Below are 138,517 nucleotides of genomic sequence, written 5' to 3'. Positions count from 1 at the left end.
GTACACTGAACTGAAATTAAATTTTTATTTACTGTTAAAGACCATGGTGAGTTCATTGTAAAGCAGAAACTCTAAGCTCTTTTGCCATCAAAAAGCTATCAAGATCAGGACTGTTATGGAAATGGACCAACTTTAGGCATAGATAACATTGATGTAGAGCTCACAGCAGTTAGTAAGGGATATGGCACTGAATTTCTTCGGAGGGATGGAGAGTCAGTGGGTTGGGACAGGAAGGTTAGTGCCATTCAGAGAAGTCTGGCCAAAGAGATACATACTAGGTCAGATAATGAAAAGCAAAAGAGATACATAGTAGGTCAGATAAAAATAATGCAACAAGTGTATCAATAAGTTCTACCAAATGGCTGAAGAAAAACAAGAATGAAAACTGATAGATGGATCCAAATCACTGAGGCAAAATTTAAGCCTTGTAATATGATACAGAATTCAATTTATTCTAAAAAGTAAGGTGGTATTCCAAAGCTATTTTTCTCCTGAGAAAACAGCTCCAGCTTAATTATTTATTTGATGCATTTATATGTATGTATTTATTGTTTTGGCTTTATTGAGGTATAACTAAGAAACACAATTACAGGATTGCCTGGGTGGCTCAGTTGGTTCAGTGGCTGGTTCTTGATTTTGGCTTAGCTCATTATCTCAGGGTTGTGGGATTGAGTCCCAACTCTGTCTATACACTCAGTGTGTGTGTGTGGGGGGGAGGCTCTGCTTGAGATTCTCTTTCCCTCTGCCTGTGCCCCCCCCACTTGCGCATTCTATCTCAAATAAATAAATCTTAAAAAAAGAAGTACAATTATGACATATTTAGAGTGCATACATGATGATTTGACATATGTATATGTGTGAAAGGATTCCTAACATTGAGTTAATTAACACATATATAACCTCACATATTTACCTTTTTCTTTCCTTCCTCCCTCCATCCCTATCTTCCTTTCTTTCTTTTTGGTGAGAACACTTCAGTTCTACTCTCTTAGCAAGTTTCAAATTTCAGTATTTCACCATGTTATTTATCAGATCCTTGGACCTTATTCATCTTGTATCTGAAAGTTTGTGCCTTTATACGGGTCTTTCCCTATTTCTCCCACCCCCCAATCTGATGCAATCACCATTCTGCTCTGATTCTGTTTTGGACCTTTTTTTTCAGATTCCACATATAGATGATACCATGCAGTATTTGTCTTTGTCTGGCTTATTTCGCACAGCATAATTGTTTATCCATGTTGTTGCAAATACCAGGATTTTCTTCTTTTATAACGATGAATAATATTCCTTTGTGTATACATACCACATTTTCTTTATTTATTCTTCAGTCAGTATGTAGGTTATTTCCATTCTATGGCTACTGTGAATAATGCTGCAATGAACATGGGAGTACAGCTAGTGATTTCATTTCCTTTAGATGTATACCAAGAAGTGGGATTGTTGGATCATATGGTAATTCTATTTTTAATTTCTTCCACAATCTCCATATTCTTTTCCATAGAGGTTGCACGATTTTACATTCTCATCTATAGGGTATGAAGGTTTCCTTTTCTTCATATCCTTATCAGCATTTATTGTCTCTTATCTTTTTGATAATAGCCATCCCAGCAGGTATAAAGTGATATCTCCTTGTGGTTTTGATTTGCATATACCTGTTAATTAGTGATGATGAGCACCTTGTCCTGTACCTATTGGCCATGTGGACAGACGTCTTCTTTAGGAAACTGTTTATTGGGGCACCTGGGTGGCTCAGTGGATTAAGCCTCTGCCTTCAGCTCAGTTCATGATCTCAGGGTCCTGGGATCAAGCCCCACATCAAGCCCCGCATCGCCCGCATTGGGCTCTCCGCTCAGCAGGGGGCCTGCTTCCCCCTGCACCTCTGCCTATTTGTGATCTCTCTCTCTCAGATAAATAAATAAATAAATAAATAAATAAAATCTTAGAAAACTGTCTGTTAGGTCCTCTGCCCATTTTTAATTGGATTATGTCTTTTTCTTTTTTCTTTCTTTCTTTTTTTTTTTTTTTTTGCTATTGAGCTGTATGTTTCCTTATTAGATATGTGGTTTGCAAATGTTTTCTTCTATTCTGTAGGTTGACTTTTCATTTTGATGATAGTTTCCTTTGTTATGCAGAAACTTTCTAGTTTTATGTAGTCCCACTTGTTTATTTTTGCTTTTGTTGTTTTTATGCTTTTGGTGTCATATCTAAAAAATAATTGCCAAGACCAATGTCAAGGAGCTTACTATGGTTTTTTTCCCCCTAGGAGTTCTAAGGTTTCAGGACTTATGTTCAAATCTTTAATCCATTTGGAGTTGATTTTTGTGTAGGGAGTAAGATAGGAATCTGGTTTCATTCCTTTGCATATGGATATACAGCTTTCCTGTACCATTTACTGAAGAGACTGTCTTTTCCCCACTGTATGTTCTTGGCTCCTTTGTCAAAAATGAATTGACCACATATGCATGGGCTTATTTCTGGGCTTTCTATTCTGTTCCATTAATCTATGTGTTTGTTTTTATGTGAATCACTATGATGGGGTCTGTGATCAGAGAAGCGAGACTGATACAAAGTGAAGCGCCAGTACCGAGAATCAAACCCACCGGCTGAGGCCATCTCTTACGGAGAGAGCGACGACCCCCAGCCTTACAGACTAGCTTTTATAGAGCAAAGGCCATGTGGTTGAGCATGGCCAATGAGGCTGTAACACATAGAGAAAATTGCATAGTCATGTTAGGTCACACGCAAGTGGCCAATTGAATTATAATTTATCTTATAGTAGCTTTTTGAACTAGCCTATCACTCAGGTCAGAATTGGCACCCAAAAGGCGGGGTTTACAGTCTTTGGTGGTTAGGGAGATAGTAGGTGCCCTTTACTGATTGAATGTCTCCACCTGGCCTGACTTGTCCTTGCATCTGGGCTCTGTTACCTCCGCCTGGCCTGACACATTCTGGTATCTGGGCTCTTTTATCAGGGACTGGTCGGCTATATTTTACTGGTTTCCCAGACCTGTTTCTAAGTAAGTTCCTCGGGGAGAGAGGGGTGCAGGGTCAATCTAAGTTCACTGCATAAACAACAAAATGGCTGTTCTACCGAAATGGTGTTGCTCTGGCTAAGTAGGCCCTTACAACTATGGTGATACTATTTATAGATCTGTAATATGGTTTGAAATCAAGAAGTATGATGCCTCCAGCTTTGTTCTTTCTCAAGATTGCATTGGCTATTCTGGATCTTTTGTGGTTCAACATGGATTTTAGGATTATTTTTTCTCTATGAAAAATACCATTGGAATTTTGATACAGATTGCAGTGAATCTGTAGATCACTTCGGGTGGTATGGACATTTTAACAATATTCTTATAATCCAGAAACACAGAGTATCTTTCCATTTCTGTCTTTTTAAATTTCTTTCATCGGTGTTTTATAGTTAACAATGTACTAATCTCTCATCTCCTTGGTTAAATTTTTTTCTAAGTATTTTATTATCTTTCGATGCTTCTGTAAGTGGGATTTTTTAAAAAAAGAACTTTTGTAAATGGGATTTTACTTCTTTCTTTTTCCAATAGTTGATTGTTAGTGTATGGAACACAAGTGATTTTTGTATATTGATTATGTCCTGAACTTACTGAATTCATTTATTGGGTCTTACAGTTTTTCCATGCAGTCTAGGATTTTCTATATATGAGATCATGTCATATACAAACAAAGATAAATTTAATTCCTCTTTTCTGATTTTATTTTTATCCTTGCCTAATTGCTCTGGCCCTGACTTCCAGTACTGTGCTGAATGAAAGTGATGAAGATGGACAATTTTTGAAATATTGCTGACCTTAGAGGAAAAGTGTTCAACTTTTTAGTATTGAGTATGATGTTAGTTGAAGGTTTGTCACACGTGGCCTTTATTAAGTTGAAATATATTCCATCTGTCCAAATTTGTGGGAAGTTTTTATCATGAGAGGATACTGAATTTTGTTAAAAGCTTTTCTGCAACTATTGAGATGATATGATTTTTATCCTTCTTTTTGTTAAACTGGTATATCACATTTATTGATTTGTGTATGTTGAACTATCAGTGCTTCCCAGAAATAAATCCCACTTAATCATGGTATATAATTCTTTTAATGTACTGTTGAATTTGGTTTGCTAATATTTTGTTGAGAAATTTTGCATCTGTATTCATCAGGAATATTAGCCTGTAATTTTTTTTTGTTGTAGTGTTCCTGTCTGGCTTTGGTATCAAGGTAATACTGGCCTCATAAAATGAGTTTGGAAGTATTCTTTCCTCCTACATTTTTTGGAAGTGTTTGAGAAGATTCAAATGAAATCTTTTTAACTGCTTGGTAGAATTCACTGGTGAACCCATCTGATTTGCATATGGATATACTGGGCTTTTGTTTTTTTGTTTTGTTTTGTTTTAAAGATTTTATTTATTTATTTCACAGACAGAGATCACAAGTAGGCACAGTGCCTGGAAGAGAGAGATGGGGAAGCAGGCTCCCTGCTGAGCAGAAAGCCCAATGCGGGGCTAGATCCGAAGATTCGGAGCTCGATCCCAAGATCCTGGGATCATGACCTGAGCTGAAGGCAGAAACCCACTGAGCCACCCAGGTGTCCCCTGGGCTTTTGTTTGTTGGGAGGATTGTGATTACTGACTCAGTCTCCTTCCTAGTAATCAATCTCTTTAGAATTTGTTTCCTCATGATTCAGTCCTGGTAGGTTGTATGTTTCTAGAAACATGTTAATTTCTCCTAGGTTACCTAAATGTTGGGGTATAATTGTTCATAGCAATTTCTTATGATCCTTTCTGTGCTATCAGTTGTGATATCTCCTCTTTTATTTCTGACTTTGAGTCTACTCTCTTTTTCTTAGCTAAAGTTTTATCCACTTTATGTTAAAAAACAAACAAACAAACAAACAAACAAACCCCAGTTCTTGGTTTCATTGATCATCTCTATTGTCTTTTTTTGCCTCTATTTCATCTATATCTGTTCTGATTTTGTTATTTCCTATCTTCTACTAACTTTGAACTTAGTTTACTCTTTTCCAGATCCTTGAAGTGTTAAATTAGTTTGCTTATTTTGAGGTCTTTTCTTTTTCTTAATGTAGTATTTGTTGCAATAAACTTTCTTAGGAGATGGAGCTCTTGCTCCATCTCTCAAGTTTTGGTATCTGATGTTTCCATTCTTATTGTCTCTCTTTTTTTTTCCCAAGTTTTCACTCATTTTACTTAAATATAATTGACGTATAACACTTATAAATATAAGGTATGCAACATAATGATTTGATATATGTATATATTATGAACTGATTACCATGGTTAAGTTTATTTAATATCTATCACCTCACCTCACCTTATAGTTGCAATTTTGTTTCTTGTCATGAGTCAGGATATTTTGATTTCTCTCTCTCTTTTTTTTAAAGATTTTATTTATTTAATTGACACAGAGAGAGAGATCACAAGCAGGCAGAAAGGCAGGCAGAGAGAGAGGGGGAAGCAGGCTCCCCAGTGAGCAGAGAGCCAGATGTGGGCCTTGATCCCCAGACTCTGAGATCATGACCTGAGCCAAAGGCAGAGGCTTACCCCACTGAGCCACCCAGGAGCCCTTGACTTCTCTTTTTTTAGATCCACTGTTCAGGAGCATGTTATTTAGTCTACACATATTTGTCAATTTACCAGTTTTTTTTTCTTGTATTTTATTTCTGGTTTCATAGCATTGTGATCAGAAAAAAATGCTTGATATGATTTCAACCTTCTTAAATTTATTAAGATTTGTTTTGTGATCTAACATATGCTCTATCAGACAATTTCCATGTAGACCTGAGAAGAATGTGCATTCTACTGCTGTTGGATGGACTGTTCTATAAATGTCTGTTAGGTCCATCTGATCTAACATGTAGTTTAAGTTTCCTGGTGGATTTTCTGTTTGGATGATTTATCCATTGTTTAAAGTGGTGTACTGAAGTCCACCACTATTTTTTTTTTTTTTAAGATTTTATTTATTTATTTATTTGACAGAGATCACAAGTAGGCAGAGAGACAGACAGAGAGAGAGGAAGGGAAGCAGGCTCCCTGGTGAACAGAGAGCCCAATGCAGGGCTCCATCCCAGGACACTGGGATCATGACCTGAGCCCAACGCAGAGGCTTTAACCCACTGAGCCACCCAGGCGCCGCCTGAAGTCCACCACTATTATTATATTGCTGTCTATTTCTCTCTTCAGATCTGTTTGTATTGGCCTTATATCTTTAGGTACTCTATGTTGGGGCTTACATATTTACAATTGTTATCACTGCCTAATGACTTGACCCCTTTACCATTATATAATGCCTTTTGTCTCTTGTTACTGTTTTTGGCTTAAAGTCTATTTTGTCTGATGTAGGTGTAGATACCTCTGTTTTCTTTTGGTTTCCATTTCCATGGAATATTTTTTCCCATCCCTTCACTTTCGGTCTATATGTGTCTTTGAAACTGGAGTCTCTCATAGACAGCATATAGTTGGATCTTTAAAAAAAAAAAAAAAAAGAATACATTCAGCTACTCTGTCTCTTTTGATTACAAAATTTAGTCTATTTACATTTAAAGTAATTATTGATAGGGACTTACTACTGCAATTTTGTTAATTGTTTTGACTTTATTATAGTTCCTTTGTTCCTTTCTTCTCCTCTTTCTCTTTCTGTGAGTTGATGGTTTTTCTATAGTGGTATGCTCTGATTCCTTATCTTTTGTGTATCTACTACAGGTTTTTGTGTGGTTAACATGAGGCTTACATAAAACATCTTAGAGTTATAAGTCTATTTTAAGCTGATAACAACTTAACTTTGAATGCACAGATATATAGACACACACACACACATCTTTTGCCTTTGCTCTTTTAATTTACAGCTTTTTACCATGTATCCATTAACAAATTGTAGCTATAGTTATTTTAAATACTTCTGTTTTTTATCCTTTATGTTAGTTATGTGATTTACCCACAATCATTACAATATTAGTCTGTATTTAAGAATATATGTACTTTTACCAGTGAGTTTTATACTTACATGTGTCATGTTACTAAGTAGCAACCATGTATTTCAGCTTAAAGAACTTCCTTTAACATTTCTTGTAAGACCACTCTAGTGGTGATGAACTCCTTCAGATTTTGCTTGTCTGGGAAACTCTTCATCTCTCCATTTCTGAAGGACAACTTTGCCACATAAAGTATTCTTGGTTGGCAGTTGCTTCTTCTGAATATATCATCCTGCTTCCTTGTGGGCTGCAAGGTTTCTCCTGAAAAATCTTTCAGTAGTCTAATGGGGGTTCCCTTGTATGTAACAAATCACTTTTATCTTGCTGTTTCTAAGAGTCTCTCTTTATATTTAACCTTTTAAAAAAAGATTTTATTTATTCATGGGCGGGGAGTGCACACAAGCAGGGGGAGAAGCAGAGAGGGAGGGAGAAGCAGACTCCCTGCTGAGCAGGCATCTAGGCATGGGGCTCCATTCCAGGACCTGAAGATCATGAGCCAAAAGCAGATGCTTAACCGACTGAGCCACCCAGGCACCCCTATATTTAACTTCTGACAGTTTAATTATAATGTTTTTCATTATGGGCCTTTTTATTGTCCTAAAGAGGGAGGATTGCAGTCAGCACCTACATACAAGCTGATTAGGATTAGAAACTAGATGCTTAGGTACCACATGGGGAAGTATGCAGTTAAACCCCTTTCAGGGAGAAACTGGGAAATGATCACTTTTTGCCTGCTATTGTGGAGGCTGAGAAAAATGAAGGCCATCCCACCTCAGGTTTAGCCTTAGCATAGGTACAGCCATCTTAGCTCTGGCAGCCATCTCAGACCCCTGTGCGCAAGGGCAGAACTTTCCCCCACCCTGCTTTAGTAAGCCCCACCCTGCTTTGGTTCCAGGAATCCCCACTCTGCTTTAGTAACAGGAACCCATAAATACCCTCGCCTTAACTAAAGTCGGGGTCCAAGTCCCTACTCCGTTGTGTCAGGTATACTTGGGCCCAAGCTTAAGCTTGTTGAATAAACCCTCATGTGATTGCATCAGTGTTGGCTCCTCGGTGGTCTCTCCGACGGGAAAACTCAGGTACAACACTCTGTGCTGAGCCTCGCGGGATAGCTGTTGGGGGTTGCTTCTCCACCCATTTGAAAACTGTCTTTGTTTGCTATAGTCCTATTGTACTCATGAATGCAAATGTCATTTACTATCAGAGCCAGGTGACTTGGGAGGTCATCCTTTGGGTGGCACCCATAAAAGTTGGGGTGCTACAAATGTATACAAACTCTTCCTGAAGATGCTGGCAACTTAATTTTATTGTTGGAGGGAGCTGGAGGGGAAAGGTGAGCTCCAGGGAGGATCATAGTTATGCCCTAGATGCCTGATGATTAGAAGCTGGATCCTCAGGCAATGGCATACAAAATATGCAGTCACCCCTCTTCCAGTGAAAGGCTTGGAGGTGGGTGTTTTGCCTGCTCCCTCTGCACTGAGCCCTGGGGGGAGAGCCACAGTAAGTGCTCTTGCATGAGCCCATTAACAACAGCTTCTTTGTCTGCTTCAGTCCTGTGGGACTCCGTGAACGGCAAGTCCTTTTGGCTATCAGATCCAGGCAATCTGGAAGCTTGTCTCCTGCGTGGCAGACTCAAAAGCTCTGGCATCAGGCCTGTGGACAAGCTCCTTCCAGAGAGATGCTGATGACCTGGTTTTACCACTGGAGTGAGCCTGAGGGGAAGGTGGGGAAGTGCCTATCAGCTTGTTCTGGCTCCAGGAAGATGGTCAACACTTAGATACATGCTAATTAGAAGCTGGACCCTCAGGCAGTAGCTTGTAAAGTATATAGTTAAACCCCTCCTGGAGCAAGACTAAAAAACGGCCATTTTTGCCAGCTCCTGCATTGAGGTCTGGAGGCATAGCCACAGTGAGTAGTCATGTACTATCAAGAATCGCTTCTTTATTTGCTATAGTTCTCTGGGACTCAGGAACTCTATCCCTATAGGCTTTCAGAGCTAGGTGTTTTGGGAGCCCATTGCTCAGGACAGGGAGCCTTAAAAGTTAGGACACTAGATGAGTGCAATTCAAACCCTTTCCTTCTCAGGAATAAGACAGGAGAAGTTCCCTTGGATTGTATGGTACTGTACCAGAGGTGTGGTTTATGGGAAGTCTGCCTCAGATTTCCCTACCCAATTAGATCTTAGCATTTTTGATGAGGGAACAGTAGTATGGCTGAGGACGAAGCAGAAACGGACACCCTGCAACCTCCCCTCACCACCCCCTCCTCCTGGGAGAGATAATGTGTGACACTTTTCCAGGAATCTCCCAACTATCTTAATGTTAATGATTTGCTAGAGCAGAAAAACAACCTTAACTTGGCAATGGCAAGGCCTCCCTTATCTTGTAGGTCCTCTTTAGCATATGAAAGTTCTTTTGAAATCTCTTTTTCCCTACCTTTCCCAACCCCATAGTACATAATGAGCCACCTGTCACAACCCAGGCACAGCTGTTCTTTCCGTCCTTCCCGGTGCTTTAATAAACCACCATTTTGCACCAAAGACATCTCAAGAATTCTTTCTTGGTTGTTAGCTCCAGACCTCAGTTATATTCCAAAACTTCATCATTTTCTCTGTTGAATGATATGTAGCAGTCAGTCAGCCACTAGTTTCTGGATTTCTCTCCTGTTATGCCCCCCGAACGGGTCTGTGATTAAAGGAGCGAGACTGATACAAAGCCAAGGTCAAGCAAAGCATCAAGAATCAAACTGACCGGCCAGTGCCTCTTACAGAGAGGGGCAGCCCCGCTGTCCTTTACGGACTAGCTTTTAAGGGCAAGGCCATGCGGTTGGGCCTGCCATGCACGGGTGGCCATGAAATTGTAACACACAGAGAAAGCTGCACAGTGATGCTAGGTGTCCAACTGAATTACAATTTACCCTATAGTAAACATTTGACCCAGCCTATCACCTTGGTTAGGATTGGTGCCCAAAAGGCTCCCAAAGGGCGGGGCCCATACTCCTTGGTATGTAGCTAGGGAGACAGTATGCATCCCCCCACTGATCAGATGTCTCTACCTGGCCTGACCCACCCTTGTATTTGAGCTGGTTTCTGGGACTTGTTTTTAAGTAAGTCCCTTGGGGGAAGGGGAGCAGGGAAAGTTTAAGGGTTAAACAACAAGGTTATTGTTTAACCTCAAAGGAAGCCTCTGGCTAAAATATAAAAATATAAAATGGGTCCTTACATCTCCGAGGGAATTACTCCACGTGTACAGTCGGCACATCTATGGGAGAAGGGACGTTCTGGAGCCTCTTCTGTGTCCATCTTGGTCTGCAGTCACTCCAGACTTACTTAGTATAAATGACTTGGACAAAAACATTATCTCTTTCAGATTCCAAATGCTAATGGCACTCAGTAAGTGACTTTAGGCAAAAAGTCAATTGCAGCTTTGAAGGCAGACATGAGCAGGAAGAAGAGTTTATTATTAAATTTTTAGGGAAGTTTAGTGATATAAAGACAATTCATCATTTAACAAAAATTAGCAATTTTCACTTTCATTTACTTAAAATTGTGCTTACAATGACATTCATTGAACTGTCACAAGAACATAGGAATCAAAACTATGCTAGACCATGATCTCTCCAATTTATAATTCATCTTTAATAGTACATCAAAAGGATTATTTTTTCAAGAGTTCTGATTATAACCTCCAAACACAGGAGGGTAACATCTCTTAATTTGGCATAGTAACTATTAAACAGCTAGCACCTGAACATCTACCTGTATAGTGAACAAATCACTTAATGATAATTTCCAAATCTATGTACAGCTCTGATTTTTCTCCTGAACCACAGACTCCCAGTGGGCTTGTGAACAGCTTCACATGGTGGTCTCCTAGGTACCTCCAAGTCAACATATCCAACTGAATTAAGCCATAATTGCTCCTCTTTCCTCCTATTCCTGAAACTAGTCCTGTTCTTCACAGTGAATGAATGGTAACCCTTAGACCCACTTGCCAAAACCAGAAAGAAGTCCTTTCCCTTCCTCATCACCCTTCCCTCCTCTCTCGCAGTGACCAATCCTGTTGATTCTCCTTGGTCTAGTGCATCTCCATACTCACAACCACCTAGTAACAGCTCTCATCATGTCTCACTTGGGCCATTAAGCAATGTGGTTATTGATCTCCCTGACATCCAGGTGGCTACCAGAATGATCTTTGGAAAAAACATTTTAACATGCCAGTGTTCAAAATTCTGACAATCAAAATCTAAATTCCTAGCATTTCATACAAGGGTTTTAAAGATCTTTCAACCTCATCTCCCAGAACTCTTTTCATTTACCCATGTATCCCCCACTAATACACATACCTTTTGCTTTAGAGAACCAAACATTCTAGTTCCTCAAATCTTTTTTGTGTGTTTTGTAAGTAGTAATTTTAGCTTAAGGATAATTTTTTCCCCCTGCTGGCTTCTTTCAGTATTTTTTCTTTAATTTTTGCCTTTCTGTGATTTGAAATGATATGTCTAGGTGTAATTCTGGGGGGCATTTATCCTGTTTGGTGTTCTCTGAGCTTTCTGCATCTGTGGTTTGGTGTCTGACATCAATTTAGGAAAATTCTCAGCCATTATTGTTTCAAATATTTCATTTATTCTTTTTTCTTCTTTCTGGTATTCCATAATGTGTATGTTACATCTTTGGTAGTTATCCTGAAATTCTTGGATATTCTATTTCTTCTTCTTCTTCTTTAGTCTTTGTTCCCTTTGCTTTCAGTTTTAAAGGTTTCTACTGATATATCTTCAAGCTCAGAAATACTTTCCTTATCTGTGTCCCATCTACTAATAAGCTCATCAAAGGCATTCTTCATTTCTGTTATAGTGTTTTTTGATCTGTAGCATTTCTCACCCCCCCCCCTTGGGATTCCTATATCTCTGCTTACATTGCTCATCTGTTCTTGCATACTTTGTACTTTATCCATTAGTGCCCTCTACATAATAATTGTAGTTGTTTAAAATTCCCAGTGTGAAAATTCCAATATCCAGAGATGGCAGTGTAAGGGCCTACTTAGCCGGAGCAGCCCCACCTCGGTAGAACAGCCATTTTGTTGTTTATGCAGTGAACTTAGATTGATCCTGCCCCCTAGAGGAACTCACTTAGAAACTGGTCTGGGAAACTGGTAAAATTGGCCGACCAGCCCCTGATAAAAGAGCCCAGATACCAGGACGTGTCAGGTCAGGGAGAGATGAAAGAGCCCAGATGCAAGGATGAGTCAGGCCAGGTGGGGACATCCAATCAGTAAAGTGCACACACTATCTCCCTGACTACCAAAGAATGTGGGCCCCACCTTTTGGGTGCCAATTCTGACCAAGGTGACCGACTAGTTCAAATAGCTACTATGGGGTGAATTGTAATTCAATTGGCCACCTGTGTGTGACCTAGCATGACTGTGCAGCTTTCTCTGTGTGTTACAATCTCATTGGCCACCTGTGTGTGGCCAGGCTCAACCACATGGCCTTTACTCTATAAATGTTAGTCTGTAAGGCAGAGAGGGGTCGCCTTCTCTGTAAGAGGTGGCCCTGGCGGGTCGGTTTGTTTCTCCATGCTTGGCACGAAATAAAGCTTTGCTTTACCTTCGCTTTGTATCGGTCTCAGGTCTCATCCTTTTGTCCACGTACCCTTCAGGCAGGATGTCTTCAAGTTTGTTTTTTGACTTTTAGTGTGCCTTGTAGTTTCTTCTTGATAGCCAGGAATGATGTATATATATGTATATATATGTATATGATGCATTTTTCCATAAAAGAACTACTACAAATAGACCTTTAGTAATGTGGTAGTAAGGGGTAGGGGAAGGGGAAGTGTGCTATAGAGGTGTGATTAGGTCTCAGTCTTTTAGTGACCTACGCATCCAGACTGTAGACTTCACAAGTGTTTCTTAGTTTTTGTTTCTTCTTTTTTCTTTTTTCTTCTCCTTCCTTAGGTGGGACAGGATGGCTAGAGTGGGCTGGAGTTAGGTATTTCCCTTCTCCCAGGTTGGGTAGGCCCTGATAATACCCCAGAAGGTTAGGCTCTGGTTAAGTAGTTTCCCCTGCGGAAAGTCTTTGTTAAATAACAAAGCACAGAGTGCTCTGGTTTCAAATGGTTCCTTTTCCCCTTTCCCTGCCAAAGCATTAGGCTTTTTGTCCAATATGACTATGAGAACCTGGTGTAGCTACTGGAGATAAAACTCACAAAAGTATGGGGATGTCCTCTACAACTGGGTCCCCCCCAGAGATCTTGGGGGCAATGGTTTGCCTTGTCTCATCACCTCTCCTGTAGATCCAAGAAGTATTGTTGGCTTTTCAGACTGTTCAGTTTTTCAGTTGTTGTTAGGATGGAGTCGTGACTTCCAAACTCCTTACATTCCATTCTAATAATATCCCAGAACTTGGTAAGCAAGTTCATGTTTGCAATATCTAAATGCATCATGGTTTTATCAAGGCAACTTTTTTTTTTAAAAGATTTTTATTTATTTATTTAAAAGAGACAGAGATAGAGAGAGAGAGCATGAGCAGGGAGGAGAGGGAGAAGCAGGCTCCCCACTGAGCAGGGAAACTGATGGGGAGCTCGATCCCCTGGGATCCTGACCTGAGCCAAAGGCATATGCTTAATCCACTGAATCATCCAGGCGCACCTTATCAAGATAACTCTATCCTATCTCAGTCTTCCTTATTTCTGTCAGAAGCAGCCCATAATTTTTTGGTCACTAAGGACCATTGCCAAACCTCTACCTACAACATATCTATATTCCAATCACAATAAATACAGTACCTCCTTATCACAGAAACCACCCTTCTTCACTTTTTCCTCTACCCCTCCACTTCTCAGGAGCGGATGACCTGGGTGAAAGAGATAACCCAGGAAAAGGAGGCCAGGAGCCAAGGACTCTCTCTGGAGCCTTGACTTAGTCTCCACCTTTTTACTATCCATGTTCTCCCTTAGCTCACCATGGGTCAGGATATGCACACTTCAAGGACTACTCACTGAACTCTAGAGGGATAGCCCAACTTTCACCTGGAAAGGGGGAATTAATACTGTATGTCTACCAATTCTTCTAGCCAGCACAGCGCAGCACTGATGGAAGGACAACACAGCCAAAAAAAAGGTGACCAGGATGTCTGCTACATTATCAACAAGGCCTAGGGCATCCCGTAGCTCCACTGCTGGTAGCTTCAAGAGGGTGCAACTCCCCAGCCCCAGAGGGCCCACCCCATCCCCCAGGACACATCCCTTCAGTGTGCATGCCTCTCCAGCACCCAGCTCTGCTCTCAGAGCTTCGCAATGTTTACCTCATTTCTTCTGGCACCTGCTCTTATTCTGGCTGGCATTGTTCTCATCTGTTTTCACATGAGTTTGTCTCATCCGTTTAAATTTTAAAATGCTATAGAAGGGAAATGGTACAATTCCTTTTTATGTTCTCAGTGTCTGAAGCCATATACTTAATGAATGACCTTATGGAGTACATATTAATTGCTTGAAAAGTACTTATTAAATTAATTGCAAATAGATGATTAAAGCCCTGTGCTGATGACAGAATCAAAAGAAACCATGCTTTTTGTAACACTGTATGTCAACTATACTTCAATTTAAAAAATAATGTTTGTGAAAATGTTATAAAATGATGAAGACTCAACTATGTAAACCGTATCTAGTATTGAGCTAAAATAATGTTATTTATCACTTAATGATAGAGATATTAATATGAATAAGGCAAACTTCTCCTGTTAGGAGTCTAGCAGAAGAAACTAAGCTGATAGTACATAATTTCAGCAAAATGTAGAGTGCTATGGTAGAAGTGTGTGGAAGTACCATAAGAACATTTCAGAAATAGTTAATCCACCCACAAGGCCTTGGGAGAGAAAGACCTCAATACTAACTCTGTGTCAGTTTGACAAGCTATTGTCCCTAGCATTGAGCTGATCAGTCAGTTGCATGTATTGAGCACCTACTCCATACAGACAAATGTATCAAACAAGTATTATGAAAGAGAGTCTTTTGTGTTAGCCCTGAGCAAGGCAAGCTATTATCTCCTTAAAAACACTGGAAAACAAGGGTCACAGGGAGAAACCAGAATATAGAGCTAACATCCTGCAGAGCCCCTGAAGAAGATTTGGACCAGGACATTTCCATACATTCCTGTGTAAGAAGTTGGATCATTGTCTAAGGATATCCAAATTAAGTACACCCAGATAAGTACTTACTCACCCAGAAGTGAGTAAGCAATATGCAGAGTTTTCTTTGAGCTTCTAAGTTTTCTTTTATCAGTGATTGGCTGCCCATACTGTCCTCAGGTATTTGACTTATTGGAAAGAAAACATACTTTTCTCAACAGGCTTTCTGCCACACCTTGTGGTCCCCAAAGAAAAGAAGATCAAAAGGCCTTAGGGTGCTTACCAACCCCATAAACATGCTTCCTGCCACAGCCTGGGTGTCCATGGCAGTGGTACCTGTAATGATTTACAAAAAACCAGGTTACCTAAAGGGATATAAAGACCTAAAGCAGTAACATTAGCAGGAGTCTTGGGAGAATATCCCACAAAACCTCTCCTCCATTTTACTAGTAAGGAAATTGAGACCTAGAAAAGTAGAGTGACAAGCCTAAGGCCACAAAGCAAGTTACAAACATATCCTGGACCAGAAACCAGGACTCCTGGCTTCTAGAACAAGTACATTAAACCTCATTATGAAATAGTAGTTCAGCCTATTTTTTGTATCTTTTCTGCCCCTCAGTCTACATAGGGCCTGGACCTGACCTTCTGAAATCAGGCATGCTTGAAAGGGTTTGCCTTTTCACATTGGTTTTACCCCTCTACATCCTACACATATCCATTTTTCCAAAATAAGTGTCATCTTCATGCCTCTTGACAGATTACAAGATGAAGACCTACCTCCTGACTGGTATAGGAGAATGACTCACGTTCTGAACCACCCACTACAAGGCCCAGGTAGCAGAGAATGGACATGACACATCCAAAGAAAGGGATGATTGGTAAGGTCTGTAGTGAGAATGACAGGGCAACTGGTGAGATGAACGTGCCCATGTGTGCTATGAATGAACTACATTTCAGGCCTCTGAATTAGGCTCTCAGCATCCCAAGAGCAGCTGATACAGTATACATACTCAGTGGATATTTAAACACAAGCTAGTTCAGGAATACATTTAAATATATTAAAAATCTATCATCTCGTCACTACTAGCACAAGGAGATGTTTCTGAGACTTCCTCCTCAACCCCTATGTCATTCCAATTTCCAAAGATAATAATCAAAGAGCAAGAGACTGATGCTGTTTACTAATGGGATCAAATTCTCTTCTTAGAATCAAATTGATGTATATACTGGCTCATCTCTTGGACACACATTTTCCTTCTTCTTTTTTTAAAGATTTATTTATTTATTTGAGAGAGAGAGAGCGTGCAAGCAGGGGGAGGGGCAGAGGGAAAGAATCCCAAGCAGACTCCTGGCTGAGCACAGAGCCCATCATAGGGATTGATCTCAGGACCCTGAGATCATGACCTGAGCTGAAATCAAGAGTCAGTGCTTAACCAACTGAGCCACCCTGGGTGCCCCTGGATACACATTTTCATCCTCTACTTTATACCTCCCCCCACGCGAACTCTCACTCCCCCCATAGCAACAGATACGATTTAAAAAGAAATGACATTCTTGGCTGGCATATCAAAATCAGAGAAAGCCACAGTGTAATTCAGGAAATTTTGAAAGTAAAAAAAGAGAGAGTGAACAAGAGTGAAGCCAGGAAGGACACAAGGGAAGACAGGATCATCTCATGTAGGATTAGAACCTGCTGCTACTACTGAGGTGGGCCTCCCTATGACCACATGGAGGCAGCCTTCATCCCTATGAGCTGCTCATAAATGACAGAGGACTCAGTTGTTTAGTTCCCCTATATACATGCTCAGTTGTACTCTGGTATACTCTTCCCTCTCCCACCAGATCTCCTACTACCATCATTAACAAAACACAGCACAACCTCCTCATGTTTATCCCAAATTTCTTTTCTCTGGGGTCTAGAAGAGCTATTCTCAAAAAGCAGAGCCCTCACATTCAGTTTCCCATACCTGGATCTGGTCTCCAGCCACTGAAATACATTAAATCGAGGATCAATTCTGATGACAAAGATCCCAAAGACAAACTGAAGACCCAGGCCCAAAACGCTGCCCTCCAGGATACCTAGGACCAATCAGAACATTACTGCAATGTGAGTTCTGAATCCTAGATGTCCGTTACCTGGTTGGATTTTTAAACATGAGTACATGTACTCTGGGTGGAATTGACCTAGGATGTTAACAGTAAATCAGGTGAGATGGAGTGGGGACGAGGGGGAAACAGAGAAATCATATATAAAGAGCCACATATGTCTATATGGTTTTTCAAAACTGTCTACAGGTTAGATGGCATACATATACACATACAAATAAAAGTGTCATAAATCAATACTTTACTATTACTGTGTGCAATGTGGATTCTATTTTCTTTCCTTCTTTGTTTATTTTTTGTTTGTTCTTTCTGGATCCACAAATTGATATCAAAGTTCACCAATGGATCACAACCTACAGTTTGAAAATAAGTGGTCTAGGGCCTCTGAGAACCTTAACATTTCTCTAAGGAGGAAAACTGTCAGAGAAGCAAATTGCAGAGATTGTCAGATCTTAGTTCTATGCCTTTGTTATCAATAGTGGGCCTATGTACTTTTTAACTAATAACACATGGCCCTGGGCTATATTGTAATACCCATCCTGCATGCCCAAAACTCACTGCACTGCCGTGTTTGAAGCAGGCAGAGGATGAGGATGAACACACGGATTCCTGTGAAGAAGGTCAAATGCTCTGTAGACTCTGGCTATCACCTCTTCCCCACAGCTCTCACAGAATGAAGTTTAAAAGAGTACAAGCTGAGGACACAAGTCACATGACTTCCTTTTCTTTTTCCTCAAGTTTCCGTACCGGTTAAGATGTGATAAAAAGGTTTATTCTTGGGGTGCCTGAGCGGCTCAGTTGGTTAAGCATATGCCTTCTGCTTGGGTCGTGATCTTGAGGTCTGGGGATCAAGTCTCACATCGGGCTTCCTGCTCAGTGGGGAGCTTGCTTCTCCCTCCCTCTCTGTTCTTCCTACTGCTTGTACTCTCTCTCTCTGTTTAATAAATAAAATTTTTTAAAAAATGTTAAAAGAGGTTTATTTTTAAGACTGTTCTAATTAAAGTATTTTTAAAAATATTTTATTTATTTATTTGACACAGAGAGCTGAGCAGGGAGCCCAAGGCAGGGCTCAATCCCAGGACCCTGAGATCATGACGTGAGCCAAAGGCAGACGCTTAATCGCTTAATCAACTAAGCCACCTAGGCACCTCTAACCAAAGTATTTTTAAAAAGGAGGAAAATGTTCCCCTATGGATCTCTGCCCAATATCCAACCACTCCAAGGGCAAAAGTAAAGGCTAAGCCACAGATCAACTACTTACGGTCTTATGGTCTGTTGATGTATCAGACATGTTTGATCAATACACAAACTGCTTTCCTCACATCTAAGTATTAGACAAGGAAAGAAAATTAAAAGAGAGGTCTCAAAAGAAAAGAAAACAAAAAGAGCATGTTCTCCATTGGGATGTGTCAGGAACAACAACAATGACAAAAAGCTTCATAGGTCAGAGTTGAATTTCAGAGCTGTTCTCACTGTGAACTCATCTCACTTGAAGTGAATAAAATCTGATTTTCAGAATGTATCCTGTTAACAAATGAAGTATGAAAATTAAGGTTGTACTCTGGTTGTTTCTCCAAATTATCATTCTTTTTTCTTTCTTTCTTTCTTTCTTTCTTTCTTTCTTTCTTTCTTTAGTGTGTGTGTGAACATTTTCTGTGCAACCACTGGAGAACAGGCAGAAAAGAGGAACTCAGAGAGAGTCTGGAAGTTACTCTCTCACCCCAAGCCTACAAGCAAAGGACACGAGCCTGCCATAGTTAGTTAGATGAACTATGACTGATATAGAATCCAGTTCAGTATACACTGGACAGTCAATTCTCCCCTTAAACTCTAAGGAATAATAAAAGACAGCAATGGATGTAAGAAGTCTGGAGGACTAGAGGGAAAAAAGCCTAGTGAGTATCAGGGACGTAAGGGAGACACATACGACCACCAAGCCAATTCACTAGCTTAATGCAGCCGCAAGCCTCTTTGTTTTGATTATTTCATTTAACAGGAGTATGGTTTTTCTCATTTTTGACATAAGCCTGACAATAAACAGCCTGAAACTCTTCTCTGAAACTTAACCCCTCCTGCCCCCTAGCAGTGAGACACGAGGCTATAAGAACCTGATGATCTGAGCACAGAAAGTTGCTGCAGTTCACTCCCTGAGCCTTGGGTTTGCAGGTGCAGGGGAGTGGTTTAAGACACAGTCCAGGAGCTGTCAACGGAGAAAAAGGGAAGTTGCGAAGCCTCACTCATCATTTCATCCAGAGCTTCAGGCAGGAGTTTTTAAAGGACTTCAGACATCTTGTTAGTTTTTTACCAAAGAACCTTTTTCAGAAAGTGGTGAACCAGGATCAAGAGCACCAAACAGGTGAAGACAGACAAGGCCAGTGCCCTCTGGGAATCCACGATGCAGGTGCTAGGAAGTAAGCAGCTTAAGCTAAAAAGAGAAGGTACAGAGTGAGGATCAGCAAGCAGGGCTCCATGGGGGCAGATGAAGCTCCGGTCATGAATGTCTGAGACTTAAAGCAAGAACAACCCTCTGGCGACCTTGCTACCCATCCCAAAGTGTCAGACTAAGCTGAAGTCCTCAAGAACGGAGAGATGGCCATTTTCTTCTTGAGGATTCCCAGGGAGAGTCCAGCTTAGTCTGAATACTACATTTTTTTCCACTTATCTCTAATGAAATCTCACTCCCTTCTATTTTATCTGAGGCTACTAATAAGAAGTACAGTCATATGGTTCTCACCTCATGGCTCCCTGACTAACCTCAGAATAAGACGTTTGTTTTCACCAACCCAGCTCCCTCTAATACTGGCATCAATATCCCATACATTACTGACAGCATATTTTAAATGGATATTTTCTCTCTTTTGAAAATATTTTAGGGGTGCCTGGGTGGCTCAGTGGGTTAAAGCCTCTGCTTTTAGCTCAGGTCATGATCCCAGGGTCCTGGGATTAAGCCCCACATTGGGCTCTCTACTCAGCAGGGAGCCTGCTTCCCTTCCTCTCTCTCTGCCTGCCTCTCTGCCTACTTGTGATCTCTGTCTGTCAAATAAATAAATAAAATCTTTAAAAAAAAAGTATTTTATATCATTGATCTTACTAATAAAGCTAGAAATAAGTACTATATGCTAGACTTCTCTTGTAAAGGCTACAAGAACCAGGCCCTGCATTGAATCAAGAGCCAAACCCAGATTCTCTCAAATATTTAAGTCTATCAAATAGTACAGTTTTGAAAAATAGTTTATTCTCAAGATTTTACCTATTCCTGGAAGTGCAACTCAATAAATTATGATTCACTTTCAAGTAACTAAGATCTATACATCAAATAGCCCTTTAGATCAGTTAGTGAAGAGAGTTGCTTTCCATCTAGTAATTGTCTTGACACAAGGTCACATTCCTAAAATTGTGTCTCTTGCTTCCGTGCATTCTCAACACCTCACCCAAACAGGCCCATCAGGATCTTCTTGAACAAGCCAGCATGTGTTTTGCAGAAACTTCTCGCTCTGGTGAAAGGCTGTAGGTTCCCCCTGACAAGCACCCAAAAACTAAGTTACAAAAATTACTACATCTCATGTGTATCAATTCCCAGAGCTTAACCTGGCCTGAGGAAAAACTTTCTGCTAATCAATGAGGAAAATTATTCAGCCAGGGGACACTAAACAATATTGTGGCAATGGTAAAAAAGGCCAGATCAAACCTTGCCAAGGAGGAGCAAGTCAGAATAGGCCTACCCAACCTGGACTAGTAATCAGTAATCTCAGTAATCTCCTACCATGGAAGGGGACGCTAGTGACATTAGAAGAGTCTCTTGAGACTCACTTTTTCTCCCTTGTTCCATAGGGACAAGGGATTATTTAGCTTCCAGATTCAGAAAAGGGCCTATTCTCAGAGACAGCTTTAACCATTCTTCCATAAAAATCACACGAACCAGGGCACCTGGGTGGCTCAGTGGGTTCAAGCCTCTGCCTTCGGCTCAGGTCATGATCCCAGGTCCTGGAATCAAGCCCCGCATCGGGCTCCCTGCTCAGCCAGGAGCCTGCTTCCTCCTCTCTCTCTGCCTGACTCTCTACCTACTTGTGATCTCTGTCTTTCAAATAAATAAATAAAATCTTAAAAAAAAAAAATCACACAAACCTCTATCCCTGCATCGTCAAACAGATGTGCACTGACAGACTGGAAAGAAAACACCACCACCCTCAACACTCCGTGGTGGGCAGGACCTGAGCCAAGATGCCCAGCAAGTAGAGCTATTGCAGTTTGATTGAACATATTAACTGTCTTTCTATGTGCTGGGCTCTTCTTCCGAACTTTACAAAGAGTAACTCACTGACTCCTCCTTAGAATTCTTGAGGTGGTTACTGTTACTTTTTCCATTTTACAGAGGTGGGAACTGGAAAACAGAAAAGTTAAGTAACTCTCCCAAGGTCATGGAAGCTATTAAGGAGTATAGACAGAAAGCAAACTCAGGCAGCCTAGCTTCAGAATCTGAGCTCCCTTTTTCCTATGCTGTACCTTACCTGGGCCAGGCTCACCCATCTCTCCTCTTCCTAAGTATCTCAGCACAATGAAGTCATATGAGCAAAGTTCTCCAATTTCCAAACTCTAGGAAGGTCCAAAGAAGTCAAAGCCAGCAAGAATGTCCCCACTGGCCATCATGCTGAGGCAGGCCACGGCTGGGACCAGTCACTTAAGTTCAGATGCCCAAGGGTCTTGGTTCACAGATTTCCATGACTCTTTCTTCACTGCTATCACTCCCATCTGAGATGCTCCCACCTCCTTATACATAGCCTTCCTTTTCACCCTTCCCTCCTCCTCATTTCCCCTTTGCAGGGAGCCCAAGCCTGTGTTAGCTGAGTAGAGTATATATTACCAGACACAGGTAATCTGAGAAAAGAGGAAATAATCTTTATCACCATCTAACTGAATCAATTCAAGAGGCTACTTTAGGGTCACCAGAACTCTGTTGTCTTTCCACGCTTAAAAGAGAACACAGTGAGTAAAAAGTTTTGCTTGGAGGTGTCAGTGTGCCTGAGGGACATCATTATCTCTGGAACATCATTTGCAAAGTGTATCAAGGAACTAATTTAGTTTTAATCCTAGACTTCCTGTGTGCGTCAGATACCTTCAGTTTGCCCCTCTAGATCCACTCTCCACCTCCTGGCTCTGGATCCTAGGAGCCCAAACCTGTGGATTACAGTCTCCCATGCCCTCAAGCTCATCTAGTTGGGTTCTCCCAGGGGGAACCACAAAGAGATCAGAGTGTCCAAGAAGACTGAGGTCAGTGTACTGAGGTCTTTATCTGACTTTCCTCCTGGGTTCTCTCACATCTTGTCCCTTCAAGCCTACGAGTAGTAGTAGTTCTCTGCTTACCGCGGCAGGTTCTTGCACAATCCTTTCTTGTGGTTCTGCTCCTTCTTGCACACATCTTTGTAATGGTCTCTTTGTAAATAAACCCTCCTATAATCTGAGTTTAAGTATTCCATCTCTTTCCTGTTGGGTCCCAAACTGATACACTAGGTAAAGCTGATTTAAGATTATACCCAGTCACATGTTAGTTCAGTAAAGCCACTGCAAAATTAGAGGGAATGCACTTGTCAAAAAATAAATAAAAATCACATGCCTAGGGACGCCTGGGTGGCTCAGTTGGTTAAGCAGCTGCCTTCTGCTCAGGTCATGATCCCAGGGTCCTGGGATCGAGTCCCACATCGGGCTCCTTGCTTGGCAGGGAGCCTGCTTCTCCCTCTGCCTCTGCCTGCCTCTCTGTCTGCCTGTGCTCGCTCGCGCTCTCTCCCTCTGTCTCTGAAAAATAAATAAAATCTTTAAAAAAAAAAAAAATCACATGCCTAGAAAAGATTTCTGTCATCATTTCATAATCACATTTGACTGTTTCCTGGGAACTAAGGTTCAGTGGGTACCACCAGAAATCAGTTAAGAACAACACTTTAGGGGTGCCTGGGTAGCTCAGTGGGTTAAAACCTCTGCCTTTGGCTCAGTCATGATCCCAGGGTCCGGGATGGAGCCCCACATTGGGCTCTCTCCTCAGCGGGGAGCCTGCTTCCTCTTCTCTCTCTTCCTGCCTCTCGGCCTACTTGTGATCTCTGTCTGTCAAATAAATAAATAAAGTCTTAAAAAAAAAAAAAACAATCACTTTAGCAGAATGTATTAACAACCTGATCCTGGAATATTAAGTTGAAACTGGACCTCTCTTGTGAGGGGGGAAAAAGCCATAAGGGGCATTGCAAAGGAAGAGAGAAAATTCTCACACTCTTAAACCAATTGAGAAGCAGGGCACAGGGATGTGGTAGTTCATGGTCTTGGTATCCTGCTTAGCCTGGGATATTGTTTGTTTGTTTGTTTGTTTGTTTTTAGCTGGGGTATTGTTAATACTACCTAGCTCTTTACATAATGGTACAATTTGAAGGATTAGTAACTGTGTTCTATCTGAAAGCTGAATTGAGAGGAAATCTATCTGATAAATGGTGAAACGTAATACCTTGGCTGTAGCTTGCTATGAAGTATGTACCCACTGATAAATTCTCCAGGTATGTGTATGGGAGGCTTTTCCAATATGGACTAACAATAGCGCTCTCTCATGCTTACTGCCTGTAGCCTCAACTGACAGAGCACGAAAGAGTAGGGTAAAGGTGGTAGGTAGTGCTAGCTGAACACAGCATTACACAGCATTACAGCATTACAGGTCAGGCTTAGCAGAAAAGGTGTTTGCGCATTTTCTCAATGACCTTATCCATAGGGTGTGGAAACTCCCAAATAAGGGAGACAGAGCTATGGAAACTCGAGGGCCTGGGGTACCAGCATTTAATAGTTAGAATGGAAAGCTTAGGATGACTTTCAGTGCTATTGGCATTGTGGCCCAGGCTGATTCTTTGCTGCTCTAGTTTAAAAAAAGAACGACTGAAGCTGAAAAGCAAAAAGGTTATCAATAAGCCAAAGTGGAAAGCCAAATAGAAGGTAGAAAACCATGGAAAGCAAGAGAAAAGTCTATTGATGGAGGCCAGCAAACTTATGAATGGTGGCACAGACTCCATGAACCTGGCGATGACCAGCTCTGAGAGCCATGAGCACAGGTAGAGTGAGAAGGGAAGCTAAACCAGAATGGGCCCAGTGCTTAACTGCTGAGTTGTGATGGATGTGTTACCTTAGAAAAGAATGCTTTCTCCACAGAGTATCCAAATCTCTGTTTCCTCTACCCATTTCAGACAACTGAAAACATCTGATGTGCTTCCAGTAAGGGCGGATATCCAATGCCAAAGGTCAATGAAAACAGTAAGGTGTGATATCAAATGGCCCTTCAACCCACCCTCAACTTCTTCCTTCCCAAACTCTTATCTCTAAGAGTAGAGATAACACTGATCTCACAGGCAGTAAAGTCTTCCCAGATAAGGTGCTTTCTCTCAGTGGGAAGAATCATGACTCTATCTCCAGTGGCCTTTTCAAGCCAAGTCCTAGGTTCTGTTGTTAGCAAAAGTTTTTCCTGGTTTCTAATATACAGTTAATGCTGATCATGGACTTCCTATGCTGATATAATTTGTTCCTATTTATACATTCTTTTAATAATTTCAGTACGAATTTGAGGACACAAAAAATGTAGCTTCTTCAGCTGCAGATAGGATACTCAGACCCTAATGAGAGGAACAAGGGAGCTCTTACCAAGGATGAGCTGCCTAAAATTCTTCACTAGGGATTTGCATTCACATGTAACATAGTCAAGTCTGAGATGTTCTTCCAGACCAACCCCCGGGGAACTTGTACAGCTCATACCCACCCACCTATCCTGCTATGCCCACCTGACCCTGCCAGGCTTCCCACCATCCTCCCAGGAAGTTGGAATAGTTACTCTGATAGGACAGCTAGAAGAGAGAGCAGACTTAGTAGAAGCAATTGGTGAGCTAGGAGGAAAAGTGAAAAAGAGATATAATCTGTAAGAAGGAGGAGAGATCAATGATATTCGGTGATGTATAAAATCAGGTAGCATGCAAATGAGAAAAAGATGCTAGATTTGTCACTTAAAAGGTGACTGGCTCTATATGAGAGAGCTGTTTACAGGACAGCCAAGGACCATACCAAATACTAATGGGTTTTCAAGCAAGTGGACTTCTCACCCATTGATGGTGGGAATGATTTCCACAAGAATATGCAAAAACAAAATACAAAAATCAACAGTGTTTCTGTGTACCAAAAAATGAAGTTCAATGAAATATACTTTAAGATACAATTTTTAGGGGTGCCTGGGTGGCTCAGTGGGTTAAGTGTCTGCCTTTGGATCAGGTTGTGATCCCAGGGTCCCTCTCCCTCTGCCTGCCACTCGTGCTTTCTCTTTCTCTCTCAAATACACAAATAAAATCTTTTTTTTTAAATTTTATTTATTTATTTGACAGAGAGAAATCACATGTAGGCAGAGAGGCAGGCAGAGAGAGAGAGAGAGGAGGAAGCAGGCTCCCTGCTGAGCAGAGAGCCTGATGCGGGACTCGATCCCAGGACCCTGAGATCATGACCTGAGCCAAAGGCAGCAGCTTAACCACTGAGCCACCCAGGCGCCCCACAAATAAAATCTTTTAAAAAAAGATATGATTTTTAAAATAGTGTATCTTCAAATATTTTTTTTGCCTCTCTCATATATCCCCTCTTTCTAGGACTCCAATTATATGTATATTAGGCCACTTGATGATAGCTCAGGGATCTCTAATATTGTTCTCTTTCTCTTTCTTTTAGTCTTTCCCCCTTCTCTGTTTTATTTTGGATAGTTTCTATTGCTGTGTATTCAAGTTTCCTAATCTTTTCTCCTACAATGTCTAAGCTTCTATTAATCCCATTCAGTGTACTTTCATTCTAGATTTGTGTTTTCACTTCTAGAAGTACAATTTCAAACTTTTTTTTTAATGGTTGTTTAAACTCTCTACAGGTCAGGTGACACAAAGAAGGCCTTTTTGCTCCTATCTCTCCCCCAGAAAGATTCCATTCTTCTCTGTGATGTCCTCAGCTATCTGCCAAATAGATGGAAAGCCTCTCCAGCAGACTAGTAACCCAGTTGAAACAAACACACAAACCAACCAACCAAAGCACTTGGCACCGACAACTCAAATGCACAGTGCTCCTTAGGCTGTTACACAGCAGATACTTGATACTTATTGGATAGTTAATAGTTAATAATTGGAAAATAAATAGGATAGTAAATAGTTAATAACGAAGAACTCAACGCCCCCCCCAATCCAAATAAAAAATGGGCAGAGGACCTGAACAGACATTTTTCCAAAGAAGATATATAGATAGCCAAGAAACACATGAAAAGATGCTCAATATCACTAATCATCAGGGAATGCAAATCAGAACCACAATGAGATATCATCTCACACCTGTCAGAATGGCCAGAATCAAAAAGACAAGAAAGAACAAGTGTTGATGAGGAGATGGAGAAAAAGGAACCCTCATGCATTTCTCGTGGGAATGCAAATTGGTGCAGCCACTATGGAAAATGGAATGGCGTTTCCTCAAAAAATGAAAAATAGAACTACCATATGATTCAGGATTTCACTACTCAGTATTTATCCAAAGGATACAAAAACACTAATTCAAAGAGATACACGCACCCCTATGTTTACTGCAGCATTATTAACAACAGCCAAGATATGGAAGCAGCCCAAGTGTCCATCCACAGATGAATGGATGAAGAAGATGTGTATATACATATATATATATATATACACACATATGCATATATACACATATACACATATATATGTGTGTGTATATACCTACAATGGCATATTACTCAGCCATAAAAGAATGATATCTTGTCATTTGTGACAACATGGATGGATCTAGAGTGAAATAAGTCAGAGAAAGATAAATACCATATGATCTCACTTCTATGTGGAATAAAAAAAAAAAAAAATGACCAGGGACGCCTGGGTGGCTCAGTCATTAAGCGGCTGTCTTCAGCTCAGGTCATGATCCCAGGGTCCTGGAATTGAGCCCCACATCCGCCTGCTTGGTGGGAAGCCTGCTTCTCCCTCTCCCACTTCCCCCTGTTTGTGTTCCCTCTCTCACCGTCTCTCTCTGTCAAATAAATAAATAAACTCTTTAAAAAAAAACAAAAACAAATGACCAAACAAAGCAGAGACAGACCCATAAATACAGAGAACAAACTGATGGTTGACAGAGGAAGATGGAAGGGATGGGCAAAATGAGTGAAGAGGGGGTGGGAGGCACAGGCTTCCCGTTATGGAAGTCATAGAGATGAAAGGTATAGCATAGGGAATAGAGTCAGTGGTATTATAATAGTGTTGTGTGGTGACAGATGAAAGCTACACTTGTGATGAACATAGCATAACATATGGAGTTGTTGAATCACTACGTTGTACACCTGAAACTAACATTGTGTGTCAACTATACTTCAATATTTTTAAAAGGGTACTTTTTTTTTTTTAAATAATGAAGACAGAAGGAATCATGCTGTAAGGAAAGGAGCTAGATAGCTTTGAACACCAGGATCTTTCAGGCACTCCTGAAATCTTCCCATGTGGGTGACCCTTTCTTGAGCTCTAATGTTGGGTCTGCCAGTATTAACGCAGTGCTTATGTCATTTAGCTACCTCTGGAGAAAATGCTGAAACTTTGTTTAAAATGAAAGAATTATATTAAGAGGAAAGGCCGAGAGACTGAAAATTTCAAGAGACTGAAAATTCCAACTTTTAATCATTGGCTGAGTTAATGTTGGGTGGTTATACGATCCTGTTACCAGCTAAGAGAACAGCTCTAGAAATTATTCTGCTTCCAAGAGAATGACAGAAGAAATCAAAGTACCAAGGAAGAGTACAGGTAGGTCTTCCCCTGTTCCTCTCTTACCTCAAGTCCTTGGCGCCAGCCAGGGTCATAAAATAGCTGTTATCTGGGGGCTTGGAGAAGATTATCTAGTAGAGTCATATAGATTTTTTAGAGCTTTTTGGACCTTTAAGATCTTCCTGCTAATCACAACTATACTGGTTGTAGATAATCCAAATCATCAAGCCACAGGCAATCACCTGAGGGTCACGGCATTAGGACTCGGTGCTCTGCTGGCTCTGCATTCAGGCCCTCAGTGAACTCAACAGCTTACTATACCTCCCACTTCCTGGAGAGGACATCCAGTTCCTCTCTCTAACCCTGACCTTAAAAAGTCTCCTTCCATGCTCCTGTCTTCCCCAAAATCTGAAAGTCATTTCCATTTAGATGACCCACTGATGTCCAGCACCACTATGTTCTACCAAAGAACTTCCTGTATCAGGGGCACTTGGGTGGCTCAGTGGGTTAAGTGTCTGCCTTTGGCTCCCATCATGATACCAGGGTTCTAGGACTGAGCCCCACATTGGGCTCCGTGCTGGGCATGGAACCTGCTTGAGATTCTTTTTCTCTGACTTGTGCTCGCATGTGTGCTGTCTCTCTCTCTCAAATAAAGAAATAAAATCTTAAATAAACAAACAAGAACTTCCTGTATCTTCTCAGATGTCACCTCTTCCCATTCCCTTCTGTTACCCCTGGGTAAGATACTCCTTAGACTTGCTTCTCTCCTCTTATACCAGCCCTTCCAACCCCCACCATTGGCACTTTCCCTCACTGGGCCTTGTGATGGAGCTAAGTTGTGGGCCAGCTGGTAAACTGGGGCTCCAAAATGGCAGATCTTCCCCCCAATCCTCTCCAAGATGGTGGACTTTCCCGCCACCCTCACTACAGCCTCCACCTCACCGCCAGGAAACTGAAACTCTCCACCCAGGAACTTCCCAATCGGGAACTGCCCATCAGGGACTTCCCCCATCCCATACCCTCCAATCACCACATACCTTGCCATATAGAACAAAATTCTGTTTTAAGCCATTTTACGGTCATTTGCTACAACAGCCTAGGAAGCAAATATAGGTGCCCAAAGGGCAGAACTAAGTTTGAACCCAAGTCTCAGGACTCCTTTAGTCTTATGTTTATTTTCCTGCCACCTTTCCACATCCTCTAAGTTCTGATTTTGTCAGAGACATGAAAAAATTCGCACTTTTCACAGCTGAAAATATAACTTCTGAGATGGAGGCATTGAAGAACATTGCAGGTGCTGCTTCTCCTATGAGTCGATGCTTAGGTCATCCAACAACTAAGCTTTTGGACTTGAAAGTAATACATCTGTCTAAGACTGATATTAGGCATTAGGGAATCATTCTAAGATCTAGAGGAGAGAACTGATAAAATACAGCCAGAAAGATAAGGCAGTTGACTCCAACAAAATACATACACAGGAGATAACAATATATAACTCACAAAATCTGTATGCAGTTAACAGGATTTACTGAGCATACTGTATGTGCTAGGCATTTTTTGAGACTTCTTGATCTCAATGGGAAAAATGGGATCTCAGGGTGGCAGGGGCTAAAGGGCAACATATAAATACCTGAGACAGTATTGTCATGGTTAGGGAAATAGGATACACGTCTTGTATGTTAATCAGGATGGTCTGAGCTATAGGCATCCTTGTCATTGACTAATTGTTCATGATCTCCATAGAAGTAAGACAAGTGTCTATAAAAGCCTTAACGGAAAAAAAAAAAAAAAAAAAAAAGTTGGGAGGCCTGGATGGCTTAGTCAGTAGAGCCTGTGACTCTTTATCATGGGGTCATGAGTTCAAGCCCCATGCTGGGTATAGAGTTTATTTAAAAATAGCAGTGATGATGGGGTGCCTGGGTGGCTCAGTGAGTTAAAGCCTCTGCATTCAGCTCAGGTCATGATCCCAGGGCCCTGGGATCTAGCTCATCGGGCTCTCTGCTCAGCAGGGAGTCTGCTTCCCTTCCTCTCTCTCTGCCTGCCTCTCTGCCTACTTGTGATCTCTGTCAAATAAATAAATAAAATCTTTTAAAAAACAGTAGCAATAATAATGATAATGATAATAACAATAAAACATGCCCACAAATCCTTTAAAAAATAAAAAAAAAATTTGTCTAGATCTGGTAAGCAGAGATCTTACCTGACATACAACAGTGGAGAACACACCACGTAGCTTTTGTTTCCTTCTCCAGATCCTCTTTCCATCTTTCTCCTCCTCCTCTGACTAGTGCGAGCTACATCACCAGGCTGCCTCAGTCTCTGGTTTTTGGTTAGGTTTAGCCAATGGGAACCACTGACAAAAGACTAGATATCTTTCAGTCTATTCATCAACTAACTACCCCAGTCTTTGTTCAATGGACTCATAAACAAAATGGCCATGGTGGCAGAGATGGAAGTTATGCATAGGCTCTACAACAGGGACTTCTCACCAAGGCAAATCTGGCCTCTCCTGCTGGTGATTGCAGAATCTACCTAAAACTGTGACCAATGCTAAGTTCATAATATGGCACTGTTTTTCAGGGGCACTAGCCAGTCACTCAATAACAGTTGATTATATTGTCCCATCATGGAGGGGGTAGCAGTTGCTCAATGAACTTAACACTTATTCTGAATATGGTGTCCCTTAATACTTTGATGTTACATAGTAGAAGTTAAGGGAAGACTACAGCAATACCATTAAGTCAGGACCACTATTAATTCACACACCTAAGAGTAAAGGCTTGAGTCATCAGATAAAGAACCAACTGACCACCAGTTAAGAAACAAGATCTTAACAGCTAGGCATATTTTCCCCTTGGTTTAATCTGTATATATGTATACTTGCTAGTTTCTTTCTTCTCCTCTCTTCCCTTCCTGTGCTCTTCCATATAGGATGAGTTGATGATAGTTAACCTTATATTTTGTTTTTAATTTATAGGATATTAACGGGGGATCATGACTGAAAAAGAAAAAGGATGACCATCATACAGACAAGAAAAATGACTGATAAGACTTTGGGTCTTAGATGGTAAGGCATCTTTGTAAGAGAGATAGTCACAGCACATTAGGTATAAGCATTATATCATCACCATCATTGTTTGGAAACTAAATGTGAGTAAAATGGTATATATGGATCCTCAGTACCTAAAATAATGAACTACGTTAGACTGTCTACTGACAATTCAGCTTCCCACTTCTGTGCTCCTCTAAGAGTTAGGAATTCTGGAAAATATTTCTTAGAATCCCTTGACAACTGTTTTCTATGTTAGATTCCACAAATGACAGGTGCTTACATGAAAGTTAGAGAACAGAATTGAGGCAGCTTCTTCAAGACTATTCAGACTTTAGTACAACATCTATTCATGATAAAAAAAAACAACCCTCTGTAAAATAGGTCTAGAGGGAACATACCTCAACATAATAAAGGCTTTGTATGAAGAATCCACAGGTAACATACTTAATGATGAAAAACTGAGAGCTTTTCCCCTAAAGTCAGGTACAAGACAAAGATGTCCACTCTCACCACTTTCATTCAACAAAATACTGGAAGTCTTAGCCACAGCAATCAGACAACATAAAGAAATAAAAGGCATCCAAATTGGTAAGGAAGAAGTAAAACTCTACTTGCAGATGACTATATATCTATAGAAAACCCTAAAGACTCCACCAAAAGCCTACCAGAACTAATAAATTAATTCAGTAAGGTCACTGGATACAAAAGCAATGTACAGAAATTGGTTGCATCCCTAAAGACTAATAATGAAGCAGCAGAAAGTGAAATTCAGATAATAATCCCATTTATAATTGTGCCCAAAACAATAAAATATCTAGAAATAAACTTAACCAAAGAGGTGAAAGATTTGTATTCTGAAAACTATAAGATACTGATGAAAGAAATTTAAGACAATGCAAAGAAATGGAAAGACATTCAATCTTCATGGGATGGAAGAATAAATACGGTTAAAATGTCTATACTATCTACCCAAAGCAATATACAATTTAATGCAACCCCTATCAAAATACCAACAGCATTCTTCACAGAACTGGAACAAACAATCCTAAAATTTGTATGGCACCACAAGACCTTGAATAGCCAAAGAAATCTTGAAAACAAAACAAAACAAAACAAAACAAAAAACAAACTGGAGGTATCACAATTCCAGACTTCAAGTTATATTACAAAGTGGTAGTAATTATAACAGTATGGTACCAGCATAAAAATAGACATAGATCAACAGAATAGAAAACTGGAAGTAAACCACAACTATATGATTAATTATTCTTCAACAAAGGAGGAAAGAATATACAACGGGGAAAAAGATAGTCGTTTCAACAAATAGTGCTGGGAAGACTAGGCACCTACCTGCAAAAAACAGAAACAAAAACAGAAACAAAAACAAAAACAAAAAGCAAAATGAAACTAGACCATACACAAAAATAAACTCAAAATGGATTAAAGGCATAAATGTGAGATCTGAAATCATAAAAACCCTTGAAGAGAACACAGGCAATTTCTCTGAAATAGTCTGTAGAAACACTTTTCTAGATATGTCTCCTGAGGTAAGAGAAATAAAAGCACAAATAAACTATTAGGACTATACATTAATCTGTGCGTCATCCTTGCAAAGGGGCCATGCTAATCTCTGCATTGTTCCAATTTTAGTACATGTGCAGCCAAAGTAAGCCCTCTATTGGGATTATATCAAAATGAAGTTTCTGAACAGTGAAGGAAACAACAAAACTAAAAAGCACCCTAGTGAATGGGAGAAGATATTTGCAAATGCCATATCAAAAAAAGGATGAGTATCCAAACTATATAAAGAACTGATAGAACATCCAAAAAACAAATTATTTGTTTAAATGGGCAGAAGACATGAACAGATATTCTCCAAAGAAGATATCCAGATGGCCAACAGACACATGAAAAGATGTTCAACATCACTTATCGTCAGGGAAATACAAATCACAAGTACAAAGAGATAACACCTCATACCTGTCAGAATGGCTAAAATCAAAACACAAGAAACAACAAGCGTTGGTGAGGATGTGGAGAAAAAGGAACCCTCATGCATTCCTGGTGGGAATGCAAACTGTTGCAGCTACTGTGAAAAACAATATGGAGGTTTCTCAAAATATTAAAAATAAATCTACCCTATGATCCAGTAATCACACTACTTGGTATTTACCAAAAAAATACAAAAACACTAATTCAAAGAGATACATGTGCCCCTGTTTATTGCAGCAGTATTTACAATAGCTAAACTATGGAAGCAGCCCAAGTGTCCACCAATAGATGAATGGATAAAGAAGATGTGGTATACATATACAATGGTATATTATTCAGCCATAAAAAAGGATAAAATCTGCCATTTGTAACATGGATAGAGCTAGAGTAGAATGCTAAATGAAATAAGTCAGTCAGAGAAAGACAAATACCATATGATTTCACTCATATGTGGAATTTAAGAAACAAAACATGAGCAAAGGCGAAAGTGAGAGTGAGAGAGAGAGAGAGAGAGCAAGAAACAGACTCAAATATAGAGAACAAACTGGTGGTCTGTCCCAGAAGGGAGGTGGGTGGGTGGGGAATGGGTGAGAAAGGTGATGGGGATTAAAGATTACACTTACCCTAAACGGGAAGGGGGACCCTACCCCAACTTCCCCTAACACTCTCCTCAAATCTCTTCTGTCTGCCCAGTTCCAAAGCCATTTTCATATTTAGGTGTTTATATTATGGCAGTGCTCTGTTTTAATTATCAACTGCAGTGTAAAGAATTACCTGAAATTTAGCAGCTTAAGCTGATGAACACTGATTATCTCACATTTCTTAATTCAGGAATTTGGAAGTGACTTAGTTGAGTGGTTTGGGTTCATAGTCTCTTATGAAATTGCAGTCAAAATGTTGGCCAGAATACAGGCAGCTGAAGGTTGACTGAGGCTGGAGGACGGGCTTTCAAGATGGCTCACTCACACAGCTATTGGTCAAAGACCTCATTTTCTTGATGATTGTTAGCAGGAGTCTTCACTTCCTCACCTCAGGAGTCTATCCATGGGTTGTTTGAGTCTCCTCATGACATAGCAGCTGGCTTCCTCTGGAGCTAGTGATCTGTAGGTGCCAAGGGAAGGCTGACCCAAGATGGGCCACTCTGACACGAACTTTATTTTTCTTAAAAACAATCAAAAGCCAGTAGATTCAGGAAAAGCTCTTTATACCTCCCTCAGCTCTGCTTATACTAAGAAGAGAGCTATTAACAGATTCTTCTCTACCTAAGTAACTTACCCACATAATAGTGCGGCCTTTGTTTTCCAAACATCTCTTCTCACCTTCTTCCTAACTGTCTTTCTCCCCCTTTTGTCCTCAAGTTCCTATCCCTCCTCCTCTTTGCCCTTAACTCATAAAAGCCTCTTATTGCCTTACTGTCTGGAATTTCCATGTCTGTGTGGATTCCTGGTACAAACATTATTAAATGTGATTTTCTCCTGTTAATCTGTCTCATGTCAATTTAATTCTTAGTCCAGCTAGAAGGACCCTGTAGCGTAAATTATGCCCCTCTGACAGATCCAAGAGAGAGAGCAAAAAGGAAGCCACAATGCACTCTATGACCTAATCTAGAAATGACACACCATCACCTCTACTTTATTCATTTGGAGATGTCACTAAGTCTAGCCCGCATGCCGGGGAGAGAAATGAAGCTCTACTTCTGGAAGGGAGGAACATCAAAAAACTTGCGAACATATTTTAAAATCACAAGTTCTCTTGAAGCATTTGCTCTAAAGAGATTTAAGGAGGAACAAGTCCTTAGCAATTTTGATGATATAGTAATATAGAAAGTCATTCAGATGAAGCCAGTGAACCAAAGAGTAGTCGTGACACAGAAGTATTTTGACTTCAAAATTTAACAGAAATTGGGAAAAGAGTCAAGTCATCTTTTTGCAGTTTTATACATGTGTCTCTCCCTTTTAACTTAAAATTACACTTGAAAATTGCATATTCTGTCATCATTTCAGATTCTCAATACCAGCAAGGCTATTAGAGTAACATACAAATTTCATACTATTTTAACTATCATGACTACAAAAAGTATGTCACCCTTGATATTAGAGCTTCCTTTCAAACCACACAACCATTTCCTTCATCCAACATGTCCATCCCCTCTACTTCTTTTTTTTTTTTTTAAAGATTTTATTTATTTGACAGAGAGAGATCACAAGTAGGCAGAGAAGCAGGCAGAGAGAGAGGAGGAAGCAGGCACCCTGCTGAGCAGAGAGCCCGACGTGGGACTCGATCCCAGGACCCTGAGATCATGACCTGAGCCAAAGGCAGCGGCTTAACCCACTGAACCACCCAGGAGCCCCCATCCCCTCTACTTCTGAGCTCAAGACCCTCTGAGCTTACTGCCCTCTGATCACACACCTATGGATGTGATGTGAGGGAAGAGTCCCTCCTTCACTCTAATCGGGGGATTAGTCCCCAAACCCTGACCTTCGACAACCAGAACCAGAACCGGAAATTCTTTACTGTCTCTCCTTTGGATTAAGACTTGATAATATTACCCATTTGTACCTCATCCTTCTAAAATACATATATGATTATATTCCTCTTCTGTGTAAAAATGGAGGCTTACATGGTCCCCCAATACCTATAGCAAAGTCTATACATGGCTCTTAGGAAATCTGTGAATTCCTGACATTTTTGTCTTATTGACATCATTTGGAGAATAATGCTATGGTTTTAAATGGATCTCCCAAACAGTAAGTTACACAAAATGTCAAGAACCATCAGCCTCCAGGAAAAAAGGCCTGACTCAATAAAGGGCAAAAGAATCATCAGAATTTGACTCCACCTTTCCTTTCCCTTCCGTATCTTATGTCACGGCTATGACTTGTCTTTCCCTACGCTACCTGTATGTTCATGCTTCATTGCCTTTGTTTCTGCCTTTCTCTCTGCCTAGAATACCTTTCCGTCTTTTCTGCCAGGAAAATTAGTATGCATGTCTTAGAACCCAGCTCAAATATCATCTCCTGAGGGAATGAATGATCTAAGCTGTAATAGTTTTTGTATATACTTCTAACATAATTGTTTCTTCACTCTTCTGATTAAACCTGGACTAAAATGATCATTTCAGAGTTAGAATGAGTCTTATTCAAATTTATATCTCCAAGGCCTAACATAAATCATACTAGGGTCTACTGTTTGTTGGGTAGGTGAATGGGTGTTAGCTTGGACCACTGCCTGACAAAACAGGGATAACCTCCCTATGAGCATTCCCCTGCAGACTCCCTATAAACTGAGGGCCATTTCTTCTCTCCCTAATGCTTTGCTCTGTAGTGAGCTTTGTACTTTTAGATTTTACTGAACAGCAAAATTTCAAAAATAGTTTTGGAGATCAACATAGGATCGCCAATTTTTTAATTTTCCAAGGAAAGACTTCAGTAGAAATTATCACTTACCTTCTCCATCACGTTATAAAAGAATAGTCACTTTAAAACCTCAAAAGTAGGAAGGACATAATCAGCCTAGAAGATAGTCCTTGGTATTAAATACATTTGGCCTTTTGAAAACCTTACCACATTGACCTTATTTTCTCTCATTCCATGAAGAAAAATTCCTCCCTGTTTATCAGTTCTAGAACAATGTTTGGAAACCACTGATTTAGACCTTTGCTTCTGAGAGGTGGCTCCAGCATTTTTCCTCAGGAGTGAGTTTTAGGCCTCATGCCAGGAATAGTCCTTCAGGATCTCCCTATGGGTTTCTTATTGCAGTAATAGAGAGAAGTGCATATTGAGCACTTACCATTGCAGTTAAAAACTCAGATTACGAGAAATGCAATCTTATCTTTTTCTTACTGAATTTATTTTCTATTTGAATATGTCCCAGTGGGTGACAAATATAATCTTAATTCAGGGTTCCTCTCCCTTTCTTTCATCTTTGATCCTGGGGACTGAATTAGTGCACAAGCAGGGCTAGATGAAACCTCTCAAGGTCTTAAGCACTGATGAGATTATGATGTCTCATATGTAATTGAAAAAATTTTAGGGGTGCCTGGGTGGTTCAGTCAGTTAAGTGGCTTCCTTTAGCTCAGGTCATGATCCCAGGATACTGGGATCAAGCCCGGTATCAGGCTCCCAGCTCATCAGAGAGTCTGCTTCTCCCACCTGCTCTGCTGGCTGCTCTACTTGCGCTTTCTCTGTATCTCTGTCAAATAAATAAAGTAATTAACCATTTTTTTTTTTTAAAGAAAGAAACAGGCTAAGGGTTAAAAAAGAAAAGAAGAAAAGAAAAAAATTTAAATACATATAGTTCGTTATTTCCCAACAAAGTTCTCGGGTTTTTTTCTCTCTCCTTAAATTATCACTTCGATGCTTTTTACTCTTTCAAAAAGCTGTCTTATGTTTTGGAGTTTTTGTTTCCCTGCTGTCCTTGGTAAGTTCTAGGCCTACCAGTGGGGTCATCTGGTTCTGCTCATTGGTTCTTAGAATCCACTTGGATATATATTTTTGATTTTACTGTGGGTCCATGCAGATGACCAGAATCATCCTCACACAAAAGACTGCCTCAGATTTGAAGTCTCTTTATGCCACATCTCAGCCATTCAGGGTTAGAATTTCTCTCTTCAGTGTAAAACTTTGATCTCTTTTAAAATGTAATGTAAAGGCCTATTTAGCCAGAGTGGCTCCATCTCTGCTGAACAGCCATTCTGTTGTTTATGCAGTAAAATTTAAACTGACCCTGTCCCCCCACCCAGGGGACTTACTTAAAAGCAAGTCTAGGAAACTAGTGAACTGGCCAACCAGTCCCAGATAACAGAGCCCAAATACAAGGGCGGGTCAGGCCAGGGGGAGACATCCAATCACTATCTCCCTAAAGAATGTGGGCCCCACCTTTTGGGTGCCTTTTGGCCGCCAATTCTGACCAAGGTGATAGGCTAGTTCAAATAACTACTATAGGGTGAATAGTAATTCAATTGGCCACCCATTTGTGACCTAGCCTGACTATGCAACTTTGTGTGTTACAATCTCATTGGCCACCTGTGTGTGTCGCTCTCTCTGTAAGAGGTGGCCCCATGGATCAGTTTGATTCTCCGTGCTGGCGTGAAATAAAGCTTTGCTTTACCTTTGCTTTGTATCAGTCTCGCTCCTTTGATCACACACCCTAACAGTAACACTTATTATTCCTTAAATATATTTTTTAAGATTTTATTTATTTATTTGACAGAGAGAGAACACAAGTAGGCAGAGCAACAGGCACAGAGAGAGGGGGAAGCAGACTCCCTGCTGAGCAAAGAGCCCAATGCCGAACTCAATGCCAAGGACCCTGAGATCATGACCTGAGCCAAAGGCAGAGGCTTAATCCACTGAGCCACCCAGGTGCCCCTAACACTTATTATTATCAGTCACTGTACTTTGTACAGATGAAGGAGCTGAGGTAATAGAAGGGTGGACAACAGGCGGAGAATAGGACACTGTATCACATTATTTTCCAATGGCTCAAACTCTCTTACTTATTTTTTGTTTAGTTTTCCTTCCTGATTCCTGCACTAGACTATAGATCTACGAGAACAACACATCTGTCTTACTCATTACCATAGTCCCAGAACCCAGAATAGTGCCTGGAACATTGGAGGCACTCAATAAATACTGTTGATCTAATGAATGAGAATGATGAGATAAGAACAATACAAAGAGTGTCAGAGTGAGAGGCTGGAAGTGCTAAAAATTAACTTCGGTTCTTTTACATTCTAGTAGAAGTTTGTATCCGTTTTCTCTTGGAAAGTTTTCCACTGAAGAAATGCATGCCTCTTCCTTCTACCATTTTCTGTGTATGTGTATGTGTGTGTGTGTGTGTGTGTATGTGCCTCTTCCTCCTACCATTGTGTGTGTGTGTGTGTGTGTGTGTGTGTGTGTAGGTTGGGGAGAGGCAGGAAAAGAGAGAATGTTAAGCAGGCTCCATGCGGGAGAAGGGGCTCCATCTCAGGACCCTGAGAATATATCCTGAGCTGAAATCAAGAGTCCGATATTTAACCAACTGAACCACCCAGGAGCCCCTTTTGTGTTGTTTTCTGATTGTTGCCTCTGGGCTATTTGTTTCTCCTAGCTGGAAAATGAAACTATTTTGGGCAAGCAGTATCACTACATACCTTTGCAGCTCCCCAGGATGCAAAGCATTTTGAGAGCTAAAAGATCCTAGTCTACCAAATGAATGAATGGATGAAACTTGAGTCTTGAATATCCAAAAAATTTCTGAGGAATGGGCTCCCTGTTGGGGGTTAAGGCCAAAGTGGTGTCTCCAAAAGGGAGTCTTCTCCAGCCTCAGCGTTTTATATCCACTTCCTGGGGTGCAGCACCTCCTAGTGGAAATCCAGGGGTGCTACCTCCTCCCTAGATCCCCCAAATACAGGCCTCTTGGTGACTCCCTCCCAGAACTACATCTTGTCATTCCTCCAAACCTTAATGTTACTCCCTTAAATGAGGCCCAGTGGACTCTGGCAGGTCCCTTCTAGTAACCCCAAGGACGGACAAGGTGAACAACGAAGGGCTACATTCCAGCCAAATGTTCTAGAGAATAGCTCTACTTCTCAAACTTGAATGTGCAGATAAATCACCTGGGGAGGATCTTGTTAAAATGAAGATTCTGATCTGGTAGTTCTGGGTGGTGAACCAAGATTCTGAATTACCAAACACCTTCCAGGAGCTACCAAGGCTATTGGCCCAGTCTGTACTGCACCTCTGTGGTGGCCAGTGATTAGAGCAACAGAAGCCCCCAGTGCACCAGGTGTGACCCATAAGCCATGTGGTTGGCTGTTTACGCAAACATTCTGAAGTTGATAAATTACAGCTGTCCCCTTCAAGGATTGCCACTTAAAAGTCAACACACTGGGGGTACCTGGGTGGCTCAGTTGGTTAAGCCTCTGCCTTTGGCTCAGGTCATGATCCTGGGGGCCTGAGACTGGACTCCGCATTGGACTGGGCTTTACATCCCGCTCTGGCGCCAGCTCCCAAATAAATAAATAAATAAAATCTTAAAAAAAAAATAGCATACTGTATGTTAACTACACTGGAATTAAAATTAAAAACTTAATAAAAATAATGTTTTTTAAAGAAGCCAACACACTGATACCAAAAAGTATTTTGCTGGAAAGTTGCCAAAAACATTTTTGGAATTGTTGCTGAAGCTTGTTGCACCTTAAAAACTCAGTTTTTCTTTTTCTTTCAAGGTGGATTTAAAAGCAGTCAAAAAATATGTCAAAATAAAATGTGACCTTAAATATTGAGATGGATTTACTTGTATGACTTGTAAATTAGGCCTGATGGTAATCCCCAAACAAGAGTTCCAAAAATATTTGGGGCAGCTGATTGGAGAAAGTGGAATGTCTCCTTTGAAACACAACACTCCTTTAGATTGTTAGTCCCACTTCGTTCCATTTTAAGGAGCTGATTTCATTATTAGTCTATTTAAAACTTAAATAGGGCTTAGTGAGTGGCAGGCACTGTTGCTTTACAAATATTAACTTATTTAATTCTCATAAGCCTGCTTTTATTCCCATTTTACAAAGGAGAAAACTGAGGCACTGAGATGTCATGTAGCTTACCTAAAGTTATCCCGCTAATTAATTCAAGAGTCAAGACTCAAACCTTGGGGAGCCTGCTTCTAGGTGTCACTGGCTTAATTAAAGCCATGCTAACCTTTAAAATTAGAGTTAAGACTAACCTAAAGAGTGTCAGCTACTACAGAGTCCATCAGAGGAAAAGAAAAAAATTAAGTGATTTACAGTGGAGACTAGGAAACCTACAAAAAATAACAAATCCAACTCAAACAGAAATAGCTGGAGCTGGAATGTGTGAATCGACACAGGTCTTACATCTCCTGCCTCCTTCCTGGTTCTGATACCTAGAAAAGACCTCGAGGTGGAAGGGAGAGCAAGTTCCCAGATTGACTTTATGCTATTCTATTCTCTCGTGTCCCGTTTTGTGGCTTTAAACTCCTCAAATTTAGGGAACTGGGAGCGGGGAGACCCTAGGAAATTACATCTGCAGTAGTGTCTTGCTTTTTACATGCTGTTCAGTGAGTCTTTGCTGATGGATTGTGGGTAGAGGGGGCACAGCCCCAGGGAAATGTCCATCTCTTTCAGGAATGCTTCCTGACTTGCTCTGCCACCTCCAGATCCCCCGAGGAGCTGGAGAGGCTCATTCCTCACTCAGTCCTATCTCATTCCCTCCTTGGCAGTGACCCCGGTCGCCAGCAGCCACCTGAGAGCCAAATCCAAAACTCACTTCGATTTTGTCCAGTGCCAAATGACAGACCCGAATTTGGGAGGCTCAGATTTTTAAAGTGCACATAAAACAAACTAACAAATGAAGTATGCTTTAAATCTGAGGTAGATTTGAGGGGGAGGGGGGAAGAGCCCTCCAGGAGAAAACACCCTCGCACCTAGGAGGCTGTGGAAGCGGAGGCTACAAGCCCCACATTAGCACCTCTCACAGGGGCTGTGGGAAACAGTGCCTCTAGTGTGGTCATGTTTCTCACTGGTCACAAGATCTGAACCAGAAATGGTTCAGCGTATTGTGCATTCTTCTAACGCCCAGGAAATGTTTGCCCTTTGTTCCTATAAGCCCTCCACTCCAAGTATTGAAGTTGTAGCCGGGAGAGGCTTTTCTGAGGACCTGGTGTGTACGATCTGACCACTGACAGTGGAGGAAACGAGGAAAGAGAAAAGTACCACACAGAACGAAGTCCTAAAATGATCACACAGCAGAGAGGATTGGAGGTGGGCCGCTCCCCTCGCACTTAGAGAATTAAAGGAGTAAAGTCCTAGAAATCCGCAGAACTTTTGTCCACTTTGGCCGCATTATAATTTCGGCCCTGCCCTAACCTACTCTCTAGGAGGCAGTCGGGGCACAACCACGCGATGCAATGTGCTTTCCCCAAAGCTAAAAAGGCGCCCTTGCCGTGCCATTGTTCCCACAATGCCGTGACTCGGATTCGAACCGAGGTTGCTGCGGCCACAACGCAGAGTACTAACCACTATACGATCACGGCGAGCTACCGGGACGCCACGGGAATCGGGCTCCCGCGAACGGGCCTTCAGGTCTAGCCGGCCGCCGCCTTAGTCTTCCAATATCTCCCGTGGTCTGCCAGGCCTGCCTGGCCCTCGCGCTGACCCCGAAGCGAAATTGGGGTGCCGTTGTTCTCCTCCGCGGGTCTCCGCCGGTCGTGCGCAAGCACCGTGAAAGAAAGGACTGATAAGTGCTTGGCAAACGAAAGGATTCCGTCCGAGGAGGACGAACATGACGCCCCGGGGTCGTCCCTCTCACACCCACCGTGCCCGGCGCTGACGCAATCTGAGAGGATTCTGGTTGGGAATGGGGCTGTCTCTCGAATTCTACAACAAGAAGGAAACATTAGTTCCAAGCACCCGCACTCCCTCCTTCAAGGCGCGGGGGCCAGGGAGAGCTCCAGCGCAGCCGCCAAACCCCTGAAGCGGCGGGGTCTGGCCGGCGCCGAGCGCGGATCGCGACCGAGAACGCACGGAGATCTGTGCGTCTGCTTGTGCGCGGGGAACAGCAAAGCTAGGGATCCGCAGGAACCGATAGTGACGTGACAAGGGGGCGGGGCTTTCAACACAGAAGAACTCAGGCGAGGAAACCGAGGGCCGAATCCCCAGTAGCTCGCCGTGATCGTATAGTGGTTAGTACTCTGCGTTGTGGCCGCAGCAACCTCGGTTCGAATCCGAGTCACGGCATTGCGACAGCAATGGCACGGCAAGGGGTTCGACTTTTATCGCTGTCCTCCATTTTTTTTTTATTTTTTCCCGAATTTGTAATAACATTCTCGAAAATGGATCCCAATCCCCTTTGACAGCTGGAAACTAGGTTTACGTCACGCCAGCTCTGGCTAAATTGGACTTCCGAAGAATATAGGCTACCGTTTACGAGTCCTACCCGCGATACCGTTCAGTGGGGACAAAGCACAGTGCTCTCGTAAGGCTGATAATTGTCATAGACATATGTACGAATTTCCATGGCAGCGCTGGAAAAGGACTCCCAAAAATAATAGGAAGAGAAGGCCTCGCAGAGGTGACTTTTGAAGTAGCTCTTAAAGGCAGAGAAGGAATTTGACGAGCAGCCAGGATACTCGTGTGCAAAGGTCTGAAGGAGGTCTCAAAAAGGAACTATCGGCAATTCTTTATAAATCTTCCTCCTCCCCCACCTCTGAAGGACCTGTTGAGTGAATAAATGCAAGTAATTCAGGAATGGGAAATGACACGGAGGGCCAAGGGATGAGCTGGAAAAGGTGGGCGAATCTCCCCGCAGTCTGTGGGTGGGGGGTGAGGGGTGGAGGAATGAAAGGATTCAAATCGTGTTTGGTAGCATCCCCCCCTTGACTCTGCAGGGGATGGGCGTGATGATTAGAGCAGATAGGCGGTCGCGGTGGATTCTCTCCTTAGAACCAGTGGCACGTTCTCACTGTAGCAAAAGGCCTCTGCGGGCTGTGGACTCGGCCTGGTTCTAGGCGCCGTGGGGGCGGGAGCACCGATGGACAAGAAGAAAACCCGGACTGGTGCTTGCTGCCGCGCGGGGTACAAGCGAGGGGGCCACCGGCTCGGGCGGCGGGAGTACTGTAAGGGAGGAGTCCGGGCGGTCCCGGCAGGAACGGAAGCTGCAAGGAAGTTGGCGGGAAGAGATCAGCAGGGCGAGACGCATTCACTGAACTCCTCCTGCGTGACCAACCGGTCCTGGGGGCGTCCATATCCTCCAACGAGGCGATGGTGGGTCACTTCTAGGGGAATCAGCAGGGACACGAACCCCTTAGTAGCGTCCCCAACAGACCCAGGTCGCTGGAAGGACCTCCCAAGCATAGCAGATGGGCATCTTCCTAGGAGAGGGAATTACAACTTGTGAACATTGAGTTCCGGCCAGTCCCGTCCCTGCATACCCAAGTGTTCCCCCCTAAACTCTCACCTTATTCACACAGAACCCACCCTTCCCCACCGCAACATAACCTCTTTTGTTGCTAAGGAACCAAAACCTGAGAGAACCCGAGCAACTGTCGAGAGCCCATGCGCCTGCGCATTCTCAGATTCGGTTTTAGGCTGGAACTCCGCCCCATAGGTGGGTCTTTTGGTGACGTGCACAGTGGGAAGGCCTATGACTATTGAAGAGGACAATCAGAAAGCTCTTCTTACAGGTCCCCGGTAGCTCGCCGTGATCGTATAGTGGTTAGTACTCTGCGTTGTGGCCGCAGCAACCTCGGTTCGAATCCGAGTCACGGCATTGTGGGAACAATGGCACGGCAAGGGGCTTGTCTTTTTAAATTTTTCTTCTTGCAGCGAGGTTCTACAGAGACATAATTCGCTTTTTTGAGATGAACCACCGCGTCTTTCTGCCTTGAAGAGTAAGCCACCCTTAAGATCGCCACCTCCAGTAACTCCAACTTAACACTATGAATTCAGTTTCACAGCAGTTATAATCCCTTCCCTCCCGAAGAAACTGAAAATCGGTATCTAAATCATTCTACAGCAGCAAAACAGCGACCCCGTGACCTTGCGATTTTCCCTTTTATGAATTTTTTAAAAATTGAGTTGTTTATGTTTAGAGAATACATGCGAACAAGTCCAGTGAAAAGTAAGTCTCCTCATTCTTCAGTTCATCCACCAATTATTGCAGTTTTCTTCATACCTTTCATGGTAGTCCTTGTATGAACAAACATTTATACAGCATATTTGTGTAAAAATATATCCCCCCCCTTCTTGCATAACACAATGACCTCTTCCCTTCCTTGCCCTCATCCCTAGAAGTCAGGAAGAACTTGAGGTGATATATTTGCACTAATAGGCAATCTCCTTTTATAAGGAAGAGTACACATACAGGGAGGGAGTATCCACCCACCCACCCTGTCCTTTTTGTCTCTAGGCCCTGGATCCTGGCTGGGGCAGGTGAGGGATGGCTGGGTTGGTGAGACAGAGGAACGAGATTCCTTATTGTGCTTATAAAAACCTTTGGATCTGAGCCTGGGCTCTAGTGAGAAGCAGTCCTGTTTTGATTTCATGCTGGAAGGGCAGGGGTAACATCCTAGGTTTGGGGTTGGGAAGAGTGACTTGACTTGGTAGTCCATTGGGAGACCCTTCACTTCAACTTCTCTGTTATTTTATTATGAGGATCAAACTTAAATTATAGGCCACTAGAGTTAGAAAATTCAAGTTAATCAAAGGCAGAACTGAATGTTACTATGTATATTTTCCAAGCATACATAAATATTTGAAGAGAGGCTTCTTATGGTGTCCATAAATGAGTGAAGTGGGCCAGTTTACTTCATGATTGTATCTTAGGTTGTATTCTTTCAAATACATATTATTTTCATATCAGACAAATAGAAAACGTGGCCCAAATGAAACTCCATCTATATCTAGAATCTCAAAGAACAGAGTGCATGCGTGAGTATACTGAGATATGTTTGTCCTCTCAAGTATGCTGTATAAATGTTTGTCCTCTCAAGAACAGAGATGGGCCTGAGGCAAGGCTGGAGACAGAAGGCAAGGACCAGTCTTAGGAGAAGGCAAAACTCAGAAGGGATCAGAACTCAGGAGAGGACTGGGCATCCAAATTTAGATAAACAGAAGTGAGGACACCCCCACTTAGTACCTACTAAGAAAAGTAAGGGCTAAAGATGAGGCCTTAGGACCTACACAAATTTAGGAGGTTAAAGGAGGAAGAAGGTGTGGCCTAAAAGAAAGGAGGAGAACCATAACGGTGTCATTTAAGGAAAGTTTGGGAGAAGAAGGTTTCAGGGATGGAGGTCAGCAGATTCAGGTACTGCAAAGGAGAAAGAGGAGTAAGATAAAATTACTGGGTTTGACACTTAGAAGTCATTGTTGACTTTAAAAAATCTTCTATGAGAGCAACTAGGCAATGTGTACCAAGAGTCAGAAAAAGAATGTACATCCTTTTCCCCAATAATTCCATTTCTGGGAATCTTGCTAAAGGACATAATCGTAACTTGGAAAAGGAATCTGTATAAAGATGTTTATCACAGGGTAATTTAGAAAGAAAGAGAGTGCAAATATCCTGAATGCTCAACAAATAAGGTAACATTGAGCCAAATTAAAATGTTAATTTGATGAAATATTGAATAGTCTTTTTTAAAGTATCTAAAGTACATAAATGAAGTTCTAGGTCAACTTTTAAATACCACTTCCAACCAAAAGGAGTAAGGTTTTCTTAAAAAAAAAAAAAAAATGACTGATTACAGGTCTCCAGCAGGACAATTACAAGTCTGAAATATTTTCTGTAAGGAAGCAAGTTAACTGCTTAAAGATTGATGGAATCAAGTCAAAAGGACACAGAGGCCTCTTTAAAGGGCCCCTATTAGCCAAATTTGGGATAATTTGAGCATCAAAAAGTAACAACAGTAATAACAATAATGGATTATATCACACTGAAAAAATAGACATGTAGATAAATAGATAATTTTTTAGACCATGGGGATGAAAGAGAGAGAGAAACAGAGAGACAGAGAAGCAAGCAGCAGTTCTTTGTTACAAGAGAATGCCAGCAAATGAATGCAGAAGAAATGACAGAATTAGAGTCACCATTTTGCAATCCCCCAGCATCATAACAAATAGGAGATATATCATCAATGGAAGTTAAAACCACTGGGCAAAATATTGTTGGGAACAAATAATCAAAGGTCTCAGGATATCCCACCACAGCTTACTTTAAATTGTAAAGGAAAGATGTGGTGGACTCCAAATGAACCAAGTGATTAATCCCACATCCCCAATGAAGAGACAAATGTGCGCTACCGGTCTACCAGTGTAATTCAGTGGGAAGTCCACAACATCGCCTATGCAGTAGTCCTTTCCAAAATGTCTAATCAGAATTGAATCATGAGACAATGAGAAAACCCAGAATGTGGGACATTCTACATGACAACAGCTCTGGATGCTTCATAATGATCAATGTCATGAAAAATTAACAACAATAAAATGGGGAACTGTTCAAGATTTAAAAAGACTAAGGAAACTTAAACAAATGTAATGGGAGAGCCTTGATTAAATCCTGAATCAGGACAAAAAATATATATAAAAGATATTTCAGTAAAATAGAAAAAATTTAAAACGGACTACATAATAAATAACACTATTATGGATGTGTCCGAATGGCTCTATAGAAGAATTCTTCATTTTTAGGAAATGGCTGCTGAATTATTTAAAGCAAAAGTGTCTTGATGTTTGCACCTTGTATCAAACGGTTAAGGAAAAAAGAGAAAGGGGTAGAGAAAATGTGGCAAAATGTTTAAAAGTAGTGAATTTAAGTGAAGGGTATATAGATTTCCACTGTACTTTCTTTAAACTTGTCTATAAGTTTGACATTTTTAGAAAAATGGAAGAAAATAAAGCTTACATAATAAAAATGGGGAAAGTATGCAATGTTAAGTGAACAAAAAATAAGGACATAAAATTGTGTATACCACAATTATAGCTATATAAAAATAAGAACAAGAGAAGTGATCTTTATTCATTTGAACATTTGTTAAGATCCTGCCAGCTCTGCATTAAGAGATGGGAGGACCCTGCTCCCCTCCAAAATCCAGATTTTATGGTGTAATGCTTAAAATGCAAGACTTTGGATCTGGCAAACCTCATCCAAGTCTCAGAGAGCCTTACCATGATGACCTCACCTCTACATCCTGGGTTCCTAGCAAGCTGCTTGGCCCCCACGAGGTGTTCAACAGACTGCTTCCAGGAGTCCACACTCTGGTGAGGGAAGAAAGTGCATTAACAAATCATTTAAAACAACGGGAAGTGCAAGGTACACACAGGGTATTCATTTTAAAATTATCATTTAAATTCTACCTTTATGGTATCACCCCACCCCCATCTAACATTTTTTCCTATTCTTCTCCACCAGGAATCCTCCCCTTCTTTATGCTGCTTCCTACCTCATTGCCTTGGCTCAGTTCATGCTGACCTCATTCATAGCTTAGAGTAACCTTTGGCTCTTTTGCTTCAAGTGCCCAAATCCTACCCAGCTCAGGTCTACCTCCCCCATGAAGTCTGCCATCTTTTGTATAGATTTGATTGATTCCATTCCTCTGAGCTGTCAGCACCTTAACTCCCTACTTCTTAAACAAAGGTGGCTTCATTTGACACCTACTATTATAAGCATTTTACAGGTTTCAAAGCCTGTTCATTGTCCATCATCTCCCCTAATCCTCCCATAACAGTTATTATGCCCTTTGCAGCTATAACAAAAGTGAAGGTCGCTTGCATTGAGTAACTTGCCCAGAGATCTGGCTAGAGCCTGCAACCACTAGATTCCTGAGTCAGTGTGTCCCACAACCCTACTGCTCCAAACATGTGTGTATGTTTGGGGATGGGGGTGGGGACCAGCAGCATCTGTATAAACCTGTGAACCTATTAGAACCACAGTCTAGGACCCCACCCCAGCTAGTCCTACAGAACCAGAAACGGCAATGTAACAAGTTCCCTGGTGATTGTGTTCACATTAAAGTTCGAGAAGCGCTGTCTTATGGTGCCAGCTAGAGTTGGCACAAAGCTGAAACCCAACCAATGTTTGGAGACCTGGGCCCTGGGACTTCTAGGGGATTTGCAGTTTTGCCATCACATCTTTCTTTACTCCCCCCACCTCTGAGACCCCTTCCCTTTGGGGCCTAATGTGGCTCTTTGCTCCCTCCCATGCAGATTCGAGCCCAAGGGTGAGACAGACTCTGAGGCAGTGCCCTGGGGGGATGATGATGAGGCAAAGCTGCCACCTTCCCAGCAGAGCCAAAAGCAAATGTTGGCGTTTGCTTCAGGGCTACATTATTTCTGTGGAGAAACTGGCTTTATTTCTAAGACAAAAATGCCTATGGCTTGAGCATCAGAGCCTGGAGAGGATAAGGGGTTTGTGATAGAGGACATTGGAACTGTTTCTAGACTTGATTTATTGACTTGTCTGTTTCTATTCTGTCACTAATCTGATTGACAATGAAACCTGGGATTTGACTTTAAGGGATTTCTGCGTGTTTGCATGCTGCCATCAGGGCGGGGTGGGCCCGCTCTAAGCTGCCGTGCCTGGGTTCGAAGTGTTCATATGACGGCTGTTTGCATGTGAGGAGGGCGTGTGTGGAAAAGACACGGGAGAAGTGGGTGTCACTAGAGAGTTGATTATCTGTGATGTGAGATATGTCTGCCTGGATGGGAAGCAATGCAGTGGGAGCAGCTGGATGGGAGGAGGTAGGTGGGGCTCCCGTGGTACACAGAAGAGGGGATTGTTACAGACACATCTGTAATAGAATGTTACAGGAACAGCCCCATCTCTCGCCTTCCCTAGCTTTTCCTCTTGGGATATTTCCCAGTTAGGAGTCCTTGGGGGAAGGGAGGGGAGGGACCGGAGGAGTCCGAGGGCTGGGAACCCAGGGGTGTGAGGCGCCGCGTGTGAGCTGCGATCTGGAGAAGGGGAACAGATGGAGACAGGTGCGCCCCCACAGGGGCACGTGTGGAGACACGTGGAGGATTCACCTTCAAGTCCAGGATTCGCATCGCCTGCCTTGGGGTCGCCCACTTACTTCTCGTACGTCCACACCAGCTGGAAACCCGCACTCCCTCATCTCTTCCCTGCCTGGGGGAGGTAGACCCCGATAGGGAGCGGAACCCCGCCCCTCCCTTGTTACTGACGAGCCCCGCCCCCTCCCGCCGCCCGGCGGAGCTCCGCCCCCACCCCCGCCCCCCGCCCGGCCTCAGAGCTCCCCTCGCTCAGTCTGGCTGGCCCCATGTTACTGAGCGGAGCTCCTCCAGCGGGCTCCGGCCCGGGGCAGCGGGCGCAGGGGAGCGCGGGGAGCGGCCCGGGGGGGTCGCGCCGGGGCGCCGGGGGAGCGGGAGCCGGCCCTGGAGGGGGCGGCAGTGGCGGAGTGGCCAAGTGGCTCCGGGAGCACCTGGGCTTCCGCGGGGGGGGCAGTGGCGGAGGTGGGGGCAAGCCGGCGCCCCCGGAGCCGGACTACCGTCCCCCAGCACCGTCCCCGGCCGCGCCCCCTGCGCCACCCCCGGACATCCTGGCCGCCTATCGGCTGCAGAGAGAGCGCGACTTCGAAGACCCTTACTCTGGGGGGCCGTCCAGCTCCGCAGCTGCCCCAGCCACCCCCGCCGTCCCCGGCCCCACGCCGCCCCCGCGCCACGGCTCGCCACCCCACCGCCTTATTCGGGTTGAGACCCCTGGCCCCCCAGCGCCCCCGCCCGAGGAGCGGATCTCTGGACCCCCAGCTAGCAGCGACAGGGTGAGTGCTGCTCCGGGCGTGGGTGGCCGGGAGGAGAGGTGGTAGGAGGTCTGGGGCTTTCAAGAGGGACAAAGGTGGCCTGGCCAGGGCCGGGCCTGGGCCCCTTAATGTCACGGTTCCTGGCGGACAAGATCTTAATCCTTGACCCGGGGGCTCGGAGGCTTCATCCACCTTTGTTCAAATTCTCGACCGACTAATCTGGGACGTGTGCCCCAAACTCTGCTTCTGTCCCTGTTACCGCCCCAGGACTAGTGACCCTCTTCCTCAGGGGTTCTGCCCTCCTCATGTCAGTCCTCCTCCTTCTCCCAGGGCCGAATCAGCGAGCTTTTTTCTAACGGTATTTGAGCACCCCCCACCCCAAGCCAGTTTATGGCTTTTCTGCCCTCCGGGAGCAGTAGCTCCTGCCCTTTGATCTCTGACCCCTCCCCCCGGGGCAGAGGCAGCACAAAGCTCCATTCCTCCTCCTCGGGGGAGCCCAAACATCCTTGCAGTTGCTGGAGCCCCAGGAAGGAGGTGAGGGCTGAGGTTTCTCCCTGTGTATACAGCAAGAACTGGCCTTTGCCTTATCCAGTGGTACCGGAGCCTGGTGGACTGTTGTTCTCAGGAAGATAGAACAAACAATATGTATAGTTCTTCACCAAGGATACTGACCACTGAGGTCCAGGCAGGCTCACTCCTGCACTATTTCCCTTGGTGTAAGGGGGCAGTCAGTGCTTCGGACCTGTTGCCCAGAAGGGGCTGAGCAGCTGAGCCCACTTGTCTCCTCCTGGCCTCCCCTTTCCCGGGTCCATTCTGAGGGAGGCTAGAGCCTTTGGGGGACCTGCAGGCAAGGGATGAAGGGAAAGCTGGGCCTCAGAGGCCACTGGTGGAGAAACCAGCCCTTGCCCAACTCCATTTAAGTCTTACCCTCCTTGATAGCTGAAAGCCATCAAGGTCCCTCTGGCCCTAAATTCCATGACAGTGACTCTCTGGACTGCCTTGGCTTTGTTGTCCCCTCGTCACACATCCCTGGAAGCTCATCCCTGGGGCTTAATCCCTTTCCTCAGCAGAGAACACAGTTTTATTTGGTTGGAGAGCAGAGTTGCTGTCTGAATCCATTGGATCCCGTGTTGAGGCTTTCGGTGGAGAAACTGCCCTTCTGTCTTGGATAAGAGAGATGTGTCAGGATCAGAGCAGAAGCCTCAGGAATGTGAATTATTTTTCCCCTCGTTCCTTCCACGGGACCTGACTGTCCATCCTGGGCCAGGATCCTTAGCCTGCAGAAGGAGACTGCTTTCATCACATGACCTTCAGCTCCTCTCCTTCCTCATTGTCCCCCCTCTGTTGGGTGATGTGTTGGTGGCAGTGGCAGTGAGGAAGAGGAAGCATTGAGCCTTGTTCTTACTCCCTGACCACTGCCTATTGGCACATAGGCCTGAGCTATACCTGGCCTTCCTCTCTGAAGTCTTGGAATGGCCTAATAGGCTGCCCCTGAAGCCATGGGCTCCTCTAGGACAAGGATCACTGTCCTCCTCATGCCTGAATTTCCCAAGTGTCTGACATGCTTGGCATGAAAAGGGGTGAATAAAATACATCCATTGAATGGTGACTGGCCATTGCTAGGGTGACCTGAAGGTCAGAGACTCCCTTAACTGCAGCTCCTTTTGTACATTTCCCCACAGAGACCCCCCAAGGAAGAGGCTGCATCCACACAACTGTGAGAGAGCCATGGTCTCTTCTCACCGAGGGCATCCATGCCTCAGCCTGGGTTGGCTCTGTGGTCTGTGGGCTATTCAGACGTTAGGGGCCAAGAGGTGTCTGACTCTTTTGTCAGCTGCAGGGACAGGAATGAAATCCAGCAGGATCTCCCAGGAGCTACACAATCTGTGGTTTCTTTAGTGGGTGTGATGAGAAGGATCCAGGATGCCATCCAAACTGGCTCAGGGGCAGGGACATTGTCTTTGCGGGCCCCGACCTGGGAGCCTCCCACCATTGAGAGAGAGGAGTTCCACTCGTTTAGGAGTACAGTTTGGGGAGTCCCAGAGTCTTCCCCTAGGAAGAGTCCAAGCTAGGCACCTGAGCCCCTTATCCTAAACCCAAGTTCCTGTCCCTGAATGGTGAGCTGGCCTGTTGAGCTGGAGTTTCTGTTCTGTGAAGTGTTTTGTCCCTATCCTCTGTTCCTGTCCTCTCGGCCATGCAGGTCATCTTGGCTTTTTGCTTTGGGGTTACTTTCTGAGGTGAGATGGGGACTGCAGACCAGGATGGGCCATAGGCTGGTCCACTTTCCTTCCCTTCCTGGAGCCCAGTAGCTGTTGCCGGGTGGTTCAGAACCCCGTGAGAGGGCCTGGTGGTGAAGTTTGATGAAATGGGTGGAAATACTGCTATGATGAGAAGATGGAGGGGAAATGAGCCCTGTGGAAAGTGACTTTGGAGGGCAGGAGAGAATGGGGCTTTAGACAGGGCCCTGAGAGGCCTGTTTCTTAGGCCCATTAGTGTTTCCCCATGCAGGGCTCTGGCTACTGGCCGTCCCTGAGACCCACTGCTGCATTTGGCAAGGGGGCAAGGGTGGCCATCTGGGCGGGCCTGGCAGTGCAGGTGTGGGAGCCGCAGGAGCTGCCCCCTGGACCAGGCAGTCAGGGCCACACCATCTGGCCATGGGAAGAGCTCCCTCATGGTGCTGGGCCCTGTCTGGCCTCCAGGCCACACTTGGGCAGAGGGGTGAGAGAATTGGGCCTTAGTTGCTTTGCTCCCTTTTCTCAGATCTGTGACAGGAAAAACCTAGTCTAATTAGGAAAGGGGGACGGGTGTGGAAAAGGGGCCCTAATTGGATAAAGCTTGGAGCTGCCTGTGACCATCTGCACAGTGTGTCCTTTGCCTCTATCCTGCCAAGATATGTGTGTGTGTGTGTGTGTGTGTGTGTGTGTGTGTGAGAGAGAGAGAGAGACAGAGAGACAGAGAAAGAGATGATAACAGCTAACAGCTAACAGCTCCCAGATGCTTAAAGGGTTTCATAGGGCCCAAAATATCAAGAACTTTAAAAAATAAATACATGGTGTTCACATGGACTTGGATCCTCCACGCCCAAATTTGGAAGCAAGTGAAAAGTCAGGTAGAGAGAGGAAAAGGAAGGAGACATTGATGGTGTCAGAAGGCAAACAAGACATGCCTGCTCTGGGGTCAGGAGTCTGACCTGAGGACTGCTGCAGTAAGATCGTGCCTCAGCCAGTGTTCACTGAGGAGTTCTAGAACATTAACTGACACTAGCCCAGGCGCTGAAAGGCACTCACCCCCTAGAAGACCTGGTCCTTGCCTTTTTTGAGCTTGTTTGTTCTTGTTTTAATTTTCCTTTTTCTGACTTCCACAGAGTCTGGAGTTGTGATCTGTTTATCTTGCACATGTCCTCCAATGGAGGCAGGAGGAGGAAAAAAGAAGGGTCCAGGTGAAGGGACCTTTGTGGACTGGTTAGAGCTCTTAACCCTTTGGCCAGGGCTGGCCATCTTTGCTGTCACTGGGGCTTTGCGGAGGGTGAAGGGGTACTGCCAAGGCCTGCGGCTACCAGGGGACTTTATGGTGGGCCTACCCACTCTTCCCACTGCTGCCTCCTCACACTGTGGCATTCACTCTTGGGGGAAGGCATCTGCAGCTTGTTGGCTTGGCCAGTGACTCAAGGACACCTCAGTTAACCCTGGCACTCCACCTGTTGGGAGCCAGGAACAGCTAGGGTGCTGCAGACCATGGGTGGGAGCAGCTGGCTGGGGCCTGGGGCTTGGAAGAGCAGCTGCTGCCCCCTCCAGCTCACCCCCCGCCCTGCAGAACCAGTGGGGATGCTGTGCGAGAGCAGAGTTGGGGCCCAGTCCCACCGGCACACAGGGAGCCTGCGGGGCCTCTGGAGCTTGGGGCGCAGCTGCAGGGCTTCACAGCCCCTCAGGGTGCCACACTCAGGGAGCTGCCTTTGTGGCTGTCCCTGTGAGCCCCTGGAGGACCCAGAGATCTGGTCTTTCCATCTTTCATGGTATACTCGCAGACCATTAACTAGTACCTGCCGTGTGCCTGGTACCATTTTGAAACAGCTGATGTGTTATAGACCAATTGCTTCTGACAACGGCCCTAGGAGAGATTGTTATTATCCTCAGGTTATTTAGAGGGAGACTGAAGCCCAGGAGTGTTGCGTCACACGTGCCTGATTTCACAGCTAGTAGGAGAGCTGAGGTTCACAGCCAGGCGGCCCAATGGCAGACTGGCTGCCAACACTGTGCTGTGGGACCACGGCTCCTTTTGGGAAGCTGTTCACCGAGTGTGGGGAGCAGACTCAGAGAAGGAATGAAGAGTGCACACAGTGCTGGGTTCTCCATTTTCTGAACCGAAAGGCCAGCACTTGCCACCCAGTCCTGAGGTGGCCTCAGACACACCTTACAAGGGTTATCGGCCTCCATTGTGTATCTGTGATGTTCGAATGTCTTACAAGTTTGACATTTCTTTGTAATTAGAAAAAGATGCTAACAGATTTGTTTCGTGGGAAGGAGTTTCCATGGCAGATAAAATTGGGAAGGGTGATTCCAATAAGTGGGAACAGAGGGCACAGAAAGTTAGATTTGGGGGAAGGTAAATAGTACATACTGTTTCCAAAACTGACAGACTTTCAGCAGAAAAAGGATTTCACGGTTAAATACTTTGGAGAAATGCCGAGTTAAACAAAATTAGACAGCTCTCTTTGCTACACGATTTCTCAGAGCCTTTAACATGCTAAAGTGTATTTTAAATCTACAAGTGGAGGAGAGAGGATGCTCCATTTCCTGAGTTGTCTGGAAAATCTGCAGCAAGGCAGTGAGAGTCAGGAGACCTGGGTGCCAGTCTTGTCTCTACTGCCACCATCTGTGTCCCCTTTCTAGCACCTAAACTCTGGGCTTTAGTGTCTGAGTAGAAGAGATCAGCGGCAGGGCCAACATCTGTTGAGCACTGACTGCATTCCAGCCTCTGAATTAAGGACTTTTACACTCATTGTCCTCTTTCCAATCCTATGAGGTGGGTAGTAATACCATCCCCATTCTACAGGTGAAAAACCAGAGGCTTCCAGACATTAAATGTCAACGGAAGACATGGAGGAAAGGGGCAGGGGTAGACTTTGGCAACCTTGCAGAGCCCAAATCCTGTGACATGTGCCCCCTGCTAGCTGCCCTTGGACCAGCGAGCCCCATGGGTAGGGTCAGGAACTCCTAGTGGGGCCCAGCTGCAGAGCGGAAGGTAGCACCAGATGGTAGGCCTGCCAGCTATCTTAGGAGAGGCTCAGGCAGGAAGGAGAGTCAAAGAAGGACAGCTGCTCTGGGAGGGGCACTGCCCCGTTGGAACAGGCACAGGAGCCGGGTCTGGAGCCTGCTGGATGGCAGGAGGGAGGGGATCTGGTTGGCAGGAGGCATGGGGACAAGGGGGCCTCCGGGCAGCAGCTACTTGCCTACTAATTTGGAAGTATTTCAGCCTTTCAGTAGCATTCTGCCTACCAGAGGTTTGCCTAAATATCAGCCCTGGTTTTAGGTGCCTTCCCTGCCAGTTCTTCCAGTTGTCTTTGATCCCTGCTCAGATCCTCTTCCAGAGGCTTTGATCCCTGCTCAAGTGCCGGTTCTCTGGACAGCCTGCTCCCACAGCTGCTACTGGTCTGTCCGAGTGCTCAGCGTTGGGGTGAATGGGGATCTGAGAGTCTGTTGCTCCAGAAGCTAGAGTCTTAGAGAGAGAGGCCTTTGGAGCATCTAGTAAATGTACACTGAGTGCCTCCCTTGTGCCAGGCCCTGTGGCGGACGTGGTATACAGCAGTGAGTACAGCAGTCAGACAAAGGTCCCATGAACAAAATAAATCATGATAGAGCAAAGGTGTCAGAAGCCTGCAGAGGCAACTTCCCCCAACTGAGCATTTGGCCTTCTCATATGGCCTAGAAATCACGGGTGGGTGCCTGTCTTGCCAACCTTCCCAGCAGGTGTTTCTGCTTCTGCTCCTGCCTCCCAGCCCTGTGGGTGGCTCCTCTAGGTGACCCGCCCAGGGCGGGGGGCTAGGTTTTCCTGGAGCAGGGTGTGGAGTCTGGGGTGGAACAGAGGAGCCATTGAACTGCCCACAGAGCTGCCACCTGGGTGCCCACAGGCACCGTGGGCTGGCCCTAGGGAGGCCTGTGCTGGGCCAGGGAGAGGTCACAGCTCAAGTCCAGCCCAGGGCTCCAGCAGGAAGGGCACTGGCTTGGTTGGGGGTTAGAGCCAGGGAAGGGGTCTCTGCAGAGCCTGGGGGACTGGGGCTTGGGCGCAGCACTTCTCTCTGAGCAGTTTCTCCAGGACTCAGTGCCCCGCCCCCCACTGGACTCATGATGCCTTTCTCTTCTGAATAAACAAGGAGAACTGCTTCCTTTGTCCATTCTTCCTGTTTTATGTGAACTAATTTAAACAGATACCTACTGAGCACTTTTAGGTGCTAGGAATTTAGCAGTAAGCATGGTCCTACCCTCAGGAGGCTCAGGATCTGCAGGAAGACAGATGATGAAACAAGTATTTATTACAGTGTAATAATACCCCAGCACAGAGGCATCTAACCATACCTGGGGGAAGAATGGAAAGGAATTCTGAAGAAAGAAAATCATGTAATCCAGGCAGAGGGAAAGCCTCTTTGGTAAGAAACAAAGCACAGACCTTTCAGGTAACAGAGTGATCCGAGGTGGGTAGGGAGAAGCCCAAGAGGGAAGTGGAATCTTTAAGTCCCTTTAACTCTGGACTTTTTCTTGTGGGCATTACACTGTTTAAGGATATCTCATCCGATAACTCGGTTCCTGTTAAATAGCTGTTACATAGGAGTGTGAGGCTGAGTGCCAGCTGCCAACCGCAGAGCCCCCTTGGTTGGGTGGGTGGGGCTGTGGGTGCTAGTATGTCTGGGAGGAAGCAGCCTGGGGTGGGAGTGGATTTCTTTTCTCTCCTTCCTGGAAGAAGGAGGACTAGGGGTGGAGGGCTCTGAGGGGAGATAGGCAGTGATCTAGTAGAAACATTTTTATAGTACCTACTGTGAGCCAGGCGCTTCTTAGAGCTAGAGAGACAGAAACAATAGAGAACTCTAGTCTGGTGGGTGAGCTGATGGTGGGGATGGTATGACTTGAGATGGTGGTCTTCTCAGAAGCAGGTGGAGATTTGAGGGAGGTGAAGGAGATGGGGGACTTGGGTGGAACAAGGTGGAACATGGTGGGAGCTGAACTGAAGGGAGAGATGGTAGGAGTCATTGGGATGTGCTTCAGAGACCCCTGGAGGGGCTCGTGGGGGTCCAAGGAACATGCAGGAGGAGTCCCTGTGGTGGGTAGTTTCCTTTCCCCCATCACTGCTTTGCTATGGGGTCCCAGATCTACTGACCCAGGGCAGAAAATCACCCCCATAGCCTTCCTGCTCAACTGGCTCCTGCAGTTCTGGTCTGGCCCAGACCCAAAGCCTACAATGAGAATGGAGGAGAGGCAGGAGTGGCCCCTCCTCATGCCACAGGCCCCAGAGCCACCTCTTGTCAATGCCTGTCAACTCAGTGCAGTGCTTCCCCTCAGGTGCTGGCAGTCCTGGTGGGCTGGGCTCTGTCTCTGCTTAGGCCTGCCCCCTTCAAGGAGCCTGTGCCCAGCTTGGAGAAAGGCTCTATTGTCCTCTGCTGCACCCCGCCCTGAGCACCTTGGGCTCTTCCTCAGGGTGTGTGGCTTACAGTTCCCTCTGCCTTGACTGGAGCAGGGACAAGAGGGTTGGTCATGAACCACTTGTGAGGGAGAAAGGGGCAGTGCGGGATGTGGAGTGTCAAGGCTACGCCTTCCCTGTTCCTAGCTAGCCTCCAGGAACCAGGGGATTTCAACTGAGCCCAAACCCTGGCTTTCCTCAGGGCTGTCAAAATTGGTCTCTCTCCTAGGATGGCCAAGACGCCCACTGGTGGCAGGTTGGCAGAAGCATTTTGCACAGAGGGCACACGTTCCGACTGGGTTCCCACACTTAGGTGGAATGGTCTTGGCCGTACTATTCCCTATCTGCCCTGAGCCTCCATTTCCTTAAAATGAGTGTAACAATGCACACATGACGTGATGGTGAATGTTCTGAGGCTAGACCAGCAGGACTGTGCCATAAAGTGAGTATTTGGTTTTGTTTTTCTGTGTGGTCAGCAAATTTTTCTTTGTTCAGCATCTGGGATGGAACTTGTAGGCATGGACCAAGTTAATCTCTAAGTTGCCTGCTGTTTCCCACTTGTTCTGTGAACTCCTTCGACACCTTTGTAACCAGTTCTCTGAATTGATTCCCTCTGTTGAACCATCTGGTGTTGAACACCTCTGTCGCTCTGCCTGGATACAGACTGAGGCAGGCCTTAGTGCCCAGAGCTTTATCCTGGTCATTTAACCTAAGTGATGACCCAGAGGCAAAAAATTAACAGAAAAGATAGATCTGCCACTCTGTCGGCAGCCTAGTAGGGGAAACCTGCAGAGGAAGAAGCAGAGCTTGTCCCCGTCCAAGCTCAGAGCCTGCCTGTGGATGCCTTTTCCTCTAGGTCTAAGACATTCTGTCCAGGACTCACTCCCATGGACAAAGCATCTGGGGAGATACAGAGCTGTCTCTCAGATGTCTGAAGCCTGCTGTCCTCACTGTCTTCCCACAGTTGGCAATCCTTGAAGACTACGCAGACCCATTTGATGTTCAGGAGACTGGTGAAGGCCCAGCAGGAGCTTCAGGAGCCCCTGAGAAGGTCCCTGAAAATGATGGCTACATGGAACCCTATGAGGCCCAAAAGATGATGGCTGGTGCGTGATGGAGTCAGGGGTGGGGGATTGCTGCCTGAGACCTAGGTATTGGCACAACAGGCTCTGGGACCCACAAGACTAAGGATTGATTCCATGAGACCATGGGTACACCACAGACCACCTTGGGTCACTGGCCACTGCCTTCAAGAGAGTCAGTTTGGAGAAGGAGCCATGACTTGTGGTGCCTGAGATGTGAGGTAGTAGAGAAGGCCACACAGCTAAAGGTCAGGCCGATAGAGTTAGGATAGTCAGGAGGGGCAGGATAAGTGGTGTGGGCTGGGGGTCGTGGAACCCAAAAAAGAGAATCACTAGCTTTAGGGAAGGTGGTGAGCTTGAGAGGTTGTGATGTCAGAGTGAAACAGCTTTATAGCGGTTGGAACCACAGGGCTGGAGAAGGGCAAGCTGGTCAAGGAGTGCAGGCAGAGAGCAATGAGTAGGACTTGGTCCTGGGGAGCAGAGCAGAGGTCAAGAGAGGGTCCAGGGAAAGAGAACTAAGCAGGGGTGATCTGAGAGGAGGACAGGGGTGAGTTGGTCCCAAGTCAAGACCCCAAGGCAGGAGGGGAAGAAGGTTTGTTCAAGGGCATACCATTTTAGTGTTGGGCATACTGAGGAGCCAGAATGAGAGAGGTCACGGGGGCAGTGAAGGGCCTTGAAGGCGGGAATGAGGCATTTGGACTTGCTCTGGAGGAGGAAGAAAACCAATATGGATTCCTGAGCAAGACAGAAACAGGACAAATACGGCATTTTAAGGGGATTACTGAGGCTTTGGTGTACAGAACAGACCAGGAGAACTGGGCATCAGAAAGATGAGTTAGCAGTTGTAGAAACTGCTGAGGCTTTAAGGGAGCAATAATTAGCACCGCTTTCTTCCCCTCCTGAGCTTGGAGATCACTGAGAAGTCAGATTAAGGAACTAGATGGATGAAGATAAGAATGTCAGCTTTATTAGTGATACAGTAGATTGGAGAACATCACTTAGCTATGTCTCCGTTTAATAATTCACAGAATTAAACTTCCCCACTCAGGCTTGGGCAATGCAGCACAGCTATAGGCCCCTTCACAGGACCAGGGTGAGGAGGCAGGAGGAGAGAGAGCCAGAAGGCAGAGCTGAGAAAGAGAGTGAACATCCGCTGGTGATCAGATAAGCTGCTCTCCCTACTTGGGAGTGGGGTGAGGGGGCAGAGAGCGGTAAGAAATGTTCTCCATGGAGCTCATGGAAGAGCGGTCAGAAGTGTTCTCCATGGAGCTCATGGAAATTCCAGCCAGTAGAGGAGGGCGAGGAGGGCCCACCCTAGCAGCAATCTAGATGTGGAGAGATGAGACTAATAGTTCTCAGGTACTGGGGGCAAACAGGTGGGATTTAGAGCAGGAAGGAGGGCCAGGACCGAGGAGAGCAGTGTAGTGGACAGAAAGGGAGAAGGTGGGAGGGTGACTACCGTCTTTAGATCAGAGTGGTGTGTACCCCTCAGAGGCTCATGAATGCCCTGGAATTGTATGTGAGAATTTGCACATGTTCTGGAGAGTAGCTCCATAGCTTTTATTGTATTTTCAATGGGGCCAGTGATCGCAAGAAGAAAATCACAGAACAGAGTAGAAGAATTTCTTGGGAAAGCGGCAAGTTTGAAACATTCAAGTGAAAGATCTTATTGGCAACTGGAAGTGTATATGGTGCCATGAGACTGGGCAAGGAGTGAGGGCAAATAAGGCCTGGTTCTGGGGAACAGAGACCAAGAGAGGGGCCAGGGAAGGAGTCCAAACGGGTGACCAGAGAGGACAACCACGTAAATGACTTGTCAGAAGGGGACAGTTGCAAGGAGGGAGTGCTCAGCAATAGCTGAGCAACAAAGAAGTATTTTCTGATTGTCAAGTGGTATTACTTGGGATGCAAGGAACAAACTGGAGCTGTGTAGCCAGGAGGAGGTGGATTAGGAGAGAACCCTGCCTCAGTTTCCGAAATGTGTAAGCCTCATTTCCCGACCCCTTGCTGGCCATCTAAAGATCTTTTTTCTGTCTTTCACTCTGGTGCTTCTCTGCCCCTGCCTCCATTGCATCCCATGCTTTTTGGAACCCCAGAAATGTTTTGAGGGCCATTGGGCCCCCAGAGCCAGTGGCATCTCCTTTGAAGGAGGCTTGGTGTGTTGCTGAGGATGCTGACAGAGAAGCTGAGCTGGGCAGCCAGGGCCGCTCTCACACCTCCCCTCCTGCCTTGTCCTGGTAGAGATCCGGAGCTCCAAGGAGACAGCCGCTCAGGCCTTGCCGCTGTATGACACGCCCTATGAGCCAGAGGAGGAGGGGACCACCCCTGAGGGTGAGGGGGCCGTGTGGCCTCGGGAGTCCCGGCTGCCAGAGGATGATGAGAGGCCCCCTGAGGAGTATGACCAGCCCTGGGAGTGGAAGAAGGAGAGAATTTCCAAAGCCTTTGCAGGTAAGCCCTTGGTGGAGTTGGTGGGTCTGCTGGGGTCTCCAAACAGCTCTCCAGGCCCAGGGCAGTGGAAGGAGTGGACCCCAGGGACTGGGGGAGGCCCTGAAGCTAGGCCCAAGGGAGGAAGTTGAGTGCATCACAGAGATTGGCGAATTGGGCCATGTGGGTGCAGTGCTGTGTGCGGGTCAGGGAACAGGTAAGGGAGGATGGAGGGTCTCCCTGCATCACCACCTCTCAGAGCCCAAAAGGCTTAGGCCACTTCCTTCTTTTGGGAGACAGGGTATATCTTAAAATACAGAAATTCCAAACAAAAAGATAAAACTTGTGACATGTTAAATATTTACCCTTAACAAAAGAAGGCATTTAACAGCCCAGACAATGAAAAGGGCTGTGTGTGTAACCTTTAGAGATCCCAGCTGTGAATCAGAGAGCTCTGTCTCCCAGTAGCAGGCTGGATGAGACCAGGGGAACCTGTGCCCTGAGGGTATTTCTGAGGAGCAGGAACAGGTGGGGAGAAGGAGGCTGTAAGAAATCCCCTTGGTTGAAGAGGGTTAGGTTTCTCCTGTGTCACACACCCCAGTGCGGATCCCAGGCCTGGAGTCCAACCCGGGGAGGTTTGGGGAGGTCGTGCTGAGTGGGTGCGGCTGGAGAGGGCTTTAGCCCCTGGATTCTTGATTCAATGAGAACATAAAAGATGTAAATGCCATTTGACTTCACCCCCACTCCTATGGCCCCTTCACCCCTCCTTGGGCAAGGGGGCTCATGCTAGAGCTGGACTCAGCTCTCTGCCCTGTCCTCCCCGCCCTGGCGGCTAGACTGGGAAACCAACCACAGGTTTCTAATTTGTTTCCTGTAAAGCGTGCACCATTGAGGAGGGACCATTTATCTCCAGAAGTCTCCTTGGAGAATCAATACTGTTTAGATTGCTTAATGGGAAAATCTATGCTCGTCATTAGGAAACCTCGTTAGCAGTCCTGCAGCCACCAGTGGCATCCCTTTCTTAATTGTCGGGGCTCAAGATTGAGGGTGTGGGGCTAAATTTCAATAAAACATCTGCCCCCACATCGGAGTATTCCTGACAGCCTGGAGCTGGGCTGTCAGTCTCGCTGCCCATGACTTCCCAGACCGTGGGTAAAAGGAAGGGCAGCAAGTCTGAGGGTGCCAGGAGGCTGTGGGAACCTGGGTGTGGTGCCGGGAGGTGAGGGCAGCTCGTTGTCCCTCCTTTCTTCCTTTCCTGCTCCTTTTGGGCCCTGGAGGCTTCTGAGGCTTCAAATGAAGGGGCCCCACGTGGCTGGCAGGGCAAGACTCTGCATCCTGTTTGCTATCTGTGCCCCCCACCCTTTGACTGAGCTAGCCTGGTGTGGTCACTGTGGCTCCATCCAACCTTCTGAGAGTCCTGCTCCCCCCTCAGAAGCCACTCCTGCCTTTGCTCTGACCCTCCTCCTTTCTAGGCTATCCTGTGTCCTGGCTCTGGGTTTTGGTGTCTCAACCTCTGCCTCTCTCTGTCTCTCTCTCTTTGTCTCTGTCTCTGTCTGTGTCTCTTCTCCCTGCTGCTGGCTCCAGTTGACATTAAGGTCATCAAAGACCTACCTTGGCCTCCGCCGGTGGGACAGCTGGACAGCAGCCCCTCCCTCCCTGACGGGGACAGGGACATCTCCGGTCCAGCCTCACCCCTCCCTGAGCCCAGCCTGGAGGACAGCAGCGGTGGGTCCTGTGGGAGCTTCTGGCCAGGGTGACATGTACTCTCATGCCTCAGGCCCTGTGGGCTTGGGTTGGAGGAGCTGGAATGGGGCAAGGTTTGGAGAACCCAGGAAGAATTCCCTTCGTCCTGGAGGAAGAGAGAAGGGACAAAGCACACATTCCTCCTTCCTCCAAAACGTGTGGGGGGAGGGGTCTCCTAAAGGAGTCCCTTTCCAAATATCTTTCCCACCATGCCACAAAAATCCACTATTTTAGATTCACTTCTTTGCATAGGATTTTGCCTGACCCCACCCTTTGACAGTGTGAATAACTCTTGAGGCAGGGATGATGCTAGCACAGGAAGTGTCTGAGTCCTTCCAGTAAGTAAAAGGGTCTGATCCTTGCATCTGGTAACTGAGAGACAATAAGATCCTGAAAATGCTACAAGGAGAGAAAAAAACCCAAATGAGAAGAAAGGAAGCATTGAGCACTTCCATCTCCATTCAGTTTTGTACAGAATGGGCAGCCAGGGGTTTGTGAACACCTGTTTGTACATTTGTGCCTGAGTGTGAGGGGTATTTTGTAAATGTAGGATGAAAGAGGGTCTCTGTCACCTGTCCATGTGTGCCTGTGCCCATGTGGCTCACTGGCTTCCTCCCTCCAGGGGGCTGCTGGTTCAGTGGGGCAGAGCCACCCCACCTGGGTTTCTCGGGTGGAGGCAGGGAACCTGTGGGCAGCAGCCCTGGGGGCGGGGGAGGGGCTGGCTGGCTGGTGGCTTCAGGCAGGATTAGCCTGTCAGGATGGCACCAAGGGGAATCGGATAATTGTTCTCAAATCGATAAGTCATTTCTACAGAATGGCTTGGCAGGGTGATATGGAGAACGGTAATGAACTCTGAGGAGGAGAAAGAAACAATATTATCAGCGCTGAAGCCACCCCGAGGGGTAATGGAATAGGGGAAGGCAGGCAGCTGCTCCAGAGGGAGAAGTTGAAGTGGTTTCTCATGTTGCCTCTCTCTCCTCTCCTCCCACAGCATGGGGGACTGGTAGGTACAGTGTGGCATAGGAGGGCTGAGCCCCACCCCCAACAGGGGAGTGAACCCAAGATTCTGTCCCCAGAGCCAGTCAAGCCCAGGAGCATGTCCCACCCTTCTAGAACATTCCTTTGACCCCTTTGGGCAGAAAATGGGGGGAGCACTGGTTATTCTATAGAGCTCTGTCTCTAAGGGTCCTCGGAGTCTATGACTGGTGTATTCCCCACAGCCCAGTTTGAAGGATCTGAGAAGAGCTGCCTGTCACCTGGCCGGGAGGAGAAGGGGCGGCTACCTCCCCGACTCTCTGCAGGGAACCCCAAGTCAGCAAAGCCCCTAAGCGTGGAGCCCAGCAGCCCCCTTGGGGAGTGGACAGACCCAGCACTGCCTCTGGAAAACCAGGTGTGAGTGTCTGTGTCCAGCTGGGGACTCTCTCCCCTCCCTTCCCCTCCTGCCACTGGCTTGCCTGCAGGGGACACCCAGAATGGGTGGGCCAGGACGGCGAGGGACCCAGCAGAGATGCCCCCCTTCCTCTCTCTTGTCCTCAGCTGGTACCACGGGGCCATCAGTCGAACAGATGCCGAGAACCTGCTCCGACTGTGCAAAGAGGCCAGCTACCTGGTGCGCAACAGTGAGACCAGCAAGAATGATTTCTCCCTGTCCCTCAAGTGAGTAGGGGTGGGCCAACAAGCAGTGTTAGGCAGGATTAGCTCATAAGCATGGCACCAAGGAGAATCCATGGGAAGACAACCAGCAGGACAGGAGGACCAACATTCTCCCCATGCCCAACCAAGCTGGGGAGAGCTCTGTCCCTATGAACATTTGCTGACCCTGGGCCAGGCCCTGGGGATTTGGAGCAGTCTGAGGCTCAGCCCCTGATCTCAAGGAGCTCAGAGTCCATTAGAGGAAACAGTCAAGCCTGTCCGATGGGAGGGGAGGGTCCTGCCACCCCTCCCCTGTCACTTACTAGCTGTGTGGCCTGGAGCCCCCTTAACCTCTCTGGGCCTCAGTTTTCTTACTTATAAAATGGAAGAATAATAATATCTACCTTGTAGGGAAGGATCAACTGAAGTAATATGTGGGAGGCACTTAACATGGTGCTAAATGCTAAATAAATTATCACCATCATCTTTATTAATAGAAGTCCAAATGTTCTTAAAGCACAGGCAAGGAGAGAGGAACTTTGCTCAAGGGAGATTGGGTCCTGGGAGGAGGGTGGAACAGCGGACACAAAGCTATTGTTCACTGTGAAGAAGTGGGCAGGTGGTCTGGGTACTAGTGGCTGATAACTGAATCTTAAAGGATCCAGGAAGAGGAGGGGGTGGCAGGACCTCCCCTCCCATCAGCCTTCCTTCCCAGGAACTGATAGATCAGCATTGGCCTCCTAGGCCATCCTGGTAGAATGGCCAGCCCTCCCCTTCGTCCCCAGGAGTTCTGCCTGGTAGATCCTACACTCCACACAACAGCCTATCAGATGGTGTGTCTATTCACATCCCCCCCAACACTGCTGGGACATCTGTACCACCTCCTACCACACTTTCCGGGGGCATTAGATTACAGGTAACCCCCACTTCAAACAAATGCAATATACAGAAAAGTTAGGACTATTAAGCAGATACATTTAAGGATGATTATTCAACTTCAACTAAAAGATAAGGGGAAAATGCCAGTCTATATTCAAATAACTTGAATTTTATTCTTGGGCTTAATAAAACTAGCTATGTGACCCTAGGCAAATCATGAAACCTGTCTGGGTCTTGGTTTCTTCCTTTGCAAAACGCATTAATGGGTACCACTTAGGTTTCTTGCCACTCTTATACCCTGAAAATTATCATAAAATCAAAGGAGCATTTAGGAAAAGTTAATCTGCCAAAAATCTGATATAACACTAGGAATGTGTATTGCTTTAATAGATTAGAGTCACAGAGCATCTACTGTGTGCTGAGCAGCGTATATACCCTCTCCAAAGCACCAGCCTATAAGATGAATCTCTTTTTTATAGACAGAAATAAATACCAAGAGCTATGTGAGTTGGTTGAGGCCACAGGTAATGAAGTGCCAAAAGCAGGATATGCACCCAGCTCAGTTCAGCCTGACTACAAGACCCGCAGTCTTCCATCACATAGCTCCACCTGACATCAAATCTGGAACAGTCCAAGGCTGGGTTAGACAGCAAGGGTCTGGCTCCCTGAACAGAGTGGGGCAGAGCTCAGCCCTACCCTGGGGAGTACAAGGGGGAGGCAGGCCTGGATGCTGCTTCAGCCCAGCCTCATCTGGCCCCACCAGCATCCGTCTGCCAGAGCCTCGTTTGCATATAAATGGCTTCTCTGAAATACAATTATGGTTTCTCTGCTCTGTGTAATAGAAGGGCTTTCACTGGTAATTAAACAGCTTCCTCCGAAAGCCATGTCAGCTCTGGCCCTGCGGCCCAGCCAGTCCCATCCAGGCTCCTGAGGGTTGGGCAAGGACTCTGCTTGGGACTTTATCCCAGGAGGTCAGTTCTCCAGATCGAGGCTTATTGCCACTTATTGCCCTTTTTGGCCAGAGCTGTTCCTCAAGGAGAAGATGCAGTGCAATTTTTGGGAGAGATGATTATCCCAAGTGGACTGTGGGTAGGGGCTTGTCCCCAAACTGTGAGAGGGTGAGGGAAAGCAAGGCCCAAGCTAGTACCCACAGCTTTGGGCCTGGGCCATGGCATAGGGCAGACAGGGGAGAGGATCTACTCACTGCCTCCCCCTCTCTGCACCGCCCTCGGGGACTGTACAGTTTCCTCAGAGCCTGTGTGGTCCCCATCAGCCTCAGTCATTATCTCAGGCCTACAGAAGAGGGATGCCTGTGTCCCCCACCCTCCACCCCATACACCCAGCCTGGGGCTCCCAGCAGGCTTTAGGGTACTGTATCCTAGGAGAAGGAATTGGGAGGGGTTTTCCTGTTATCCCTTTCCTCTCTTCAGTCATCCACTCTCCATCTTCACTTGTGGGCCCAGTGAAAAGGGTCCAGTCAGAGCCCTCTTCGTACCCAGGCAGGGGAAGGAAATGAAGTTTGCCAGCCTCACCTCATATGAGGGTCCCCCTCACCAGTCCTACTTCCTTACTAGTTTCTGAGCCCTGCACTTGTCCCCAGGTAGGCTCTGACTGGGAGACAAGTATTCAGGCTTTGGGGCTCCCCTAAGGATTGCTTCCTCCTTGCCTGTGGGCCAGGCCTGTGGTAGCTTGGGCAGACGCTGTTCTTGCTTGGTCCCCACCCCACCCCCATGCTTTCTCTCTAAGACAGAGGGTGTCCGGGTAGCTGGGAGCTGGCCAGAGCTCTGAGCAGCAGGGTCCTTGTCTTGGGGGCAGGGCCAGGCACTAATGTGGATTTCCTGGATTGTGTCAGGGAGATGGGAGAGGCAGTGGAGCGTTTCCTCTCTGAGGGAGGGAGTTACAGCCTCACCGATGATGTCATCCCAGGCTGAAGGGATAAAACGGTGGGGGGGCTTGGCTCAAGGCCCAGTTAGCAGGAGGGTAAAGGGATATCCCCAGGACAAGGCAGTTGAGACTTCCAGATTTGGAAAGGATTTCCAGAGCCCCTAGCTCACACCCTCCCCTGGTTTCTAAAAGAGAGCCTCAACCAAGATTCACTTGGTTGTCAACAATGTCCTGCCAAGGATGTGTGTGTCTCCACATGAGTCACTAGGAGCCCCACCCCCACCCCCTCCACAGCTCAGAGATGGGGAGAGCAGACCAGCCTTGGCCATGCAGACTGGAGGACACGGGTGCCTGGGTCCCAGGGTTTGGGGTAGGGAAAGTGGTCGCTTGTTTCCACCTGCACATGCCCTGTACACTACACACACATTCTTGGCACACCCAGTGCCCTTACCACAAAACCAATGCCTACTGTTACCCAGTCACAAAATCCTCTCTGCCTCCTCCCTGTTTCCTGGACTGGCCTCCACCTCCGCTAGTCACCTCCACACACAGCTGGCCCGAAAGAGCATTTGCTGCAGGGGTAGGGGTTGGGGAGGGAAGGGGGACCCGAGAGGGCCCCTACTCACCAGGGTCTCCTCTCCTCTTCCCAGGAGCAGTCAGGGCTTCATGCACATGAAGCTGTCCCGGACCAAGGAACACAAGTACGTGCTGGGCCAGAACAGCCCACCCTTCAGCAGCGTCCCTGAAATTGTGCATCACTACGCCAGCCGCAAGCTGCCCATTAAGGGGGCCGAGCACATGTCCCTGCTCTACCCTGTGGCCATTCGGACTCTGTAAATGGGAGGCCTGGGCACTGTGACAAATCTGGACCCAGCCCTGTGCCCACCCCCCTGCTGAGGTCTGTGGCTCTTCCCAGGGACATGTTCTGACAAACCTTTCTTCCCCTCTTCCCAAGATCAAGTGGAAGCTGGAGATTCCTTAATTTATTCTAAACGGGAAGGCCTACTGGGGCCTTGGAGTAAAAGGCTGTCTGGAGCTGAGGACAGAGGAATCTCTGGGGAGAGAGGACAGCCCCTGGAGGAAGGGGGCGTCAGAGCCCCTGGTCGCCAGAGGAGTTTAAGATCCGGAACCCCCCCCACCCCCCGCCTTTTCCGCCGCTAGGGCACAGGGGGAGACCCCATTCCTCACCGTCTCCCTCCCCCGGGTCAGTGTGGGGTGGGGCAGGACACGGGCCTTTGGGGCGCCCTGGCCATCTCTCTGCCTCCACCTCTAAACCACCGGCGGGCTCCGCCCAGAGTCCGGTGCGGGGCTTGGGGAAGCCAGAAACCACCACCACCCCCGCCCCACCAAGGATGGAGCGGGTCTTGGGGGTTGGAAGACGAGGGGAAGGGCTCGGGCCGGAGGGAACTTGCGCAGTCCCCGGGCCGCCCCGGCTCCCGGCCAGATGCAATAAATAAACCCAGTCCTGCCAGGCACAGCCGCGTCCGCGCCTCCAGCGCCGCCCCCCGGGCTGTCGAGGGAGGGAGCTGCGAAGCGAGCACAGATTCTGTTTATAAATCAACTTGGGAGCAGACACAGGCCGGCTGTGAAAAGCACTTTCGAAGCATCAAGTTCCTTCCCTTGACGAGATGTCAAAACATCCCCCGCCGCCCCCGCCCCGGCCGGGGGCACCCGGAGCCGGCCGGCCGCGCGGCGCCCCCTCCCCGCCACGTCGACTTGCGCGGCTCCCCAAGAGCGCGTCCAATTTCCTGCCAACAGCCATTCGTCTGGGAGGAGGGGAGCCGCGGAGAGACAAAGAGGCAGCGCGCCAGGCGAGGGGGAGCGGACGGCCCTGCCACGCGGAAGCCGCGCACCCGCGGAGGCGGGAAAGCTGGCGCGGCCGACTGCGCTTTCTTTTCAGAGGAAGCGGGGCCTGCCGCGCCTCCCCCATTCGCCGACCCGGACTCCGGGCCCCCAGGAAACGGCAGCCTGCAGGTCTGGGCCCGATCTACGTTCGGGCTGAGGCCTCTGGCTGGCGGCTGAGCCTGACGGGGCGGTCCGCGCGTGCCCCCTGCTGGCCGTGCCTCTAACCGCGAGTCGCGGGTGTCGGGCCACACCCGGCGCCCGGCCACGGAGACGCCCCGGCCCCGCGCCCACACCTGGACCGGCCAAAGCCTGTGGGCCATGCCCCCGGGAATACCCACCAGGTCGCCGGTCGGAATCGCTGGCGACCCGCCCCAGGCCCGCCCTCCTGCTCCCACGCGGCTTCCCATGGGGCTGAACAAACATCCGCTTCCCTGGGACCTGCAACATCCGAATGTAGTGTCCAACATGGGATTTCGGATTTTCTATTCTATCGAAATATTTTATCGAAATCGAGTATATGCGATCTCACAAATAGAATTCTGTGAGGACAATTGAAAGTCTCACTTGAAATTGGGCCCTGCTTTAGAAATTCCCTCAGAGCTTTGCCCTATAACTTGAAGGGTACTGAGTCACTCTGGAGATGAGATGAGCAAACAGGCTCAGTGTTTAGGGGATGTGCTCATCCGTGTCCTCGCTTTCATCTCTTTATGGGGAAGACCCATGTAGGCACCAAGTGGCCAACTCCTGTTGCTCAGAGGTCCTGGAGCCAGCCAGGCAGACTGGCTCCCTGTGGGCTCCTGCCTTGTCCTGCCACACACCCCCACAACTTGGTGCCCAGCCCACCTTCTCAGGAACTCCCACCCCTTCCTGATCAGGCTCCAGAAGCCCCACACTAGCTGCCCTGAGAGGCCCTTCATCAGGAACGGGAGCTGGGAAAGAGGTTTCCAGCTAAAGCACTCGACCTTGGGCCAGTTCCTTTATCCAGAAGGTGCTGGCAGGTTCAGACGACTGTCTGCACCAGCCTGGGTGAGCTGGCTGGTGGAGTAGCTTCCTCTGCCAGTGCCCAACCCCACTCTCAGGCAGGATAAAGAAACCCAGAGGGCAGAAAAGTGGTTTATTTGTAAAGGAGACTGCTGCATTAGGAAGAAGAGACAAGGCGTGAGGAGCACTACATAGATTTTGGGCCAGATTCTGACTACAGTACACGTTTAAAAACTGGGGAGAGAAGATCAGTTGTGCTGTTAGACTAGGATGCTGAGGGGGTTCCTGTAGACTTCTTTCTTGGGGCCCAGCCTCTACCCCACCCCAAGGCATTTGCCAGCCCTTTTAACAGTGGGGAGCCTAGCAGAGGGGGAGGCTTTTTTGGTGGGAGAGTTCCAAGATGCCAGCATCTGTGCTCCCCCTCCATCCTTAGGCTCACAGCTCCCTAATACACATACGCACTGCTTGTCAGCTCCAGTCTTTAGAGACTTTTTCTTAGCTTGGAAGAAGAGGTATCACTTTGCCCCAAAGTAATAACAGCTCTCCTGCCAGGTCTCACCTGTTTCCCAGCCAGTGCCTCCCCCTTCTCCAGGCTGAGACATTCTGGACTTGGGAGTCTCTTAACCCATATGGATAACTGACCATGGCCACCTGGACCAAAATTCGGAGGTGGGAATGGGGAGGAGGCAGAGGGAGTCAGAAATAGGAAGTACAGAGTAAGGTATAGGCCCAAACCTCTGCTCAGCTGGGCAGTAGGAAGAACCCCTGGGCAGGAGGCCTAGAAGTTCTCATAATGGTGGGAGAAGTGAGTCCGGTCCTGCTTGTTGATGAGCTGACAGGCCTTTTCCACATTCTTGGTCATGCCCGGGGGGCCACAGCTAAACACCCCAATCTTCCGGACCTGTTGGGGGAAGGGAACGTGAAGGCTAGCTCAGTGTTCGTGTTAAAGACAGACAAGAGTCCTTGATGAGGGCTCCTTCCAGGTTTCTGGTAAAGGTTTGCTTTGCACCATGTGTGGTGAGGGCTGGCTCGATGTATTTACATCTAGCTCAGTTTTGGTAGACCTGCTCTGTGTGGGTCCAACCTCCAGCTCCTTGAAGGCATTTGTCAGCTTTGGGGACATGATAAGTGTTTCAGATCAAGGCGGGGTTAATAAACGTTCCAGTTAAAGGCTAGCTTAGTGTCTCACTGAGGGCTAGGCCATTATGAGACAGTGGCTATCCCAGCGTTCATGGTAAAGATCAGCATCTAGGGTGAGGGCTGGCTGGGCATTCATGGTAAGAGTAGCTCTGACTTTACGGTAAGGACGAGCTCAGTCACTGCACCCTTCCCTCTAGACAGGCACCTTGGCTTTAAAAGAAGCAATCTCTGTTGCTGCTCCCCCCTTAGCCCCTCAGAGTGACCCCTACTATTTCTCTACTCCACGAAACCCACTTATTTCCTGGGTGATGTGTTCTCATCACCCATCAATTCCTTCCCTCATGGAGATGACCTGGGAGGTTTCCTCAGACCTCCGGGGATAAAGGCCAGGAGAACCTTCATATGGGGTGGAACTGACCTGCGGGTGGACCTCCTGCAGGGACTTGAAGAAGGGCTCGAAGGGGGGGCGGCCGAAGTGGGTGACAGAGCGCAGTCCCGTGAACAGACTCCGGTTCAGCACCTTCTGGAAGTGCCGCTCACAGATGTACTGGGGGCACAGGGGTAGGTCAGGCCAAGGACAGTCAGGGTCCATGCCTAGACCAAGCCAGCCTGCAGCTCAGGAGACAGAGAATGGGGTGGGGAGGGAGCTGGAGGCTGTGGATCAGGACCACCATCTCTGTGCCTCCTGCTGTCTGAACCTGGCTGTCCACGCACCTGGCCTGGCCATCTGTGTCACCCTGCCAACCCATATCCCCACCTAGCCGCCCTGCCCTACCAGCATGGTGGTCCTGAGGTCAAACTTCTCAGCCAGCTGGGTGATGTAGATGTGCACGGACACCAGGTCCTGGCAGTCATTCTCCTCCACCTCCCGGATGATGTCAGCCAGCCACTCAAACTGCCGCTGGGTTCGCGTCACCCAGATGAAGTAGATCTGGGGACACATGGTGGGAGCTCAGGACCTGGCTTAGCTCAGGGTCCCCATATCCCAGGGATCCAGCAACAGAACTCTTCCGGTCTTGGCCAGCTTGTGTCTCTCCCCAGACACCCTGGGGGATGGTGTGTTGCAGGGACCATGAGGCCAGGTTCTGGGTGGGGAGTATGTGTGGAGTTATCCCAGAGCATAGAAAGGTAGAAGGCTTGATAACCTGGGGTGGTGAAAAAGGACACTTGTCAAGTGAGCTGAAGGTCTGATGGGGTGGGAAGCAGCTTTTTCAGTCCGAGCCTGCCCTGCCATTCCCTCCAATGGGCCCTCCTCAGGCTGCGAGGCTCTAAACCCTAGCCCAGAGGGATAGGGTTCTACTAAGGGGCACATCACAGAGCAGCCTTAGGGAAGACCCAGGTGGCTTCCTGGAGCAGATGGGAATGGGCTCAAAGAGAGACTGAAAGGATGGAAGCTGCCACAGAGAGACCCACGTCCAACTTCTGAAGAGGATGAAGTGGAGCTGTGTGAGTTAAGAAGCAGAGGCAGAGTTGGCATGGACAGCGGAGAAGAGGAGCGGTCTGTCACCCTCCAAGTGCTGACAGCGCATGGGCTGGGCCTCTGCCTGCTGCGTTCCTGTGCCCCTGACTCACCCGCCAGGCCCAGAGAAACAAGCAGGGGCCTGCTACTGGGTCCAGGCTGGGGTGAAGGGACTGGGATGGAGGGGGCCTGAGGGCCTGGGCTGTGTTCTTGGAACCAACCCAGCCCACCAGCCTGCCTCGCACCACCTCCCCTCTTCTTCCTCTTGAATGCAGAGCCTGTTTCACTTCTGCCCCACCCCAAATGTTCCCTTCCTTCTCTCAACCTAACAATGCTCCCTTCAGGGACTGGCCACCTCTCTAAGACAGAGAGAGGGTTTTTTAACCCTCTCCAACTCTGTTCCTTAGGGTCTGAGGATACCCTGACGACTCTGGGGTCAGGCCAACTGTGCTTTGTTCTTCAGATGAAGAACAGAGGCAGGGGGGACAGGCAGAGATGGACATAGTGATAGGGAGCAGGGGTAGGCAGAAAGGGCACTCACCTTCTTGCAGAACACGTGGCAGCTGACCGAAGACTTGAAGACCAGGTCTTTGAGGATGGAGGCGAAGGGGGTGACCCCAATGCCCCCTCCCACCAGTACTGACACCTCAAACTTATGCCATTCCTGGTGGCCCTCTCCAAATGGCCCATCGAGATACAGCTGCAAGAAGAGTAGGCTGGAGTTAAGCTCCACCACCACAATAGTTCTGAAGCTAGAGGAGGGAGGCAGGGAAAGGCAGGTATGTTTATAGAGTGAGGCGAAAGGGGGTACCATGGCATTACCTGGAAAGACCGGTCTCTGGATTGGGGGAGGGGAGGGACGCTGGGGAGCCTGGGGCTGCAGGGCAAGGCCTGCTAAGGGGGTGTGGGGTGGGTAGCTCATCTGGCCTGGGTCTGGTCACCTTTGGGTATTTGGCGCAGCCATCTCCTGTTGGAGGTGAGTAGATCTCCCTGAGCCGAGTGGTCCAGGGTCCTGCCGCCCGGATGTGCAGGCTGAGCGTGTCCTCGTGGGGTGCAGAAGTCAGTGTGAAGGGGTGGTACTCAGTGGTCCCCAGAGCCAGACAGGCGATCCGCACCCACTGTCCCGACTTGTACTCAAAGCCTTGGGGCCGCTGGAACTGCAGGTGGGTCACTCCTGAGGAAAGGAAGTGGGCAGGAGGCTGCTATCCAGGACCCAACACCATTGTGGCCTCTAGAAAGTTCCCCCACCCGCAGCCTCAGCTCTCCTTCTGGAATATGCCAAGGCCTCTTCTCACCAGAAGGCGTTACTCCCTTTGGGCCATGCCCACCCGAAGGAGGGGCAGTGAAGCACTGGTACACATGGTCAACAGGGAAAGGAGCAGCCTGGCCTGGGCTCCTTCCCTCTCTGTTGTGAGAGAGGCTCAGGTCCCCTGGCCAAGAGCTTCTCTTGCCAGCTCCCTCATCACTGCCACCCCAAGGCCCCTGCCAACTCCACTGGGCCAGGCCAGGAGACTGCAAGGTCCAGGCTCTGGCCATGCCCTGTGGGCTTTGTCAGTACCACCCAGGTAGTCCCTGACTGTGTCTAGGCTGGTACCTGAAGGCAGCAGCTCAGCCTTCACCACGCTGATCTCCACCTTCTTCCGGCTCAGGCTAACCAGCTTATCCCCGACATAGATCAGTGCCGGGACCAGGAAGAAGATGTGGAAACGGGGCAGCTGGATCAGGCCAAAGCTGCCGTGGATGATGAGCTGGACAGAGTGAAGAATTCGGCTCAGACCAAGCCATACCCACAACAGTGCCTGTGGCCAGCTCAGAGCTTAGCCCCTAGTATCCTCCACCCACCCCACCCCACCCCACGGTCACCTTCCACCCCCACCTCTCCGTGTACCATGCTCCCTCCAGGTTCCCAGATCCAACCACTTCCAACCCCAACTACTTTCACCTTTCTGGAACCATCCTAAACCAGCCCCTTTGACCCTTGATGGGTCTTCTGCAGTAGCCTCCTGGGTGGTCTTCTACAGGACTGCCCAGTGTGACCCATTCTTTTCAAGGCAGCCAGTGTGACTTTTTTAAAGTTCATTTTATCATGCCATTTCAACTTAACCAGCCTTAGTGGACTTCCCATTATACCACAGGATCTTGAGATGCTCTGGCCTTTGCCTGCCACTGTTTCCCCTTCCCTGTTCTTCAAACGTAGCAAGTCTTTCTGCTTCAGGACCTTGGCACCTGCTGTGCCCTCTCCCTGGAATGCCTTCTCCCTGGTTCTTCCCCTGGCTACTTCTCTCATTGTTTTAAAATGTATTTAAAATTTGTCAGAACATTTGTCATTATCCACACTAATGTTGTTTCTTCATTGACATGTTTCCCCACTGGACTGGGGGTTTGTGTTTGTCTTTTTTTTTTTTTTTTTGCCACCATACTCTCAGCTCTTACCAGTTGCTGCCTGGCACACAGCAGGCATTTAATAACTGCTGAGTTAGTAAAAGGAGTTCCCCCAATTTATCCTCTGCCTTTGGAGACTAAGAACACCTAACCAGTCCCCCTTTTCCATGAAATAACTGAGGAATTGTTCAGCTCTTGTCCTTTCCCCAAAAAGCTGGTCTAACAAGGTCAGACACAACTTGCCCCCATGCTTGCCATTTGCTTGTTCCTAAGTCTGGTAAGTCTGGCTTCTGCTTCCACCTCTTCTCAGGACCTGCTCGCTGGGGGTTCACCCGTCCCATGAATGGTCAGACCCCAAGGTCTCCTTCCATTTGCTCCCATGATTGGCCATCTGTGGCACTAGCAACTGCCCATTCCTTGCCACATCTGCTGCTTCTCTTGGGCCACTCATTTTCCATCTCTCCACTGGCTCTCTATTCCTTCTCCCAGCCCTGATCCTGCATGTTGCCCAGTCTCCTCTGTCTATGCTGTCCCATGTGGCCCGGCCCCCCCACTGAGCCACAGCCCCTCAGTGGCCACTGCAGCCCACACAGGTCCTGCCACCACCTAATACCCTAGGGCCATCCACAGCCAGGCCTGTCCCATCTGTGCCCTGAATATTCTGTCATCATTTCCACCTCTGCACCAGTGCTCATGCCCTTTATTCTATCTGGAATGCTCTTCAGATTCCACTCTGCCCTGTCAAATCTTAGCTTACCTCTCCTTAAGGGTTGGCTCAAGTCCCATCTTCTCCCCAACGTCTTCCCTAACCAGTTTGGCCCAAATGAAACTCCCTTCAGTGAGCTACTATAAACTCACTGTTTGGAACACTCAGCTCAGCAATTAATTCTATATTGTCTGCTCATTCTGACCATTTCAAGGGCATGGCCCTTATCTCTGCAGCAAATCCCAAGTTCCTGAGGGCCTAGCTTTGAGTCTCCCCGTCCTCCACCTCACTACGGCGTACCACCGAACAAATGTGTACTAGACCCTTCAACGGACAACTGTTAAACTGAACTATGGCGCCTCATTCAGCTCTCCCCATCCCCAGCTTAGTATTCCTCTGCCCACAGGACTAACCCAAACCTCTCTGGGCTCTTCCCTGAACTGGCTCCACTTTCCCCAAGCTCCTCTTTCATTATGGAGCCCACACCCACCCCCAAGGCTTTCTGAGCACTGAACCAGGCTGAGCACAATGTCTGGGTGACCTCATACCGCTCTGTTTATACATCCTATTTAGTGTTGGCCCTACTTTTAAACCACAAAGTTGCTGCAGATTCATGGTTGGCTGAGGAGCTGGGGTGGGGTGGGGGGAGCTAGTCCTGCCCTTTTCTGCCTGGATCAGGAGCCTGGACGTCCTTCTGCAGGGTCCACTCCACACTGGGGTCCTTTACTTGTAGCTTCTCTTTCTGTCCCAAGTCAAGTGGCCATGAGGGATAAGTGGGTGTTTCAGCCCTGATATCCCCCCAGGTGAGACTCCCTCTAGCGGCCAGCTCTAGGACTGCCCAGCAGAGGGTCCCGCACCCTGAGCCCCTGACTTCCTTGCTGGTGGGAAGGGTGGCTCTGAACTCCAGTGATCCCCAAAACCCAGGAATAAGTCAGAAAGGGGTCTTGGTCTCAGGGAGTCAGTCTGGCCACCCTTCTGGATATCCCACCGAGAACAGCTGCTTTTTCACCAGGACCCAGAACATCACCTCCGCCCGCCCGCAGAAACTGTGACCCAGGAGGCTGCGGCTCCACCCTAGCAAGGGTGGGAAGGGAGGGACAAATTAGCCAGCTTCCAAAGAATGCAGAGATCCCTTTGGAAACAAACATCACCAATTCTAGGAAACAACCTCACCCAACGCTGGGTATTCATCTTCAGAACCATGAAGTGCTGAGCCTCGGGCAACAGGGAAACAGACCCTCTGATCACTGAAGACAGAACTGCACTTGAGAGGAGGCAGGGCAGCCCCCAGGTGCCAGCCTAACTCAGGCCACCATGGACTCTCTCCCTCTGTCTCACGACTGAGTGCAGTTCCGCCTGGAGCCAGGTGACAGATGGCAACCATCTGGGCTCTGTGCTTCTGAATGTTGGCAGCCAAGCTATCATCGGTGGGGACGCTGGGGCCTTGGGACTTAGTTTAGCTTCTCAGCAGGACTCTCGGGTGCTCTTTAGGGAACTGCCTGTGTCCATGAAGTAGGGAAGCCAAGTGGAACCATGACACAGGCACAGATTGGAGTCAGCTCTGGAACTAACTAGCTTGTGCAACTGATGGCAAACCCACAGAAGATAAAGGGAACAGGACGACAAGAGAAGAGAGGGAGGCAGAGCCTGGGTTAAGGAGAAGGAAAGGGAACAAGTAGAGTCTTAAAAATCCATCTTATCAATAGACCAAGTGAAAACATTTTGAGCAAGCTCATTAACTCTACAAGTGGCACTCCACTGGGCAGAGGGGTTGGGGTACTAAGACCTCAAAAAACAGGATCGGAACAAAAGTGGCAGAACCAAATTAAGATACGTTTTCTCAAATAGAAAGGGTATTGCTCCCTTGCATGTAGGCAGCCCACTAGGAGCTCACACTAGCCACCGGGGAACTACAGAATCACTGGCTAGGCAGAAATGATGTGGGGGTGTCTCAAGGAATGCAGACCAGCCTGGTGGGGCTGCTACTGCCAGACCCCTGCCAGGGCATCCATCTTCCAGGTGCTGCATCCCCGGGTCTGTCTGCTTGGCAGCCCCACACTAGATTCTCCAGCTGTGAAGTGAGAAGTGGAGGGGGTTCCTGAGAGGACTAAGGGAATGGAGAAGCCAACATGGCCTTCCTGGGATCATCCCGCCCAGACCCCAGGAGCCCTCACCAGAACGTAGAGCAAGGTGTAGAGGTGGTGGGTCAGCCAGAAGCCCCGGAAGCTATGGCGCCGGAAGTGGTGGGAGGCGAAGACATACATGATGGCCAGGACCAGGAGGAGCAGCACCCCCGTGAGCCCTGCGAAATGAACATGGGGAGAAGGGCAGAGGGGCAGGGCTGTTCTGAGGCAGCCAGAGGTCAGGGTTCCCATCCCACTTCATTGCTCTGGGTGGGGGTCGTGGAAGCCAGGCTTCTCCTTTGTTCTCTCCCCACACCACTGATTACAGATTCCTTTTATTTCAACAGACTCTGCTCATCCCTCCTAAGCCTTGTCCTGATTGTTATTTCTCGAGTACTGGTGTCATTTGTTTTTTGTCTGTCACTTCCCTCACTGTCTGGCCCACAAGAACAGGGACCAGGCTGCTGCTGGTTCAGCTCAGAATCCTAGCACCTCCTTAGGGTTTGGCATCCTGTGGGCCTCATATAAATGTGTGCTGACTGAAAGAAGGCAGGGGCAACAACTCTGGGCCCTCTGGGTTAGACTTTGGACATTGCAGGTCCTGCCCCCATGGAGTCAAGACTCTGTCTAAGCCCCATAGCCCCTGCCTTGGCTACAACAGCGTGGACTGTGGGACCATTAATGAGTAAGCACAGCCACCTGAGACCCCTGTGTTCAGCCCAGTGCTGGTGGGAGGACCCTCCTCTCACAGGGGTCCCAGGCCTGGGGTACACAAGAGAGCAATACTAGATTCAGGATGGGAATATGAGGACAGAGAATGGCCTCTCAAGTGTCAAGGAGGAGAGAGGCAGAAATTAAGAAGATTAGAGCCCTGCAGTATGGAAAAGCTGAGGTTAAGAAGGGATCTAACCAAAGCCTGTAAAGGCCTGAAAAGAGAGGAGGGCATAAACACAGCCTTACCCACTAAATCCCAGTGTGCAGGAATTAGCAAGCACTCTGAAGTTCAAAGCAGATTGTTTTAGGATTTAAAAAAAAAAAAATACTGTGTTTCACAGAGAGGAGTGTAGAAAATGTATTACCCCAAGGAGGAAACAGACTGAAAATATAAATAGGTTTGAGAAGCTTCTGAATAGATTCACAGCTAATAGTTCTAAAATAGGTGATTATGGGGAGTTAGGGATATGTCCCTAAACAGCCCTTGTCAAGACAGACTACAGGGGGTGGAGGGCTCTGTCGAGTTTGACAAGCCCCATCTCTCCAACATGCATAGCATTCCTCAAAGCCACTGTCATGGTAGGTGTGTATGTTGGGGTGTAGGGAGAGGGGAACACTCCCATACCACAGCAGAGGATGTTCAGAGTTGGGGCAAGAGCCCAGCCAAACTCCCAAGAGAAGGACTGGGAAGCAGAGGCTCTTACTGCCCCGGAGAGTCCTCGGGACCAGAGGGCAGAGCCTGGCCCACGCTGAGAGCTGAGTGAGTGCTGCCTCATGGCAGTTGGAACCCAGAGCCAGGAGCTCAGAGCCAGAACCAGAAATTCAGAGTAGGGAGGACTCTTCACCTGGCACAGTCTGGAAGAACCACCAGTAATACTTCTGGGGAAACTCAGACCTGTGGAGAAGGGAAAGCAAGGAAGGATGCTGAGAGATGTCTGGGACTTCCAGAAAGAATCTTCCAGAGGAAACACCCCAACCCAGCCACAGTCTCCCTTTCTGCCCACTTGGGGCTAGGGCTCTGGCTGATCATTGTTTGTCCTATCGCTTGGAAGGTGACACTATCCTCTGAGCCAAGGAAATTTGGCTCCATAAAGTATCCCCCACCTTGACACACACACACACGCACGCACGCACATGTGCACACATACACGCACATATGCACATGCACACACAGAGTCATCCACTCACTCACCCATCGTCATGGAAGAGTCCAGGAAAGAGGCAGGAAAGCACGCTGAGTGGGCTGATGGAGAACAGGTACACATTCACCACATGGCCCGCACTGTGCAAGACTAAGGAAGACCAGACAGGGTGGGAGTGAGTCAGGGGGTGGCCTGGTGGGGGCCCTCAACCCATTCAGTCCAAGTTGGAGGACTCCAGCCACCCAGTCTTGGAGGCCTGAAGAAGGGCCTTAGGGGTCTGCACTTCTGGTCTCTCATCATCCTCCTGTCCCTCCCACCTCCACCATGCCCCATATGTACCATCTGTGAGCACAGCCACAGGAATCTGAAATTATACCATTGGAAGTTCATTCTTTGGGTTTCTCTCAAGGAGTACGTTTTACCACATAAAAGCTGGGAAAGAAGGCATTGATGTGCCCTCATTCTGGGGTGTGGGTAACTTGTCAGCTAGAGGCTGGTGAGGGGGCCCTGAGAGCATGGGAAGAGAGCATGTGGGGCTCCTGGGCTCACTTCACACCACCATGGGGCCAGCTCCATCCTTCTGAGAAGGACATCCGGGGCTTACACTCAAGCACAAAGGAGAGCAGAGGGGCAGGCAGCAGGGTGCAGGAGGATGTGGACAGAACCCCTGGGACTGCGGGGCCCTACCTGTGAGGATGATGGCAGTGGAGGCAATGAGCCGGTGGAAGTCCACGGCGGCGTCAAAGGGCACGTAGCGGTGGAGGAAGGTCTCTCGCAGGAAGGTGATGAGGTTGCGGCACATGGTGAGCAGGATGTAGGAGAACATGAAGGAGATGCTGGCGGCTGTGCCCCGGGACAGGATGATGCCCACACGGGTGGTGTCCGTGATGCCCGTGTGGTGAGCCTGGTAGGCATAGTCTGTCGGGGAGCCCAGGCGGGTGAGAGGGGAGCAGTGCAAAGGACAGAGAGCTGCGGAGGCGGGTTAAGGGCCCACCCCGGCCACCTTCCCCAGAGCCTCTCTTCAAGTTCAAAAAGTCCCCTTGGGCCCACAGGAGCCGGGACTGCAGGGCTGCCCACACTCACAGTAGGCACGCTCCAGGAAGAGGCCCCCGGCAATGGCATAGAACACAGCCACACAGCCGATGTGGCGGCGGTAGTTCTCGATGAAGCGCTTGAACTGCTGCAAGGTCTGGTGGCGTCGGCTGCGCTGAAACCTCTCCCGGTGAGCCTCCGTGAACAGCAGAGGCTGGAAGGATGTGACCCTGGGAGATGGGAAATCTTGGCTCTGGCTATGGAGTGCCCCCTCCCCCAGTGCACACCCATCTTCCCAGAGCAAAGAAAGGCTATCAGTTGCTCAAGCCAAACAGTGTGCAGACCCTCTAAGGTTTTACCACACTCTCCAAGCAGAGAAGGGACAGCCTTGCAAGTGCTCACTTGGTCAGTTTATCCCAGGGGATGCTCTTCCTCTAGCCCAGTTCCCACTCACACTCAGATAGCCCTCTCCCCTCCCAGTCTGCAGCTGGCCCTTCTTACCCTGCTCTCTTCTCACCCTTTGCTGGAAGCTCAGAAGACACCCCTTCCAGGAAGCCTGCCTTGACTTCCCAGGCAGAGGTGAGAACCTCCTTGAGCTCTGAAGCCCCTTGCTCTGACCACTATTACAACAGTCATCAGTGGGACACTCTATCAATGTACCAGATCATCTTGTCAGACTATGATCTCCCTGGGCATGAACTCTGCCTCCTGCCTACACCCCTTTATGCTGAAGGGATGAATGACCTGCCTGGCCTTAAGGGGAGGAGCAGGCGTACTTCTTGCCAAACCTCCGCCGGATCTCCTGTGGAGGGTCTGTGTCCATGGGGCACTTCAGTCTCTGTGCTGTCCACTCCACGTCAGCGTTGCTGTGGGGACAGCGAGCACTCACTCTGGGGGAGGGACTAGGACAGGAATGAGAGAGAGAGGATTTTGGCCACCTGAGCCACTTGATCCTCTGCTGTCCCAGTTTGTCTTCAGAGGGGTCAGAGCTCTCAGCCAGGGGACAGCAGGATTCTCTAGAGACCTAGAGAGAGAATGAGTTATGTCCTGGGGATACACACACAGTGGTGCCCTTCACAAGGGCATCTGACCCAGGAAGTAGGTGAGGACTGAAATCCAGCAGGTTCTCGGCTCTTCCTGGTGCAGGGCTATGTCTGCCTAGAGTGAGGAACCCTTTTTACTAATTTGTGTGAAGGCACAACATAGGCAGGTAGGGGAGAGAAAAGTCATCCTCCCACCTCAGCCCTCCTTCCAACATTCTGCAATGAGAGCTCACCAGATCTTTTCCTGGCTGATGTAGGAGGCTCTCCGGCACAGGTCCTTGATGACTTCAGGTACCTCCACCCCTGTAACGCAGAGCAGCAGCTCAGGGCCCAGAGCCCAGGAAGCCCTGGCATTCACCCCATATCCATACCATAGAGGGTCCTTGGCCAGTATCCTTGCCTTTTGGGTGCCCCAGCCTTAAACTCTGCTCCCAGTGGGACCCAGTCCCAACCATGAGTGGGCAGGGAGAAGACCTAAAACAAAGTTGGCCAGGCAGTGTCCCCTGGGTGCATGTCCACCTTCAGCCCCACTTCTGGAACTAGAACCAGGCTTATGGGATAGAGTTCAGGAACTATATACAATCTTCCTGCTGAGACCATTCTGCCACAAAACCCCTGCTAAACCCTCCAGCTTAAAAGCTACTGGGAATTAAATGTAGCCCTAGGAGGTACATAAATGGAGATCACCATAAAATCCTTGCCACCTTCCTCTGTTTAAAAATGTCCATAACCGGGACACCTGGTGGCTTAGTGGGTTAAAGCCTCTGCCTTTGGCTCAGGTCATGATCCCAGGGTCCTGGGATCAAGCCCCACATTGGGCTCTCTGCTCAGCGGGGAGCCTGCTTCCCCCCGCTCTCTCTACCTGCCTCTCTGCCTACTTGTGATCTCTGTCTGTCAGAAAATAAATAAAATCTTAAAAAAAATAAAAAAATAAAAATAAAATAAAAATAAATAAACAAATAAATAAAAAATTTTTAAAAAATAAATAAATAATTAAAATGTTCATAATAAAATGCTGGGGAGGGAGATACTCTCCCATGAGCCAGCTATGCCTGTCTGGGCTGAGCACTGAGGGGCAAAATGGTACCAAAAGGCAAATCTAGGTGCACAGGGAAAGGGATGATCCTTGTGCTATTCTGTACCTTTTCTGTAGGTATGTTTAAAATGTTTCATAGTAAATCTGAAGGAAACAGCAAGACACAACAACAACTAAAAGCAAAACAAGATAGGACCCAGAGGTACTCTTCTATATAATCCTCACTCCCCCAGCCTGGTCCTCCACCCCAGGGGCTGGATGTTCCTGGGACTCTGGCCTGGGCTCATCTCCAGGCACCTGCCCCTGCTCTGCCCTCAGGCCCAGGTGCCTACTGCCCTGGCTGCCTGGGAAAAGTGAGAAGCAGGAGAATTGGGAGTCCTGGGTCTGCACTGCACTGCACTGCACCTCTTCTCCAGCCCCGGGCTAGGGAAGCCCTGAGCAGAGTGTTAGCTCTGTCCTGCCCAACTCGCCCCTCTCCCTGATCTGAGCTGCTCAACTCCCCCATGTTCTCGTAATCCTGGGAGGGGCTGGGTTTGGTCTCAACATGCCCCAGTGAGACAATGTAATGGTACTGTAATAGCTTGGAGGAGGCCACAGAGTCCTGCTACCTGCCCCCTCCTCACCCTGGCTCTAGCCCCCACCCACCTGAGTCAGACGCGAGTGGGACAGGAGTAGGGGGAAGGACAACAGAAGTGGGTCTCCGTGCACTCAAGCAAACATGAACTGAGCACACAGACAAGGAATATAAAGGCAAACAAAACCAGAGCCACCCCTCCTCCGACATCAACACCTGCCACCAAACCCTGTAGCTCAGGTGACTATGGCCCAGGGCTGTAATAGGGAGACACTGTTTCCCCCGGTGCTGGGCACCCAGGGCAGGGGCTTTGACAGAGAGCTGGGAGAGGCAGAGTCTTATCTGCTGTTCCTGCACCCCATCCCGATCTTGCCCCCCGACCCCTGGGGCAAAACTGCATTAGGACTCTTGTGGGCCCTAGGCACTGGCAACTTACTAAACCACTTCTGCCCTTAAAAAAAAAAAAAAAAAAAAAAAAAAAAAAAAAAAAAGTAAATACATGTATTTATAAAAGGTAAATATTTTTTACAGTCATGTTGGTATATAGAAGGATATAATCCAGGTTGGATATGTTGCCACCTATTCATTATTATTATTCCTTCTTCTGATTTTAAAGAGATTAAAACATTTCTGCGGGCTTCTAAAAGTAGGTGGGCCCGAGGCACTGTGCCTGCTGTGTCTAATGGCTACATCAGTCAGCCCCAAGCCCAGGCTGCCCCACCTTTGACGCAGAGCTGCGTGAAGCGAAGCTCGCTGTCATGGTCCCGCAGCATGAAATGGAAGTCCTCCCACGTCAGCTCCTCCTTATCCTGGAAGCCAGACTCCCGGAACATGGACTCCACCACCTCCGTCAGCTGGTCCTTGGACAGGCAATTGTTGGAGATCTCGATAAAGGACCTGGGGATGGGGGAGGGAAGCCATCAGGTCCAGAAAAGGAGCTTGAGGCCTAGACAAGAGGACCTACTGGCCATCCCACCAGGCATTCGGAGCCCATACAGAAGGGCCCCAACTGGCCAAATCCCAAGCCCCCTCCTAGTTTATAACAGTCTTCGGCTATATGGCCCCTGCTCTTTACCCTCCTGTTCCCACCTTCATGCCCCCACTCCTTTCCTCCAGCAGTCGCTGTCCTGGCCCACTCTTCTGGCCATCCCACAGGACCAACCTCAGCATCCTGATGAACTCGTCCTTGGAAATGAGACCATTCCCATCAAAGTCATACATGCGGAACATAAGGCGAGACTTCTCCTCAGGAGAGCCTGGGAGGAGGAGGACCCTGTGAGAGCCCCAACCTACCTGCCTAACCCCAGGCTGGCCAGAAGGGGCCTCACATGAGTGTGACCCACTGCTGAGCACAACAAGGGGTCACTCTGCTTCCTGATCTCTACCTGGGTGCTCCCAGATGCCTGCTGTGGCTGGAGACCTGGCCTGGCACTTCCCCATCTCCAATGGGTCAGCTACCCTCCAGCCTCAGTCTCTAGCCCCTTCTATCACCGCCTACCTGGACGATTACTCCCTTCTCCCCTACCTTTCATGAAGACCACCAGGATGTCCAGAAACTCCCGGAAGGACAGGTAGCCATTGCCATCTTTGTCGGCCAGGGAGAACATGGACTCCACAAACATGTCCTGGGGCTTGAGGCCCAGGGACTCGGCAAACTCAGCTCTGCTCAGCTCGCAAGTCAGGGCCTCCCGTACTTTCTGGGATGAGTCCAGGGGCAGGGTCCCTGCGTCTGCCTGGTCGATGTCCAGCACCTGCCCCCGGGCAGTAGCAGAAGGAGGGAGAGAGAAGGAGACAAGGTATCCTTGATTTGAAGTCCAGCTGAGACTTATAGGAGCTGCCTTTTCCAGGTGTCTGCCCCCCACCATCTCCTGAGCACCTGTCCTGTGCCCTGCAGGTGGTCCCTAGGGCCATTTGTTCTACAGAGCTCTGGTCCTCTATGGTAGCTGGGTGGATCAGGGACGCACACTTGATCCAAGCAGGCGATGTGGAATGGGACTATGAGGTCCCAGGTCTGTCTTGACCTGAGCACAAGAAACCTCAGAAGCTGTGGACCACCATGTTCTTCCAAGTGCTCAGAGACACAGACAGAGGGAAGTAAACATACAGAGAAAACCAGGCAGGCTAAGAGAGAGAAGTAAGTGACCCTGTTGGCTGGCAACTCTCCCTTTCCTTGCCCCTTCCAGGCCAGGACACAATCCTCCCTTTGGAATTCCTGAGATATCACTGTAGCCTCAGTCAACTGATCCTTTGTCAGTACAAGCTTGCTCCTACACCCAAAGGAGTTTTGACTCGAAAAAAAGAAAAGAAAAGCCTCAGCTGAGTTGAGAAAAAGCTGGGATTGGGAAAGGAGAATTCTCACAGTGGGCTATCTGCAGCCCATCCAGGAGCTTTCCGAGCATCAGAGCAGGCAGTGGGGGAAGGAGGCAGGCCTCAGGCCACAGGACCTGTTTCTCCTGCCTGTCAACCGGGAGCCCCCGGTCCAAACTTGGCTATGATTTCATGAGGCAAACCTTGTTGCTTCAAAACAAGGAGCTTTAGTGGAAAGAGCCTGGGGCTAGAGGCAAAAGACCGGGTTCCTGTCCCAGCTCTGCCACCCACTTGCTGTGTGACCACAGGCAAGTCTCTCCAGTTGTCTGGCCTTCATTTTCCTTATGTGCCCTACTTGTCTGACAGGGCTATTGTGAGAATCAACAAGAGAAACTGTGTGGAAAATGTCTTGAAAACTGGAAGCACTGTGCAGATAGAGAGGGTTGGCAGCTACCCCCAAGTCATAGTAGCCCACTCTCGCACCCCCAGCACAAGGAGTCCCTGTAGTCCTGATGGGTCCCCAACTGAGTAGAGGTGCTCTGGCCCCCCCAGGCCCTCGCAATGAGTCTCCTCTCCTGGGGATCCCTCCATTCTAGTGCATACTCCAGTTCAATGGGCTTGGGGAGTAAATGACAAAAGACCTGTGCCTGGCACATTGTAAATGACCATTAATTGGCCGCTTCCCTCACAAATCTTCTCCCAGGCCAGCCAACCCTGCTCCTTCTCCTCAAACATTAATTGTTTGCCTTTCTACTGGGCACCACTGTGCAGTCCCTCCTGCTCCTTTCCTCTGAGCAAAAATTTTCCACCTCTTTTTAAGTTCTCACCAAATGTGACCCGAACCATGACTGTCCACCAGCCTGAAAACTCACTACCTTTGCTGAACTCCTACACTGCTTAGCTCTTAGCTGTTTTGTAGCCATCATTCCGTGCTGGTTATCTTCCCTTCTGTGGCTGTTCTTTCTTCCCAGAGGCAGGACAGAGTCCTTGCGTGGAACCTGGGCTGGATGGATCTTATCTCTACCAAGCTTCTCCTCTCCACCCTCCTGGACCCAGGCTACTTTATTTCTGTGCCTGATAGGGACTTGAGTCCTTGCATTTCTCTTCCTGGCTTGTTTTCCCACATCCTCTCAGTAGTTCTTGGAAGTATGCAAAGTGAGCACCAAAGCCCCATGAAGGCCTCTGGCAGCAGCATTCCACCAAGGAAGGGGGAACCAAAGGCCCTCACTGCCCCCACACTGACCCGGGCTTCCTGCGGCCTTTTAGTCAGAATGAGTTAAGTGACGGCAGAAAGGCTGGACAGTCCTGAGGAGAAAGCTGAGTGACACACGCAGATAAACTTCTGACGTGCCCTCCCTGGAGTCGCACAGGTAGGCGTCAGAGCATCTCCTTACAGAAAGGCCAGGTGATTGGGCCAAAAGTGCGGTAGGCCTGATTATCAGTGTCAGGGCTCCTGACTTTCCCTGGAGTCACCCCATGGCCGCATGCAGGCAAGGGCACAACCACAAGCAGACATGCATGGATAGACCCGAGCCTAGCTACATACCTGGGAGAAGAGGTGCCTGAAGAAGGTCTCCAGGAGGTGGCTCCGCTGCTCTCTCGTCACAGCTGCCCTCATCAGCTCCTGCTCCCTAAGCTCCCACTCCTGGAACCTCAGCCCGCTCTCCTTCAGGGCCGCCCGGAGGTTGTCCACTAGCACCTGCCGCTCCTCCTCCACGTTAAATAGCAGCACCTACGGAGTGGTGACAGGGAGAGCAACACTTTGTGGAGGCCTCCTGGGGCCAGGAGCTTTGCGTGAGTTCTGTCGGAGGCCGCTGGAAAGAGTGCCCTTATAAAAGGAATTTACTGTTCTGTCCTGGGGTCAGTGGGGTTCTGGGCTCACTTATAGGTACAGAGACTGCCTTCAGATACACATGTCTGCAGCCATCCTTCCCTCTCTGTTTGCACTGGAGAAGAGAAGGAAAGGCAGGGAGGAGAGATGATGGAAGGGACCGGGAGTCAGATAGCTGAAAACCAGCCTCTGATTGAGTTCCTCTCCAAAATCTCTAACAATTCACTAGATCCTATAATCAGAGGGCAGGGAAGAGGGCCTGACTTCTTCCAAGGACTCCCAGCTAGGGCCCACTGGGGCATCCTTAGAAAAGGGGGGAAGACTGCGCAGGAAGAAGGTGGCACTGGGGAGATCACGTCACCTCACAGGCCCAGAGCCGGACAAACGTGTTCATGTTTCTCTCTCTATCGGGTACTATAGCCTGGGATTAGAAGCTGGAAACCCTTCCTGATTCAGTGCTCTTTCCCTTCCACCGGGCTGCCTCCCTGGCTGTGGCCCAGGAATGGGACCAGCTGGGCCTTACCAGGTCATACTCCTTGGGGATCTTGAGCAGCAGGGCACGGCGTCCACGGTTGCCAGATAAGATGAGGTTGACCTGCTGCGGGGGCCGCAGCTGGATGGTGCGGAGCACAGAGAGCCTGCCGTCCACCACGCAGATCTGTCCGGGCTGCAGGTGCACCAGCACAGGCCGGGAGGGCTCCTTGTGGCCCTGCCATTCCAATGCTAGAGAGACAGGGCTGGGTCGGCTGGGGCCAGGATGAACGAGGCTGGCTTCAGGCTGGAGTTAGGTCAAGGCCTCTGTAGCTCCTGGCCCCTTCTTAGGTACAGAGGCCCCTCCCCAAGAGTCCTGCTGTGCCTGTAGCTCATGTGAAGCACAACTACCATTTTCTGAGTGTTTACTGTGCGCCCAATACTGTACCAACCACTTGGAGTGAACTAGTTAATTTAATCTTCATAAACCTGTGAGATAAGTGCTGTTATTATTCCTGTTTAACAGATAAGAAAAAATAGGTTTAAAGGGATTAGAAAATCTGCCTAAGGCCCAAAAGCCCAAGTGGTAGAATCCAGATTCCAGTCCTCATCAGTGTGACTCTGGACTTCCATTAATTTCTTCTCTGTTGCCTAAAATTCCAGGGTAAGATGCCACACAGCATCCATTGCCGAGGATTCTAAAGATTCCTGGTAAGCCTATGAAATGTAGTCAGAGCCCTGTGACTCCTCCCCATGAGTCCATCACACCCACTTTTTGTGGGACCATGGGGAGGTTCTATGGAGGTTGAAGGAGTCCAGGTCCAAAGTCCACCTGATGCCTCCATGGCTCTTCCCACCTGCCCTCATCTGCTTGGAGGCCTAGAAAAGGGAGGCCTTTTCCTTAGGCAGCTGAGGTGGGGGTGGTCTGCAGCTCTGAGTTATGTCCTCCCCTGAACTGCCCTGGCAGCTTCAGACCTACCTTCCACGCCCCCCACGAGCTTCTCAGACATGATGCTCTGGCGGTCCTGACCCTGGAGCCTCTTGAAATTTCTCCTTCGGAGTCGGGCAACAATCCAGGCACTAAGCAGGCTCACTGAGTGGGCAGAGGCAGGAGGATGTTCAGAGGAAGGGGTGGGGGGTCTGGCGAGATCAGTGGCCCCTTTAACAGGCAAGACCCCTTTCTTTCCCCATCTCTTAGGTCAGCTCATTCAGTTGTCTCAAATTGTGAAACTCCCTGGTTGGGGGTGGGGAGGGAGCTTTGAGTATCCTCCAAGAGACCAGTACAGCCTCTGTGGCTTCCACCACTCAGGTCCCTTGCCAGCCGTAGACTAAGGCCAGAGTCCTTGTGCCAGAGACTGGACCTGCTCTGCCATGCTCCTGGTGGACTCACACATGGCCATGCCAAAGTCTAGGTCTCAAGCCTCTGCCCCAGCTAGTTCTCAACTGATTTTCAGGCAGGGTTTGCCTTGGACAGTTTCCCAGGCCCAGGCTCCTGCAAGTAACTGTGAGATTTGGATTCCCTGTGGCTCCTGACCAACCGGGGCCCTGGAAGGACTCCAGGAGGACAGAAAGGCAAATTTCCCTGAAGCTGACTTATCTGCGGGTCAGATACTTCTCACGTCCCCTCCTGCTCTGATATTTTCATCATACGCCCAAAGGAACAGTACTCTGCATAGTTAGTGTCCTAGATGAAACCACCCCACTGCCACCCCTCAGCTTTCGCATTTCACCCAATACCCCCCTGCCCATCACTTTTACCCAGGGGGAAGCAGCAGAGAGCCCCAATGGTGACCCCAAAGCCAAATCCACTGCCTTCAAAATAGTCACGCACGATGGAGGGAGCACAGGCTGGCAGGCCTTCGGTGCTGAGCTGTCTTGGCTGCGGGCAGGGGTCTCCTGGGGAGGCAGAGGAAGCTAGAGTTCTGAGGGTGCTGGACCAGAGGCTCTGGTACAGAATCACTGAGGAGGTTAGGGTAGCAGGAAACATAGGGTGGGGGGGAGTTCTGCGTAGCAGAGGTATGGGAGCTGCTTACCCTTGTCATTCTCTCCCTCACACACACATATGTACACACACACACACACAGCACTTCCCTTGTCACAGCTGTGGGATTAGGATATCCTAACTGCACTGGGCCTTCTTGATATTACACCCACCCCAGGCTCAGCCCAGCAGATGCGAGTCTCCTCCCTAGGTCTCTCTGAGTCTCAGTCTTGCCACCACTTGGGTACCCCCTGGGGTTGTGCAGAAAGGAAACTACACAGCCACATGTGGCCACCTTGGTGCCAAGAACCAAAGTTCCCAAGGGCAGAACCGTGACTCACTGCCTCCTTGAAGTCTACTGCCCAGCCACACCCGAACCAGGCCCACAGCTGAGGAGGGATGAGATACCAGACCCCAGGCCACTCCAAGCATCCCCCGGGCCACTCACCCGTATGCCAGAAGAAGACATTGGGTTGCAGGGCACTGGGGTTCATCCTGGTGACAGCCACTAGGACATCCCACAGGGAAGTGTTTCTGATCTCTGCGATTTCTTCCTCAGTGAATAGCCTGGGGATGGGAGAGTTGAGGAGATGTTGTATTGGGAGAGAAATGCCTGCTCTAGCCCAGGGCTCCAGAGGGGCCAAGGAGAGGGGGAGGCCAGCTGGGAATCACGGGGCTGCTGACATTATACACAGAGGGCCTGGGGCCCAGGCCAAGGTGAAGTCTGAGGAAGCAACCCAGGCAGGCCTTACCCATTCCTGGTGTTCTCAAACCAGTAGCGGTCGCCATCCCGCAGCCGCACAAACTGGTCAAGGACGATGGTGCTGAAGAGGGGGCCGGGATCTCCGTGGCTCTCCAGGAGCCCCCCGGGGAGCAACTCCAGCCGGGACAGGTCCTGGTTGTACAGGGCAGCTGTGGCCTCCAGCACCTGGAGCCAAGAAGGGATAGCAGTGAGTGCAAGGACCTGGTACCCACCCTGGGGAAAAGAGGTAGTTTGCAGGGATCAGCCCCAGGGATGATAATAATAAATGAAAGTGACAATTACTCACTTATTAAGCCCCAGGCACCATTCTGAGTGCTTTACACAAGTTAACTCATTTATGGAAACTCGCTCACAGACTCAGCTGCCTATTTTAGAACGTTGGAATAAAATGGGCAGCCAGTTCCCTATGTGGATTGTTCTCAAAAAGGTATGAAAGTTGAGGATCAAAATCAGTACAAAAGCTGGAAAGGTAGAATGATGTATTAGAGAAGGTTTCTATTCTTGAGAGCTAAAAAAATTCTTAAAAATTAAATCCCTTAATATACATTCTTTTTGGAGACAGACTTCAACATTATATGAGCAGCACTTTCTACCTGACCTTTACTTTAGTTCTTTTCTCTGCTATGTAAACAAACATTTGCCCAGCTTAATTCCAGCAAGGGCCAGTTAAGATAAAGATTTGCTACTTTTGGTGTGCCCGGTGATCCCTATCTTTATATTGATTTTATAAAGCTTACAAGCCCCATGTGCATAGTGCTTCTTCATCAACCTTTCAATTCTCCACTTTTCAACAATCTTATAAAACAGTAAGGACAAAAGCAATAAAGCAAGCATGCAACTGTAGAAATGCCACTATGCCAAGAGGGTAAGGGGACCAAAACTGGTCTGTTGATGGCAAGCGACGTCGCTTGGCCAGGCGAGATAGCTCAGGGTGTGACAGTTGACTCCCCAAAGGCAGCTTGAGTATCAAAAAAGTGTAAAATAGTACAGCTTTTCCCTGGGTCAAGGACCTTCTACACCTGCTCAGATGGCTGTTAGAAGAGCAAGTGAGATAATGCCTATTAAGTGCCTGGCATGCAAGAGATGCTCAACAAACATTTGCTAGATTGGCAGAGTCACAAGGTCTACTGCCAAATCCTGCTGGTCTGGTAACTTCCATCGTGGTGTATGACACTGGGATGCCACCTGGGTGAGTCCCATCCCTCTCCCCAGGGACTTGTCTCTAGTGTTTGTATCTCACTGACTGCCTTCCCTGTCTTGGGCCAATGTGGTTCCACCTTCCCACCCTGCCCTCTGGGTCCCAACCCCTCCTTACGGTGTGGTTGTTCTGGGAGAGTGCAGGGTTGATGTCCTGCCATCTGGTAACAGGAGCCAGACCCAGTGCTGCCCTGGCCTTGGTGTAAGAGGGCAGGCCCAGATCCCGGCCCCTCTGCAGGCAGCCAGCCAGGTAGTCTGTGCGGGAAAACTTCAGGGGTCCAGGCCAGAAATCTGGGGATGAAATAGCGGAGGGTCTGAGGGAGCTCAGGGCCACCACAGCAACAGTAGCCCAGGACCCAGGCTCCAACCAGCCCCAGGGGGGACTGAAGTCACACAGAGGGAACCATGGTCACTAGGTCTCTCAGCAGTTAAAGAGTGCAGGTTCCCAGCCCCAGGCACCCTCTCTGCCCTGACACGGGAGCTCCAGCAGAAGCCCCACCCAGGGACCAGCAGGGCACAGGCTGAAGGGATAGCCTCAGCCTCACCAAGCACATCCTCGACCACGACATGGTCCTCTCGCTCAGCGATCTGGGAGGCCATGCCCAGCAGCAGCGCATCCACGTCCTCAGCTCTTTGCAGGTTTGGATGCTTTGGGAATGGGGAGAGAGGGCGGGGCTGAAGGTTGAGCAGCCAGGATCTCCCCACACCACAGTGCATGTCTTGGGCCCACCCGGTACTGGTGTTTGCTCTGAAAGTAGCAGGCCATTCCTCCTCCATTGGTTGATTCCTCACTCAGGGTGAGTGATGTCCCCATCCAAAGCTCATGCTGCTGGGAGACAAGTCCCCACAAACACAAGGGATCTAAAACTTTACTTCCACTTAGGAGAATGGACGATATGATCGACAAAGGCACTAGAGCATCTAGGTCTTGGTCTTTGCTCTGTTAGTGAACAGGTGTATGACCATGGGCAAATCACAGGACCTCTCTGAACTCAGTGCCTTCCCCTTAATAAAAATGGTATTAGGGATAAAATTAATTTAAGTTAAATTAAAATAAAACAATTAGGAGGACACTGAGGTCTTCTTCAGTTCAGCTCTGTGACTCTTCTCCTGTGCTTTCCTCTTCTCCCTTTTCCTCCCACCTCTCTTCTTCTCCACACAAAGTATAAGATTTTGCTTTAAATTATTTGTCAATGCTCTTCACCCACACTGACCTGGTTTGAGAGGGACAGATTATCCCTGATAATCTCAGAATTCTTTCCTCCTCCGTGCTTGCCCCTCAACATACACATTCACACACTGCCTTAGGTATGTCTCACTGGGACATTTCCTTGGGGGGAGGGGTGGGATGGCTGGGGTACTCCAAGGCCTACAAGGGGCTCAGAGCTGACAAAGGAGAAGAAAAACCCACAAGGTAGCAATGAATGTAGTGCCACACCTGCATAGGCCTCGCTGTCCCTCACACAGCCCTCAGGTGGAGGTGGAGGATTCGTTTTTGAGCATGTACACCGGCTCCCTCGGCCCTACTGCCCACCTGCATCACATACCTCAGACACAGATGCACACAAATGCATGCACACACATACACACATACCACACACACCCACATATGTGCCCCCGGTGCTGACCTTTCGGCTCCAGTAGCTGTTGCAGACCCGGAGAGCTCTGGAGGTACTTGAGTTCGAATGGATGACCTCCTGGAAGTGACAACTGGCATTTCTGAAATGCAAAGAGTGGGGGCGTGATGGCTTAGGCCATGGGGTCAGTGCTGGTCTCCAGGACTAGATATAGCCAGAGGCCAGGCCATTGTAAACATTTAAAAATGTACCCAAAGCATCCACATGCTTCCCCTCCCCATCTCTTTCTCCATTTCTCTGTGTGTGTGTGTGTGTGTGTACACTCAGTATACACACACACACACACACATAAACATGGGACTCTATTCAGAGTACCTCTTCTCTCCCAATTCCCAAAGACAGAATTCATTATATATGAATACATATGAATACATATGAATTCATATGAATACATATGAATACATATGTATACATACATATATATACAAATATATGTAAGTTAAACGATTTAAAAAGGATTTTTAGTTGTTTTTTTGAAATTACTTGTCTATGGATAAGTCAATTGCTATGATTTCTTGGCTATCATTAGGCAGATCTAAAAATTGTTCCAGAGTAAGAAAGTCAAACCTATGAATTTTTAAAAAAGATTTTATTTACTTATTTGACAGAGAGAGTGAGAGAGAGAGAGTATAAGCAGGGGGGGGGTGTAGAGGGAGAGGGAGCAGACTCCCCACTGAGCAGAGAGCCTGATGCAGCACTCCCTCACAGGACCTTGGGATCATGACCTGAGCTGAAGGCAGCCACTTAACTGACTGAACCACCAGGTGCTCCTAACCAACAAATTGTTTCAAATTATAATGCAATTATAAAAAATAAACTGATGTTTTGTTCCATATACATTTAATTAAATATGTATATTTTTAGTTTAAAGTTCGCTTTTCATTATTTTGGAGTCAAAGTTTTTCTTCAGCTCTCACACTTTTAAATTATAATTCCCTAGAAAGGCTTACAAGACCCAGGTCCTGTGCTTATAGCTACAAATGCCCCCAATGTAGTGTCAAGACCTAAGTTTCAGACCAGGAGGGATTGTGACTCACTCTCTAAGCCTCAATTAGCTTGTGTTTAATTGGGGGGTTATACATACACCAGCTGTAGGAAAATGGACACAAAGTGCTTCAAGACGACATGATGCCTTTTTAAACAATTTTCTCCCCCCTCCAAATTCACTGTTCTCTGGGGAAATTAGCACACTTCAGACTGATAATCCTTTCCTGAGGGCTCCTGAGGGCAGATTTTTCTCAAATGACATCCCCATTCCTCCTAACACAGAGACGTTTATGCTTTGCCTTCACCTCATGTAGATGCCAGGAGGCACCAAGGTGGAGAAGAACTGCTCAGAGGCCGCCAGGAACTCAGGGGAGATGCTGGGATCCAGGAAAGGGCGGTATCCTGGGGGAAGAGGAGAAGAGAGAGGACAGTAACATTTAGCCCTTAAACCACCCACCCTCCTACCCCTCCTCTTCTCCCCGCTCCCTCTGCACCTCTTCTCCCCCATCCAAAAAACTCCTGCTAGCTCCCCCATTCTCCCTCCGCATCCCCTCACCTGCATACTCCCCTCACCTGCATACTTTGGGGGTGTTTTCTGCAGGAAGCTGGGCAGCCACTCATACAGAGCTATGTTCTGAGGGTCAAGACAGGGCAAAAGGGAGGCAAGTACTGGAGCAGCCATGCTGAGAGCGGTCTGAGCCCAAGGAAGGCTTAGGTGGAGGTGAGGGCCAAGCAGGGGCAGTCAGGAGGGAGGCAACTCCAACAGGACAGGGGCAGAGGCCTGTCCCCCACTGGGAACATGGGATGGCAGTGGCCTAATAACTAATAACCACAGCCAAGTCTCGTGTATAATGGCCCTTGGCCTGCTGCTCATCTTCGGGGTCCATTCCTAGACGTTAGCTCCAGTTCTGGGGGCTGTTTGTGTGAGGATGGAGGGCTCTGCGGGGCAGCGGAGTCTCCCGCGAAGCAGCGGGCAGTGTGTGTGTGTGGGGGGGGGCGGGTTACCGAGCCGGGGGAGGCGGGGACGGGGCGTGTGACTGACCTGGTAGGTGGCGATGACCCTCTTGCGCGCGTGCTGGAACAGCTCCTCGTCCCCCCACTGCGGGTGCTCGCGGGCCAGCCGCTGCGCGCACAGGTTGTGGTAGCGGAACCACAGCAGGCCCAGCGCCTGCAGGAAGGGGTCGCGGTTCCCTCGCTCCGCCCCGAAGGCTGCACGCGACGCGGGGCCGCAGGGCGCGGGGGACGCAGGGGAGGACGTGAGCGGCGGACTGACCGCCAGTGTGGCCGCCCGCAGCCCGCCCCGGCCCGCCCCGCGCCCCGGCCGCCGCAGCCCGCCCCGCAGCCTCACCGTACAGCCCCCGGGGCCCGCGCTGTCCGGTGGCCGGGTCGGGCGCAGTCCACATGAGCAGGGGGCTTTGCGCGTCCCGGGGGAAGGCGGGGTCGGGCCCCGACGCCAGCTGCCCCCCGGAGAAGCTCCGCAGCGCGTCGCTCCAGGAGTGCGAGGAGCCATAGATGGCGCTGCCGTCCAGCCAGCCCGTCACCTCGTTGCTCTGCAGGGGCACGAAGACGGTGAGCCGCCAGGGTGAGCCGGGGGTGGGGGAGCGGAAGCGGGTGTGGGTGGGCGAGGGGGTGGGAGCCCCGCCCCGCCCTGTCGGGCCGCGACCTCGGGACCCCGGCCGCCTAGTCTCACCAGGTCGCGGGGATTACTGGGGCTCCGTCCGGTCTCGGGGTCCCAGCGGCTCCTCTGGAAGGGGAGGACCACGTCCCCGCGCCGGTCGGGGTCGAACACCGGGTCGCCGGGCGGGATGTGGATGTTGAGGAACTCGGCTGGGCAGCCGGGGGTCTCCACGCTCACCAGGTCCGAGAGCACGTGGTAGCCTGTCCGCAACAGGGGAGGGTGAGCAAGGACCAGCTAAGGACCATTCTCTCTTCTTCATCAAGTATCTATAAGCCTTCCCCAACTTCCCCTGAAGCTTCAAAAGACTCCTCAGCCAGTCTTGGCAAGCCCAAGTCTTGACCTCCTTCACCCTTCCCAGTCCTTTGTTACACCCTGGTCCAAACTGTTTTCATTGCCAGTTTGGTCTTCTCCTTGGTAACTGGGAGGTGCCCTGGTGAGTGTGCCTAGGCAGTTGGGCTGGGAACACCTGCTCCAACATGCATCTGAGAGCAGCCCACACAGAGAATCTCCCAGTCTCACTGCAACACTGGACACTGGGAATCAAATAGAGACACCCTGGGTGGCCAGGACGAACCTGGCATTCCTGCTGGTAGCAGCAACCCACAGTCACTGGGGTCTGGCCAACCACTCTAGCACCCCCATTTTGACACTCCACCCACCAACCCTCTTGCCAAAATAAAAACCCTGCCCTGAGACTGTCCTAGGAGTCACAGGGCCAAGAGTCAGAATAGGGTCCCACCAAGAGTCCCTACCAGATTATTGTCATATTCCTGTCTTTACCTGCAGTCCCATCAACAGCTCAATGTGGGACAAATTTATGCCTCCCCCAACCAGACTTTCTCCCTGTACATTTTCTTCCCCAGAAAAAGAAATATAAGACATAGCTTTATTGACTTAAGAAAAATCATTTTAGGCCCCAGACATCTTGTGATTTATGACTACTTGCCCAAAGCACATTCTTGAGTTATCTTTGCAGGATTAAAACCCCTTTGCCCACTCAGATATCAGATCAATTAAAGGCAGACAATTGATGCCAACCCTTGCTAGCCCTTGTGAGTTCCATCAATTAAAACCTGGACTCTGGGGGCGCCTGGGTGACTCAGTGGGTTAAGGCCTCTGCCGTTGGCTCAGGTCATGATCCCAGGGTCCTGGAATCAAGTCTCACATGGGGCTCTCTGCTCAGCAGGGAGCCTGCTTCCCCATCTCTCTCTGCCTGCCTCTCTGCCTGCTTGTGATCTTTGTCTGTCAAACAAAATCTGAAAAAGAAAGAAAGAAAGAAAATTGGGGGTTTTTGGACAATTTTATTTATTTATTTATTTATTTGACAGAGAGATCACAAGTAGGCAGAGAGAAAGGGGAAAGCAGGCTTCCTGCTGAGCAGAGAGCCCGATGCCATGCGGGGCTCAATCCCAGGACCCTGAGACCATGATCTGAGCCGAAGTCAGAGGCTTTCACCCACTGAGCCACCCAGGTGTCCTGAAAGAAAATTGTTTTAAAAAAAAAAAAAAGCCCTGGACTCTGTCATTCCCAGATGACTTTTGCCTAAATTCTAGGGGGAATTCCCCATTGTACAAGTGCCTTCATGAATCCATAGGACCCTTAGCTTAAAACTTCCTCAGTTTTGTTATTCAGGAAGACACTGCTTTGAGAAATATACTCCATGTTCTCCCCTACTTGTTCTAAATAAAACTCTTCCTATTCTTGGCTTGGTTGTGTCTTTTAGCTCAATACCCTCCAAGAGGCAAATCCAGTTTTGGGTAAGAATACCCCATCTCATTGCCTTTCCCTCCATCTCTCACCTGCATTTCTAAGATCCTCCATCACTTCTCTCCCTCACTCCCTACTCCCCACTCAGACATAGAGGTGTCCAGCCAACCCTACTGGCTGCCCTCCCCCAGAGGTAGAGGGCCTCACCAAAGAAGACTCCCAGCACTGTTCGGTTTCGTAGGGAGGCCTGCCCAGCAGGGCCCCTCATGGCAGTGTTGCTGAGCTTTCTGGGGTTGGGCAGGTGGGGTTCTCCCAAGGGCTGGTACACACCATCTGCATAGCTGGCTGGGACCAGGCGCTGAAGCCGAGAGCCTGGGGTAGGAGGGAGTAGGGACAAAGATAAATCCTCAGTGGGGCTCCTTTACCCCCTCTGTCCCAGGCTTCCCTCCATACCACAGATCCTAAAACCTTAAGAATGGATGAGCCTTTGCTGGTGGCTGCCAGCCCTTGCCCCTTCGGGCAACCCTGCCCCTGGGGCTGTCTCCACCTGGCCCTCACCTACCTTTGCTGCCCCATCTGTGCTCCATGAGGTTGTTGTACCACCCATCAAATCGCTGTACCTCCCAGGAAATGGGGTTCTGAGCTCCTGTGTGAGAAGAGAGGGAAGGGGCAGCTGGGCGAGTCTGGGCATGAGAGGACAGGCAAGCCTGCAGGATAAAGCTCTTGGGAGCCTGGCAAGAGGAGCAGCAGAAGGTGGACACCCAGCACAGCGTGGAAGGCGGGCGGCAGAGGGAGAGAACGGAGGACAAAGTGATATTCAAACTCAAGCTCAGTCTTCCAGCTGCTCGTGGAAACATGGCAAGGAGCACTGAAGCGGTGTAGCCAGAGGCAGTGTGTGCTGACAAATAACCAGAACAAGATGGAGCTGGAGAACAGTGGCAATGTGGAAGGGCACACAGGAGCCTACTACAGCCCGCACACCTCAGCTCCCTGCGGGGACAAGGCAGGACAGAAACCATTCCCAGCCTTAAGATATCATATGGAGCAAGAGCCAATGGCACCCCAAAAGCCAACCACTCTTCCAACCAGGGAAGGAGAGGTCATGCTGTGACCACTCCCTGGGTAGGGGAAGTATGGAGAGGGGCTTAGCCCTCTCCTGCTCAGCAAAGCGAGGGCAAGGGTGTGGGCCCTGGGGCTGTGGCTCTGGGGCCTGTTGCTACTCTGGTCTCTTTTCCAGGTTCTGGGGTGGGGACCAGATCAGGGACTACCTGGTCATGGGATAACCTTAGCCCCTCCTCTTTTGAGGCATCATGTTCCTCATGTAATTCCTCTTATTGACCCTATTCTACTTTCCAAAAACTAGAATCTGGGAGGGAGCACTCAGTTGTTGAGGGAAGAACTCAGGCAGTGAAGGGGGAGGGAAGGATCCAGAATCAGAAGTGGAATGGGAGTCCTTCTGGTCAGTAGATCAGATGACCAGTCAGATCTCTTTCCCCAAACTAGAAGACTACAGGGCGGAAGCTCTCTCTGCTCATTTCGGGGAACAGAACAAAGGACACTCATCAGCCAGAGAGAGACCCATTCCTGATTGTCTTTACACTCAGACCAAGCACAAGATCTCAGAGCTCCTCTCCTGACCCACACTCCCATGTGTGCACACTCATTCATCAGAAGGTCAGAGAAGGAAAATGACTCGGGCTCTGATGTTTGAGCAAAGACCTCAGCTAAGAATCCTGGACTTGGGGCAGGAACTGGCAAGACTACATACATGTGATCTCTAAAGAAAGATGAACTGGTGGCAGAACAAGGGGGAGGAGGGTCTTTGGGGGAGAGCAAAAGGGAGAATGCCTCCTGGGAATAAGTGCCAAGAGCTAACAAGAAAAAGAAAACCCAAGGTCAAGGCAAAGAGAGAGCTAGAAGGAATGAGAATGCAAACAGCTCTGTCCTGGGGGAAGCTGTAGGGGTCTATTGCCTTCATTCAGAATAGGACTTTCCAAAGGTTTTCTCTGCTTCCTTTTCTTCTATCTCCCCCACGGGCCCTTGATGATAAGGAACTGGCTCTCAAAAAAAGAAAAAAGGTAGGTATTTATTTGAGAGAGAAAGAGAGCTAATGAGTGAGAGCACAAGCAGGGGGAGCAGCAGAGGGAGAGGGAGAAGCAGACTCCCTGCTTAACAGGGAACTCAACAAAGACACGTGGGGCTCTATCCCAGGATCCTGGGATCATGACCCAAGCTGAAGGGAGACACTTAACCAACTGAGCTACCCAGGCACTCCAGGAACTGGCTCTTTTTTAACCTAACCTGTAGCATTTCAAACCTACTTTCCTTCTCAGAGACCCAGACTTCAGAGAATGGCCTCAGAGTCTAGTAAGAGACTGTCCAAAGCTGACAGAAACAAGATGAAATCAAACGGACTGCCCATATTAGTAGTGGTGGTTGGTTGGTTTTGTTTTTGCTTTTGTTTTGTTCATATTGTTTTGAAACATTGGTGACTTCCCTTTAGCTTTGGTCTAGTCTGACCACAGGATCCTTTATTATCTTGTATGCCTCATCAGTCTTTTCCCATTTGGGATCAGGGGTCCTTACTTTATGAAAAAGAGAGAAGACAGAGAAGAGAGAAAGGGCCTCCGGACTGTAAGGAATGAAATAGGAAATGCTGACAGAGCAGGGTTCCTCTGCTCCCAGCTATACTTCTTCAATCTGTACTTACCCATGGCTGTCCATGACCCGATCAGGAGTGTCCATGCCAGAGCCAGATAGAAACCCATGATGAATATGATAATTGGGCTCAGATATTAAAACACCCTAAAATGGAGACCCTAGAAGAAGACAGGAAGAATGAGTCCCAGCAATTCAGGAGAGTCAGGCCAGGGCCTCTGAAGGTCCCTGGGAATCTACGTGTGGCCTGGGCCAACACCACAGTGGGGTGCAAAGAGCAGGAGACTCACGGTCTCCCAATAATCTTTCACTCACTCAACAAACATTTGACAAGCACCCACTATGTATCAGGTACTGGCTGACCTAAGAGCTGGAGATTAAGTGGTGAACAAAGCAAACAGAAATCTCTGCCTTCCTGGACTTACCTTCTTAGATTAACTGAAACACCTTGCTTTGGCCCAGCTTCTTGAAGTGTATATTCCTTGGACAGAGCCTTACTTGGGGGCCAGGACACTGAGCTGCTGCTAGTCCACGAGTGTGGTCTTAGGCAGGTCACTTACCTGGTCTGGACCTTGGTTACTTCTTCCAACAATGGGAGTAACCATGCCTGAACTGTCTATCTCCTAGCATGGTTGCCAGAATCAAATGTGAGAATGAGGCTGAACAAAGCAAGAATGGCAACAGGCGTTATGTATATACGATGTAGACAGAGGGCGGGTTGGAGATAGGCTCCTCTTGGTGGACTCAAAGAATGCAGTGCCAGGCTCTCCTGTCTTTGGTGCCAGCTTTCTGCTCTCTCTCCCCAGGCTAACAAATCACCCAGGGACAAGAGGGAAACAGAGGCAGCAGGGGACTCAGGCTGGGACTCTTGACTGGCACAGGAAGTGCCTCAGGCCAGTAAAGATCTTCCATAGAAACTGGGGGCTGGGGGTGGGACTGGGGAGCTATCAGAGAAAGCCTTATCTCAAACCAAACCCTTAGGACTCCTGAACATGTTGTCTAGTCCCAGAGGGTGAGCTCATCCCAACTTGCCATCTCCCATTAAACAAGTGAAAAGCCTTAGGCCCTGTCATAACTCAAAAGGTCAGCACTCCACCCACTCCATCCCAGAGATTGTCCACATGGTGACCTTTGATAGTGCGTGAAAAGCAGGGTCCTGAATGGTTGAAGCCATAAGGGTGGGCATGCTGAACTGGCCACAGTGGTCCTTCCCTGATCTAGGATGCTCTGCCCCTTCCCTCCTTCCACCGTTTCTTCAGGATCTGGGCCCCAGAGACCACTCAGCCGGGAAAAGCATGCAGTGAACTTTCAGGCCCGGCTGTGGGGATAAACCTGAAGAGGAATGTGGGCATGCTTAATAACCACTACTTTCGGGTGGGTAGCCACAGTGATTTATATACAACAACATTGGTTCAGTAACTTTCTAACAGCCTTGAGTGGAGGGCATAACCTTATGACAGGGCAGTGAAGCTGCAGGCCGTGGCAGAACTCTGGAGGGAACACAGGCCTACCTTGTGCTTGTCCCACATGGCTACTTTTCCAGCCTGAAGTCCTACAATGGTGACCCTGAGATAGGAGAAATATAAGCCAAGGCCATAGGGATTCCAATCCGGTCCCCAGGGTAGGCTGAGGGGAAGCCTGGACTCTTAAAAGCCCAAAGTTACCTCCCTGATGTCGCTCCGCAGAGATCCTTTAGGCCCAAGCAAACCAGGCCACCCAGCATTCCCAGTTCTCGAAGAACCCAAAACTTTGGTGGTGGAGGTGCGGAAGGAAGAGGTCTGAACAGGCTCAATTTTAGCTCTAGGCTAACGACTGAGGCGTAGATGGCCCAGGGCGAGAATTCCGCTTCCCTCAAAAAGCGTGGCCGAGCAGGGGCACGCTCCGCCGAAGCCACGCGGGGGGAGTCCCTCCCCCGGAGCACCTAGGCCCGCGAACCGTCTGGGTCTGACCTGTGGCGGCTGCGTCCCTGGACCCCCGAGGGCGATGGGCTTCGTCCCCGCTCGCAGCGCTGCCGCGACGCCCGCTCCCGGCCGGCTTCCTCCGCAGCTCTGCGCGGGGCGGGCGGGGCTGGGGGTGAAGAAGGACTGCGCGGCGGGTTCCGAGGCGGGGCGGGGCGGAGTGGGGCGGGATACCAGCCGGCGCGCCGGGGACCCGCCGAGGTGCTCCGAGGGGACAGGGACGCTCCAGGTGAGACGGGGCCGGCTCGCAGGGTTCAGGCGGGTCCGGTCCGTGGCGAGGGCTCGGCTAGTGCGGCTACTTGGACAGCGAAAGGAACAAGTCTGCTGTGGCTGGGGAGCGGGCGTTGGGGGGACCGGGGAGGCGCTCCCCCAAACTCCCCACACCTCCGGATGTGCGCTCCAAGACCAAGAGGATCGGTCAATGCCGGCAGTCCAGGCCAGGCGTCCAAGCAAGGCACTCGTCTTAAGACCCTGAAAGAATCTGTGGCAACCCTAACCAACACCCCCCCCCCCCGCAGGGTTCCTCGTGAGCTCTCGGAGGTCTCAGGCCCTAGAGCCCCGCCCGCGCCCCGCGGGTCCCCGGACTACATCGCTAGGTTTGTGCGGGAGCTGCCGGGGTTTCGGGGTAGGTGGCAGGAGGAGGGGGGCCAGAAGGATGGCTGTGGAGGGGACCGCTCTTGTGCGCCGTCCCTCCTCTGTCCCAGGCCGAGGAGGGGGTGGGGGGTGTGCAGTGCCTCAAAGTCTCGGGTGCGGTCTGGGAAGGTTGAGAGCGACTTGGAGTGGTGGGCGGGGAAGCACCCCGGACCCGGTTTGTCCGGTCGAAGCCTGGTCCATCAGTGCATTAGGAGAAGCGTGGGGTGGGACGCGAGCTCCGCCGAGAAAAGGGGAGTGCGTTTTCGGTGACAGAACATCTGGCCCTAGTTCCCGCCCTAATCCCACCCCCAGAAGCGCTGCCCGTGAGGTTCCACAAGGAGGAAGCGAGCGGCACGGGCTGCCACGCACGCATCGTTTGCGAGACGCGAAGGTAGGAAACTGGTCCGGGTGTGAGTGGCGGGGATGGGGCTGCTAGGGTCGGTGCCGTCCCTTTTGAGGAGTGGATGTTGAAGGGAGCCTTAGAGTGCCGTCCCTGCCCCGGCCCCTAGGGGTGTACTTCCCGCATCCGCCCAAGAGCAAGTTCAGATCAAGAGCCAGTTCCTCAAAGAGGCCTTGGTAAGAAATGAAGAGGAGGCCATACATGCCACTAGGTTTACAGACATGGGATCTTTATCTTGGCTTACCTGGAGACTATATAGTTTGACTTGCATGATTCAGCACCCCGGGACTCCTTACTCACGTCAGCCCTTACTGGGGATTCCTGCCCAACCCCAGTTTTCAGATCTTCTATTTCAACACTTAGTGCAACAACACACATACACATGTCCACATGCCTTCTTCAAGAGAAGAGGCCGGGACAGGAGCTCCTGACAGGGTCCCCATAGCCAGCTAGAGCTGTAAACTTTGAATGGGACCAACCCCCACCAGAGAAACAAAATACCACATTCTAGTAGCTGTGTGTCATCAACCAGAACTTGTGGCAACTCCAGCCATGTCACCCATTCCCCCTTTGTAGGGAATTCGTAGTCTTTCTGGGTTCCAGAAGATGGGGGAGGTGGGCAGAGGGAGGCTACAAGTGGGGCCACAGAGCACTAAGAAAGCATGTGACAACTTTGAATACTAAAGACCAACTGTACCAGGCTGAATTTTCTTAAAGATGTGTAATTTTATTTCCTGCCCACCCCTTATACACACACAGGAACCCCACTTCAACCTGAGATAGGTAAAGTTTAGATAACTGTTTGAAACACAACTGAGCATTAGAAATGTTTCAGTATTTTAAGGAGTTCAGAAAGGGGAAAAAGTGACCCTTACTTCTCCAGGCCAGGGAAAAAGGAGGACCCAAGTGTGGGGATTGGCCCGGCCCATTGAGAAAGCACCTCAGTTTTGTCACTGGGGCCTCTAATTGAGGGCTTCTGTGTCCAGTTCTCTATGTTACTGAGAACTACTTACTTCTTGTGTCTATATTTCTGTTTACATGAAATTGTAGGTGTGTGTCTGACTGTATCTTTTCTTATTTATATCGGTGTCCATTGTGTATATCTGCCAGTCAAGGTGGTGAGCTAGGGCAGAACTGTGTGAAGACTGACAAGAGATTTTTCTCAGGTTGGAAGAAATTCTACTGTCAGAGCCTCCTTGGCAAGCCAAGGATGGAAGATATTCCAGAGGGAAACTACAAGCTTTGCAGGAAGAGCAGGATGGCTGGGCACAGGGACTTTTTATTTCAGTCCCACCACTTCATGCAGGAGGCCTGTTAGCTTCATAAATTAAAACTAATTTGGGATCAGGGTCATCCAAAATTAACTTTAGATTAGGGGATGCAGATTAAGGAAAACCTAATTCATCAAGTTAAGTAAGAAGAAATTAAAGGTGAATTTTATCCACCAACTATCTTTTTTCTTTAGTTATCTTTAATAAATATTCTGGAGAATTGAAATAAGTTAACATTGTTCTTTTGTACTTAGCCTTTTGTTAGTGTTTCTTTGAAGCATGATGTTAATAGAGATGAGCCATTCTTGTAAAATATTTTATAAACTCCCATTAAAATATATGTAGGAATAATGCTAACATATAACGCTAACCCAAACACATTACACTTTATTCGCTTATATTGCAAATGTTTGTTTTTGAAATTTCAGCGTATAAAATATATTCATAGTATCAGGAAACTTGCTTTATCTTCCTACCTTGTTATGCAAGATGTTTTACATTTTATAGACTTTTCTTAAAAATATAGCCTTCTGGGCGCCTAGGTGGCTCAGTGGGTTAAAGCCTCTGCTTTCAGCTCAGGTCATGATCCCAGAGTCCTGGGATCGAGCCCCGCATTGAGCCCCGCATCAGGCTCTCTGCTCAGCAGTGAGCCTGCTTCCTCCTCTCTCTCTGCCTGCCTCTCTGCCTACTTGTGATCTGTCTGTTAGATAAATAAATAAAATCTTAAAAATATATATATATAGCCTTCTATCACAATTGTAATGGCTTCAGTCTAGGTGTCATAGATAAAGTATTCTTAAGCCAATAAATAAAATAAGTAGCATATCACATTTTATAAAAGATAACTTAATCCACGAGTTCTTAATAATTTGTCTTCAGCTAGATTTGAAATGTATGTTTCCGATTCGATTAAACATGACCACTCCTGCTTTGGATTCCAACCACTGGAAGAGGCTCTCTCAAAATTTTGTGAAAGCGCTAAAAATGGACAGGGTTGGTCAAATCCCTTCCTGCCCAATCTTAACCCTATATTGGTGACAATGTTGAATGACAGTTTAATACCTTCTAGAGCTCCCTCTTGTGTGTGAAATAGAAGATGCCACCTCCAGGGAGAGGAAGGCACTCGTTCATATATTCGTTTATTCACCCCACAGACTGAGTAGTAGTATATGCTACATGCTGGGGATGCAAAGATCGAGATTAGAAGCTAATGGGAAGACTGATGTTCAAACAATTACAATAGGGTGTAATTATTGTGATCATAGAGGTGTATTCAAAATGTAATAAGATTATTAGAGGTGGGAGCATCCACATTGGCCCAATAGTGTCAGAGGAAACTTCACAGAGGAAGTAACACAAGCTGAGACTTGAAGGGTGAAAAGGAGTTTGCTAAAGGGTAAGAGCATTCCAGGCAGAGGAAATAGTATATACAAAGGCATGAAGACTTGAAAGAGCATGTCAGATTCAGGAAGAGGCCAATAATTCAGTATGTCTGGAGGTTAGGCTGCGCCAAACACAGAGATACGATGAGAGGTGAGATCAGATTACAGAGGACTTCATACGTGATTGTGAGATTTTGATTGAAGTCTAATCTCTGCTCTCCCAGAGCAAAGAAGTAAAAGGATTATATTTGCTTGCTAGGAAAAAAAATGTTCTGGCACCAGGCAAGATAGTATGAGGCTGAACTAGGGCAGTAGAGAAGAAAATGCATAGATGGTTTCAAGAAATGTTTAGGAGGTAAGATGGTCCAGCTTTCTGATTTATTTTATTGATACAGTGGTGATGCCACCAAAGAGACAAAACAGAATAAAAAGTAGAGCAGAGACAGTGAATTCAGTGTGGGACCTGTTAAATCTGAGGCATCCATGTGAAAGCCAAGTGAAAATGTCAACAGGGTAATTGGACCTTTTGTATTTGGAGCCCTGGTAAGAGGTCTACGTGGGGACATATATTTGAGATGCATCAGCCACGGGAATAAATGAGTTTGCTTAGGGCATCATGAAGAGTCCTAGAAGAAAAAGCAGAGACAGACTCTTGGGAAACAGAAACATTTCAGAAGGACTGGCCAAGGAGCCACAAAAGGAATGGCCAAAGGCAGGAGACCCCAGGAGAGCATGGTGTTATGGAGGTCTAAGGAGGACAAGAAAGAAGGAAACTTCCACATGCCAAATACCACAGGGAGATCAAGAAGGATGGGAAGTGAAAACGTCCCTTTGGATTTAGCCTGTGGTAACCTAGTGGAGAAGTTGGAGATTTCTTGGAGAGAGAAGCCAGACTGCAATGGGTTGAGGAAATGAAACAGTGAAAACGCCAACATAGTCTGTTATTCCAGAAAGCGTGGCTGTGAAGAGGGGAGAGTGGGATAAGACAGTAGCTGGAGGGGACTAAGAAGGTCGAGGGAGAGAGTCTTGTGCTTGTGTTCCTTTGTGTTCCTAAGATGGGAGAAATTTACACACATCCTTGGAAGAAAGAGCCAGCAGGGAAAGGGAAGCTGAAAAATTGTAAAGAGAAAGGGCATGGCTAATAAGAAAGGTGGTAGTGAAGGCAGGCAGGATTGGAGTGAGAGCTCAGGAGGAAAAGAGATACCTGTTCTTCAGGAATGGAAGAATTGGAGAGTTAAAAAAAAAAAAAAAAAGCAAAACTTCATATGAAAACTGAGACTCAGAAGTTGTGTGACTTGTCCAAAAGACAGGATTAAAAGAAAATTGTCACTTTGTCTTTTTGCCTGACACTATGCTACCCCAGAGACAGCATAGGAGGTGGCCAGCCAAGGAAGAAAGTGGAAGGCTGGGAGCCACAAAGTATTAAAGAAGAATCACAGAATTTAGAAATGGAGTGGAGATGGAGAGCATCATAAACAAATGTAGATGAGGAAACCAAGGGCCAGGGAAGTTGTCATTTGACTGCCCAATGTTTTAAAGTTAGTGAGGAATAGAACTGGACCCAGAACTGATTCTAGCCCAGGGTTCCTTCCAAGAAGGATTGGATAAAGAGATAAATGGAGCAATAAAATGGCCCCCTTTTCCCATCTATTGAAGTGGCAGAGGCTGACACAGAGCTGCACAACTCCAAACTTATTCTTTCAACACATCGCTTAACAAGACACTACCGGGTCAGAATATAAATAAGGGAGCCTCCCAGGCAAACCAAGGCTCCAGTACAGGTCACACACAGGGATACTGGCAAGCTGGGATCATTGACTGTAAGATAAAGTGAACTCAGTTTAGTTTGTTTATTCTGGAGCTGCCAGAGCAGGAGCCAGGGTTCTGGAGAAAGCTGGACAGACCAGTGTGAGCAGTGCCAGGCCTGGGAATCAGCCCTCTGACGATGTAGTTGGATTAGATACTTAGCAGTGCTTTCTGGCCTTTGTTTCTTTGGGAACTGAAAAGGAAAGCCAACTTTTTGTAATCTATACCATCTTTCACCCTTATGCCTTCACTTGATAGATCTTTTTATGTCCTGTGATCTGTCTGATTGTGCTGGAGGCCTGAGAGAGATAAAAGAGAATTATATTTCTTAAGACAGTCCCAGAAGGAGCAGAGAACACTTGAGGGTAGTTGGGGCCCTGATTTAGGGTACCTGAAGTTTAGGAAAGGAGCATGGGGCAACAGAGACTATCAGACCAAGACCCTTGTGCCCTCACAGTAGAAACAAAGGGAGATGAATGGCAGAGGGGCAGAGGAATGGCAGTAGCAGTAGCGTCTGGTAAGCTCCAGAGTTGAGCAACCTGGGCTAGTTTATTCTCTGCTGTATCTCCAGCACCAAGAACAGTGCCTGGCACATAGACATACATGCCTGTTGTCCTACAGCATACACCTCCCCTGCACAACCCTGGCAAAATGGCTACGTTGGGACACACATTCCCCTTCTATGTGGGCCACAAGCCGATCTTCCCAATGGACACCACCTTGGCCGTCATCGTTGCCATCTTTGTGACCGCACTGGTCACCTTCATCATCATCCTGCCTGGCATTCGGGGCAAGATGGTGAGAAACAAGCCCAGCCCTGGAGACCCCAGCCCCAGAGAGATCTTGGCCTCAAGGTGAGGGGGCCAGACTCTCTGACTACAACGAGACTCAGGAAAGAGACTTCAGTCCTGAGAAAGTGTCACCCACCCCCACCCCCAGGAGGGAGTTTCCTACTCATTGATTCAATGGATAATTATTGAGCACCTATTACATGCCAGACACTCTGATCACAATTGACCAAGTGACCCCAGTTTTAGAATCCCTCCCCCACACCACACACACCCAAGTCTGGAAGAGAAAGGGTGGATTTGGAAGGAGGGTGTTCATCCCTAACCCCACCCACCCTGTGACTCAGAGGCTGTTCTGGCTGCTCCGGGTGGTGACCAGCTTGTTCATCGGGGCTGTGATTCTGGGTGAGTACAATCCTGGTCAGTTGCCTCTGTCCCATCTAGTTCCCTCTGCAGCCAGCCTCTCCTCTCCCTGTTTCCTCATGGCATCTTCTGCTTCAGGGGAGGGAGGGGTGGGAGGGCTGTAAGCAGAGTGTCACCAAAGGAAATCTTGGGTTCTGACCCTTTGTTCATCTCGGGCAAACATACTATTGACAAACTAACTGTGATTCAGACACTGATCTAGTTAACGGATACTCAATTATGAGCAAAACAGACCTAGACCTCTTGTAGCTCTCCTTCTGACTCTAACCCAGTAATGCCTGGACCTTCCTGAGTCCCCCACATGTCCGCCTCTCCAACCCCAGCTGTGAATTTCAGTTCTGAGTGGTTCGTCGGTCAGGTCAGCACCAACACATCATACAAGGCCTTCAGTTCCGAATGGATCAGCGCTGATGTGGGGCTGCAGGTTGGTCTGGGAGGAGTCAACATTACACTCACAGGTGAGGGATGGCTCTAACCTGGGAGGGAGGAGAAGATTCTTCTGTGTCTTTGGGATCTAATTTGGATCTACAGGATGGCGGCGGGGTGGGGGGGTGGTAGGAAGGGAAATTTCCAGAGACTGAGACCAGCTCCTGTCCTACCCAATGTGAGGAGCCCCTACCCAGGCAAATGCCCACTCTGGTCCTGGGGTTCCTGCTGAGCATACCTGTCCCATTCCCCAGGGACCCCAGTTCAGCAGCTGAATGAGACCATCAATTACAATGAGAAGTTCACCTGGCGGCTGGGTGAAAACTATGCCGAGGAGTACACAAAGGCACTGGAGAAGGGGCTGCCGGACCCCGTGCTCTACCTGGCTGAGAAGTTTACCCCGAACAGCCCATGTGGTCTACATGGCCAGTACCGCCTGGCAGGACACTACACCTCAGCCATGCTCTGGTGAGGGTGGGATGGAGGCCCTGCTGGCCTAGACCGGGGAATGGAGTTTCTACCCATCTTTCCTTCACTTACATGGAAATCCCTGGTGGGACAGGGTGGCCCAGCCCCACAGTGCTTGATTGGGAAACCTATAGGCAGAAATCCCTATCTCACATCTTTGGGGTATGCTTGGGTCCCTGAGCCTCCACCTGGGCCCTTCCAAGTAGAGGTGTCCAGGCCAGCCTTCAATGAGTCCTGGCTCTCCAGGGTGGCCTTCCTTTGCTGGTTGCTGGCCAACGTGATGCTGTCCATGCCCGTGCTGGTCTACGGTGGCCACATGGTGCTGGCCACAGGCATCTTCCAGCTGTTGGGACTGCTCTTCTTCTCCACGGCCACGTCACTCGCATCACCCTGTGCCCTGCGCCTGGGTACTGCTACGCTGCACACTCACCATGGGCCTGCCTTCTGGCTCACATTGACTACAGGTGAGGTGCAGCCCTGAAGACCAGACACTGGAGGGCTTAATGCCAGGGAGGGAGGGCCAGGGACCACCATATTGGCAGGGGTTGAGGGTCTGCCTCTGCGGGCCAGGATGCCTTTCGTCTCATTAAAGCCCCATCTCCCTTATATCACTAATCTCTGGGTTTTCTCTCCCCATTTCGACCCTCTTCCCCTCCATAGATGCCTACTCCCTGTGTCTTCTGTCTCTGTCATTTCCCTCAGCCCCTCACTCTCTCTTCACCCAGCTCTTTCCCAAATCTTCCAGTCTTATGTCCCTGCTCACTTCCACCAAACACTTTTCTCTGTGTCCCCCATTCTTCTCTTCCCCTGCCTCACATAGTCCTAAATTGTCCTGTGGTTTCTTCTCTTCTCCTCTTCTCTCATGCCCTTTCTCATGCTCCTCTGTGCTTGGCCGCCACACCAGCCATATGACCCTAAGTCAGTCACTGCTCTGAGCCCAAGTTGCTCTGAAACAGGGACTCCAGAAATTCTCTTAGAGTTGTTCCGATGCTCTTGGGAGAAGATGTTCTTGGGAGGGCATTACTATCACCAAGGCAGGACACCTGTTGTCTCATCCCCAGGACTGCTTTGTATGCTACTCGGCCTGGCCATGGCAGTGGCCCACAAGGTGCAGCCCCAGAGGCTTAAGGCTTTCTTCAACCAGAGTACAGGCGAGGATCCTGTGCTGGAGTGGAATCCTGAGGAAGGGGGACTCCTGAGCCCACGATACCGGTCCACAACTGAGAGTCCTGAGCCCCAGGACATTCCTCTGTCAGAAGCTTCCTTGGAAGCATGCTGTAAGGAGGAGCATCACAGAGAGCCTGACTGTGCCCTATAAGGTTCTTCTCCCTGGTGGACACCTGGACTTCCAGTCTGGTTACAGATATCATTGGAGCTCTGTAAACTTACCAGAACTGACTGCAGGATGGGTTATATCCGATCTGTCCTCAGCCCCAATCTGTAGGTGGAGTCCGAAAAAGAGCCTCTTCCTACTGGTGTAAAACCAAAAACAAACAAAAAGCCCTAATATGCTAAACAGACATTGGGGCTGCCTATAAATCCTGTCTCCATGTTAAAAGCAAGCAGGTGCTGTCCATTTCTGCACAGCAGCCCTGTCTTCCCTTGATGCCCTGCCTCTTTGAGGGGCCATTTATTGAAACTTCGCTTCATCTACATAGGGTGTGTGTGTGTGTGTGTGTGTGTGTGGTGGGGGGATTACAATGCGGTTCCCATGTAGTCCCCCTTATCCCTCTGTACCTCTTATTTTCCTTTTACCTGAGTCCCTTTTGTCCTTGTTTTACTTGTGTGATCTCTTGGTACAATGAAAGCCCTGGGCAGCAGAAGAAACCAAACTTCTTGTCCCAGGTCTAATATTAACTGAATGTGCTACATTATCTTTAAGCTTCACGTCTCAAATTTGCCAAATAAGACTGTAGGTCTTGTCAAGGACCAAAAAAAAAAAAAAAAAAAAAAATCCCAGGATTTACATTTTAATGCCTTGCTGACATCTACCTTGGCCCTTGGACACTACCTCTTAGTCAATAAACTGGTTAGCAAATGACCTCAGAAATGCCATTCCCTCCTAGTCCACTCAGCTGAGCCAGCAGAGGGGGATTAAATCGGAAGGCGACCTGTCTGGTCACTGCTACTTGCCATCCACCTTGGGCCAGCTCAGGAAGACGCTGGCTCAGGCGGGTTCCCCTTTGGGCTCACTAGAGGGCGCCCCTCTCACAGAGCCTTGTGGCAAGGCAGAGAAAATGGAGCAGGCTGTTTCCAACCCGGGGAAATCGGCCGAGGACTCATATCCCCCAAGCCTAGAAAAGCCATGGAATGTAACAGAAACAAGTATTTTTTTAAAAAAGGAAAAAATTTATTTACATCTCACCCTGGGAAACCTTTCCCCGGGCGCAGGCATGCGGCACGTCTGAGGCCGCCTGCTTTTCCCGGCGCCTGCGGCGCAGTGACCCTCCGGAGCTCTCCCGGCCGGAGCCCAGCAGGTATTGCTATCCGGCCTGCAGGGAGCAGAGGCCGGGTAGGAGTCCGAGGTTGAGTACTCCTCAAAGGTTAGTGCTGGTCGTTAAGTCCAGGGCTCCGAACTGTTTAGGCAGTGGGTTGCTCAGGATGAGATGCAAGTTCCCTTTCGCCTGGCTACCGTAGTCCTTGACACTTAGGTCCAAGAAGGTGCGAAGAGCACGGGGTCGTGAGTAGTGGAGACTCACCACCGCCCCTCCGAGGAGGAGGCACAGGACACCTGCGGCGGCGCGGACAGAAAGAAACAGGGTAGTCAGGGCTCCAGGCCAGAGTCTGGCCCGCCCCCTACAACCCTTGGGGGCTACCCCTTGCATTTCCTCCCCCCACCCACACGGCAGAAAGATCTCTAATACGGATTACGTGATACATGAGTTCATGCGCTAACTGGGGCGAGCCCCCCAACCCTTCAGAGCCCCCTGCCTCATCTGTAAAATGGGCATAATTGCCCGTTTCTAGGAACTATTAAGAGAAGCAAATTAGATAATATATGTGAACTCATTCTGTAAACGGGAGACGAACACATCGGTATAAATCCCGCCCCCACCCCCAGCCTCCCGGAATCGATCCCCTTGGTCCTCACCGGTGGCCAGGGTGACCCAAAAGGCGGCCCCATAGTGAGTGGTGAGCATGGAGGAGCCAAGGCGGAGCGGGCAGAGAGGCACGCTGGAGATGGTGGCGAAGGCGAAGATGGAGAAGAGCGTGAAGGCGCCGGTGGTCAGGAGAGCGAGGCCGCCGTAAAGTGGGACGGGCATGGAGAGCAGCACGTTGGAGAGGAGCCAGAAGCAGAACGCCACCCTGCGGAGGGGACCCGCCGCACAGTGAGCTTGCCCCGCTTGCTCTGTGTCCCTACCACAGTACGAAAGGCGGGGCTGGGATGGCGAAGGCGCAAGGGAACCCTCCCGGGGAGTAACCGACTGCCCAGCCTTTGCTGGGTCTCTCTGGGTTTCGACGGTCTGTGCGGACCTCAAGACTTTCCGACCCGAGAGGCCGGAGCGGTGGGGCTGTAGCTAGACCTCACATCCTCCGGCGCCGCCCCGACACTCCCTCCCTCCCACGTGCCTTCCCCTCCAGCGCTCACCACAGCGTGGCGGAGCCGTAGTGTCCCGCCAGGCGATACTGGCGGTAGAGTCCGCAGGGACTGCTCGGCGTGAACTTCTCCGCCAAGTAGAGAACAGGATCGGGCAGCCCCTTCTCCAGGGCCTCCGAGTACTGCTCGGCATAGTTCTCACCCAGACGCCAATTGAAGTGCTCGTTGTAGTCTATGGTCTCATTCAGCTGCTGCACTGGGGTCCCTGCGACGGGAGTTCGAGGGCGACCGGGGTCATGGAGCTGCGCACAACCCGGGACACCGCAACTAAGCTACTATGTGTCGGAAAGGGGAGGTGTGAGAGAAATGGGTTTGGCAGCTGTTGGGGGAGGGGGGGGGGACTCGGATCCGCGAGGGCTAAAAACTATTCCAGCCTGTGGAGTCTGAGATTTCCTCCAGCTGCCCCTACCACATTCCCCCAGCCATGGGGTCTGCCAATCCAGAAGTTCACTTTGACCCAGCCCCCTCACCTGTGAGCGTAATATTAATTCCCTCCAGGCCAACGTGGAGACCAATGTGAGCGCTGACTCGTGCTGCACTGAAGGCCTTGTAGGATGTGTTGGTGTTCATCCCACCCACTGACCATTGTGCGCTAAAGTGCACGGCTGTGGGGAGAGACACCAGTGTCGGAGGGGAGGGTTATGGAGAGGACTGGGGAGATGAGATGAGGGGAGTGGTGATGGCAGGTAGGACACTGTGCAGAGTCCATTCTACCCATGGTAAGGGTAGAAGAGTGGGCACTAGAATGAGCTGAAGAACGGAAAGAGGGTGCAGCAAACAAACCCCAAATCTCCATTTTCCCCAGGTGCCCTCCATCCACCTCCATCCTCACCCCAGGTCCTCTCCCCATCTGTGGCACCACACACTCACCCACAATTTCCGCGCCTATGAACAGACTGAGAAGAACTCTCACCAGCCAGAACCAGCGCTGGAGGAACAGGCACCTGGGTCAGGCCCGGTAACTGACACCAGAGTCCCCAAGACCTCCCTTGACCCCATACCACCTAGAGATTTAGTGACCCTGCAACTGTCCCTTTTTGCCCCATACTCTTTTCCCACTTATATTCCTGACGTTTTAAAGCTAAATTCAGTCTTGCTTTTTGTGCAAGTCCCTCTGGAGCCACTGGCATTTCTGATGTTTTCTAGCCCTGCACTTCTGCCTCTCTAGCCCCATTTCCCAGTCCACCCTGCAACCTGGCTCCCTGCCTGGTGTTATCACATCACCTTCACTCTCCCAGCTACCTGGCTCCTGGTCCTGGTCTTGCCGGCTACTGGAGTCACTACTATGATGAGGCTCAGTGAGTCCAGAAGTGCCAGGCAGGCTGGGGTCACCTCCCCCAGGAGAGGGCAGCCCCAGGGTCCTGTTGCCAAGTAGAGGAGGTAGGAATGCAGCCTCTCGGATATTCCTAGGTGCACCAGTTTCCCAAGGAAACTGACACAGATAAAAATTCAGGGAGGCCACGTACTCCTAGACTGGAAAAACAACTTAGGTTCTGGGAGCAGGGAGAGGTCTGGGGGAATTGCCAAAGGATAAGTACTCAGTCTGCTACAGTTTCGAATCCTTTGAAGAAGTCCCTCAGTCCTTAGGATGGGAGCATGCATACCCATGCATCTCAACCCAGCACATCAGTCTCAGCTGCTGGTTTCTCTCCTCTTGGTCGACAGGTCAGCACCTAAAGGCTGAGATTAGAGTGCAGCCACAGTCTGAGGAGAGGAGGGAAACTCCGGCAACATGTGAAGACTAGCATTAGCTCCTGGATTACTGGGCTGGGCACCCACTCTCCGCAGCAGCCTCTAGGATGATCCAGGTAAGGTCAGTCTAGAATGTCTTACACAGGGCCTCCACCTCTCCCAGTCCTTGGGCAGGGAGGGGTCCCTGCTGTACCAGACTTCTGGGTCTGCTCCACCTATGCTCCGCTGGTTCAACGTTTCATCTGACTAGTCACGGAGGCCCTTGTTACAGCAGCACCTGGCCTAGGTCTTTCACAGTCAAGCTGCCCATGACCCTCACGCCCTAGCATCTAGCGCCCACTTACCGAGTGACCACGAATCCCAGGCAAGATGAGCAGGAAGCTGGCGGCCAAGGCCAAGAACACCAGAATGACGATGAGCAATGGCACGCTGAAGCCGGGTGCATGCCTGGGCTGGGGGTAGAAAGGCAGCTGGCCATTCCACAGAGTCATGCTGCAACTGGGCCAAGCTGGGTCCGCTGGAGGGGGAAAAGTGCAAACCTGGCACCAAGCCTGGGGCCGCACTTCTCTTTACCCTGTTCCCTGCGTTCGTGGACAGGACTTAAGGGGCTGGTCAAGTCTGAGCTCCTCAACTTGCCCCTAAGGAAGCACAGCGGCTGGCTGGCTGCCTTCAAGTGCTCTGGGTTGGCCCAGGCAGGGTTGGGTAGGCGGGAGAGAGGAATTATTTCTCACTGGCTAAAGCCAGTTACTTTCGAGGCTCTGTGGTTTGCTCTATGTTTGAAAGTGGTACAAGACCTGGAGCCCTTTTATAGCACCCCGGGCAGCTTGCTGGGCGGATGGCAGGGCTTGGCAGCTGGGTGCAGCTCGGAAGAGATCTTGCAAATAAGAGGCGGAGGCTACTATGCAAATGAGGGAGCCCAGCCTTCACAGTAAGAGGGCGAGCCTCCCGTCCAGATGTGGTCATTTGGCGCTGGTCTACCTGAGTAGACACCAGGGCGGCTGGCCTTAAAGGATCTGCAGAAGAGGGTAAGGGTGTTGCTGGGGTTGGGCGGAAGGATCTTCAGAGCTGGGAGGTGTGGGGGGTAGAGGTATTGCTGTGTTGGGAGGATGAAGCCTGGGAGGAGGGCAGAGAAGCAAAGATTCCAAGAAGAAAGACTTCTGATCTCAGCCAGAAGCTGTAAACCAGAGGTTGGAGGGAGTTTGGGGCCTGATCTTTCCAACCCTCCTATGCATGCACAGGCATTCACCGTGGAGTAGGAGGAGCTGCAGGTCCCGGTTCCCAGCTCACTAACCGCTTTCCCTTCCCTGCCTCCTCTAGGAGAAGCAGTTACTGAGGGCTTGGGGATGGAGGTTGGAGGTTGGGAGTTGGGGAATAGGGGAAGGCAGCCAGGCTGGATGTAAATTTCTGCTTGGAACTGACAAACCCCAGAGGACTGGTAGCCCTGGGGCAGGGGTGAGGGGCATCCTTTAACCAGTGTTAGTTCTTCCAGCAGGTGGAAAGCAGGGACCAGTGTCAGTGCCTACCAGGTGTACTGAAAAGAGTGGCATGTGGATGCGGGTTCTTGGTGATGCTTCTATAAGCTTTGCTCCAGAAACGAAAGCAGCAGGCACCTCCTCCCCTATGTGGGCTGTAGGCACGGGGGATACCTGCTCCTTGTCCCTCACTTTTCACCTCCCACCTCCCAGGCGGCAAGGTCAGCATGCTCTGCCCAAGGCCAGAGGCAGTAATGCTCCTGGGAGCTCTGCTGACTGCATCCCTGGATCCAGCGGGTAAGTGTCCGGTGCCCCTAGCTTCGGGATGTCACCCTGTACCTCCTGAGGGTGGGGGGAAGAAACAGATGGAGGCAGGCTACAAGATCGGTCAAATCGCAGCGCGGCTCCGCGGGATGGGAAATTTCCCAGCGCAGCCTCATCGAGGCTCAGGTGTTGGCTCTTGGGTAGAATTGGGGGCGCTCCGTGAGCGGGAGCTGTCGTAGGGAGGGAAGCGCTGACGGGACCGCTCTCTGACCCGCAGGCGGCCAGGACTCATTCCCACTGTCCTGGGAAGTGCAGCGCTATGACGGCTGGTTCAACAACCTGAGGCATCACGAGCGTGGCGCTGCCGGTGCGTCCTGTGATATGGGTAGGAGTTAGGGGGATGACTAGTGACGCGCAGAGAAGCGGAGACTACGCGCCGCGCAACTCCCCCCATCTCCCCGCCCCCGCGGCTGTCTGCGTAGCGAACTACGCACTCCCGGGGCCAGGAGACCCCGGCGAAGAGGGTCTTGAGGGTGAGGATGGGGATTTGAGGTAGGCGTAGGGAGAAGTCTGTGCGCTTGTAGGGGGCGGGGGTGCTCTGATAGCCCAGCTCCCTGCTTCCCACAGGCTCCCGACTCCAGCGCCTCCTGCCAGCCAATTACAAGGACGGCGTTTACCAGGCTCTGGGGGAGCCGCTGCTGCCCAACCCGCGCCGACTCAGCGACGCCGCCATGCGCGGCGCAGCCGGGCAGCCATCCCGCCGCAACCGCACGGTGCTGGGGGTTTTCTTTGGTGAGAGCAAAGTGGGAAGACGCCGGGGGGTGAGCAGTCACTTAGCTCAGCGCCTGGGGAGAGGGGTCCTGCGGCCCGTCCGCAAAAGCCCGGGGGACGGACCACAGACTCCCAGGCACCTCCTCCGCCTTAAGCAACTCTTCCAGCCCTTCTTTATCTCGAGGGATTTGGGAGTGTCGAACACTTCTAGCCCTTCTTTATCTCGGGGGATTTGGAAGTGTCGAGTCACGGATACTTGCTTCCCTAATCTTTCTCTTACCCCTTACTCCAAACCTAGGAGTGTCATTGGACCTCCTTTATAGCTCTAGGAGTTGAGTCCCCTGCCACCGCTCTCCTACCCGTACGATTATATCCTCTTTCCTCCGAAGTGAAAGGAGGAGGCAAGATCTGTTGGAAGACGGGAATTGATTTGGGGGAACCCTTATATTAATTATATTATTTTGATTCTTACAACAACGTTATGAGGTGGCTTGAGAGGGTCCTATATCCCTACTTTGAAAATTAGAAAAAAAGAGCTGGTGGCCGAGTTTGCACTTCAACATGTCTTTTGAGTCTTGAGAAACCTAGAGAAACTCCGAGCCCATGGTGAGTGGCGATTCTCATCCGTATGCCATGGCCGCAGGCTACCACGTGCTCTCGGACCTGGTGAGCGTGGAGACCCCCGGCTGCCCAGCCGAGTTCCTCAACATCCACATCCCGCCCGGCGACCCGGTGTTCGACCCCGACCGGCGCGGGGACGTGGTCCTCCCCTTCCAGAGGAGCCGCTGGGACCCCGAGACCGGACGGAGCCCCAGTAATCCCCGCGACCTGGTGAGACTAGGCGGCCGGGGTCCCGAGGTCGCGGCCCGACAGGGCGGGGCGGGGCTCCCACCCCCTCGCCCACCCACACCCGCTTCCGCTCCCCCACCCCCGGCTCACCCTGGCGGCTCACCGTCTTCGTGCCCCTGCAGAGCAACGAGGTGACGGGCTGGCTGGACGGCAGCGCCATCTATGGCTCCTCGCACTCCTGGAGCGACGCGCTGCGGAGCTTCTCCGGGGGGCAGCTGGCGTCGGGGCCCGACCCCGCCTTCCCCCGGGACGCGCAAAGCCCCCTGCTCATGTGGACTGCGCCCGACCCGGCCACCGGACAGCGCGGGCCCCGGGGGCTGTACGGTGAGGCTGCGGGGCGGGCTGCGGCGGCCGGGGCGCGGGGCGGCCGGGGCGGGCTGCGGGCTGCGGGCGGCCACACTGGCGGTCAGTCCGCCGCTCACGTCCTCCCCTGCGTCCCCCGCGCCCTGCGGCCCCGCGTCGCGTGCAGCCTTCGGGGCGGAGCGAGGGAACCGCGACCCCTTCCTGCAGGCGCTGGGCCTGCTGTGGTTCCGCTACCACAACCTGTGCGCGCAGCGGCTGGCCCGCGAGCACCCGCAGTGGGGGGACGAGGAGCTGTTCCAGCACGCGCGCAAGAAGGTCATCGCCACCTACCAGGTCAGTCACACGCCCCGTCCCCGCCTCCCCCGGCTCGGTAACCCGCCCCCCCCCCACACACACACACTGCCCGCTGCTTCGCGGGAGACTCCGCTGCCCCGCAGAGCCCTCCATCCTCACACAAACAGCCCCCAGAACTGGAGCTAACGTCTAGGAATGGACCCCGAAGATGAGCAGCAGGCCAAGGGCCATTATACACGAGACTTGGCTGTGGTTATTAGTTATTAGGCCACTGCCATCCCATGTTCCCAGTGGGGGACAGGCCTCTGCCCCTGTCCTGTTGGAGTTGCCTCCCTCCTGACTGCCCCTGCCTGGCCCTCACCTCCCACCTAAGCCTTCCTTGGGCTCAGACCGCTCTCAGCATGGCTGCTCCAGCACTTGCCTCCCTTTTGCCCTGTCTTGACCCTCAGAACATAGCTCTGTATGAGTGGCTGCCCAGCTTCCTGCAGAAAACACCCCCACGATATACAGGTAAAGGAGTTGGGGGGGAGACACCTGGGCTGCCGTGGGGGGACAGTGAGGGACACTGGTCAGGATATACAGGGGAAAGAAAACAGGTGGCTGCATGTGATGGCAAGATGTGATAAGGAGTCTATTTATCTTCTTACCCCTATTGGGCAGGGTATCGTTCCTTCTTGGATCCCAGCATTTCCCCAGAGTTCCTGGCAGCATCTGAGCAGTTCTTCTCCACCATGGTGCCTCCTGGCGTGTACATGAGGTGAGGGAGAGGCTGGCAGAGGTAAAGGGAGCACACTGGCAGAGGTAAAGGGTCAAGGACCTTAGGGACCTGGAGACTTTTATACACCTCCACAGTTTGAAGGGGAAGAGAAGCAGATTTGAAACCCTAAATAAGACGCAGGGGTAGGAGTTTCAACCTTAACAACCCCTCCTAATGGCTGGGCTTTAGTTGCTGACAATAGGATTTGTCCAGCAGCTTGTTACTCTGGTCCCTCCTTCCCTTCCCACTCTAGGTGGACAAAGAGCAACCCATACCTTCAGTCCACACATATTGCCACATCCCTGCTGTGTTCAAAGAAGTTGCATCCTCAGTCTTGGCCAAACCCCTTGGAGTCCCTCACCCCATTCAACCTCATCTCAGCTTTCCCCCTGAGTTCTCATCCCATCTTTGATTCCCCATTTCAGAAATGCCAGCTGTCATTTCCAGATGGTCCTGAATGAGGGTTTTGGCCACTCCCCAGCTCTCAGGGTCTGCAACAGCTACTGGCGTCGGGAGGTCAGCCTGGGGTCTGGGTCAGGGGAAGATGGGTCAATGTCTGTTTTGGCACACAGGCTGGGAAAAGCAACCATTCCAGATCTTGGGTGTTGGCACTCCAGATAGTAGGAGATGAAGGAATGATCAGAAAATTATCTAGAGACAGCAGCTCAAGAGTCAGGATGGGCCAAAGGCTCTCAGTCCTGAGGTGCTGCATGGTTTAGGATGACAGGGACTAGGCTGTGGGAAGAGGCCCAAGAGCCTATCCTGAATGTGTTATTATTATTTTTTTTTCCAGAATGCCAGCCTGAACAGTGCCCAAGCCGTGGATCAGCTGCTACTGGGAATGGCCTCCCAGATTTCAGAGCTGGAGGACAGGATAGTGGTTGAAGATCTGAGGGGTGAGCTTGGGAGCCAGAGGGGATAAGAGCCAGAGGCTCGGGAGCCTGGGGAACCTTCTGAGTGAACCAACAGTCAGACCCTAGGGTACCTACAATGCAGAAGCACAAATATACATGCTGCAAATAGCCATTAGAAGAAAAAGTTTTTAACTTTTTTTTTCTTTTTTTGCTTAATTTGAGTTTAGTGTGGTTTCTCATTCTAAATTAACCTGTGTCTGAATATGTTGGGGGGAGGGGTGACAGCACAATCTCCTTGGTGCTTAGGTCTCTAAAGATTTTCATCCAGTCCTGTCTTGAGGTTGAGGAGGTAAAGAACAGAGAATATACTGCTTGGTGATTAGAACAGTCTTGAGTCCCAGGGGAAGATTCTTGCCAGAAAAATTGCCCTTGATCACACATGATAACATTGTGCACGCCCATGTGTATGTTAGGGAGAGCCCCACATAGAGGCAAGGCTGATATTGGCACAGGTCACATATGGGGAGTGTGCCAGGGACAGGTAGTGCCAACAGCCTAATGTAAGGTTGCTGGGCGAAGAAGGGTCAGGATGATTCAGCCCTATAGCCTTGTGTCTCTCCTTCTCAGACTACTGGCCTGGTCCTGGCAAGTTCTCCCGCACAGACTACGTGGCCAGCAGTATCCAACGTGGCCGAGATATGGGACTGCCCAGCTATACCCAAGCCCTGATGGCTTTGGGGTTGGATACCCCACAGAACTGGAGTCACATCAACCCCAGTGTAGACCCCCAGGTGAGAAATAGTAATGATGGCAATAGGAGCTAAAACTTTCTTAATTTAAGACCTGTATACATGTAACTCATTTAATCTATATAAAAAATGCTATAGGATAGATACTTTCATCATCCTTATCTTACCAATGACATAGTCGCTAAGTCAGTCCTAGAGACAGGATTTAAATTCAGCCAGCCAACTCCAGAGTACATTCCTCACCACTACACTGTACCACTCCTGCAGGGTGGCCTGGGTTGGGTGCCAGTGTCCTATTTCTGCAGGCTCCCTCCTGCAGGAATGAATTAGGTGACCTTGAAGCTGCTTATCTCTGGGACCAGATAGTCTGGGCACTGGTGGTCAGAGAATATGGTCCTCAGGCACTTAATGGTGGTCTTAGCCTGGGCAGGGACACACTGGTCCTCCCATCGGACTTGCCACTCCTGAGGGGGACTGCCTAGGAAGAGGAGACCCCCTCGGGCCTGAGCAACAAGATAGGCAGCTGACGGAGTCCTGTGTTTGAAGGAGGGAGCATCAGCGAGTGCTCTCCCTAACATGCACATGGGCGTGCACAAACACACACACAAATGGGCACACACACACACTCCTCACCTCCCATGGTGCCCAGGTGCTGGAGGCCACAGCTGCCCTGTACAACCAGGACCTGTCCCGGCTGGAGCTGCTCCCTGGGGGGCTCCTAGAGAGCCATGGGGACCCCGGGCCCCTCTTCAGCACCATTGTCCTTGACCAGTTTGTGCGGCTGCGGGATGGCGACCGTTACTGGTTTGAGAACACCGGGAATGGGTAAGGCCTGCCTGGGTCCCTTCCTCAGACTTCACCTTGGCCTGGGCCCCAGGCTGCCTGCGTGTAATGTCAGTGGCTAATGTGGGCCCTTGATTCCCAGCTGGCCTTCCTCCTCCTCCTCCTCAGCCCTTCTGGGTCTCTTCCCTCATCTAAGGCCCTGGGTCCCAGATTGCTGGAGGCTGGCAGCCCCTTCCCATTCCAGCAATTCCTGACTCTCTCCAACTTAGGCTGTTCTCCAAAGAAGAAATCGCAGAAATCAGAAACACCACCCTTTGGGATGTGCTGGTGGCTGTTACCAACGTGGACCCCAGTGCCCTGCAGCCCAACGTCTTTATCTGGCAGGACGGTGGGTGGCCTGGGAGAACATAGTGAATGGCAACCAGCGAGAGGACCAAGGATGGGGGACAGGAGCACTTGGTCCTGTCCAGGGAAGCAGGTGCCAGGCAGCCTGTTTGTTGTGGTGCTGGGAAGCCTGCATTAGCCTGCCTCCCCTAGTAGGACTGGACTAGTTTGCAGGCTGCACTCTGTGGTCAGGCTGCGGTGGGTGCTGAGAATAGGATATGGAAGGGAACTTTTTGAGGAGAACAAGCCCTAGAGAGGTGGGCCTGGAAGGGGAATTGTACCTAGTTCTTTACAGGAGAAAGAGGAGTCGTCCCTGGCCCTGAGTGAGATGCTGACTTTGAGGTCTTCTGTGTCCTTTCCCTCAGGTGCCCCCTGCCCTCAGCCTCGGCAACTCACAACCCAAGGCCTGCCCCATTGTGTGTCCCTGACCATACTGGACTACTTCGAGGGCAGTGGTCCTGGGTTTGGCATTACCATTGTGGCTCTCTGCTGTCTTCCGCTAGGTGAGCTCTCCACATGCTCACCCACTTTTCTTCCCCTGGCCACCCCTGCGCCTGCCGACTGTCCCTGCCCCTCATAACCTGCTGGTCTGTGGCATGAGCTCCTTGCCACTGTCAAAGCCCGGCTCAGAGGACCCTGTGAGGGAGGGGCAGCAGCAGAACCCTCAGTGAAGCTGCAGGCAAGGGGCTCCCCTCTCCACAGGCTCTTTCTGATCTCTTCCAGTGAGTCTGCTTATCTCTGGTGTGGTGGCCCATTTCCGGAGCCGAGAGCGCAAGAGGCTACAGAAGAAAGGCAAAGAGAGTGTGAAGAAAGAAAAAGCCAAAGATGGTGTGCCAGGTAAGATGGGGCTGAGGGGAGGGAGGAGCTGGGGACCAGATAGGGAGCCCAGGGAGAAAAACCAGGTTACAGATATGGGGAGAAAGCCAGGCTTTGGCGTGCCTGCTCAGACTGATAGAGTGGAATTTGCTTGAGGTCAGGGCTTGGGTATCTACCTCTGCTGAACCGCTCTGCCCAACTGTCCTTTCCCCAGCGATGGAGTGGCCGGGCCCCAGGGAGAAGAGCTATCCCATCACCATCCAGCTGCTCCCAGACAGGCGCCTGCAGGTCCTGGACAGGTGGCTCTCTGTGCTTCGCACGGTCCAGTTGCGGTCCCCGCAGCAGGTCAACCTCATCCTTTCCGGCGACCGCGGACGTCGCACCCTACTGCTCAAGATCCCCAAGGAGTATGACTTGGTATGGCTGTCCTGCTTCCCCTACCTGGAATGCTCACCAGTCTCCCCTCTCAGAGCGAGTCCTGTCAGCTCACCCTCTCCTCAGCTACAGAGCTTCCCTGTGAAGGCAGTGCTGGGGAGAGGCAGACCCGGCACTCCACGTGACCCTCCCTCTGACCCCCTTGGGCCACTCATCTGGTTCCAGCCTGGATGGAGGGAGGGGGCAGGGGACAACTTTTCTCGTCTTCCCTGAACTCAAGGTCCTTTTGAGGGGAGGCTGAGCCAGAGTTGGAGCTCCGAGCACTGAGCGGGCTTCCTCCCACCCAGGTGCTGCTGTTTAACTCTGACGAGGAGCGGGGTACCTTCGTGAAGCACCTGCGGGACTTCTGTGCGCAGTGGGCTCTAGGCCTTGATGTGGCTGAGATGAGAGAGAAAGAGTTGTTCAGGAGGGCTGTGACCAAGCAGCAGCGGGGCCGCATCCTGGAGATCTTCTTCAGACACCTGTTTGCCCAGGTGCCATGGCTCTGTCTTTTGGAGACGGGACATGGCTGGACAGGATCTTACCTGGGGTGAACTAAGCTTCTGGTCTGTGGGCTGGGGACAGTCAGCCTTGACTGAATCGTAGCTTTGCCACTCACTCCCTGCCTGACCCGCCAACCCCACCACACCCAGCTAGCACCATTCCTTACTGTGTAAATCTCCTGGATTTTGGGTCCAGGGAGAAAATGGGCTGGCTGCTAGAAATTGGAGTCACCCCCTCAACAGGAGAGCCAAGGCCCAAGTCAGAAGTGTATCTAAGGACTGAGCCACCGGGCTCACCCTTTCTGAATTGGACTTTGGGGAGATGGAAAGGGTCACTGAACTGCACCCAACCCAGGCCTCACCTCCTTCTCTCTCCCTCCCTCTGCTGCTGCCCGGGGGCAGGTGCTGGACATCGACCAGGCAGATGCAGGGACCCTGCCCCTGGACTCATCCCAGAAAGTACGGGAGGCCCTGACTTGCGAGCTGAGCAGAGCTGAGTTTGCCGAGTCCCTGGGCCTCAAGCCCCAGGACATGTTTGTGGAGTCCATGTTCTCCCTGGCCGACAAAGATGGCAATGGCTACCTGTCCTTCCGGGAGTTTCTGGACATCCTGGTGGTCTTCATGAAAGGTAGGGGGAAGGTGGGCCATTCTAGGAACCTGCAGTCTTTCAGCGCAGAGGTGACCTGCATCCCTCTTTCTCTTCCCAGGCTCTCCAGAGGACAAGTCCCGCCTGATGTTCACCATGTATGACCTTGACGCAAATGGCTTCCTCTCCAAGGATGAGTTCTTCACCATGATGCGGTATGGTGTGGGCCCTTCCAGTTCTGAGACTCCCTGCTATTTGAGACAGGGAATGTCAAATCAGAGGGTGGGTGAGGAGGGTATGTGACCATCTGTACTGAAAGGTGGCTTAGCTGCATCCTCCTAGACTCGAAGAGCATCTAGCTTCATAAGAAGTTTATCTGGCCAGGCCCCTGCCTCTAGGAGGGTCTGTTATCTGCGCTGTCTGTACCAGCCAGAAAATTCTCCCTCCCTAGTTAAAAACAAACAGACAGATAAAGAAGCAACAACAGCCAAACCAATATGACCAATAACAAAAGTCTATCAGCCCCCTTTTGGATGCCTTTGGACCTTTATAAACTCTTGTCCACTGTACATAACACTGTGCTTTGCCCTGTGAAATAACGACCAAGATGAGCTTGGTCATTCTTCCTGTATTAATCACCGTGACATACAGGAGGAGAAACATAGAAAGTTCCTCTATATTCCAATCCTCTTTCTTCTTCTTGCGTAAGCTATTTCTGGTTAGGGTGTGCTGATAAAGACTAGTTTTGGGTGCATGGACTTCTTATTCTAAAAAACACTGTTCCGGTTACACAGCCCCCTTCAGCTCCGTAAGGACAAGGGTCTGATTTCTCTTTTATTTCCCACCGAACCCACCTCTTCTTCACTGTGATTGGCGGGTATTAAATACAAACTTACCTGGATCACATGGAATAAGTGAACAAATTAATAAATAGAATGCATAAAATTGTGCGGAGTCTTTTACCTTTTCTACCTCTCCATTGCCTTCAGCATTTCCCTGAACTGCTGCATCCCTCTTGCACCCCAGATCTCCACAATTGGGCATGGGTGTCTAAAAGGCTGGGGTGAAGCTGCCTGGGTGGCTGAATCAGTTAAGTGGTCGTGATCTCAGGGTTGTGGGATCAAGCCTGGCATTGGGTCCGTGCTCAGCCTGGAGCCTGCTTGAGATTCTCTCCCTCCATCTCCCCCTGCCCCTCCCCCCCCCACCTCTGCGCGCACTCTCTCTCTAGTCAATCAATCAATCAATCTTTAAAAGGCAAGAGTGAAGCCGATTGCAGTCCATCCCTCACTGGGGGTGCCATCGCAGACCCAGGCCTGGGTGAGACTCTAGGGAATCCAGGAGAGGGTCCCTGTCCCCTAGGGCTGAGCAACCACCATCTCCTCCTACCCAGTTATGAATCCTGCTCAGTTTCGCTTGGATGATGCATTTTTTGAAATGTGTTTGCTGGGCCATGTGCACAGACAAATGTGCACGGTTGGTTGGTTTGTGTCCCAAAGCTCAGCCTATAAAAAGAGTGTGGCCACCGCATCAGCCAGTCTGGGTGCTATCAGATGGGGTGTGGAGACACTCCTGCATGGGCCCTGGGGTGTTGGCACAAGGAAGCGGCAACCATTGTAGCTACATCTCCTCCCCCCACACCCGGGCCATCTGTGCCCTCGCTGGACTGTGAAAGGGGAAGGCCAGAGGCGGCATGGGATGCATTAACGCAAGAGAGTGGGCAGAGAGCCTGTCACGTGAGAAGCCCGTGGCCCATCTGGACATGTCTCTACACTAAATGGACAATTATCCCAGCTCTCAATGCCCCCTCATTTGAGGGCTGCCTTCCGTAATTGGTCAAGGTCGCTTTCAATTTCAAACCCTTGGCCGCCCCACCCAGCTTCATGTCAGCTGCAGGCTAGATGAACACCTTCTCAGTGCCATTTCCTGGGTCATTGGTAACCACATGAGATAATCTGGGGCCCGCCCCACCCTGCTCCTGCCTGAACCTGACCTTGCTGGATGACAGCTACTCTGTCTCTCCTCTTCCTCCAAGGTCCTTCATTGAGATCTCCAACAACTGCCTATCCAAGGCCCAGCTGACAGAGGTGGTGGAGTCCATGTTCCGGGAGTCTGGCTTCCAGGATAAGGAGGAGCTGACGTGGGAGGACTTCCATTTCATGCTGCGGGACCATGACAGCGAGCTCCGCCGCACGCAGCTCTGCGTCAGAGGTGGAGGTGTGTGTATGTAAGAAGTTGTAGGAGTCATGGAGGGGTGTTCCTTCAACATGAGAGTGGATAGGACCTGGGTTGTATGTCTCCCCAAGTCTTTTGTGCCTGGTATAGAGCCAAACACTTGTCATCAAGGGTGTCACGTACAGCTGTACCATTTGTGCACTGGACAAAGATGCCTACTGAGAGGTCAGGGGGTGGGCTGAAATCCAGCCTACATGCCACTCACTGAGCTCGTGGGCACTGCCTGGGATACACCTAGTCAAAGGAAGAGGCATTATTTTCTTTATACAAAAGATGCAGGGTTGCATCTGCCTGCAGTGGTCCCCTTTCCCAAATGTACCAAGTCACTACCTCGCCGAGCAGTGACTGCCCTGTGCACAATGGGTGCTCAGTATGGGCAGTGAGTGGAACAAAGCTGGAACAAGAGATGAGAATGTGACAAAGTCACTGGCAAGTGCTGTGGCAGCCTTCCTAGAGAAGTGGGGTGGCAGGGTTGGGGGCAGTCTCCTATGCTTCTGCCCTGGTGGGGAAGCTGTCCAGACTCTTGTTCTTCACTTCAGGTGTTGGTGACATCTTTAAACCAAACATCAGCTGTCGCGTCTCATTCATCACTCGGACTCCTGGGGAACGGTGAGCAGGAATGGGGTATCGGCAGGTCCCCTGAAGAGAAGTGAAGGAAGGAGGACTGGCTGCGTCAGTCCCTGGGACCAGATATTTGCCCTCTGAAAGTAGCTCTTAGTCCACGATCGATCCTGGCCCAAATTCCACTGCTTCCCACATCTCATGTGGCTCAGGAGCCTGGCTCTCTCCCTGCCACTCCAGGATAGAATCTTCTAAAACAGAAGACCAGATCATATTCGTTCATTCTGCCCTGCCTCTCCTGCCTGGCTTCTCTCTGACCAGTTTTATGGGCAGGTTCTGTGGGCAGCCCATGGGGACCAGGATCCATCCCCATCTTCTGAAGTTCTGATCTGGTGGTTCTTCTCCTGGCTGGCACAGACAAGGAGAGAACAAGCCCCGTTTTCCATTTCTCAGCTCCTGCTCCCAGAAACGGGAACTCCCTCCCTCAGAAGCCTCAGAGCTCGGAGGCCCTGGGCTGAAGAAGAGGTTTGGCAAAAAGTGAGTATTTTCCAGAACATCAAGCCCAAGGAAACATGGGGAGAAGCCTCAGAGTCTCTGGGCCTGGCCTACTCCTCCTGGACACACAAGGCCATGTGTCTCATTCCCTGACTGGTGGGACACAGAGTCAGTGATTCTTTGACATCTTCCAAGCTCTGCACCCTTATCTTCAGGCATAGGGCCTGGCACGCAGAGGCAAGACTGAGATGGCAATAGGGGGTCTTTTGGCTCCTGCCTGCTTTGGGCACAGCTGCAAGGCCTGTGCAGGGAATAGCAAGAGGGAAGGACAGTCGGACAGAGGGAGATGAGGTGGAGTAATGGGGAGACAGAAGAGTGGGCGTAGATGGAGCAAATAAATATGAGAGGTGCAAGTTGGGGTCTGCTCACCAGGTGCTGTTTCCTTCATCTGTTCTGGCCCCTCCTAACCCTGCCAGGTCTCCTTCATGGGGCAGCATTCAGGGGATGCTAGGGCCCCCGGGACTCATGGTCAGTGCCTCCCACAGCTGCAGGGTGGCAGGGTCCACTCCCCGGCTATACACAGAGGCGCTGAAGGAGAAGATGCAGCGGGGCCTCCTGGCCCAGAAGCTTCGGCAGTACAAGCGCTTCGTGGAAAACTATCGGCGGCACATCGTGTGTGTGACGGTCTTCTCAGCCATCTGTGCGGGCCTGTTTGCAGAGCGCGCTTACTGTAAGAGCTCTGGGCTGCGGGCAGTGGGAAGGGAGACATGGAGAGTCTTCTGGGGGCTCTTTCCACCGGAGCCCGGGTGTGCCAACTCAGGCCCGGGCCCCCAACCTCTGGGCCGTGCTGATCCACCCCTTGCCCCCTCCCCAGATTACGCCTTTGCCTCGCCGCCCTCAGGCATTGCGGAGACCACCTTTGTGGGCATCATCCTGTCCCGGGGCACAGCCGCCAGCATCTCCTTCATGTTCTCTTACATCCTGCTCACCATGTGCCGCAACCTCATCACCTTCCTGCGAGAGACCTTCCTCCACCGCTATGTGCCCTTTGACGCCGCCGTGGACTTCCACCGCTGGATTGCCATGGCTGCTGTTGTCCTGGCCAGTCCGTGGCTCCTGGGCCCCCTCTCCCACCCATATTGCTGCAACCCCCTGGGTCTACCTGTGGGGGAAATAGTGAGGAGACTGGATCTACTACTCATCCCCCCATCTGTCCCTCTGGGCATCCTCTATCCCTCAGGGTGGGAGGTAGGGTCGGGCCTGGGTGGCATCTTGAATGGGGTCTCTCTCAGTTTTGCACAGTGCTGGCCATGCGGTCAATGTCTTCATCTTCTCGGTCAGTCCCCTCAGCCTGCTGGCCTGCATGTTTCCCAACGTATTTGTGAACGATGGGTCAGTTCTGGGGAGGGTTCCCCCTTGGGACATTTGGGCAGGCCAAAGGGCATAATGGAAAAGCAAGAGATGGCCATGGACACTCTGCTCTGTCTTTGAATGAGGGTGAGAAGCCTGCTGGGGAAGCTGAAAGTGACTTCCTTGCCATGGAAGGAAGCTGGCCTTAATTATCTGGGAAAGGTGTTCAGGAGATGAATCAGAGACCCTTTCCCGTGTGTGCCTGGCATAGAGCATGGCCTCTTAGCCTATCCTTCATTCACTGGGCAAACATCTATGGAGCACATCTTATGGGCCCATTCAGGTGCAGAGAAAAGGCAGGCCAAATTCACACACTCATTCAGCAAATACTTACTGAGTCTTTACTACGTGCCTGACATTGTTTGAACATAGGGATTAGAGCAATGAGCAGAGCAGAGCCCCACCCTCGCCCCCACGGAGCTTACAGAATATGAACCAAGCACTCAAGGAAGCAAATGTCAGCTGTGGTAGGAGAGTTCAAGATAACACAGGAGGAAGAATGGCCGAAAGAGCAGAGGGTAGACCTGTGGGAGGCTGGGTGCCATGTTCCTTGGATGGACCCCTAGCCATCTGAGTGGTGGAGGTCCAGGAAGCTCAGCAGTCAGTGCTGGTGGGAGCAGCATTACATGGTGACGGTTGGTGGGGGGTGGCCGTCCTGCCCCAGCCAGAAGCTCCATATGCCTTTGTCCCACAGGTCCCAGCTTCCCCAAAAGTTCTACTGGTGGTTCTTCCAGACGGTCCCAGGTAGAGAGTGGGGCTGTATGTGGGGTCTGGGGGTTCTAGCTGAGGATCTCTGCTTGACTTCCTCTTCCCATGAGTACCTCCTTGTTTGTAGTGGTCATGGTTTCTTTCTCGTCTCCAGGACAGGCCCCAGCTGCAGTTAAGCTGTTCTGGGGGGCGTGGGAGGTCAGAAAAGGAGGGCAGAATGGGGGCATGCTCTGTTGTATTCTCAGCCCATGCAGAGGTCCTGAGAGCATTCTCTGGCCCTCTTCCCCTGCTCTCAGGTATGACAGGGGTGCTGCTGCTCCTGGTCCTGGCCATCATGTATGTCTTTGCCTCCCACCACTTCCGACGCCGCAGCTTCCGGGGCTTCTGGCTAACCCATCACCTCTATATCCTGCTCTACGTGCTGGTGAGGGCTTCCTCTGGGCGGGGCCAGGCCATAGGGCAGGGATGAGCCCTCATGAGGGATAGGGAGCTGGCTGAACTGGACCGAAGATCTCAGAGTGAGACCCTGAGATCAGAGACCCCAGTCTGTGAAGTCTATACTGGCTTCATTGACCCAGGCCGAGGGCCCAGGCAGGAAGTGTCTGGGCAAGGGGAGTGCGGGGTGTGGGGGCACCTGGCTGGGCCTGAGTTGTACTAAATGGCCTTTTCTCCAGATCATTATCCATGGCAGCTTTGGCCTGATCCAGCTGCCCCGTTTCCATATCTACTTCCTGGTCCCGGCACTGATCTATGTGGGAGACAAGCTGGTGAGCCTGAGCAGGAAAAAGGTGGAGATCGGCGTGGTGAAGGCAGAGCTGCTGCCTTCAGGTACCAGGCCCAGCCTGACCCTGGGGGGAGAAGTAGAAGTCAACTCTAGGGATATGTGGAGACAGCTCCCTAGGCCTCCAGACCACCATTGAGGTTTCTTAGAGCCCCTTGGGGAACCCGTGCCTTTCCTGATGTAAACGGAGCCCCATAAAGGGCTATGCTTGCCCCCAGGAGGACTTGCAAACAAGTAGAAGTAACCATGAGAAGAGGCAGCTGGAGGTTCATACAGAGAGGTTTAAGGATAACACAGAGCCCACACCCCTTGTGTGTGGCCCGAGTGCACCTTGGGGATCCATGTATACTCCTCCCTTCTCCACAAATAACCGCCCCCCCCCAATCAGAGATGAGCAACTGGCATTTCAACAACATTTCAAGAGTCTATGTTGACCAAGGTGAGGATTCACATCACTGTAGAGGCTGGCAGATGATTGTAGGTATTGTGGGACCATCTAATCTTCAGGACCAAGTAAGAAAATTAACCTCATTTCAACTTTATGTCAATTAAGATTACTCAAGGACAAAAGCTCAGCATGGTGTTAGTATAACCTTTGTACTCTCCAGTACTCGCAAGTCAACTTTTTTTTTTTTTAATCAACTTTTTTAACAAAGAGAGAACAGGCCTGAAGCTCAGCCACAGTCAGGTAATAGTATCCAGCTAAAATCTGATAAAATGTGCTGCCTTCTATTCAGAACACATGGTACTGGTTTTTCCCCCTGTCTTAGTGAGCTGAAGTTTGTCAAGGTAAATCAAATTGAAAAAGTAGGTCAATTTAAAGAAAAGTATTAGGGAAACAATAGTGCAGAGGTGTGCAGAAATGGCCCATCACAAAGGTAATTCTCAAATGGTAGAGGTTTGGTAAACACTGAGATGGTCCTTGGGGACCCTGAGGTCCCCTGACCTGTAGGTCGATATTCAGGACAGTGATACACGGCCTGGGCCTTTCGTCAGAATAAGGAGTGGAGGGGAGGCGAGAGGTGGAACCAGGAGCAGAGAAACTCAGCTCTTGGGTTACCCAGGAAAGAGAGAAGGGGATCCTCCAACTCCCACCCCCAGGAACTCCACTTGTTCAGATCATATATGCCCACTCCCTATGCCTCAGGTGTGTGGAGAAGACAGGGTATCTGCCTGTCCTCAGGTACTAGGAGCAAGCCTTCTGATCCCTGCCCTTGCCTGCCCATGACCCCCAGGAGTGACCCACCTGCAGTTCCAGCGGCCCCAAGGCTTTGAGTACAAGTCGGGACAGTGGGTGCGGATCGCCTGTCTGGCTCTGGGGACCACTGAGTACCACCCCTTCACACTGACTTCTGCACCCCACGAGGACACGCTCAGCCTGCACATCCGGGCGGCAGGACCCTGGACCACTCGGCTCAGGGAGATCTACTCACCTCCAACAGGAGATGGCTGCGCCAAATACCCAAAGGTGACCAGACCCAGGCCAGATGAGCTACCCACCCCACATCCCCTTAGCAGGCCTTGCCCTGCAGCCCCAGGCTCCCCAGCGTCCCTCCCCTCCCCCAATCCAGAGACCGGTCTTTCCAGGTAATGCCATGGTACCCCCTTTCGCCTCACTCTATAAACATACCCGCCTTTCCCTGCCTCCCTCCTCTAGCTTCAGAACTATTGTGGTGGTGGAGCTTAACTCCAGCCTACTCTTCTTGCAGCTGTATCTCGATGGGCCATTTGGAGAGGGCCACCAGGAATGGCATAAGTTTGAGGTGTCAGTACTGGTGGGAGGGGGCATTGGGGTCACCCCCTTCGCCTCCATCCTCAAAGACCTGGTCTTCAAGTCATCCTTGGGAAGTCAAATGCTCTGTAAAAAGGTGAGTGTCTCTTTCCCATCCTTTGAAGGGGACAGACTGCCTGATTGTGGCCCCACGTCACAGCAGAACAGTAAGAGGAGAAGCCCTCAGCTTCTAGACACCGATTCTGCTGGGGTTATTCATACGCTGTTGTCCACGTGCTCAACATTTGAGGGAGGGTAGGAGGTATAGACAGAAGGGCCTCTAGTGTGATTGGTTGGTTAAAAGCCTGTGGGGCTGCCAACGTTTGGTATCTGTGGGTGGTCGGAGGCTTTCTGGCCTCTTGGGTGAAGGCATCTGGAGTAGAAGAACCGTGACTGGAGCCAGGTCCTGAGCTCCCGCCATGTGTCCCCAGATCTACTTCATCTGGGTGACGCGAACCCAGCGGCAGTTTGAGTGGCTGGCTGACATCATCCGGGAGGTGGAGGAGAATGACTGCCAGGACCTGGTGTCCGTGCACATCTACATCACCCAGCTGGCCGAGAAGTTTGACCTCAGGACCACCATGCTGGTAGGGCAGGGCCGGCAGTCGGGGCAGCTAGGTGGGCCACCATCTAGACTAAGAGTTAACTCTGGCTCTGTTTGGCGGCGCCCTTCCTCCTCTACTCCCTCTCCCAGTACATCTGTGAGCGACACTTCCAGAAGGTGCTGAACCGGAGTCTGTTCACGGGCCTGCGCTCCATCACCCACTTCGGCCGCCCCCCATTCGAGCCCTTCTTTAAGTCCCTGCAGGAGGTCCACCCGCAGGTCAGTCCCACCTCACCTGTCCTGGGACCCTGGCCCTCCCCTGCCAGGATATCCTGCCCTCAAACACCCTACAGATGTAATCTGAATGGAGGACCAGGATAGGATCAAGAGTTGGAGGAAGGCTTCAAGCCCAAACCCCTGCTGTCCCCAGCTCAAGCCTCCCGCTTCGGGCCAGGGGTCAGTTAGCTGGTCATTCCAGCAAGCTTGAGAAGCGGCTTCTTCCCAGGGTGAGCATCTTAAGCTCTCAGGCCTCTCCTCTCTGCAACCATTCCCCTCAACACACTTGACAGGTACCAAAGATTGGAGTGTTCAGCTGTGGCCCTCCAGGAATGACCAAGAATGTAGAGAAGGCCTGTCAGCTCATCAACAGGCAGGACCAGGCCCACTTCGTGCACCACTATGAGAACTTCTGAGAACCTCTGAGAACTTCCTGGTTCCTGTTTCCCCTCTGTGGACCAGCCCTACCGGCAGCTTCTTTGTCAGAATCCACCTCAGGCCTCAGCTAGAAAGCTGGATGAGCCCCTCCCTCATGGCCCTCTCTGAGAAGGTAGAAAAGATCCCTCCAGCTCAAGTCACAGCAGGTTATGGCAAACAAAAGCAGTGTGCGGACAGCCCCTGCCTTGTAACATCTGTAAAGGTGAAGAGATACAATAGGGTTTGCCTCTGATAGGTCCCCATGTCTCTGTTTTCCTTGCACAAAATCAGTGTGTTTCTTTGGTATTTTCCTGACCAAGGCATTTAAGGGACAATGGGGTGGGGATATCTGATGTGAAGAGAGAGCTAAGTGAGACTCACCTCAGAGCCTATCTCAGAAGCCATGATGCTTAGAACCTGGATAGTCAAACTGCCTCTATTCAGTTTCTGAGGCCTTGTTCCTCCAGCTCCACCCACAACCCCTTCTTGCCCCTAAAGAGAGCTCAAAGAACAAATATGGCTCCCTAGTCCTGATGTTCCCATGGTCAACTAGTAATGCCTGCAGCTGTGATCTTTCTGTGGCCCCTCTTTGAGCTTATGGAACAATCTCTGGGCTCTGAGACCAAGGTAGTCTAGCCTGTCTGCCAGACGCTGAGAACTCCCTTTCAGTTCCCTACTTCCACAGGAGCGGGGTGACCAGCTGTCCTGGTTTGCCCAGGGCTCTCCCTGTACAACCACCAAAGGTCTCCTGTCCTCAGAAACACCTCAGTCCCAGGCAACTCCTCCTCACAGGAGGCAGCCTGGGATGTCACTTCCACACTGGGCTCTTTGAGACCTTGCTTTTCCTTCTCTAACTGACCCTTTCGTAAAAAGTTGGGCTTTAGTTTTTTAAATATAAATTGAAGTATAATTTTCATACAGCAAAGGATACAAATCTTAAAGTTACATGTACATGTACATGTGGTAATACTACTCAAGTCAAGACATACGACATTTCCATCACCCCAGGAACTTCCTTGTACCCTTTCCAGTCAGTCTCCCCCAACCAGTAGAAGCAACCACTGATGTGATTCTTGTCACTCCAGATTAGTTTTGGTCATACTGAATGTATCCTTTGGAAACTGGCTTCTTTCACTAAGCAGAATGTCTTTATGATTCATCCATATTGTGTGTTATCAATAGTATATTCATTTTCATTGCTGAGTTGTATTCTGTTATAGAGATGTACCAAAATGTTTATCCTTCCTTCCACTGATGGACATTTGGGTTGTTTCTAGTTTTTTATAATTCTCAATAAAGCGTCAATGAACATTCTCGTACCTGTCTTTGTTGGACCTAGTGCACTCATTCTTCTTGGGTATATATCTAGTAATGGAGTTGCTGGATCATGGAGTCTCCAACCAACATGAGGGAGGGAGAATTTCTGTTCATCTCCACATGCCTGCCCCAAACTCCTCTCTTCCTTGGTCCCACCCAACCTCTTCTTCCAGGCCAAATGCCTTTGGCTCCCAACCTTTTATATTGAAGAATCTCTCTGGCAAAAGTGGAAGAATGCTGGATCAGAGACCAGAATTCTGGGGCCAACTTTACCCCTAAGTAGCTACAGAGGAAAAAAACCCTTAACTTCTCTGAGCCAGTTTCCTCATGTATTAAAATGTCTATGTGGGTATTAGGAAGTCAGATACCAATACAGGCACAGAAAATGTTTCAGATGAGAAAATGTATATGCTGTGTGCCAGTCTCAGCCTAAAATAATTAGTGCTATAGCTGGACCAGTCCTTGGGTTTCTCCTTCTGATTGTAAGATGTCCATAGCAATAACCATCAGGGGACTTTGAAAGAGATGAGGCTTATTACTTTTAAAAGTTGGAAATTACATGGCACACCTGGGGCCACACAGTGAGGTCATAGTTCAGGCCTGGGGTTCTGCTTCTATTGGGGTAGAGGATGGGTGTTTAGGGTTTTGCAAGCTCACTCTTTATTGGTGAATTTAAAACATAAGAGCTGGGTTGGTAGGTGGAGCACGCAACTCTTTTGGTCTCAGGGTTGTGAGTTTGAGTCCCAAGTTAGGTGGAGAGTACTTAAAAATAAAGTCTTTTAAAAAACCCATAAGAGGGGCGCCTGGGTGGCTCAGTCATTTAAGCATCTGACTCTTGATTTTGGCTCAGGTCATGAATCGAGCCCCAACATGGAACCTGCTTAAAATTCTCTTTCTGCCCCTCACCCCCATCTCTAAAAAATAAAAATTAAAAAACCCCATAAGGGTGGGAATTGAAAGTACAGGAAGAGAAAAAGAAAGAAGCTCAAATAGTTATCAAACTCAACGTAGATTTCTTAAACAATGGAGCTTTGAGTGGTGAGGTGGGAGGGATTGTGGCCCGGCTCTTTATCTAGTCTTCTGGTGTGGCTGGCAATGTGTTTATTCAAGATAGCTATCTTCTCAATGACTGCCTCTTTTTTTCCATATTTATTGAGAAATAATTAACCTGTATCACTCTATTACTGTATAAGTTTAAGGAGTTCAGCATAATGGTTTGATTTACATATATTGTGAAAGGATCACCACAATTGCTTCAGCTAACATTCATCATCTCATATAACTACCATAAAAAGAAAAGAAAAAAATCATTTTTTTTCCGCTAGTGATGAGAACTTGTAGGAGTCACTCTCTCTCATTTTTTTTTTTTTTTTTAGATTTCATTTATTTATTTGACAGAAGGAGACCACAAGAGAAGGAACACAAGCAGGGGTAGTGGGAGAGGGAGAAGCAGGCTTGCCACTGAGCAAGGAGATCATTCAGGGCTCGATTCCGGAACCCTGGGATCATGACCTGAGCCGAAGGCAGACATTTAATGACTGAGCCACCCAGGTCCTCCAGGATTTACTCTCATAACATCTTTCCTGTGTATCATACAGCAGCGTTAGCTAATGTAATGTTGTACATTACATCCCTAGAACTTATATATCTTATAACTGGAAGTTTGTACCTTTTGATCCCCTTCCTCTACTTCCCCCTCCCCACACCCACCTCTGGTAACCACAAATCTGATCTCTTTTTCTATGAGTTTGGTGGCTTTTTCTGTTATTGTTCCATGTATAGGCGAGATCATACAGGGTTGGTCTTTCACCGGTGACTTATTTCACTTGCCATAAAGCCTTCCAGCTCCATCCATGCTACCAGAAAGGTAGGATTTCCTCTTTTTTTTATGACTGAATAATGGTCCACATATATACTTACATACCACAACTTCTCTATCCATTTATCCATCGAAGGACACTCAAGTTGTTTCTGTGTCTTGGTTAACACAAATGCCTCTATGAATAAGGCAGTACAAATACCTTTTCAAGTTAACATTTTTGTTTCCTTTAGACATATTCCCAGAGGTGGAATTGCTGGGTCATATGGTAGTTCTGTGTTTTCTTTTTAGAGGATCTTCCATACTGTTTTTCACAGTGGCTGTACCAAATTACAATCCTCCTAACGGAACAGTGCACAAGGGTTCCCTTTTCTCCACAGCCATGTCAGCATTTGTTGTCTCTTATCTTTTTGATGATGGCTATTCTAATAGGTGTGAGGTTTTAGTTTGCACATCCCTAATGACTAGCAATATTGAGAATCTTTTAATGTACCTGTTGATCTTTTTTATGTCTTCTGTGGTCCTT

At 49.3% G+C, this 138,517-nt stretch overlaps 5 protein-coding genes and 4 non-coding genes across 20 annotated transcripts; 5 read left to right on the top strand and 4 right to left on the bottom strand.

Annotated features, from left to right (window-relative positions):
- Positions 1–32,641: 32,641 nt before the first annotated feature.
- LOC123388381 lies at positions 32,642–32,745 on the bottom strand. The gene has a single exon (XR_006602936.1). It is a non-coding gene; the product is annotated as a U6 spliceosomal RNA (small nuclear RNA).
- Positions 32,746–42,024: 9,279 nt separating this feature from the next.
- On the bottom strand, positions 42,025–42,096 carry TRNAH-GUG. Its single transcript has one exon. It is a non-coding gene; the product is annotated as a tRNA-His (tRNA).
- Positions 42,097–42,727: 631 nt separating this feature from the next.
- Positions 42,728–42,799, top strand: TRNAH-GUG. Its single transcript has one exon. It is a non-coding gene; the product is annotated as a tRNA-His (tRNA).
- A 1,459-nt stretch (positions 42,800–44,258) lies between these two features.
- Positions 44,259–44,330, top strand: TRNAH-GUG. Its single transcript has one exon. It is a non-coding gene; the product is annotated as a tRNA-His (tRNA).
- A 5,460-nt stretch (positions 44,331–49,790) lies between these two features.
- SHF (Src homology 2 domain containing F) lies at positions 49,791–69,097 on the top strand. 6 transcript variants are annotated; one of them, XM_004751303.3, is made up of 7 exons: positions 49,795–50,331; positions 58,943–59,084; positions 61,302–61,508; positions 63,069–63,209; positions 64,448–64,619; positions 64,764–64,883; positions 68,273–69,097. In XM_004751303.3, exons 1-7 carry the CDS (start codon positions 49,831–49,833, stop codon positions 68,457–68,459), a joined length of 1,470 nt encoding a protein of 489 aa, XP_004751360.1. In that variant the 5' UTR covers positions 49,795–49,830; the 3' UTR covers positions 68,460–69,097. The 6 variants fall into 6 exon arrangements, with proteins under 6 accessions (XP_044923606.1, XP_012910962.1, XP_004751363.1 ...); XM_045067672.1 differs by lacking the exon at positions 49,795–50,331 and adding an exon at positions 58,112–58,420; XM_004751304.3 differs by lacking the exon at positions 63,069–63,209 and having other exon boundaries at positions 49,797–50,331.
- Positions 69,098–70,562: 1,465 nt separating this feature from the next.
- On the bottom strand, positions 70,563–103,075 carry DUOX1 (dual oxidase 1). Of its 4 annotated transcripts, none has more exons than XM_045067664.1 (34): positions 102,966–103,075; positions 101,069–101,177; positions 98,921–99,004; positions 98,566–98,730; positions 96,664–96,851; positions 96,322–96,523; positions 96,016–96,182; positions 95,547–95,607; positions 95,279–95,375; positions 93,978–94,068; positions 92,895–92,997; positions 92,468–92,640; positions 91,142–91,317; positions 90,838–90,956; positions 90,167–90,304; positions 89,388–89,501; positions 88,461–88,660; positions 87,653–87,838; positions 85,325–85,550; positions 84,962–85,055; positions 84,521–84,696; positions 82,423–82,492; positions 81,923–82,048; positions 81,198–81,376; positions 80,802–81,032; positions 80,165–80,264; positions 79,818–79,867; positions 78,310–78,437; positions 74,642–74,795; positions 73,989–74,221; positions 73,589–73,747; positions 72,364–72,519; positions 72,007–72,135; positions 70,563–71,349 (listed from the first exon to the last, which is right to left on the bottom strand). In XM_045067664.1, exons 2-34 carry the CDS (start codon positions 101,124–101,126, stop codon positions 71,227–71,229), a joined length of 4,656 nt encoding a protein of 1,551 aa, XP_044923599.1. In that variant the 5' UTR covers positions 101,127–101,177; positions 102,966–103,075; the 3' UTR covers positions 70,563–71,226. The 4 variants fall into 4 exon arrangements, with proteins under 4 accessions (XP_044923599.1, XP_044923601.1, XP_044923600.1 ...); XM_045067666.1 differs by having other exon boundaries at positions 81,923–82,012; XM_045067665.1 differs by lacking the exon at positions 102,966–103,075 and having other exon boundaries at positions 101,069–102,918.
- A 35-nt stretch (positions 103,076–103,110) lies between these two features.
- DUOXA1 (dual oxidase maturation factor 1) lies at positions 103,111–112,612 on the top strand. Of its 2 annotated transcripts, none has more exons than XM_004751298.3 (9): positions 103,111–103,203; positions 103,493–103,599; positions 103,920–103,998; positions 109,088–109,264; positions 109,602–109,659; positions 110,001–110,135; positions 110,358–110,571; positions 110,818–111,035; positions 111,633–112,612. In XM_004751298.3, the coding sequence occupies exons 4-9, from the start codon at positions 109,118–109,120 to the stop codon at positions 111,887–111,889; spliced, it is 1,029 nt and encodes a 342-aa protein (XP_004751355.1). In that variant the 5' UTR covers positions 103,111–103,203; positions 103,493–103,599; positions 103,920–103,998; positions 109,088–109,117; the 3' UTR covers positions 111,890–112,612. The 2 variants fall into 2 exon arrangements, with proteins under 2 accessions (XP_004751355.1, XP_004751354.1); XM_004751297.3 differs by having other exon boundaries at positions 103,117–103,203; positions 103,493–103,570.
- Positions 112,613–112,899: 287 nt separating this feature from the next.
- DUOXA2 (dual oxidase maturation factor 2) lies at positions 112,900–116,623 on the bottom strand. The gene is made up of 6 exons (XM_004751299.3): positions 116,206–116,623; positions 115,040–115,097; positions 114,640–114,774; positions 114,161–114,374; positions 113,663–113,877; positions 112,900–113,302 (listed from the first exon to the last, which is right to left on the bottom strand). The coding sequence occupies exons 1-6, from the start codon at positions 116,350–116,352 to the stop codon at positions 113,109–113,111; spliced, it is 963 nt and encodes a 320-aa protein (XP_004751356.1). The 5' UTR covers positions 116,353–116,623; the 3' UTR covers positions 112,900–113,108.
- Positions 116,624–116,650: 27 nt separating this feature from the next.
- Positions 116,651–136,174, top strand: DUOX2 (dual oxidase 2). Of its 3 annotated transcripts, XM_045067668.1 has the most exons (34): positions 116,651–116,886; positions 117,547–117,630; positions 117,875–117,964; positions 118,225–118,389; positions 119,012–119,199; positions 119,340–119,541; positions 119,687–119,853; positions 120,264–120,324; positions 120,475–120,571; positions 120,997–121,087; positions 121,365–121,467; positions 122,053–122,216; positions 122,824–122,999; positions 123,227–123,345; positions 123,707–123,844; positions 124,065–124,178; positions 124,372–124,574; positions 124,880–125,065; positions 125,477–125,702; positions 125,782–125,875; positions 127,693–127,874; positions 128,432–128,501; positions 128,907–128,990; positions 129,494–129,678; positions 129,823–130,053; positions 130,241–130,340; positions 131,053–131,102; positions 131,363–131,490; positions 131,741–131,894; positions 133,083–133,315; positions 133,557–133,715; positions 134,050–134,205; positions 134,313–134,441; positions 134,732–136,174. In XM_045067668.1, the coding sequence occupies exons 2-34, from the start codon at positions 117,561–117,563 to the stop codon at positions 134,852–134,854; spliced, it is 4,638 nt and encodes a 1,545-aa protein (XP_044923603.1). In that variant the 5' UTR covers positions 116,651–116,886; positions 117,547–117,560; the 3' UTR covers positions 134,855–136,174. The 3 variants fall into 3 exon arrangements, with proteins under 3 accessions (XP_044923603.1, XP_044923604.1, XP_044923605.1); XM_045067669.1 differs by lacking the exon at positions 116,651–116,886 and having other exon boundaries at positions 116,911–117,630; XM_045067670.1 differs by lacking the exons at positions 116,651–116,886; positions 117,547–117,630; positions 117,875–117,964; positions 118,225–118,389 and having other exon boundaries at positions 119,058–119,199; positions 119,728–119,853.
- Positions 136,175–138,517: the final 2,343 nt, after the last annotated feature.

The sequence above is a fragment of the Mustela putorius genome, unplaced genomic scaffold (assembly GCF_011764305.1).
Source record: "Mustela putorius furo isolate JIRA1106 unplaced genomic scaffold, ASM1176430v1.1 tig00003898_pilon_pilon_pilon, whole genome shotgun sequence".
NCBI classification, from domain to species: Eukaryota; Metazoa; Chordata; class Mammalia; order Carnivora; family Mustelidae; genus Mustela; species Mustela putorius.
Note: the sequence above shows the minus strand (reverse complement) of the source record. Positions and strands in the feature narration are given on the sequence as shown.

What these genes read in the sequence shown, in the direction of transcription:
- SHF (XM_004751303.3), top strand. Translation starts at nt 49,831, where the DNA reads ATGTTACTGAGCGGAGCTCCTCCAGCGGGCTCCGGCCCGGGGCAGCGG. An exon ending in CCCCAGCTAGCAGCGACAGG is followed by an intron (nt 50,332 to 58,942) that starts GTGAGTGCTGCT and finishes GTCTTCCCACAG; the next exon opens with TTGGCAATCCTTGAAGACTA. An exon ending in AATTTCCAAAGCCTTTGCAG is followed by an intron (nt 61,509 to 63,068) that starts GTAAGCCCTTGG and finishes TGCTGGCTCCAG; the next exon opens with TTGACATTAAGGTCATCAAA.
- DUOX1 (XM_045067664.1), bottom strand. Translation starts at nt 101,126, where the DNA reads ATGGGTTTCTATCTGGCTCTGGCATGGACACTCCTGATCGGGTCATGG. An exon ending in ACAGCTACTGGAGCCGAAAG is followed by an intron (nt 92,998 to 93,977) that starts GTCAGCACCGGG and finishes CCATTCCCAAAG; the next exon opens with CATCCAAACCTGCAAAGAGC. An exon ending in GGACTCTTCCATGACGATGG is followed by an intron (nt 79,868 to 80,164) that starts GTGAGTGAGTGG and finishes CCTTCTCCACAG; the next exon opens with GTCTGAGTTTCCCCAGAAGT.
- DUOXA1 (XM_004751298.3), top strand. Translation starts at nt 109,118, where the DNA reads ATGGCTACGTTGGGACACACATTCCCCTTCTATGTGGGCCACAAGCCG. An exon ending in CTGGCATTCGGGGCAAGATG is followed by an intron (nt 109,265 to 109,601) that starts GTGAGAAACAAG and finishes CCTGTGACTCAG; the next exon opens with AGGCTGTTCTGGCTGCTCCG. An exon ending in TACACCTCAGCCATGCTCTG is followed by an intron (nt 110,572 to 110,817) that starts GTGAGGGTGGGA and finishes CTGGCTCTCCAG; the next exon opens with GGTGGCCTTCCTTTGCTGGT.
- DUOXA2 (XM_004751299.3), bottom strand. Translation starts at nt 116,352, where the DNA reads ATGACTCTGTGGAATGGCCAGCTGCCTTTCTACCCCCAGCCCAGGCAT. An exon ending in CTGGGATTCGTGGTCACTCG is followed by an intron (nt 115,098 to 116,205) that starts GTAAGTGGGCGC and finishes CTGTTCCTCCAG; the next exon opens with CGCTGGTTCTGGCTGGTGAG. An exon ending in TTGGGTCACCCTGGCCACCG is followed by an intron (nt 113,303 to 113,662) that starts GTGAGGACCAAG and finishes GCGCCGCCGCAG; the next exon opens with GTGTCCTGTGCCTCCTCCTC.
- DUOX2 (XM_045067668.1), top strand. Translation starts at nt 117,561, where the DNA reads ATGCTCTGCCCAAGGCCAGAGGCAGTAATGCTCCTGGGAGCTCTGCTG. An exon ending in ACTCGGACTCCTGGGGAACG is followed by an intron (nt 128,502 to 128,906) that starts GTGAGCAGGAAT and finishes TCCATTTCTCAG; the next exon opens with CTCCTGCTCCCAGAAACGGG. An exon ending in TGCAGGAGGTCCACCCGCAG is followed by an intron (nt 134,442 to 134,731) that starts GTCAGTCCCACC and finishes CACACTTGACAG; the next exon opens with GTACCAAAGATTGGAGTGTT.